This window comes from Microtus oregoni, unplaced genomic scaffold, assembly GCF_018167655.1.
Source record: "Microtus oregoni isolate MIOR12 unplaced genomic scaffold, Mior012 000001F_ref0000356, whole genome shotgun sequence".
In the NCBI taxonomy this organism is placed as follows: domain Eukaryota; kingdom Metazoa; phylum Chordata; class Mammalia; order Rodentia; family Cricetidae; genus Microtus; species Microtus oregoni.
In genome coordinates this window covers 57,698,081-57,832,114 of record NW_024543060.1, presented here as the reverse complement: position 1 = coordinate 57,832,114, position 134,034 = coordinate 57,698,081, and the positions used below count along the sequence as shown (strand labels likewise).

The 134,034-nt window shown below is 46.0% G+C and overlaps 1 protein-coding gene across 5 annotated transcripts; it reads left to right on the top strand.

The window, feature by feature from the left end:
• The first annotated feature begins 21,580 nt into the window (after positions 1-21,580).
• Tbc1d30 (TBC1 domain family member 30) lies at positions 21,581-103,195 on the top strand. 5 transcript variants are annotated; one of them, XM_041671002.1, is made up of 14 exons: positions 21,581-21,971; positions 25,313-25,477; positions 63,737-63,798; positions 64,776-64,841; positions 66,585-66,710; positions 68,902-69,087; positions 73,908-74,076; positions 75,651-75,819; positions 81,912-82,017; positions 91,263-91,375; positions 92,087-92,226; positions 95,614-95,820; positions 96,341-96,400; positions 99,004-103,195. In XM_041671002.1, the coding sequence occupies exons 1-14, from the start codon at positions 21,608-21,610 to the stop codon at positions 99,792-99,794; spliced, it is 2,724 nt and encodes a 907-aa protein (XP_041526936.1). In that variant the 5' UTR covers positions 21,581-21,607; the 3' UTR covers positions 99,795-103,195. The 5 variants fall into 5 exon arrangements, with proteins under 5 accessions (XP_041526936.1, XP_041526951.1, XP_041526944.1 ...); XM_041671017.1 differs by lacking the exon at positions 25,313-25,477 and having other exon boundaries at positions 21,582-21,971; XM_041671010.1 differs by lacking the exon at positions 96,341-96,400 and having other exon boundaries at positions 21,583-21,971; positions 99,004-103,194.
• Positions 103,196-134,034: the final 30,839 nt, after the last annotated feature.

Genomic DNA, 134,034 nt, shown 5'->3' with positions numbered 1-134,034 from the left:
CACATGTATGTACTCACACAGAGCTATAGAGACACATACATACACATAATAAGAGGAAATCATTTTAAAAGGTTAATAACAGAAATTAATGAAGTAAGGAGTAGGAAGAAATGAGGGAAAATGAAAGTATCAACAGTTATGTCTTTGGGAAGATTTAGCAAGACAGACAAGCTGTGGCCCCAGCATACCTCTACTTGAGGAGGCCGTCTGGACCCAGCAGAAAGGACCGTGGAGATGATTACAGTCATTCTTGACATCAGGCAACAGTTAGGTGATTGCAGCAGCCTTGCTACATATTTTTTTTAGAATATTTATTTATTTATGCATATGAGTGCTCTATCTGCATGTATGCCACCGCGACAGAAGAGAGCATCAGATAGAAGAGGGCACCAGATCTCATTATAGATGGTTGTGAGCCACCTTCTGCCTGGTCGGTTGGTACTGTGGTATTCAGGTTCACCACTGGGTGAAGCTATTGGTGAGTTTCCCTACCCATAGGGCCTTGCAGCACCGCGAAAGCTGGCTAATAGGGAGGACTTTTCTGGTCGGTTCGCTTTGATCTCTCTGTGTACAATGTGTGCCTTCAGCAACAGGATCTTACCATTTAGTTATGGGAGGCAAACAAAAGCAATGTCAATAACCCATGTTGCTTTGGGGGTTTCTGGGGCCTCCCTGACCAATAATTCACAGAAAGAGCCTAAAACCTGGCACTGCGATTTTAACTTAAGAACTGTGTCTTCTGAGAGAAGGATTGTCCACCCATGCGGGGTACCTTTGTTCAAAGCTATGTTTTGTAATTAAGTTATAAAGTAGTGGGTCTCCATAGGTTTTTTTTAAATTAATTTATTTTTGTTTTATTTTATGTGCACTGGTGTTTTGCCTGCGTGTATGTCTGTGTGAGGGTGTCAGATGCCCTGGAATCAGAGTTACAGACAGGTGTGAGCTGCCATGTGGGTGCTGGGAATTGAACCCAGGTCCTCTGGAAGAACAGCCTGTGCTCTTAACTACTGAGCTGTCTCTCCAGCCTCCTCCATGAAGGTTTTTCACACTTCCAAGGTCTTGTTTAATCTACTTGAGGCCCTTTCCTGTTGCCCTGCTTAAATTATCATAAGGAATGTTAGCAATTACATCACTGACCTATATGATTCATCCCAGGCTTCCTGAGAATATTCATTTTCATCCACTATTTGGCAAGTTTGATTTATAATTTTTTTCCTTAATGGATCAAGCCATTTTAATATTACAGTCTTATTGAGGTATATATAGATATACAGAAATAGATAAATAGATATACAGAGAACCCTGGGGTATTTAGTGTGCACGACTTGATGTGTTTGGACAAATGCACTTATTTGCAATACTAAAACCATTATCGAGCCGGGCGATGGTGGCGCACGCCTTTAATCCCAGCACTCGGGAGGCAGAGGCAGGCGGATCTCTGTGAGTTCGAGACCAGCCTGGTCTACAGAGCTAGTTCCAGGGTAGGCTCCAAAGCCACAGAGAAACCCTGTCTCGAAAAAGCAAAAAATAAATAAATAAATAAATAAATAAAACCATTATCGAGATATTAAACTTCATCCTCTGATAATTCTACCTCTTTTGTGTGGGGTGAGAACATTTAGCAGGGCATCTTTGTCCCCTCATCAAACTGTCAGCATTCTGTGTCCGTTGTTCACTGTGGGCATGGTGTGCAGGCCTCTGGGCCCGTCCAGTATCCCTTGTTCACTGTGGGCATGGTGTGCAGGCCTCCGGGCCCGTCCAGTATCCCTTGTTCACTGTGGGCATGGTGTGCAGGCCTCCGGGCCCGTCCAGTATCCCTTGTTCACTGTGGGCATGGTGTGCAGGCCTCCGGGCCCGTCCAGTATCCCTTGTTCACTGTGGGCATGGTGTGCAGGCCTCCGGGCCCGTCCAGTATCCCTTGTTCACTGTGGGCATGGTGTGCAGGCCTCTGGGCCCATCCAGTGTCCGTTGTTCACGGTGGGTATGGTGTACAGGCCTCCAGGCCTGTCCAGTGTCTGTTGCTCACTGTGGGCACAGTGTGCAGGCCTCCGGGCCCGTCCAGTATCCCTTGTTCACTGTGGGCATGGTGTGCAGGCCTCTGGGCCCATCCAGTGTCCGTTGTTCACGGTGGGTATGGTGTACAGGCCTCCAGGCCTGTCCAGTGTCTGTTGCTCACTGTGGGCATGGTGTGCAGGCCTCCGGGCCCGTCCAGTATCCCTTGTTCACTGTGGGCATGGTGTGCAGGCCTCCGGGCCCGTCCAGTATCCCTTGTTCACTGTGGGCATGGTGTGCAGGCCTCCGGGCCCGTCCAGTATCCCTTGTTCACTGTGGGCATGGTGTGCAGGCCTCCGGGCCCGTCCAGTATCCCTTGTTCACTGTGGGCATGGTGTGCAGGCCTCCGGGCCCATCCAGTATCCCTTGTTCACTGTGGGCATGGTGTGCAGGCCTCCGGGCCCGTCCAGTATCCCTTGTTCACTGTGGGCATGGTGTGCAGGCCTCTGGGCCCATCCAGTGTCCGTTGTTCACGGTGGGTATGGTGTACAGGCCTCCAGGCCTGTCCAGTGTCTGTTGCTCACTGTGGGCACAGTGTGCAGGCCTCCGGGCCCGTCCAGTATCCCTTGTTCACTGTGGGCATGGTGTGCAGGCCTCTGGGCCCATCCAGTGTCCGTTGTTCACGGTGGGTATGGTGTACAGGCCTCCAGGCCTGTCCAGTGTCTGTTGCTCACTGTGGGCATGGTGTGCAGGCCTCCGGGCCCGTCCAGTATCCCTTGTTCACTGTGGGCATGGTGTGCAGGCCTCCGGGCCCGTCCAGTATCCCTTGTTCACTGTGGGCATGGTGTGCAGGCCTCCGGGCCCGTCCAGTATCCCTTGTTCACTGTGGGCATGGTGTGCAGGCCTCCGGGCCCATCCAGTATCCCTTGTTCACTGTAGGCATGGTGTACAGGCCTCCAGGGCTGTCCAGTGTCTGTTGCTCACTGTGGGCACAGTGTGCAGGCCTCCGGGCCCGTCCAGTATCCCTTGTTCACTGTGGGCATGGTGTGCAGGCCTCCGGGCCCATCCAGTGTCCGTTGTTCACGGTGGGTATGGTGTACAGGCCTCCAGGCCTGTCCAGTGTCTGTTGCTCACTGTGGGCATGGTGTGCAGGCCTCCGGGCCCATCCAGTATCCCTTGTTCACGGTGGGTATGGTGTACAGGCCTCCAGGCCCATCCAGTGTCTGTTCCTCACTGTGGGCACAGTGTGCAGGCCTCCGGGCCTGTCCAGTGTCTGTTGCTCACTGTGGGCACAGTGTGCAGGCCTCCGGGCCCGTCCAGTGTCTGTTGCTCACTGTGGGCATGGTGTACAGGCCTCCAGCCTGTCCAGTATCCCTTGTTCACTGTGGGCACGGTGTGCAGGCCTCCGGGCCTGTCCATCTTGCACAACCGTAGCTCACATTCAACTAACACTGACTCTTGCTTCTCCCTCCTATCTGCCCTTGGCAACCACCCTCCTATTGGCTGCTTCTTGAAGTTTGACTATTTTTATTTTTTAATTTAAAAATTTACTTGATGATAATGATCTCACACACACACAAAATATGTCACATGGCTCAGTCCCTGACTCTGTATATCTTTGTGACCTTCTGTACCACTAGAATGGCCATTTTGGAGTCAGGGAGCTACACTTAGGGTTCGCACCCTCAATATCAATTGCCTTTATGAATATTTATGCATGGTGACAGAGCTGAAATTAGAAAAGCAATTAGCTTCATATCCTCTTTGACAAGTCATGGTTTTTGCCTGCATCCCATCTTTCTGTCATCCCATACTACCCTTCCTGGGTCTCCTTCAGAAGTGCGTACCCACACTTACAGATGCTTATATATTCCATGTACACAGATCCGACCACTTTAGATAATACTTCCTTGTGTGGGGTAATGCTGTTTGTATTCTGTGACTGACAGACTTCACCACAATAATATCCTCAGGGTTCATCCATGCTCTGGAAATGGAAGGCTTTCTTTTTGCATAAAGATGAAACAGTAGCCTACTCTAGGTATACACCCCATTTCTTTATCATTCTTGCCTGTATAGAAGGAGCTGTGGGTAGGCCTGCTTTTCATCCTGTCTGGCTCCTGCACGGTTAGCTATACACCTGAAATAACAACACACAAATTGTATTCTTTTAAACACTGCCTGGCCCGTTAGTTCTATACTGTTATAGGTCAATTCTCACATCTTGATTAACCCATTTCTAATAATCTGTGTAGCACCATGAGGTGCTGCCTTACCAGAAAAGATTCAGCATGTCTGACCTGGCGGCTGGCTCCATAGTGTCTGACCAGAGAGAGGAGAGGCATGGTAATTGCCTAACTTCCCTTCTTCCCAGCATTCTATTCTGTCTATTCCACCTATCTAAATCCTGCCCTATCAAAAAGCCAAGGCAGTTTCTTTATTAACCAATGATAGTAACACATAGACAGATCATCATTTCCTCTATCATGCCTGATGTTCTTAGATGAGACATTCTTACTTAATGTCATTGGCCATTCCATGTGTCTTGGAGCTTTAAAGTAGGTAATGTTAGGGTGGAAAGCCAATGGGACCTTGATGGATGTAGGGTCAGTGGGCTTGGGGATATCTGACTCCAAGGGACATTACAGTTAGTCTGTTGCTGAATGCCACCCTTCTTTTGCAGTCTTCAGCCTTCCTGTGATGGTGTACTTTGTGAGCCTTATCCTCTACTTGTAATTACAGTTCTTTGTAGCAAATTGTCTTTTCTATTATTAAATTATATTACACTTTTTGTTGTTTGTTTTGGAGATAATGTCTACGTAGCCCTGGCTGTCCTGGAACTTGTTCTGTAGACTAGGCTAGCCTTGAATTCACATCTCTAGTCCTAACAATAAGTTTAAACCATTGAATATTAAATATCTGTTCAGTTTGTGCTGGGCCTTTAAGTTGTTTCAAGCTCCCTGTCATTAAAAATTATGCTTTCAAGCCAGACATAGTGGTACACAGCTTTAATCTCAGCACTCCAGCAACAGAGGTAGGTGGATCTCTGTGCCTACTTTCTTCAAGTCTAAACTTAAATAATCTGTCACTCCCACCGGTTTCTGTCCCCTAGGTTTTCAATAGACGGAGCCATTAGTAGACCTACTAGGTTCCTTTTGTGCCCCAAATTATTGCTAAAAGAGCTTCTTAGGCAAAGTGTTTCCCATGCCTGGAGTGACAAATTTGTCAAGTTTCCCTAGAGTGCTCATTCACCACAGTCCTGTGGAGGACTTAACGTGGCCGGCCGAGCTGTGGTCAGCTGATTTCAGACTCTAGGAGTTAATCACTCTTGGAATTTCACAGAGTTCACAGTGCTTTCTCAAGAAAAGCACAAAGTGAGTCTCTGAAGACACCAGACATGGCTAATGTTGGATGATATCAGGGTACAGAGGACACTCCGAAGGAGTTCCAGGCTCTTCTTTTTTTCAAAACAGAGAATTGACGAGACACAACTTTGGAAGAGCCCAGGACAGGAAAATATCTATGTCTTCTATATTTATATCTAATCTGTATCTATATATTTAATTAGGAAAAGATAAACTTCCAAGAGAGTAAGCAGGGCAGAAGAGAGGTCACATGATCATTCTGCCCAAAAGGATCAGGGCTTCTGTGTCTCGCAGCACGAGCTTTTTGTCTCATTCGTGTAGTATGAGCTTATTTTATTCGGTGTGTATATGTACCTGTGTGTGCAGTGCACACGTGTGGAGAATATGTATGCCATTCATGTAAGTCCAGAGATCAGCCTATGATGCCTGTCTTCGTCATGGTACCCTTTGTCTTTATTCTTGAGATGGTGGTCTCTCCCTGGCCTTGAACTTGGGGATTAGATCAAACTGACCAGGGATGCCCCTGTCTCCACCTCTCCATTCCTGAGATTACCATCACAAGCTACTCCACCATTGTTTATCCTAATGGGGTCCTGGATGTAACTCTGTTCCTCATATTTGCCTGGCGAATACTTTGCCAACTGAGCCATTTCCCCAACCTTCTCATTTTTTCTATACATGGTAAAACTGCTGCAAGCAGAAGATAGAACTGAGGCATTTTCTCTCTCTCTCTAGTCCTGGAGAAAAATGTAAATAAACTCTTTTTTATCAGTTTTATCAGTTTATCCTGTCTCTTTAAGAGATAAGCCCCGCCCACTCCCCCCCTCACTACCTAGGCAGGTGGATCTTCCTTCTGTTTCCAGTCTGAGCCCCTTTCTTTCCCAAAGAGGCAGCTTCTGCCTCGCTCCTTCTCTCCATGTCTCCCTTTCCCCCTTTTCTCCTTTCCCCCTCTCTCTGTCTCTCTCTCTGTTTGTTTCTCTCTCTCTGTCTCTCTTTGTCTCTCTCTGTCTGTCTGTCTCTCTCTACTCTTCCCCCTTCTCCCCTTCTTTCTTTCCCAACATTATCCAGCCTCACTCTGCATGGCATGCCTATCCATGTCTCTGCCTCTCGCCTGACGCGTGGTTCCCTGCCCGGGATCTGCTGCCCCTTGTGGTCCCTGGGTTACTCAGGGGCTCCCTGCCTGGGACCGGCTGCCTTCATGGTCTCGTGCACGCTGCCCATTGCCACTCGGGAACTGCTCCATTTTTACTTAAACCACAAGTTTCAGTCTCCTGGTTTTTTTGTTTGTTTGTTTTGTTTTTTGGTTGGTTTGTTTTCAGTAGAGCAATGAACAATGGACCTGAGATCACATTTATAACATGGACAGTGACTTCCAGTGACAAATATTCCTATTATATTCAGACTGTGCACATTGCTGGAACTCTGCAGGGCTTAGCTGGGCTCTGCTCAACAAAGCTCCACGTACCTCCTCCTTCCACAGTGCAGGGTGGAGGAACAGGTCCTCCCTGAGGTGCTCTGTCTTCACGGTGGAGGCCCAGAACAACAGAACAATCCCTGGCCTGCTGTACATGAGTGACTTACACTCGTGACATCCCTTGGCATCTGCTTTTCAGTTTCTCTCAGACAACCTCTTATTATACCATGACAGCAACACTAGACGCTGCGCATGGTGGCACACAACTTTAATTTCAGCACTCTGGAGGCAGAGACAGGCAGATCTCTGCGAAGGCCAGCTGGGTCCACACAGAGAGTTCCAGGACAGCCAGGACTGCCTAGAGAAATCCAATGCCAAAACAAACAAACAAACAAACAACAGCAGGCACCAGATCTTGCAATGGGTGTTAGTTCTGAAAAACTTTAACTTCAAATTTTATTTTGTTAAAGAAAAAAATTATAAAAACACAACTATAAGATTTATAATAAACAGAAAAGTTAGATATAAACTATTATATAAAATAATTCTTGTATAATCTGCAGTATCAACACTTAATACGAAATGCTTATTTCCACAGTAGAAATAGGGGGAATATTAATCTTAAGGAGTAAAAAATTATTTCAGCTGAAAATACAAAAAAGTTAAGAATAGCTTTAAATCAAAGAGATTTTTTAAGTAATCAGTTCAGGCCAGCCCTTACAAGGCTGAGGTTTATATTCAAGGAGACCTGAGATAAAAGATGAACATTTAATATATTTATTTCAGTCAATTTCCATGAAGGAGGCAGATCTCCTTAATTCCCGAAAAGAAAGTGACTTTAAATAAATGATTATGACACCTTTCTCTAGCACTTCTGCACAACAGAGTCCACGGGCTGTAGCCCCGTACACCATAGATCACAAAAGACTGCGGAGCAGCCTCAGCTGTCAAGGGTGCCGCTCAAGTAAGCGCGTGTGCAGGATTTCCCACTCCATCTTCTTCCTAAAGAGAGGCACATGCTGCTGAGGGAAGGTGATGGGTTGGCCTCTGGGAATATAATCTGCGTACTTACAGGGAAACATTCCACTATCGCTCCCATCCTGCTGCTGAGGAATCTCCTCTGCTGTCAAGCTGTACTGCTTCCCTTTGCTCAGGTGTCTGCTGTCTGCTGTGGTACAGCCTCTGATTTCCAAGTCAAAGTGCAGATCGGTCAGACTCTCGGCGGGTGTTCTTGGACTGTCCTCTTGAAGGCTGAAAGATCACTTAGTCCACTCGGAGGCGCGTTGTAGCCACACTGGACATGTTGGTCCAAGGTCAGAAACCACAAGGTGTAGAGCTCAGATTTCCTCTTTATCAGAGGAGGTCGCCTTTAGTTTTGGGGTCGATCAGAATGTGAAGTCAGATAGAGGTGACATTATCAAAGAGTACTTTTCACTTGGTCAATGGATCAATCGAATGTTGTCTTTAAGGTGGCAGTTGTTCACCATTACCACTGTGGGAAACTCCGAAGAGTTCAGGCTTTTTCCTGCAGAAGGCCATGGGGGGGGGGGGATGGAGGGAGTGGGTTAAGCATGGTTAAATGAAGCAAGATTAATAAAAACTCAGAGAGAGAAATTGGGGTTCAACCCGAAGTTCCAAAACGCAAAAGAGCCAACCACTGGCTCTTACCTTGACCTCAGTCTGAAATGGCAATCCTGCCTCCAGGAATCTCAGAATGAGGCTGTGTGTTGAGAGCTGTTTCCTCTCATTTTATAGTCCTCTCTAGGGCTGGGATTAAAGGCGTCCACCACCGTGATTAAAGGCATGCGCCGCCCGGTTACTATGGCAACTAGTGTGGTTACAGGGATTAAAGGTGTGTGTTACCAAATCTGGTCTATAAGGCTAACCAGAGGGACTGTTTTACTCTCAGATCTTCAGGCAGTCTTTATTTATTAAAATACAATTGAAATGCCACTACATTTCCCCTTTTAGTCTAAAAAAAAAAAGGCTATAACTAATATAAGAAAACCATATGCAATAAGTACAATGACTATATACAATATAAACAGGCAATAAATAATATAAGAAAACTATATACAATAAGTACAATGACTATATACAAGATACAATAGAAATAGGCAATAAGTACATCAGCAATGTCCAGTCCATTAGCATTTGACAAATTCAGAGAAAATAGTTCATATCTATCCTACCTTAGTGAGTCCAAAGTCTTATACCTAACTTACTTTCTATCATAACTTGCTTTCTGCATGTGGTAAACTATAACCGTAGCTATCTAGTCTTCAATTCCCTCAGAGACCCAAGAAGGAAATAATATTAACTGAGTAAGCAGGAAGTACAAGCAAGCGACTTCCAAAACATGTGAGTAATGACAGAAACAGCTGCCTGCTTGGACAGTCACCCAAAGTTCCTCTGCAATGTTGGGGCGTCCATCTTCAGCCTACAGCTCTAGCATATCTGAAAAACTTTTCTGTGAATCAGGAGATTTGTGTCCTGCTTGTCTAATTAGGACAGCATCTCAGCAGTCGAGGTAGGGGCATTTTCTTGCCCAGTGGCTTAGTTTTGCCACAGAGAAACTAAATTCCATGTGGAGTTTCTTCGATGTCTATTATCTTCTCTAAAGTAGATTGGTACTGTCAGGAGCAGACGTGTCTCATTGTCATAAAAAAAGAAAAACTTAGGTTATTGAAACATCTTAAATGCCTTATTCTGTAGCTCTCTAAAGTGTTTGAAGATGACCTATCTATCTAAATTATATCTTTGCTTGACCTTGAAAACCTACCTAATGTGGCACAACTCAGAAACCTTGAAAATTGTACTCTACCAACTAGCCAATCCAGCTCGGACCCAGGCCTTGGCAGTGCAGTCAAGATGGCAAGCCCAGCCTGATGCTTTCCCTGAGAGTTGCCCTAGTGAGGTTGGTTCTTTTTCTGGTGTGATATCATTGCACAGATCAAGATTCAATGTTTGTTGGTTAGATGTGGGCGGACGCTATGCCCACCACTGGCCATGTTCAGGGTCTTGAAGCATTCCCTATAAAGCGGCACCTTCTCACAGTCTCACAGGTACCAATAGCCAAGCAATCTCACGGCCAAATTGGAACTCAGAGGTCTTCAAGAAAGTGCACGTTAAAATTAAAAGAAGGCCATTTTAGATTCTTCATGTTGGTAAAAATGTAAAGTCCAGTTTGCACTGCAGGAGAATGACTGTCTTCATGCACTGTTGTGGAATGCAAAGGGGCAGATCCACGCTGCAGAGCAATCCAGGACATGCAAAGAAGGGAATGGGCCAGGTTCCCTGTGATCCACAACATGGCTTCCCTCAAGGGGAAGAAACATGGCTGCAATGAAGCTCATCTACCCGGACAGTTGCTAACTCACCCTCCCATCAGAATGTCTTATACATGTCTGTAAGGAAGCAAAATAAAAAACATCCACAGCAACGTGTGTGCAATAGCAAAACTGGAAGACTTTAATGTCACCAGGAGGACAGAGAATGAGATGATATTGCTGTTAGTAGAAACTGACCAGCCTCCTGGCCTCCAGGCACGCTGCAATGAGACCAAATCTCCCTCACGATTCTGAGAGTAGGTAAAGAACACCGCAATAGTGTTGTATGAGGCAGAAAAAATGAACTCACCTTGACCTTTAGCCCTCAGGAGGCAGAGGCAGGCTGATCTTTGTGAGTCCAAGGCCAGGTTGGTTTACATAGAAAGTTCCTGTCTCAGAAACAAATCAAATTAAATCAACTAAACAAATGTATAAATTTTAAAGTATTTTTATTCCATGACAATGTCATACATACACATAGAATGTATCCTGATCAACATCTCTTTTCTCTCCCCCAGCTCACCACTTCTTTCATGTCCCCTCCTCACTAAGCACAATTAGTGCCCCCTGCTGGTCACTACCGCTGTTGGTCATTTTTACTCTTTGCGGGGTCTGCCACTGAGCTCCCAAATAACTCACAAGGAAAGTTATTCTTTCTTATAAATGCTGGGCCTTAGCTTGGCTTGTTTCTAGCCAACTTTTCTTAAATTATCTCATCTACTTCTTGCCTCTGGACGTTTTCCTTTTCTTATTTCTGTATACCTTACGCTCATTCTTATTCTGTGGCTGGTGGTGTGGTTGGTGGTGTAGCTGGGTGCCTGGCCCCTAGCGTCCTCCTCGCCTTGTTCTATTGCTCCTTCATTGTTCTCTCCTTGTCCTCTCTCTCTCTCTCTCTCTCTCTCTCTCTCTCTCTCTCCCTCCATTCCCCCAGATTTCTCCTATTTATCCTCTCTACCTGCCCTCTCTCTCTCTCTCTCTTTCTCTCTCTCTCTCTCTCTCTCTCCCTCCATTCCCCCAGATTTCTCCTATTTATCCTCTCTACCTGCCAGCCCCGCCCATTCAGAGCATTATTAGACCATCAGGTGTTTTAGACAGGCAAAGTAACACAGCTTCACAGAGTTAAACAAACGCAACATAAAAGAATTCAACCCATCTTTGCATCATTAAACAAACGTTCCACAGCATAAATGAATGTAACACATCTTAACCTAATATTCTACAACAAATTACTGCCACTGTAGGCCCATGGATGCCATAGCGATGTCACAGCACTCCTCCCCAATCTCTGGCTTTTGCATTCTTTCCGTCCCCTCTTCTGTGTTGTTTCCTGAGCCTTGGCAGTGTGTACATTTGTGTGTAGAGTGTGTGTGTGTGAGTGTATGCATGTCTGTAGGTGTATGTGTATGTGTTTGTATGTGTGTGTATGTCTGTGTAGAGTGTGTGTGAGTGTATGTATGTCTGTATATGTGTGTGTGTTTGTATGTGTGTGTATGTCTGTGTAGAGTGTGTGTGTGAGTGTATGTATGTCTGCATATGTGTGTATGTCTGTGTAGAGTGTGTGTGAGTGAATATATGTCTGTATGTTGTGTGTTTGTATGTGTGTAGGGTGTGTGAGTGTATGTATGTCAGTATGTGTGTGTTTGTATGTGTATGCATGTGTGTATGTCTCTGTATAGAATGTGTATGTGTGAATGTATGTCTGCATGAGTGTGTGTGTCTCTGTGTATAGTGTGTGTTTGTGTGTATGTGTGTGTATGTGATATAGATGCCCCATTTAGGACCAAGGACTTGTGGTTTTGTCCATTTTGACCGTTCATGATTCTCTGCATTGTGCTGCCTGCCGCAGAGAGAAGCTTCTCTGGCCCAGATGGAGAGTGGTCCAGATTTACAGAGTGACTTTCTGGCATGGCTGCGTTGAGTTGAAAGATGGTGTTCTCAGATCTCGCTGGCTTCAGAAGTCTCCGTGAGCTGCTGTGTGGGAGGTGTGGGTGGGATCTGTTAGCCTGTTGCCTCAGGATTCTTGGGGTTATGAGGGGAGGTTATGAGTCCTTTCCTGGCAGGTCTCTGGACTCCACCCGTGGCCTCCTCTGTCTTGGAGTGTGACACCCTGGCTGAAGCCCCAGTTCTGCAAAGAAGAGGCCTGTCTTGTGTTTCTTGAAATCTGTGTCAGTTTGATGGTTTTCAGAAGCACTAAAACACCCTTGTCACCATCCATCCCATCTTTTGGGATTGAGAAATAAGAATCTTCCTCATGCTCAGTAACTGAATTGAAAACACAGACTGTATGGTGCTCTGAGCACATGATTACTTTGTTAAACAGCAAAATTAGAGGGCAAAACTGAGTCCCCACGAGGACAAACTGGTGAGCGATGCTGTCTTGTGTTTCTCTTCTCACTTGGCCGAGGAGGAATCCTCGAAGGACAATAAGATGCTCACTGCCTGATATTAGAAAACACCACTTCCAAATAGAACCATAGCTTTCATCATTACCAACGCAGTCCTCATGTGTGTATCCGCGCTTGCTAAAACAGTTTACCAAAACGCTGAGAGCTTCGCTTAGGTAACTGATGGCTGTGGTCAGCTTTTCTAACTGCTCTAAAGAAGTCTGGAGCAGAAAGCGCTTATCTCATCTTACACAGGATAGTGTATCAGTGAGGAAATCCAGGGCCAGAGCTCAAAGCAGGAGCCCAGAGGCAGGAACTGAAGCAGAGATCAAAAGAATTCTGCTTCCTACTTTGACTCCTCTGGCTTGTTCGGCTACTTTTTTCTTTTACTCAGCTCAGCCCCACCTGCCTAGGGATGGCTACACCCACGGTAGGCTGGGCCCTTTGTTCCTTAGTTAGCAATCAAGGAGGTGTTCTACAGACATGCCCACAGGCCAATCGGGTAGAGGCAATTCCTTAGCTGGACTTTCCTTTTCCCAGGTGACTTTAATTTGTGTCAAGTTGACAAAAAGCCAACCAGCAGGATGAATATCCAAAGGCCATTAGTGTAGTGATATTTTGTGTTTGAACAAATAAAGCTTGCCTGAAGGTTAGAGGGCAGAGCTAAGCCACTGGAGGCCTGGCAGTGGTGGCTCACACCTTTAATCTCAGGATTCGGGGTACAGACAGATCTCTGTTAGTTCAAGGCCATCCTGGGCTACACAAAACTGATCGAGTCTAAAAGAGAAAGGGAACACACACAAAGGTGATCGCAGCACTTGGGAAAATATATCTTTAATCCCAGCACTAGGGAGGAGGAGACAGGAATTGACATGGCTGGAGGAGAACAGAATATAAGGCAGGAGGAGACAGGAGCTCAGTGCAGTCTGAGGAGACAGGAGCTCAGTGCAGTCCGAGGAGACAGGAGCTCAGTGCAGTCCAAGGAGACAGGAGCTCCATGCAGTCTGAGGAGGCGGTCTGAGGATAGGATTACTCTTCGGTCTGAGCATTGGTAGAAGAACTCTTTCATGGCTGGTCCTTATGTTTCTCTGATCCCTCGGCTTTTACTGATAGCTTACGCCAAGATTTTATTGCAAATACCAATTAGAATTCATGCTACACATTAGTAAGGCCTTGTTAGAGTTTGGAAACAATTTAAATGGTCACTATGTATAGCTTGTATACAATTTTTTTTTTTTTTTTTTTTTTACAAAACTATAGTGTGGAACTCTCTTAGGCTATGATACCATAAGAACTGGCGATCTTATGAAGCAAATGGATTTAACAGACATCTATAGAACACTCCACCCAAATAGGAAAGAATATACCTTCTTCTCTGCAGCTCATGGAACCTTCTCGAAAATTGACCACATACTCGGGAACAAAGGAAACCTCCACAGATACAAAAAAAATCAGTGTCCACCTGTGTCTTATCAGATCACCATGGATTAATGTTAGAAGGCAACAACAATGCTATCCCCAGAAAGCCGACAAACTCATGGAAACTGAACAGTCAACTACTGAACCACACCTGGGTCAAGGAAGAAATTAAGAAAGAAATTAAAATCTTCCTTGAATTTAATCAAAATAAAGAGACAACATACTCAAACCTATGGGACACGATGAAAGCAGTGCTAAGAGGAAAGTTCATAGCACTAAGTGCCCACTTAAAGAAAACGGAGAATGCATACATTGGGGACTTAACAGCACACCTGAGAGCTCTAGAAAAAAAAGAAGCAGACGCGCCCAGGAGGAGCAGAAGACTGGAAATAATCAAACTGAGGGTGGAAATCAACAAAATAGAAACACAGAAAACAGTCAAAAGAATCAATGAAACAAAAAGTTGGTTCTTGGAGAAAATCAACAAGATCGACAAACCCCTATCCAAACTAATTAAACAACAGAGAGAGAACACACAAATAAATAAGATCAGAAATGAAAAGGGGGACATAACCACAGACACAGAGGAAATTCAGAGAATCATTAGATCTTACTACAAAAGCCTGTATGCCACAAAACTGGAAATTATGAAAGAAATGAACATTTTTTCAGATAAGTACTATATACCAAAGCTAAACCAAGACCAGGTGAACGATCTAAATAGACCTGTTAGTCGCGAAGAACTACAAACTGTTATCAAAAATCTCCCTTCCAAAAAAAGCCCAGGACCAGATGGTTTCATTGCAGAATTCTACCAGAACTTCCAAGAAGAGCTAATACCTATACTCCTTAATGTATTTCACAATATAGAAACAGAAGAGTCATTGCCAAATTCCTTTTATGAAGCTACAGTTACCCTGATATCAAAACCACACAAAGACCCAACCAAGAAAGAGAATTACAGGCCTATCTCACTCATAAATATTGACGCAAAAATTCTCAACAAAATACTGGCAAACCAAATCCAAGAACACATTAGAAAAATTATCCATTATGATCAAGTAGGCTTCATCCCAGAGATGCAGGGCTGGTTCAACATACGCAAATCTATCAATGTAATCCACCATAAAAATAAACTGAAAGAAAAAAACCATATGAACATTTCATTAGATGCTGAAAAAGAAAAAGCATTCCACAAAATTCAGCACCCTTTTATGATAAAGGTCTTGGAGAGACTAGGGATACAAGGATCATACCTAAATATAATAAAAGCTATTTACAGCAAGCGGACAGCTAACATTAAATTAAACGGAGAAAAACTCAAAGCCATCCCACTAAAATCAAGAACACGACAAGGATGTCCACTCTCTCCATACCTCTTCAATATAGTGCTTGAAGATCTAGCAATAGCAATAAGACACCATAAGGGGATCAAGGGGATTCGTATTGGAAAGGAAGAAGTTAAACTTTCGTTATTTGCAGATGATATGATAGTATACATAAGCAACCCCAAAAACTCTACCAAAGAACTCCTACAGCTGATAAACACCTTTAGTAATGTGGCAGGATATAAGATCAACTCCAAAAAATCAGTGGCCTTCCTATACACTAAGGATAAGGAAACAGAGAGGGAAATCAGAGAAGCATCACCTTTCACGATAGCCACAAATAACATAAAATATCTTGGGGTAACTCTGACCAAGGAAGTGAAAGATCTATATGACAAGAACTTTAAGTCTTTAAAGAAAGAAATTGAAGTGGACACCAGAAAATGGAAGGATCTCCCCTGCTCTTGGATTGGAGGATCAACATAGTAAAAATGGCAATTCTACCAAAAGCAATCTATAGATTCATGCAATCCCCATCAAACTCCCATCAAAATTCTTCACAGATCTGGAGAAGACAATAATCAGCTTTATATGGAAAAACAAAAAACCCAGGATAGCCAAAATAATTTTATACAATAAAGGATCATCTGGAGGCATTACTATCCCTAACTTCAAACTCTATTACAGAGCTACAGTATTAAAAACAGCTTGGTATTGGCTTAAAAACAGAGAAGTCGACCAATGGAATCGAATAGAAGACCCTGACATTAACCCACAAACATATGAACACCTGATTTTCGATAAAGGAGCTAAAAGTACACAATGGAAAAAAGAGAGCATCTTCAACAAATTGTGCTGGCAAACTAGATGTCAATCTGTAGAAGAATGAAAATAGATCCATATCTATCACCATGCACAAAACTCAAGTCCAAATGGATTAAAGACCTCAATATCAGTCCGAATACACTGAACCTGATAGAAGAGAAAGTGGGAAGTACTCTACAACAGATGGGCACAGGAGACCACTTCCTATGTATAACCCCAGCAGCACAGCATTAAGGGCCTCATTGAATAAATGGGACCTCCTGAGACTGAGAAGCTTCTGTAAAGCAAAGGACACTGTCACTAAGACACAAAGGCAACCCACTGACTGGGAGAAGATCTTCACCAACCCCGCAACTGACAAAGGTCTGATCTCCAAAATATATAAAGAACTCAAGAAACTAGATCGTAAAAATCTAATCAACCCAATTATAAAATGGGGCACTGAGCTGAACAGAGAATTCTCAACAGAAGAAGTTCAAATGGCCAAAAGACACTTAAGGTCATGCTCAACCTCCTTAGCGATCAGGGAAATGCAAATCAAGACAACTTTAAGATACCATCTTACACCTGTCAGAATGGCTAAAATAAAAAATACCAATGATAGCCTTTGCTGGAGAGGTTGTGGAGAAAGGGGTACACTCATCCATTGCTGGTGGGAATGCAAACTTGTGCAACCACTTTGGAAAGCAGTGTGGCGGTTTCTCAGGAAATTCGGGATCAACCTACCCCTGGACCCAGCAATACCACTCTTGGGAATATACCCAAGAGAGGCCTTATCATACAACAAAAGTATATGCTCTACTATGTTCATAGCAGCATTGTTTGTAGTAGCCAGAACCTGGAAACAACCTAGATGCCCTTCAATGGAAGAATGGATGAAGAAAATATGGAATGGAATGTATACATGTTAGAGTACTACTCAGCAGTAAAAAACAAGGACTTCTTGAATTTTGCATACAAATGGATGGAAATAGAAAGCACTATCCTGAGTGAGGTAAGCCAGACCCAAAAAGAGGAACATGGGATGTACTCACTCATATTTGGTTTCTAGCCATAAACAAAGGACATTGAGCCTATAATTAATGATCCTAGAGAAGCTAAATAAGGAGAACCCAAAGAAAAACATATATGCATCATCCTGAATATTAACCTTCATCAGGCGATGAAAGGAGACAGAGACAGAGACCCACTTTGGAGCACCGGACACAAATCTCAAGGTCCAAATCAGGAGCAGAAGGAGAGAGAGCACGAGCAAGGAACTCAGGACGGCAAGGGGTGCACCCACACACTGAGACAATGGGGATGTACTATCGGGAACTCACCAAGGCCAGCTGGCCTGGGTCTGAAAAAACCTGGGATAAAACCGGCCTCGCTGAACATAGCGGACAATAAGGACTACTGAGAACTCAAGAACAATGGCAATGGGTTTTTGATCCTACTGCAAGTACTGGCTTTGTGGGAGCCTAGGCAGTTTGGATGCTCACCTTACTAGACCTAGATGGAGGTGGGTGGTCCTGGGACTTCCCACAGGGCAGGGAACCCTGATATCTCTAAGGGCTGACAAGGGAGGGGAACTTGATTGGGGGAGGGGGAGGGAAATGGGAGGCGGTGGCGGGGAAGAGACAGAAATCTTTAATAAATAAATAAACGGAAAAAAATCGCATTCTAGCAAATTAAACCAGGAAATAAATAGTTCAGTATTGGATCTTGGATCCCAGTTGTCTCTGCCTTGGCTCAATTATTTTAATATTAAAACTAAATTTCTGAATGTAAAAAGTGATTATTACTAGCAGCATGATTAACTTTAGTAAATTTATTTTTAGTCATTAGTCTTGAAGGCAGTCAGTTTGATAATCAGGTTTCGTTGTGTCGGGGATGTTATTTTGTGTGCATGTCTGCGTGTGCTCAGCGTATGCACGTGTGTGCCTGTGGAAGATAGGTTGGTGTAAGATGTCTTCCCTCTTTGCTCTGAACCTTATTTTTTGAGACAGGGTCTCTCAGTGAATCTGGATCCTACTGATTGGCTAAGTGTAGCTGACTAGTGAGTCCTGGGATCCTCCAGCCTCTGTCTGCAAATCTGTGATGACAGGAACTGCTACCATCATTTTTCTGTGGGTCCTACTGTGTGTACAGCAAGCGTTTGATCTACATTTGCCCAGATCACCGTGTCTCTGACACTCCGCTCTGTAGCTTTAGAGCTTTGGGGCCATTTCCGGGCCTCCTGGTCACCTGGCAGCAATAATGGAGGTTAAAGGAGACGCTTCTGTCTTAGTTACCTTTCTGCTACAGTGACGAGAAACCAGGACTAGGCAACTTATTGTCTCACGGTTTCAGAGGGTGAGTCCATGGCCGTCATTGTGGGGAGCTGGAGGAGTAGCTGAGAACTTACATGTCGAGACCACATGTGCAGAGCGCTAACTGGGAATGGCGTGGGTTTTGAAACATCAAGCTCCGCCCACAGTGACATATATCCTCCAACAAGGTCCCACCTCCTAGTCATTTCTAACTGTTCCCCCATCTAGGGATTAAACATTCAGGTATATGAGCCTATGGGGGCCATTCTCATCCACACCACCGTATCTGGCAACATTACTTCCCAGTTTCTATTGAATAGAACTCACTTTCCTTATGAAAGTAGAAACTGGTTGTTATTTCCCCCGTTTTCATTTTTATTTTATTTTTTTAAAATATTTATTTATTATGTATGCAATATTCTGTCTGTGTCTATGCCTGCAGGCCAGCAGAGGGCACCAGACCCCGTTACAGATGGTTGTGAGCCACCATGTGGTTGCTGGGAATTGAACTCAGGACCTTTGGTATAGAGCAGGCAATGCTCTTAACCTCTGAGCCATCTCTCCAGCATGCCCCCCCCCCCCCGTTTTCATTTTTATCCAGTTAATTAATTCAGGAAGTATTAATTAGTTATGCTGTATCAGGGCCTGGTGTAGGTGATGGGCATATTTTGATGAACAATACTGACAAAATTTCCTGTCCTTAGAAGTTTTAGTCACAGGAATTGGATAACGAAATCAATGGGGAGATTATACGGTGAGTAGGAAGCTGGGAAGAAACACAGAAGGAGAAAAAAAGCACAAGAAACAGAACCAAAGGGAAGCTCAGCAGGAAAAGCACTTCCGCCAAGCTTGCCATCCCAAGCTCAACGCCCAGCACCCTGCAGTAGGAGACAGTTGATTCCTCATGCTCATAGTGGCACGTGCACCCACCCTTTCAAAACGAATGAAGTTGTCGAAAAAGAAGAGATAAGGGGCATTGCTGGAGGGGGTGAGTTCACACAGGAGGTCAGGGAAAACCCACTCAAACAGATGCTGTCTTGGGAAGACATTGTGACTCCCTAATACATACACACAGCTTGAGTCGGCTTTCCTTCATTTCCAGTTTGCCAGTCTTCCCTTCTCCAGTAACTTGCTAACGATGGGGATGATTTTGGAGTTTTATTACTTTAGAGATGTCAGTGTTAACAAGCAGCTGTTTCCTCGTTCTCTTTCTCCACCTTCCTCAGCTCCCTTTGAATGTCTCTGCCACAGTTCCGGGAGGACTCGCTCTAAAAGAGAACACTGTTGAGAAGTCTTCCTAGCGGAGGCAGAGAGAAACCCGGGGGAGGCCGACTGAGGCTAGAGAAACAATCATGGTATTTGCCCCTTGGGAAAGTCTTGTATGCCGCAAAGTTTGGTTGATGAAGAAGGACTCTTGGATTCATTCACTCATGCCACAGGCAATAGGGAGAAAATACTCTTTAAAAGCTTCATTGAGGTAGCAATTTATTTATCTCTTTCTTTTTAGTTTATGAAAAGGTCGACATTTGTGTGTGTGTGTGTGTGTGCATGTGTGTCATGGTGCACATGTGGAAGTCAGAGGGCAACATTTTAGGAGCTGGTTTTCACTTGTACCCTATGGGCGCCAGGGATCAAACACAGGTTGTTGACTAATGTTCCGTTACTTGCTGAGCCATCTTGCCATACTTTTTATTTTTATTTATTTAAAAAAAATAAAAAAAAATTAAACACAGAATCTTGTTATGTAGCTCAGGCTGGCTTTGAACTGCCCTACTTGGGTCTCCCATTGCTGAGATTACAAGCTTTTACCACCCCGATCCCATTTCAATTTAATCACTAAGTGGGGGCAGAAGATAATCAGTTATAAAATCACACAATGTTTTCAGTATGAGGTTTTAAAAATACTTTACGTGAGCATGCCTGAGTGTGTGTCCTGTGTAGCACATGCAGTACCAGTGGAGGTCTGAGGAGGGCGCCAGACCCCCTTGTGGGTGATCCGCCTTGTGGGTGCTGGGAACTGAACCCCTGTCCTCTGAAAGAGCAGCCGGGGCTCTTATCCCCTGACCCATCTCTCAGCCCCTCCAGTACAAGTTAAAATTCTGTATGCTTTAGGGTGTGCTTTTATAACCCATGTTTGCTCCAGTTTCCAATTATTTTTGGTGGTAGCGGTCAAGGACAGCAGGTTTGTATTCACAGGGTCAGGCTGCGCCCCAAAGGGTAAGAAGTGTGAACAAACAGGAAGCCTGCCGCTGTTCACCAGAAGCCCGGCAGAAGCTGGCGGAAGATTACAGCGTCAGACGGAGTATTTACGTCTAATGAGAGGCAGACACAAATACAAGTTCAAGGTAACTTTGTGGCAAGTCATCCAGTCTCGTTGCTCCAGGCCCCTCACCGAAAAACGAGGACACCACAGGGTTAAAGTGACGACCAGTCTGACTAAATTCACAAAGGTATCTACGGTGATGGTATCAAAACTCTTGTGAAGTCTAGTGTGCAGATAAATCTCTAGGACTGGCGAGAAGGCTCACCAGGCAAAAGCACTTGTCAAACAAGCCTGGCAACCCCTGTATGATCCCCAGAACCTGCTTAAAGTCGGAAGGAGAGAACCGACTACATAAAGTTGGCGTCTGACCCCACATGCATGTCATGGAATGAGCGTGCACACACTCCACAATAATTCTTTTTCTTTTTTTTTTCTTTTTCTCAAAAGGCCAGAAAAGGGCACCAGATCTCATCATAGATGGTTGTGAGCCACCATGTGGTTGCCGGGAACTGAACTCAGGACGTCTGGAAGAACAGTCGGTGCTCTTTACCTCTGAGCCATCGCTCAGCCCCCCCCCTTTTTTTTTTTTTAAAGAAAAAGATAAATCTCTCATAAATTTGATTTTACCATCAAAACCTGCTCTGGCGAGTTTTATTAGCTCGGTCAACACAGAAAGGTTTATTAAACCCTCATTCTGTGTCTTGGAATTCAGTTGATCTTAATCCAGGTCTTGTAATGGACGGAAAAGATTCCCAGCGTCATTAAAACTCTAGTACATCATGCCAGATGGTCAGACTTTTAGAAAGGTTTTTGTGCAGCCTGCAGGATGCTTGGGTCAGGTGGGAAGGCGGGAGGACCTGGGCGCAGCGCCCGAGGATTAGAAGCCGGAACTCCGGCTCCGCCCATCGGTTGGCGTTTAGACCCCTGCCGGGCACTCCGCAGCCAGCGTGGCCGCGCCCTCCCGGAACTGGCGGCCCGCGCGGCGGTGCGAGCGATGGAGGTTCTTCCCGCGGGCGGGACGCAGGAGCCGCTGCTGCAAGCTGAGGCGGCGGCGGAGCACTCGGCAGCCGAGGGCGACGAGGAGCCGCAGCCCCACGGCCGCACGAGCCGCACGGCGTCCCTAGTGAGCGGGCTGCTCATCGAGCTCTACAGCTGCACCGAGGAGGATGAGGTGGCAGCCGGCGGGGACCGTGCGTCCCGGAGTCGCCCCCCGCGCAGCGACAGCCTGGATAGTTCCACCGAGACCTCGGGTTCCGACGTATTCCTGGGAGGTCGCGGTGTGGGCGACTCCCGAGTGCTGCAGGAGCTGCGGGAGCGGCCGAGCCTGCGGCTCCAGATGCAGTACCTGCGGCAGAAAGGTGAGCGGCGGCGCGGAGACTCCTGCCCATCTGTGCCACTTGCCCACCTGCGCCACCTGCTCTCCTTTCTTCCTAAGTTACCTGTCTACTTTGCGCTGTTTGCGCCTCCAGCCAACCTGCCCTCCTGCGCCACCTGTCCACCCGCGCCATTTGCGCCCCTACTCCACCTGTGCCAGTTACGCCACCTGTCCACTTGCGCCATTTGCGCCCCTACTCCACCTGTGCCATTACCCTCCTGGTCGCTGGCGCCCTGTCGCACACCCGGAGAGTGTGACTCCTGGGGACTTACAGTCACACTTTCACTGCGTCTATTTCCAACCCCCTCTGCAGGTGTGGCTCAGAGCGTGGTCGAGTCTCCCCACCTCCCTCAGTCCCTCAGGTGCCCAAGGCCCGAGACAGTCTAGATTCTAACTTTGCCTGAACAGCTGTTAGGACTAGTTTGGAGTTTCTTCCTTGTGCACACGAAGTTATCTAGAGGGCGCTGGGAGGAGGGAAATAGCCGACTTCCAGGACTTTCCACCCCGCCCCTTCCCTAAGCCACCCACTTGGATAGGGTTTAACTAGGGAGGCAGAATAATTCGATAGTGCAGCTTCGCTGCAGGTTTAATCTGGGTCTCTGGAAAGGATTGAGTGCATTTAACTGCTGCAACCTTCCGCCAGCCTGGAGAGCTGAGAAATGACCTTGGTTTCCTCGGAGCAGAGCCTAATTTGATAGGTCTTTTGTTATCAAACTCTGAGGCTCACGTTCTAGTTAGATGATGATTATTTATCCTCAATAATGATAGCTTGTGTTTCAGCCACCCTCACGTTTCTTGCAAGTATCGTCTTTGTGCTAAGTGACCCTGGGAGGGATAAAGCGAATTATACATACAGTGCTCATGCACTGACAATGTCCAGTCTAGCTGGTTCCAGAAAACAAAACAAAACAAAACACAACAAAAAACAAACTAGAAGAACAATAAATCTATCTGCTTTCTCCTATCTCTGTAAACAGTTTTCATCTTCCTTTTCTGGTCAGGTTTCCCCTGCAGCTGACTATGGTACTTTGACTGGAGTTGGGTCATTTTATTTTATATGATTATCCAGCTGTGGTAAGAAGTGCGTCTGTTCAGACTCCAACAGAATCAGTCCTGCAAATTTTGATTTGATTTCCTTGTTTGAGAGAGCTGTTCACATTTCACTACCAGGAAACTTTGGTGACTGCTCATTTCCTTTTGGTAGAGGGAAACCGGCGAGGCAAAGCTTGCAGGAGAGGTCGGCAGTTTGCCGGTGGGTGGCGGCACTCTACGAATCACTCACGGGACCTGGAGGAGTCCCTTTCTCCCCAGTTTTCATCCCATTGCTCACCCAGCTGCCCGCGTACCTTTTCTTTCCGTGCAGTTGACTGCGTTGGTTGAAGAAGACACCACATAGTGACGTACTGTCTCTGTTGATAAACATCCCTAGAGCGTCGGTTAGACAGCCGGGAGATCCCTGCAGTTGTTCGCTGAAATGATGCTCGTTGAGTCTGATTGTTTTCAGCCTCAGAACCCAGCTGTTCCGACGCAAGTCTAGGTGCTGTGCTCACTGGGTTTCACACAACGCTGATAACCTGAGTGGTAATTTTCTTCTCTCACTGTTGCCTGTTTCACTGATGTGTCAGCACCTTCCCAGCTAGTGTGTGTGGGTCTGTGGTTTAGGGGGCAGTAACAAGACGGCTTCTGAAGGAAACCGGGCTGTGTGTGGTGAAGGTCTGAACTTTGGAGGCAGATTCCCTAGTTGGCATACTGCTGCTGTTTCTAGCTAGCTGTAAGGCTTTGCGCCTACGTTAATGTGTGTTAAGTGCTCAGGGAAGGTTAGAGATGATTTTCATTATAAACCCATTTATCATATAAGGATAAAATTCCTTAGAGAGAAAATTGGTCAGTTTTCCAGCTGACCAGTTTCCTTTGTTTCTTAGTGAGAAACAGGAGTTGACACGGAGACGATTCTGCCTGTATTGTGTTTATTTAACTGTAGATATTACTGTAGGAGACATTTCCCTACAGTATCGGAACATGTTCCCATAAGTAGCACATAATACAGAGAAACGAAGAGTCGTAGATACCTTAAGAAACACCAAAAATTAGATAGGGTTTTCATATCATCTCTTTTTGTTGTGAGCATTAGTTTTAAGAATGCAGAATGGTTATTAATAATTATTATTATTAAGGTTCTTAGTTATTTTAATTTTTTAAGAGTTATTTTACATGTTTGGGTGCTTTGCCTACATGTCTGTGCACCATCTGTGCACAGTGCCTGCCAGGTCAGGAGGAGGTGTCAAAACCCCTGGACCTGGACCTACAGGCAGTTGTTAGCCCCCGTGTGTGTTAGGATTTGAACTTGGTCCTTTGGAAGAGTCAGTCAGTCAGTGATCTTAATTCCTGAGTCATCTCTCTAGCCCAAGATGTAGAGTTATTTGATCCTTTTAGAGGAAATACATTTTCTACCACAGATGGAAAATTATGGGGTTCTAAATGAAATATACTGAGAAGGTTATTAGAAGACCATAGACTTAAAACTAGTACAACCACATTCATCTACATCACAAAATGTGAAGGCGTTATTTGCTTTTAACTGACAACTGATAAAGCTGTTTGTAGCTGGTTTCTATTTTTTGTGGTCTTGGGGTCTGAACAACCGGAACCTTGCACGTGTTAGGCAAGGCCTCTACCACTGAGCCCTCTTTTACCTTTTGTCTGTTTTTGTGTGTACATACATGTGCATGTAGAGCCCAGTGTGCCACCATGACTGTGTTTTTATGTGGGTGCTTGGCTAGGTGAGTTTGCATTGCTGTCTCCACAGCCCCTGAGTTCTTTTTTTTTTTTCTTTTTTTTCTTTTTTTGGTTTTTCGAGACAGGGTTTCTCTGTGGCTTTGGAGCCTGTCCTGGAACTAGCTCTGTAGACCCAGCTGGTCTCGAACTCACAGAGATCCGCCTGCCTCTGCCTCCCTAGTGCTGGGATTAAAGGCCCCTGAGTTCTTGAGACTGGATCTTAGTTGTGCTGACTGGCTTTGAACTCGGGATCCTCCTGCCTTAGTCTCTTGAGTAGGCGGTGTTTTAGGTCAGCATAAGCATCGGAAGGTAAATGTGCACCTGGAGTCTTTGCTTACATGTTACATGTAAGGCATTTATCTGAGAGAATTTGTCTCATGAGTACAGTGGAAGATGGATGGGTGCCTCACTGGACTGGGATGCCTTGGCTGAATATGTACAAGTTGTCTTAGACGAAGAACAAGAAGGAGTGGGTTTAAATGCATTTTTCTACATAGATAACTTTTGGCTAGTATCACACTGGGGGCTTATCTCTCTCTTTCCCGATAGACTCTAGTGAGCTGAGGACAATCCTTCGCGAGCTGAAGTACAGGATTGGCATCCAGTCGGCGAAGCTACTCCGGCAGCTGAAGCAGAAAGACAGACTTCTGCATAAAGTTCAGAAGAACTGCGACATTGTGACCGCCTGCTTGCAGGCTGTGTCGCAGAAGAGAAGTGAGTCCTGGGGTCTGGGGTGTTTGTCCCTCCTTGGCCACTTTTGCCGGTAGTGAAGCTGCAGCAGGCACTGCTTTGCTATAGTTTGAAAAGTTCAGGAACCTACCAAATAATACAGCTTCCTAATGAATGCTTCATGCCTAATGTTAAATCCTAGTTTTGTTATTCACCATTTGAGGGGAATAACCGAGAACAACAGAGAAAACACTTCTCTCTGACGATGGTTACTGTTGATGCGACAGCAGGTACACTTAAAGTCGTGTCCTTGCTCCCTTAATCTCTGTGCTCTAATGGGATATTAAACAATTGGCCTAGCCAATGAGGGCCGCTTACAGCCTGCTCTGAAATCTAAGAAGGGCAAAGCATTTGAACAAATGAAGCCTGTGTCTTGCGGTACCCACTTTCAGCTAAGAGCTGCCTAGCTTGTTAACGGAACTGAACTGCTCAGCTACTGATCCATCTTCATTGATATGAAAACTTTTCAGTTGATTTTGTAATTCTCCATACAGTTGCGTTGTGCTTGATTCTGCTAACGTGTCCCTGTTTCTGTTTTGCCTTCTTTGTTGACACGCAGCCTGGCAGAGTGGGGTTCAGGTATGGCAAACGCAGGCACAAGAGTTGCTACCGTCAGACGCCTGGGGCGGTTTCTTGGGTGCATGTCAGAGTGGCTTCTTCTTTTTGCTTTCGCCTCTGTCGTGTTTTATATGTAAACAGATTGAAGGGTTTTTTTTTTTTGCTTTGTTTTGTTTTAATTTAAAAATCAAGATGTGTCTGTTTTCATGGAACAGATTCCAGGGCTTAATTAGTTAGTTTGTAATAATAGCATTATCAGCTTAAAATCCCATCCGATGGTGAGTTTCCTGCCTCTCTTCCATATATTGCTGCTTGATATTTTCTACTTATTGACATTTTTGGCTGAGAGGTTTCATGTAATGCATTTGAAGGAGAATGCGGTTCAGTGACCACAGTGGTCATGAGGGTCCACACCAGGAGGAGCGCAGTGGAGTAGGCGAACTTTTCTCTAGTCAGGAGCTTATCTGGTGAGCCAGAGGAGGGTGACGGAAGCAGGTGTGTGCATGGATCTGCATGCATGTATGTCTTTGTAGAGTTGGCATGCATTATACATGATCACTTTTCATGGATTCTGACTCACTCAGATGTGTTAAGTAGACATGATTTCCCCTCTTTTCTAGTAGGAAAGACTGGTTTTGATTTCTTTCTTTTAACTTTGGGTCTATCTACTTAATTATTAGCTTTTCTGCAAGAAGTTAAAAGCACAAGCTGGTGGAAGCATGGAGTTCTGATGCGGAGGGAAGACACGGGGAAGGGTGGGGCAGACGAGAGGAGCCGGAGCTTGCTGGACTAATGGTAGATTTTAGATGTATTTGATTGACAGAAGGATTGACTTTTGTGTTTTTCAGACAATGTGCCCACCAGCACCAAACTCAACTTGTGAGTCTGTGACTGCATCCTCCTTATATATTTTAAAATTATGTCCCTTAATTCTAGCCATTTTTTTCTTTCATTGTAGAGACTGTGGGGCTGTCTGGAGCCTTTCCCAACCAGCTCAGTTCTTTCCTTGGTAATACAAGTGCGTTAGCGTTGCAGCCTCTAACTCATTGCTACTCTTTCTGCAAAGCCAACCAACAGCAAACATACTGAGAGTTCTTAAGTTCCACTGCCGTTCAGAACAACTGCTCCTGCTTTAATAGCAGCTGGCAGCAACATAGTCAAATACAGTGTGTTGACTTGTTTTATTAAATGCAGAAGTTGGGATTAGGGAGATGACTTGGTGGTTTAGGGTGCTTGAATGAGGATCTGATGAGTCGGATCCCCAGAACCTAGGTGGAAACAGCTGCTTATACTTTACAGTTCCTTACAAACACCTTACGGCGGTATCTCAGTTACTGTCCTGTTGCTGTGAAGAGACACCATGACCGGTGCGTTTTATAAAAGTGAGCATGTGTTTCATTTATTCGGGGGTTTGATTACAGTTTTAGGGGACTGGCTCATGACCATCATGCGTGGTGGCAGGCAGGCATGGTGATAAAGCTGAGAGCTTTCTTCTGGTTCCCGCAGGTGAGACTGAGGGAGAGGGAGAGGGAGAAACAGAGAGAGTCAGAGAGAGTCAGAGAGAGTCAGAGAGAGTCAGAGAGAGACAGAGAGAGTCAGAGAGAGTCAGAGAGAGACAGAGAGAGACAGAGAGAGTCAGAGAGAGACAGAGAGAGACAGAGAGAGTCAGAGAGAGTCAGAGAGAGACAGAGAGAGACAGAGAGAGACAGAGAGAGTCAGAGAGAGTCAGAGAGAGTCCGAGAGAGACAGAGAGAGTCAGAGAGAGACAGAGAGAGTCAGAGAGAGACAGAGAGAGACAGGGAGAGACAGAGTCAGAGAGAGACAGAGAGAGACAGGCCTTGCCCTGGACTTTTGAGACAAGGTCACACCTTCTAATCCTTAATGGTTCACCACCTGGGAACCAGACACTCAAATATGCGAGACCATGAGGACCGTTCTCATCGAAGCCACCACAGACAGTGTCTCTTCATTAAAACTGGGGCAGGAATAAGAAAAGCATGGTCTGCCAAGTGTGGTGGTATGTCTGTGTGCGTAGCTCTCAGGAGATTGAAGCAGGAGAATCAAGATTATGGGATAAGCTTGGGCCACATTGCCAGACTCTAGTTCAAAAAAAAAAAAAAGTCAAACAGGAAGGAGGTTAGGATCAATGTTTGTCTTATAGAAGAATGTGTCTTCTTTCTATATCACCTAAGAGTATCTATTTTAATAAACATTTTAATACTGTTTAAAAATACCAGCACATCTGTGATCATTTATTGAGTATATGCCTTATGCTCAACTATTGCCTTATGGTACCTCCTTTAGGGACCTTGTATTAGAATATTGAGATTCCGCAAGTTTAACTATTTGCCCAAAGTCACACTACTGAGTGATTGAGAAAGAATTAGAAGATAGCACCCTCAAAAGTCCCCGTTTTCCACCATAAGCCACAAGCGCTCTGTTTCTTCCTCTAGTTCTACAATATTGTCACACAGCATTGCTAAATTTTGTAGTGTGCAAAAAACAAGGTAATCCCTGGTTTATAGCATGCTCTGCTCCAGTACAGCCTGCACAGGAAGGAAATGCTTATCTCGGCTAAATGATTGGATCGTACAAACGTAGTTTGGCGTGTAGGAAAACCCACTTAAAGGCTCTAGGACAATGAAAAGAACCAAAGGAAGTTGGGTCAGGAGGATCAAGAGTTTGAGTTCAGACTGTGTGACGTAGTGAGACCCTGTCTCAAAAAAAACCCAAAAACAACAACAACAACAAAAAAACCAACATAAAACCTCCTCTAAACTCTAAACAAACAAACAAAACAAGCAAAAACCATGGTGCAGGATCAGTACTTGTCTGATGGAGGAGATATTTCCCTCATATTTATCTAAAGATGGGCTGTTGAGATATTTACGTATTTTGCTGAATCTCCTTTTCCTGAAAGCAGAAGCCATGTTCTTAGCCTCACATAGCTTTATAATCTGCTTTGCAGATTTTAGGTGGATGGCTGCTACAAATCAAGCAATAAAACATAGCTGTAACTTTAAAGTTGAGATGAGAGGAAGCATGAGCAAAGTATGAATATATGTGGCGTGTCGAAGCCTTGCGGACCACACACAGGCTTATCAGAGAGCTGGCAGCCTTGCTTTAGTAACGAATCTGCTGTAGCATCCTGCATCTCGTTTCTTCTACAAGATCCAAATGCCTTGTCAAATAGGTGAGTGTCCTTTGTGTGTTTATGTGCTGGTGCTCATGTGTGTGCAGGTATGCATGTGTGCCGTTGTGCATGTATGCACATGTACAGGCATGTGTGTGTTGTGTGCATGTGTGTGCCTGTACGTGACGGTCAGAGGCCAGTGTTTGGGAGTTGGTTTTCTCTCTCTACTGTATGGGACCAGGGGACTGAATTCAGGTGCATAGGCTTGGAGACAAGACCTTTATCCTCGGAGCCAGCCCACTAGCTCTAGACACTGTTCTTCAGTCTGTTGTTTTGTTTTGTTGTGGTGTTGCAATAGTGAACAGTTTTCTTTCAGTCATGGCTTACACAAGTAAAATGGATCTAAATGCCTAAGCAGCCTGGCAGACATAGTTAAAAGTCCAGGGACATGTGACAGATCCAGGTGCCTGGACAGAATCTTTGCAAAGGACCGTCACTGCTTACCAGTTTGTCCTCCAGCCAGCAACCCCATGTGAATGAACGGATTTATTCTCCCAGAGCTCCAGAAACTCCAAAGTTCACTTTCCTTGGTCCCTTGGGCCTCCTGCTTGGTAGGAATCAAGAAATAGATTCTTTGTATGTGAGCAAGGGTGAAATTCTGCAGAAGGAGAAGGATCGGGTGGCTCTGAAGTGACCGTGGTACCGACAGTCTGTTCAGTTTGTTGGTGCAGTGTCTGTGTGTGTTTAATTTTGCTCATTACTAGTGTAAACCAACACCTTTGCATGATTTTATTGGCTGTCCTGGTACCATTTTGTGTGAGGTGCCCATTTCCCTTGCTAAACAGTCTGACATTTTCTTACAGATTTGATGGGATTCTATGTCACATACATGTCTTACGAATGTGTCCCCGATTTGTTTATATTTTGTCATTTCACTCTTATGAATGTTCCTAACTGAGCAACAGTGCTAAGTTCTATGGAGATTTCACAGTCATGTGACCTGTGCATTCAGAGAGTCCATGCTCACTAGGGCCTCTCCAGTGGTTCAATGCTCTGTGGTTGATGTCTTAAAGTTATCAGTTTTGAGGGGCAGGTGGTGACAGGAACAAGGTTTAATGTAAACCAAGGTGGCATTGACCTCAGGCCCATTATGTCGCTGAAAATGACCTGGGATTTGTTTTAATGTGTTAACCTTTTGAATAATTTAATAATTCTCACAATATATTTTGATCATACTCACCCTTAGTACCGTCTCCTGCCCTCTTCTTCCTACCCTGACCCCTCTTATCACAACGTTTTAACCTCATGGTGAGAAAAGAAATTTTGTGTGTCTCACTGAATTTACTTAGCGTTGCTTATGTGAGCACGGGTGTGGGGATTGTTTAGTGCAGCACGGGCATCAGTCAGGTCATCAGGCTTGCGTGGCTCGTGTCTTTCTCATCTCTCCAGCCCAGTGCACTCTCTTTCTTCCTTACTCTTCTTCTATGATAGAGACTAAAGCAGTGCCTAGAAAATAGCAGTTGGGAGATTACTTGTCCTTCTCTGTTGTGATAGACACCTGGCCCAAAGCAACTGGGGAGGAAAGGGTTACGTGACAGCTAATAGGCTACACGAACTGGGGAGGAAAGGGTTACGTGACAGCTAATAGGCTACACGAACTGGGGAGGAAAGGGTTACGTGACAGCTAATAGGCTACACGAACTGGGGAGGAAAGGGTTACGTGACAGCTAATAGGCTACACGAACTAGGGAGGAAAGGGTTTATGTTATGGTTGGTAGACTGCCACAAACAGAATTTAGGGCAGGAACTGACGCAGATGCCAAGGAGGAATGCTGCTTGCTGACTTGAACCCCAATATTTTGCTCCACCTGATTTTGTTGTTATTGTTTTGTTTGTTCCAGACAGGGTCTCACTATGCAGCTCTGGCTGTCCTTGAACTCACCATGTGGCCTCCAAGTCACAGAGATCCGCCTGACTCTGCCTCCTGAGTGCTGGGATTAAAGGTGTGCACCACTATGCCCAACCCAGCCTACTTTCTTGTACAACTCAGGATCACCTGCCCAGGGGTGGGCACCACTCACAGTGAACTTTATCTTTACGTGGTCATTAATCAGGGAAGTATCCTTACAGACTCGCCAACCAGCAGTCTAATCAAGACATTTTCTTAATTGAGGTTTCTCCTCCCAGATTACTCTGGTTTGTGTCAAATGGACAAAACCTGAAACCAACAAAGTCAACCAGGACACCAATGATACAGTGGGGAAGACCCTTTCAAAGAAGCTGTGATATTTAGAGTCTTTTCTCAGGGGCCCGGGCACCCTTGCCCACCTGTTTCTACTAACTGTGGGCTCATTGGCAGGGTTAATTGACTGAGCACATCTGGAGGTGATCTGCATAGGATTCCAAGGTCACCAGCACCTTCAAGCCTTTCTCTTAGGGCTGGAGAAGTCTCCAGGTTGAAGGTTTGGTGGTTGGTATTGTATATCTGGGCTTCAGTATGCATTTGTTCATTGAGCACTCTACTTTAGATTATGTCTTCTGTCTTAGGGATTTTATATCACTGTGAAGAGACACCATAACTGTGGCAACTCTTATAAAGAAGACATTTAATTCTGGCTTACAGTTTCAGAGGTTTAGCCTATTATCATCAGGATGGGGAGCATGGCAGCATGCAGGCAGGTGTGGTGATGAATCTGAGAGCGCTACCTCTTGCAGGCAACAGGAAGTCAACTGAGGCACTGGGAGGTATCCTTAGCATGGGCAACCTCATATTCCACCCCCACAGTGACACACTTCCTCCACACCTCCTCATAGTGCCACACCAATTCAAACCTCCACAGGCGGAGAATAGGAGACAAAGACAGGAGGTGGAGGATGAGGGGCAAGGGGGAAGGGACCAAGGGAAAAAGGGCAGGGATATTTGTCCCAGAGGGACAAATGACTGTCTCTGGGTAGAGAGGAGAGGCAGATGTGGCCTATAGTCAAATGTAAAGGGGAAAACCCTGGGTTAGGATTAGGTGTTTAATTTGAATTTGGTATGTTAATCAGGTGAGTCAAAGGGGGCTTCTGATCGCTGGACTTCAATACTATGATAGCTGGACCTTGGTAGTCAGCCTCGGGAGGAGGAAGAGGCCAAATAAAGGAGTGAAGCTTGGTGGCTAGCTTTAGATAAATGTGATCTAACAGGTCTTTTTCCTCACCCATTCCCTTTAAGGGTGAGGAGGGCAAGGCCTGCCAGGGCCATGCTTGCCATGCTCAGTCTGGCTAGAATCCCTTCAGGGGTTTTACCCTGTCAGCAAGCAAGCAATTAGTCCTGCAGTGGACCGCAGCTGAATGCCTTTTTGTTCAACTGGATTCTGGCACTATCTATATGGACAAAGGTACCCCCACGCCATAGTAACTCCCAGCTTGCTTCAATTGTGCTAGACCCTGCCTTCCCACAATCCACTGCTTCAGTCACCTAGAGCAGCTCACGGAACTCAGGGCAACAGCACGCGAACCTCATCAAGGCTGCTGATGCCTGGCCGATGCGATGCATGCTGCTCATCAAGTCGGGCAGTGCATGACTTAGGACGTGGGAGAGCCTCCCTGCTTCCATGCGCTCTCTGGCCAATGCGATGCATGCTGCTCATGGGAGAGCGTCCCTGCTTCCATGCGCTCTCTGGCTAGCCATATTCCAGGAATTACACGCCCATCTATCTTGAAGCTTTCTGGACTTTAAAAAAAATTTTCTGGAGATTTCATTGCATGCATGTAGAAACATGTTTGGAAAAAGAGGTGTGGTCTAGTGCTGATATTCTGGGTGAGTGGGGACCCAGGAAGCCGGCCTCTCTACGTAGCGCACCTTCTTCTGGGACCTTGGGCGGGTTCCTTCAGCTATGAGGGTCGTTTGTGGGCTCTGCTAGTGATGAGGACAATTAAAGAATCCTTTAAGCTCTGACGTAGAAATGTGGAGCAGGAGCAGCGCATCTTTTTAGTTTTGGCCTTGAGGAGGAAAAGGAGGACGTTAAAGGGTGGTGGGGGAGGAGGGACTGAGACTAAGGCGACTTAAAGCGCTTCAGCTATAATGAACTTTCTTATCCCTCGCCGGCTCCGACACTGCACCAGATACCAAGGACACGTTAACCGTATTGCTCCTGTCACTTAGTAAATGATGGAGGCTAAGGAAGCTATGGGTCAAGCCTGTGTGGTGAGCCTGTCCAGAAACGGAACTTAGTGTGGGAGCAGGCGCCGCCCTGCCTCAGGAGAGAGGGCAGGAGGCAAGGAACCAGCTCTTCAGGGGATTGGTAGTGTGTCCCTCCCCCCTGCTCCATTCTCCACTCTGAGCTCCCTGGCTGCCAACCCAGAGTCGTGGACTGTGGTGTGACCAAGGGTGCCTTTCAGCCTTCTGTCAGTCTGAGGTTGACCTGGGCCTGTGGCGCCTGTTTCTACTTTCCAGTATGCTTCCCCAGCCCCAGAACCTGCCAATCTTCTCTGCTCCTTTCCTGCATTCCCTGTAGGTTATGATTTAAAAATTCCCTGTACTATATTTTTAGTGTGATTTTTTTTCTTTCTGGGAACTAAAATTAGATGCACTCTTTCCCCATCTGCCATTGTAACCCACATGTACTGTGTGTGTGCACGCACATGCTCATGCGCATGCTCATGCACATTGTAACCCACATGTACTGTGTGTGTGCACGCACATGCTCATGCACATGCTCATGCACATTGTAACCCACATGTACTGTGTGTGTGCACGCACATGCTCATGCGCATGCTCATGCACATTGTAACCCACATGTACTGTGTGTGTGCACGCACATGCTCATGCTCATGCATATTGTAACCCACATGTACTGTGTGTGTGCATGCACATGCTCATGCACATTGTAACCCACATGTACTGTGCGTGTGCACGCACATGCTCATGCATATGCTCATGCACATGCTCATGCACATTGTAACCCACGTGTACTGTGTGTGTGCACGCACATGCTCATGCACATTGTAACCCACATGTACTGTGTGTGTGCACGCACATGCTCATGCACATTGTAACCCACATGTACTGTGTGTGTGCACGCACATGCTCATGCACATGCTCATGCACATTGTAACCCACATGTACTGTGTGTGTGCACGCACATGCTTATGCGCATGCTCATGCACATGTGTGTGTACTTGTCTGTGTAGGTTCATTTGGTTGATGTATAATAAGAAGCTAACATTTATATTAAAGAAGATTTTCCTTAAATTTGGAATTTGAATCCGGACTTTACCCCTAGCTTGTTAATAGTGAACAGTGTGAAGCATGTTTCCAATGTCTAGTCCTGTGGTCATCCCTGAGGTAACATAGCTTATGGCAAGATAAGGGACTGGCTAGTTTTTCTTTTTATGAAGCAGAACTAGAGTGCATTGCAAGGGATTTTAACACAGACTTTAAGCATGAAGATTAGGAGAAAAAGGTGTATGGGAAAAATAATGACACACATACTTGATTTTTGATTTGAGACAGGATCTCATTGTGTAGTAGCTCTCCCTGTCCTCACAGACCAGACTGCTGGAACTCGCAGAGATCCTCTTGCCTCTGTCTCCTGAGTACTGGGATTAAAGGTGTGCAGCACCATGTCTGGCCACACCCTCCCCACCCCCCCACAACACATACATACTCCATGCTCCCACCCCCCCACCACACACACACACCACACACACACGACACGCACACCCGACATGCACACACCACACACACACCACACACATGACACGCACACACGACATGCACACACCACACACACACACCATACACACACCACACACATGACACGCACACACGACACGCACACACCACACACACACCATACACACACCACACACACACTACACACACACTACACACATACCACACGCACACACTACACGCACACACCACACGCAAACACTACATACACCACACATACAACACACACCACACACACCATACACACATACCACACATTTTACACACACACTTAAACGTGTGTATTTTAATAGCAATTTCCTTCACCAAGAAAAAGAAGCGAGAACATTTGAGCATCTTACAGCTAAGAATCATGCCTGCAGTTTTCACAGTTTGTTCCAAGGTTTCTGAAAACTCACACAGTGTTTGCACATGCAGTATGACCTTTTTGGACTTTGGCTCTCTGAGCGCTTCCTTTGGATTTGAGACAGTTGGTGTATCTTCTTGTGACTTCATTTAAAAAGGACCAGGGTTTTAGGAGAAATGTTTCTAGGTCTTTGTTGTGATGACTTAGAGGTAAAGGAGAACTCAGTGTGATTTCTCTTTATTCCAAGCCTCGGTTGAACTTAGTGAGGCCTGAAGGTCAGAGCTTGCCGCTTGCAGCTCTGAGCCGGCTGGTGTCACAGTGGGGCTGCCTCCGTGGATGCCGTCATTATCAAGTACTTCCAGCAGGGGGAGCTCTCTTAGGCTGTTAGGAGAAAGGCATTAATGTTTGTATTTTGTATGCTGCCTCACCCCATGAGGGGAAGACAGACTCTAAAACTAAAACTGATGTGATCTGCAATGGTATATGAAAGGGCTGAGGGGGTCCTTTTTAAAATCATCTCTGTACACATTATTATTATTTTTGCATTTGATTATGATGAAATACTTCTAGAAGTGGGATATTTCAATCCTTTTTATGTGAAAAAGAGTATTGCCATTAAAATGTATTTTCGACTCTATGTATCAACAGAGATTCAGATCCATTTGCGATTTGCCAGACGTGGTTATAGACACTGGGAATAGGGCAGTGAGCAACGCGTCCAAGATGAATAACCCCACAGTTCAAAGCGTCCTTTACCCTGCGTATAAATTGAACATGAATTCGAATACTCTTCCCAGCGTTGAGCTGCATCTCTCTTGTGTTGGATTTTGAGTCTACAGCGGAATATATGATGATGATGGTGCAGCATGCCCTGGATGCTTACTTGTAGGAATTTTAATATAGATCTTCAGATTCTGTTCTCTGCAGAGGAGATTATTGCAGTGCTTCAAAATTTTGATGTTTATTGAAATCATTTGGGGCTTAAAAAAACAAACTAATGCTTGACTCCCACTTCCCAACATTTAGATTTAATTGACAGGAGTAGACACATTGATTTTTAAACTCTCTGAGCTATTCTTTTGGGCAGAAGAGTTTGGAAACTACCAGTAAACTGTTCTCCGACATTGACAGACTCCCATAGAGAAGGATGAGGGCTTATTCTCCTTTAGTTTTCCCCCCCTCTGGAGCGAGTGTCTGGCTGCAGACTCACACGGAGTCTAGGCTTGTGCCACCACACTCAGCCGAGTCCCAGTTTTGTGACTGCGCTGTGTACTTGACCTGGCAGTGATCAGTAGTGATCCATTGCATAACTGTGGAGCTTATACCATAGTCACAGTTCACGTGCACACAGGAGTCGATTGCCCTGGTCTCCGGTGTTTTCATTAGGTCTCTAGCATTTTGTGTGTGCCCCCCCACCTGCTGACAGTGGCTGGAAAAACAGACCATCTGACTCCTCTTTAAATGGGCAGCTGCTAATGTAATTGACCATCTTGGTGTGGCCAGCATCCTATTTTATCTCTCCAGCTCACACCCCTACTCCATGTTTGCATCCTGTTCTGTTTCCTTGCTTTGTGCTTTAATATGGAAAATATAAGCAATCGAAAGAGTTATAAGTCAGGTGTAGTGGGGGTACACCCGTAAGCCCTGTGTGAAGAGAAACAAGTGGGGTAGGATGTCCTCACACTCCTGCCTTGAGTAGTCAAGCTGTTTCTCTTTCTGTGATGGGGATAAACCAGTCACGTTCTTGTGTACATTGTATTTCTCCCCTATTCAGGGAATTACCACTCTTTGCTTGCTTTTATTAGTTTTTAAATCTCTATTGGATCATTTAAATTTATTTTATCTTTAAGTTAAAACTAACACTGAAAGCTGGGCGGTGGTGGCACAAACTCTCTTTAATTCCAGCACTCAGGAGGTAGAGGTAGGCAGATCTCTTTGAGTTTGAAAGCAGCCTGGTCTACAGAGTAGTGAGTTCTATCTAGGACAGGTTCCAAAGCTACACAGAGAAACCCTGTCTCAAAAACAAAAGCAAATACAAACAAACAAAACTAGCACTGTGGATGTGTAAGTGGATAGATAAATGTTTATTTCTATATTCGAGGAAGCCCTGTGCTGGATACTGGGGGCAACCAAAAATACACAATATCTGTGATCATTATTTCCTCTCGACAACAGGCAACTTAAGGGAAGAGAGGGCTATTGTGGTTCGTGGTTTGAAGGAATCCAGTTTGTCCTAGCAGAGAAGGGTGGAAGTGGCAGCTCAGACAAACCGGAGCCAGAGGAAGGAGGAGCTGCTGTAGGCTGACTTTCTCACTTCTCTTCAGTATGGGAGCCGGGCCGGTGGGATGGCCCTGCTCGTGTTCATGGTGGGTCTTCCCTCAGTGAAGCCTCTCTGGAAATGTCCTTAAAGACATGCCCAAAGGTGTATCTCCGAGGAATTCCAAGTTCCGTCACTGAAGACTAACCATCGTAGAATCCTCGGCGAATGTTTCAGAAAATAAAGATTCAGAGAGACAAACAAAAAATTACAGTTACTGTCCATACCGAAGTCCTGGTAGGTTGGAATTAATTTTAGACAACTTCTATTTTCATAGAGTATACGAGTCTAATCTAATGTCTTTGGAGTCTGTTTTTCTCGTTCAATCTGATACTCCAGTAAAGTTTCCAATGTTTCAAGGTAAAGCTATGTATGCACGTTTCTGGAACTTGTGGGGAAATGTTTAGTAGAGAGTATCACCGAAACAAGGGAATTTCAGACAAGCCAAGACCATTGGTCCTCTTTACATCAGGACGGAGTCTGAGCACCTTCCTAGTTCTCAGACGTGAGAGATCTGTCAGAGTCATCTTGAGGGGTGGGCAGGAGGATGGAATGAGCTGACATTGTCTCTATACACAGTTCCTCTTCTTGATCTTTTTCCTGGGGACCACCTTTCAGGCCACAGAGCATGCATGCCCCAGTATCTGCCAGGTCAGAGGCTGGCTTCAGATAGAGTCTCCAAGAGCAGGAATGGAGAAATGTAGGCGGATATTTTTTTTTGGTCGGGACTGCTGGCCTTCAAATAACCACACAGAGACTTAATATTAATTGCAAATGCTTGGCCCATAGTGTAGGCTTATTACTAACTAGCTCCTACAACTTAAAGCAACCCAAATTTCTCATCTATGCTCTGCCCATGGTGGTATGTTTTTTAGCAGGCCATGTTCATCTCCTGTTTCCCCTACCTCTGGCTGGTGGCTCCATGGCCCTCTCCACTCTCTTTTTGTCCAACAGTCTCGCCTATCCTTTCCTTGCTTAGCTATTGAACTGTTAACTCTTTATTGACAAATGAGAGTAATATATATGTAGTGCTATTTCATTTGTATTTTAATAAATAAAGCTTGCCTGAAGATCAGAATGTAAAACAGCCATACTAGTCAGCCATAAAGGCCAGGCAATGGTGGCACTTTAATCCCAGCAGCCACACTAGTTAGCCTTGGAGGCCAGGTGGTTTGTGCACACCTTTAATCCCAGCACTAGAGAGGAGTATAAGGGGGGATGAGACTGGAACTCGCTCCCTTTCAGTCTGGAGATTTCATAGAGGTAACAGCTCTCCAGTGGCTTGGCTGCTTTGCTTTTCTGACCTTTAGGTTGAGCCCTAATATCTGTCTCTGAGTTTTTATTATTCATGCAACATACATATTTACAAAAGAGTGTTCCACAGCAGAGAAAGGCTAGTGAAGGGAGGGTCCTGATGGGCCCGAGGAGGGGTGGGAGTTGGCGCCATCTCACCTGGGCATGAGTTCATTCTGCCACTGTCTAACTGCATGATCTCAGAATGTCTGCCCTTGTCTAACTGTATGATCTCAGAGTGTCTGCCACTGTCTAACTGTATGATCTCAGAGTGTTTGCCACTGTCTTAACTGTATGATCTCAGAATGTCTGCCCTTGTCTAACTGTATGATCTCAGAGTGTTTGCCACTGTCTAACTGTATGATCTCAGAGTGTTTGCCACTGTCTAACTGTATGATCTCAGAGTGTTTGCCACTGACTGTCTAACTGTATGATCTCAGAGTGTTTGCCACTGTCTAATTGTATAATCTCAGAGTGTTTGCCACTGTCTAACTGTATGATCTCAGAGTGTTTGCCACTGACTGTCTAATTGTATGATCTCAGAGTGTTTGCCACTGTCTAACTGTATGATCTCAGAGTGTTTGCCACTGTCTAACTGTATGATCTCAGAGTGTTTGCCACTGACTGTCTAACTGTATGATCTCAGAGTGTTTGCCACTGACTGTCTAACTGTATGATCTCAGAGTGTTTGCCACTGACTGTCTAACTGTATGATCTCAGAGTGTTTGCCACTGTCTAACTGTATGATCTCAGAGTGTTTGCCACTGTCTAACTGTATGATCTCAGAGTGTTTGCCACTGTCTAACTGTATGATCTCAGAGTGTTTGCCCTGTCGAACTGTATGATCTCAGAGTGTTTGCCACTGTCTAACTGTATGATCTCAGAGTGTTTGCCACTGTCTAACTGTATGATCTCAGAGTGTTTGCCACTGTCTAACTGTATGATCTCAGAGTGTTTGCCACTGACTGTCTAACTGTATGATCTCAGAGTGTTTGCCACTGACTGTCTAACTGTATGATCTCAGAGTGTTTTGTAGACCCTCTGTGTTCGGGTTCCTGGTCAGTAGATGGGGGTGATGGTGACACTTCATGGGGTCATTCTGAAAGTTAAGCTGATTGACATGTGCAGTCTTTGGCACACTGCCTGGCTGCTTTTACTCGGCTATTCATTCTTGTTGTGCAGAGACTTCGGGATGGCCTGTCCTGCCAATGCTTGTACACTTGACTTTTTGAGGCAACTCTGAAGGTTTCTGGGACTTCTCTGCATTGAAAAATAATCAAAGAGGTTTAATTATTTTAATCACAGCCATTGAATGATCATGATTAGGGATTTCATAATTCTTTTTATAACTCTCTGAGAATGGAGTGCCTAACTTTTTCCAATAATATGCAAGATTGATCCTTCTTTATGTGTTTTTGTTTGAGAATGGTTATAAACATTTTTGGATCCATGCTATATGTGAAAGTAGGCTCTGTATGAGCAAAGGGCAATGGGGCTAAGATCAAATCCCCAGACCTCATGAAATACAAGAGAGTATTGGAAAGAGATAGGATTAGACACTGGGGATGATGATCACACTATAATCTCATGTGGGATGCTGAGGCAGGAGGATTGTAGCGGTTTAGCCCAGCCTGGACTACAGAATTAATTCATTCAGGCAAACCTGAAATAGAGTATGATCCTGCTCTCCTCCAAAGAAATAGGATTAGAAGAGAATAAAAGTGTTCTTCATGGGATGATGGGAGCGAGGTACTTCAGGCAGAGAAAACAGCCTGATCATTGTGTGAGCGCCAGGTATTTTCAGTGCCCCTGGTCATCTATCACTGGATACAAAGAGGGAATTCAGTTGCAGTCGGAGCTGAGATTGTTTGGTAGCGGCAGCATCACACAGTATAAGGGTGACACAATTGATTTCTGTGTTTCAGAGGCCGTTTTGGCAGGAGTGAGGACAGGCTGGACAAGATGAGCGAGCACAGGGAGGAGACTGGTGTGTCAGGTCTGTAGAGCTTATGGCCTGAGGAAGAGAGTCCTGGGAGTGAGGAAGACACTGTGATGCCAAGGTGCGCGTGTGTGTGAGCGTGTGTGTGCATGTGTGTGCATGTGTGTGTGGTGGCTTCATAGGTCTAGAGATGGGGTACAGGAGGAAGACGTCAGAGGGACCCAGGGTTTGGGTAAGGTTTGTGAGGCACCTGTGGGTGACAGCTGATCTCTCTGGAGAGCACCAAGACAGCTGACGAGGATTGTACAACTGCAAGGGAGTCTGGGTAATGAAAGCCCACAGAGAAGCACAGAGCCCAGGCTGCCACCGCAAGCTAGAGGCGGAGTCAGAAGAGGTGTGTTTAGGATCTACAGAAGAGTTTTTAAGCACACATGGCCATGTACATACACACGCACACATGTGCACACATGCGCGCGCGCACACACACACACACACACACACACACACACACACACACACGGTCTCTCTCTCTCTGTAGCCCCAGCTGTCTTGGAACTCACTATGTGGACCAGGCTGGCTACAAATTCACAGAGATTCCCCTGCCTCTGCTTCTCTAGTTCTCTCTTGCTGGGATTAAAGGCACGCACAAATGCATTTGGGAGCACACAGAACACGCTGGACTTTGTTACAACCGTGTGTTGCCTTCATTTCAGAGTGTTTTGCTGGTGAGTTGGACTGAGAATTAGGCCTTTTCTGTCTTCCTGGTTCATCCCCTGCTTGGTTGAGATCCACTGCCCTTTCTTCTGGAACCCCCACTCCCCCTCTGCTATACTTACTTCTGTAGAGTACCAATAATATTTATGTCTGGTCCTTTGTACATGTGTGTTCTCCCGTATTATATACGGACCACCTAGGGGAGGGCCGGTATCAGCCACTTAGCATTTGCTACACTGAGTCCACCAAAGCACAGATGGACAGGCAGGAAGGATGATCGGATGTGCATGTGTGCATGCAATGTGAAGCAGGCGATTTGGTCATGAAAGTAACACGCATCAGGGCAGGCCGAGGGTTTGGGAATGGCACTGTATCTGGTGCTGTGGAGAAGGGGAAGGGCTGGGTTAGGAAGGAGCAACTCCAGGATTCTGCTGAGATACAATCTTCTTAGTTTATACACATTCTTCAGTTTTGTGATTTTAATGCCCTAGAATTTCTTAAGCTCTTGGGAACCACTTGGAACTAAACTTGTGTGTTTTAAAGATTTGTTTTTATTTTTAATTGTGTGTGGGTCTGTGTGGGTACGTACACAAGTACCAGTGTGGGCGGAGGCCAGAGGTAGGAGATGCCCTGAGGCTGGGGTTTGAGTCTGCTGTGAACTTGGAGGCCAGAGGTAGGAGATGCCCTGGAGCTGGGGTTTGAGTCTGCTGTGAACTTGGAGGCCAGAGGTAGGAGATGCCCTGGAGCTGGGGTTTGAGTCTGCTGTGAACTTGGATGCCAAGAGCCAGCTCAGGCCTTCTGCAAGGGCAGTGTGCGCTCTTCAGCCCTCAACTTCCCATTGGATATAGGATGTTAGAGTGTATGGATGCTTTCTGGGATGGTTCAGAGCCGCTGGAGGTATAGCTATGGTCTAGGGAACCCTTTTGACAATGTCAGCACAATGCTTACGTGTGGGTGGAGAGGAGTGCATGCAAGAGCCATCTTCCAAGTCAGCAGAGCAGAGGACGTCATTTGGGGGTGCACTGTTTGGAGAGCATCTTTCTTACACACACCATGGTGGCTTTACGTGTGCACCTGATCCCATTTCTCTCCCCAGTGGGAGGAGGTCGGTTTTTGTTTTAAACCCGTATCCTTTGCATTTTTGCCACTGACATTTTACTTTCAACAAATGATTTGCCATGGAAAAATAATGTCTTTTTTTCTGGTAGTGGCATGAGCAAGTGGCTGTTCATAATGGGCTATATATAGAAATCGGTTTGAATGCTGTGTGCTGGAAAAGAATGGTTCCCCATGCGTTCAATGCCTAGCTTGCTCCAACTCCTTGTGCATATTTGGGTGCACGTATGTCATTTCTTAGGAGTCATTCAGCTTGTTTTTAATTAATTAGCTAATTAATTAATTTTGAGACAGGGTTTCTCTTATAGTATTGGCTGTCCTGGAACTCACTTTATAGACCAGGCTGGCCTCGAACTCAGAGAGACCCACTTTCTCCTCCCTAGTGCTGGGATTAAAGGTGTGTACCACCACTGCCCAGAGAGACAGGGTCTCTTGATGACCGAGAACTCACTGAATTGGATAGACTATCTGGCCAGCAAGCGTCTCTCCAGTGCTGGGATTGCATGTATACACACCACCATGCTTGGCTTTGTTCTTGGGACCCAGCTCAGGTCTCATGATTATGCTGCTATCTTGATAGGCTGCACCCCCCCCTCCCCATTTTCTGCCCACTATTGCCTTCTCAACACACTCACAGAACAGGGCTCATCGGGGCATGGCAGTAAAGTGTGACATTTGACTGTCATCTTCTCACAAGGTTTTGATCGTGGTTGGAAGTTGCTATAGATGATAATGAGGTTTCATTTTGTGCCTTTGGGTCTTTAAGTTCAAGGGGATAGGAAGGTCACCTCACATTTTGCCGACACTACCTGTTATCGCCAGTAGAGGGCAAGCCAGTTCCTTTCCTTGGTCGGGGACTGGGGATTCTGTGTTTGCTCTGTTTTTATCCAGTGCCCACCAGCTTTCCGATTACTGGATCATCAAGACCCTAAACCAGTTGTGTGATTAAACACCAGCAGGGAAGTGGTGCAGAATTCTTTCCTTGCCTTTTTTTTTTTATTAACCCCATGCATCTTGACAAGTTGAAGGAAGTCCCTCTCAGCACATGTGTGGCAATCTCAGCATTTTCTGTCCCGAGGTTTTCCCTTAGGCCTAAAGGACTTAACTTCAAGCTTCTGTAAATGGGAAAAGTTTGGGGTCTTCGAGTGTCGGGTGACGACTCTCAGCGGATCACTAGAGAGCCTTCTTGTCTTCAGTGTGCATGTCAGGACCCACATTGTGACTCCCTACAGAAATGCAGAGACTTTTATGTAGCTAAAAGTCTATACGCACCAGTGCAGGGAAGGTTTGCTGCTTCTGCTCTTGGAAGGAGTGGCAGCCATTATCCCTTTTAGGGGAGAAGCTAAATTTGTGGACAGCATTGGCCTATGAGATTGCAAAATTAGGATTCTCATACTTTATGCATGCACGTGAGTGTGCGTGCACGTGTGTGTGTGTGTGTGTGTGTGTGTGTGTGTGTGTTGAGATATGGGCTCACTATGTAGCCTAGGCTGGCCTTGAACTTAAGATCCGCCTGCCTCTGTAGCCTGAGTGTTACAGTTGTGCACATGGAGTCTGTGCTGTTTTATGAGACAAGGCTTGTGTTCTCCATTCTAGACCAGAGCTCTTGGGCTCAGCCTGTGGTGTGGCTGGATCTGTAGGTGTATTCATTGTGCCCAGCTCTCTCTCGGGCGCCTGTGTTTGTTTATTTTAGACCTCCCTGCCAGCCTTATTTATCTGTCTGAAAAGCAGTGTTTTACCTAGGAACTCACCTGAGACTGTGACTCCTCTTCAGAACAGCTCGTTGGAAAAACGCCTTTCTTCTGCACGTTTGTCTCTGTGTGGGTTAATCCTGCATCAGGAAACATGGGGAAATGGCCATTTCTGCCTGTTATCCTCCTGACCACTCTTAAAAAATGGAGTAATGCATAGTGGCGCAGATCTGTAGTCCCAGGACTGGAAAACCTGAGGCAGGAGGGTCAAGTGCAAGTTCGAGGCCAGCCTGAGCTATGTAGCCAGACCCTGTCTTAAAGATATAGTTGCGGTTTATTCCTGTAGAAAAGAAATGACTGGGTGTGGAGAGTTGTTTGTGTTGTGCTAATAATTGACCACACCCTGTGAAGGCCAGTGAAGTGGAATGCACTGGGGAGGTATTCGCATAGTCTGTCCATAGCCACGCCCTCCTCACAGTGTCGGGCCAGGATTTCTTAAGTTTAGTTAACAATCCTTGTGCTTCAATTTCAATCTTATTATTCCGGAGACTGTATCTGGAGTGTGCATCAGAGTCACATGTATAGTTAGTTATGGAGGGATCAAATGACCCCAGTCTTCCCATGGTCAACACGAAGTCCTTCCTTCCGTTGTATATCTCCCGGTCTCCCTTCTGCCCCCATCACCTCCAGGCCTTGGCAAATGAGCATCGTTCTGATCTAGAATCAATCCATAGCAAACTCAATCCAACTGCTGGCTCCCAGGCTGTGCTAGTGTGTTTGTTTGTGGGGTTTGTGTTTAGTATTTTGAGTTGGGCCTTCCTACTTTACTCAAGGGTTTTCTGTGCCTGCGTTCCTCACTCCACTCCACACCTGCTCCTCCTCTTCGTCCTCTGGTGTCCCCAACACGGAGCTGGAAAGGTTTCATGGTAGCAAAGGGAAACGGTAGCCTGGAAGAAAATAAATGGTTATTGAATTGAGTCAGGCAATATTGCTCTCAAATGTTCTTTGATGTAGAATTCTCTAATAATGTTTTCCTTTAGGTCTTCAGAGTCTGTCTTTTATAGCTCAGCTATCCTTGTTGTTAGAAATTCAAAGACAGGGCTTGGGCTATGGCTCAGTGGTGAATGCTTTTCTAGTACACGCGAGTTCCTGGGTTGAATTCCTAGTGCTGCAGAGAAGCAGATACAATGTCCCCCCAAAAGAAATTCCCCCCAAAGAAATTGCCCCCTCAAAGAAATTTCCCCCCAAAAGAAATTGCCCCCCCCCAAAGAAATTGAACCCAACAACATAGCAAGTCAAAGGCCTCCTGTCCTCCGAGGCAAGCCCACATCATGGTCTAACCTAATTTTTCTCCCATGGAGCAATCAGCTGTGGACTTGGCTGTCTGTAACATCTGTCCATGTGGTTGTATCTCACCTGGATGAGCTCACACAGAAGGGGGAAGGCATATTCTGTTTCTGTAACATCTGTCCGTGTGGTTGTAGCTCACCTGGATGAGCTCACACAGAAGGGGGAAGACATATTCTGTTTCTGTAACATCTGTCTGTGTGGTTGTAGCTCACCTGGATGAGCTCACACAGGATGGGGAGGCATATTCTGTTTCTGTAACATCTGTCTGTGTGGTTGTAGCTCACCTGGATGAGCTCACACAGGATGTGGAGGCATATTCTGTTTCTGTAACATCTGTCTGTGTGGTTGTAGCTCACCTGGATGAGCTCACACAGGATGGGGAGGCATATTCTGTTCTAGTCTCCTTTCTTCCATTATGTTAAAATATCTGGATACAAAGCAACTTATGGCGAAAAGGTTACTTTAGCTCACAATTGCAGGATAGGGTTCTTCATAGCAGGGAGGTCAAGGCAGCTGGAAGTTAAAATGGTTACATCATATCATTTGTTCCCAACCGCCCAGACCAGAATAAGCGCACGGGAACTATATTAATTACCACACTGTTTGGCCTATTAGCTCAGGCTTCTTATTAACTAGCTTTTACATCTTAAATTAACCCATTTCTTTTAATCTATGTATCACCACGAGGCTGTAGCCTACCAGTAAGGTTTCTGTGCCTTTCTCCCTTGGCAGCTACATGGCATCTGCCTGACTCTGCCTTCTTTCTCCCAGAATTTTAATTTAGTTTTCCCTCCTAGTTCTGTTCTGCCCTGTCATAGACTAAAGCATCTTCTTTATTAATCAATGGTAATAAAACATATTCACAGCATACAGAGGGGAATCCCACATCATGTAGCTTTAGAGCCAGTCCTAGAACCTGCTCTGTAGACCAGGCTAGTCTCTAAGTCGCAGAAATTCTCCTGCCTCTGCCTCCTGAGTGCTGGGATTAAAGTAAAGGCATATGCCACTGTCTGGCTCCACTCTTTTTTCTTTAAAGATTTATTTATTTGTTTGTTTGTTTTTTTTTATGCATACAATGTTCTGCTAACATGTACACACCGAAGAGGGCACCAGATCTCATTATAGATGGTTGTGAGCTACCATGTGGTTGCTGGGAATTGAACTCAAGACCTCTGGAAGAGTAACTGGTGCTCTTAACCTCTGAGTCTTTCTCTAGTGAGTGTAATATAGTGCAATAACTCTTAAGCACTTAAAAAGCCAGGGCAATTTGGGATCATTGCAATAGTTTTCTTAATTCTGCAACAGTGATTGCAACAGCTGCTTCTCACTGAAGACGGAGCACAACATTAGCACAAAAACAATTTCGAACTAATTATACCCCAAGCCTGCATCATTGGACATCTCCTATCTGTGGAGAGGGTCCTTAGTTTACCGCTGCCTCAGTCAACTAACCAGCTTCCTGTTTCCTTTTTTACACAGGATGAGTTAATTTTAGAAACAAATCATTTCGGAAGTCTCTTGGGAAACTTGAGGTTGACTAGATTTCTCCTGGAGAACTCACAGGGTGGGTCAATGCAGAAAGGAATGTTCTGGATGCAACCAAAGCACATCTGTCTTGTTCTTACTCCTTGTCATGGAGTCATGTGTGCGAAACCAGCTCCGTTGCCCTCACCCACGAGCTTGCTCATTCTCTCTGCTCTTCCGGACTTTTGGGATCCGGCACAGCTAGAGAGACCTTGTTGATGTTTCTTCTTGGTTACTTGTGTCAGTGTTAGTAAGTAATGTAGCACTGGTGACTGTGTTAGTTGATAATGTGAAGGATGTGGAAATGATGGATATCACACCTAGTTGGGACACCAGTGGAGCCGAGAGCAAGTCGGTTCTAGGCCTCCCAGGATGCTTTGATTTGCTCAGGTAAAGTTATCTGGATATATTTTATTAACATAGTCGTTTGAATGTGGCTGGAGTTAAACCAGGTTAACATCCCAGCTAACTAGTCGTGCGACTCAGGGGGTGTTATTTAATCTCTTCATTTGCTCGTACTCTTCTTAGTTCTCTCTCTGGTATGACTTTTCCTGGGGAGATATGAAAATATCTGTTCATCACAGACGGAGCACCCCAAATATCAAAGATGGTTCCACCTAAGTTCAGCTTCCTGAACCAAAGAGTTATTGGGGTTACTTAAGCCTAGATGAGGCAGCTGATTGCCAAAGAGCCCCACCCCAGCATGAGTGATGGGCCCCAAAAGCTGCATCCCTGAAGTTTCCTGGGCAACGTAAGGGCTGTTATACCCCTGAGGACCTCCTTCCCAGCGGTTGTCTACCAGCCGCACCCATGCCGAGGGGAGGGGTCTCGGCAGCCACCCAGAGTTCTTCTCCTAGAGTGGAAAAAGTGGACTCAAGGAGAAAACATATTCTCACTACCCAGGACCAACTACTTATATCTGTTAACCATGTTGTCGTTTAGCCATTTCCCCCTGTTCCCAGTTAAAGACACCCTGCTGATGTGTGCTCCTTTTTATTGGGGTGTTAGATCATTAAGGCGTGCAGTCTAGTGTTGGCTCTGCAGTCAGCAGTTGACCCTCTAGCTGTGAATGTTGCTATCCCCTTCCCATCCTGGCTCCTGCATGTTTGCATCTCTGTTAAGAAATAGAGTTCTAGAAACTTGAGAAACTTAGAAAAATGTGCTTTTTGAGATTTATTTATTTCCATTTTCTGTGCATAGGTGTTTTGCCTGCATGTATGTCTGCGCACTGCACACATGTAGTGCCCATAAAGGCCAGAAGAGGGCATCGGATCCCATTGGAACTGGAGTTCTAGATGATTGTGAGCCACAGTGAGGGTGCTAGGAATAGAATCTGGGTCTTCTGGAAGAACAGCCAGTGCTGAACCCTCCCTCTAAACCCCAGGTTCCCCCTTTTTTTGAACAAGCTATTTCTTTTCTTTAGGATATATTTGCAACCCCCAGTTTGACAAAACTGTTGTTAATACATGTAGGCGTGTGGAATTCGCCAAGAAAAGTTTATTTGTACTGCAAAGAATGAAAAAAAAAAAAAAACCTCAAAGACCAGCAAACTTTCTAGTAAATGTTAGGCTGTGTTTGACAAACTTTAAAAAAAGATCAAGAATAATGATGTGAGCAATTTGTCAGTATAAAAGAATGCTTTCTTTTATTACTTTCCTGACATTTCAGATAAGATCACTAGGTCAGATTGGGAGGTAAAAAAAAGAACAGAAGCTCAAGTGACCAAGTGGCAGTAATCTGTGACAGTCTTACTATGTAAGGTAAACACACCAGTGTGGTGGCACACCCCTTTAATCCCAGCATACAGGAGGCAGAGGCAGGCAGATCTCCAGCCTGCTCTACAGAGTGAGTTCCAGGACAGCTACATAGTAAGACCATGTCTCAAAAACAAAACAAAAAACAAAAAACCCAACAACAACAAACCAACCAAACAGACAAAAGACAAGTCTTCAGAAGTAACCCAAGTGCCTGTGAATGAACAGGTGACATTTCTGAGAGTTCACTGTGTGGCAGGCATGCGGTGGATGTTTTATCTGTAGTACTTGCTCCTTAGAGCAACATCTAAGGAGTTGGGACTTGTCCCACTTTCTGTAAGGAGCCTGGGATGTTACCCATTACTGCTGCTGCTCTGTGGTGGAACCAGGTGTCTAGGCCTGGCCGCTGTTTTTTAGACTGTGAGCTTTAGCTCCTCTCTCTTGCCACCTCCCTTTGTGTCTACATGTCCAGGGTGAGCGGGGCAAGGGTGTGATAGTTGAGCATCACCAACTACACATCACACACATTGGAAACTTGTCAGGAGTCTAAAAATAGTGTGTGCTTTTTTTTAAAATTTGCACAAGTGTTAGTCAAAATACTGTTCATAAACAAATCTGCTTATTCCTCTTGTAATTGAATTAAAATGTCAGTTTTTAGTGAGTGGGAAGGCAGGGTTCGCTTCTTGACATGATGACTTTCTGATTTTATTTATTTTTAGCGTTCATGTACCGGGTAGCAAATGTGTAGCCAGCTCCATGATAGCTGCAGGCACGGGTGGAGAGAGACGAAACAATGAATAAAATTAGTTTCTGTGTTCAAAGAAGCTTATGATTTATTGAGGGCATCAAAGTCTTCATATGAATAATGCAAGCACAGAGGTGAACTACATGTGGGGGTGTGGGGTGTGAAATACAGGTGATTAGGAGGACCCCACTCTGATAAGCTGTGTGTTTTCTAGGTATAGTTAGAAAGAAACCTACAAGCTGGGCACTGACACACACGCTTAACCAGCACTCAGGAGGCAGAGGCAGGGGAATCTCTCTGAGTTTGAGGCCAGCCTGGTCTACATAGCGAGTTCCAGAACAGCCAGGGCTACACAGTGAGAGGAAAAAAGGCATGAAGAGGATGACTGTGTGCATTAGTTTCTGTGTTGGAAAGGCCTTTCATGTTTTCTCAAAACACACAGATTTATCACCGCTAATCTAGGAGCCAGAATTTAAAAAATTGAGTGCCAATATGGTGATAATAGAAGTAGAAAAACTCTATACCACAGCTTTACTTTTCATACAAACATTTTGTTTTTTTGTGACAGGTCTTACTAGGTAACCCAACCCAGCTCCAACTCTCAGTTCTGTCTCAAACCCTCAGATGCCAGGATTATAGGCGTGGATCACCACACCTGTCCCGAAGAGAATTGCAACCACTGCCTAACATCACCCTTCCAACCGCATGTATAAAGTAAAGATGAAACACAGGTCCTAGCCCTAAGATTTCTCACTACATTTATTCAAATAAATCTGAACAAAAATCCCCAATTTGAAACCCTCGTGGTCACAACCATTTTGGGTAAGGGACACTGAAGCTGTCATTAAGCATCCAGTGCCAGGAAGGCTTAACATTATCAAAGGTAATCTCTTTCTCAAAAGACACAATGTGTTTCCTCCCCAGGAGCTGGTGTATAGGATTGGTGTTGGCATCATGCCAGACTGACATCCTGCCAAGTGATGCTCTGTTGCAAGCAGGGACTAAAGATGTGGTAATTAAAGGTGCCGCAGTTGCTATATTAAGTTTGCAAGTAGAGTGTGCCGCCCCGCATTGCTTATAGGTGAGAGAAAGAACACAGAACATGCATCTCTTGGGCTGTCCTCTTCCTCAGGAGCTCCTCTCTATTGCCAGCGTTTATGTGGACCTTGGCCCACAGAACATAAATATGGCCACTTGCTAGGATACACCTGTGACTTAGGCCACCCCGGCTTCTTCTCTATCGGTGTTTGTGACAGGGGTTGCGCTACATGGAAGACTACGTTATCAGCTTGTCACAATGCCGACTCCTGACACAAGCATATTCCATCCGTATTCCCAAGGTCATACACATTAAAATGCCTTTCATATTTCATTTTTAAAATTAGCTTTTAGTGTTGAAGGGCTTTTTTTTTTTGAGAGAGATAGAGTTTCTCTGACAGCACTGGCTGCCCTGCAACTTGCTCTGTAGGCCAGGCTGACCTCAAACTCCTAGAGATCTGCCTGTTTTTGCCTCCTGAATGCTTGTTTGGGAATTTCACATAATGTGTTTTGATCAAACCCATCCCCTATTCCCTTCCAATTCTTCCCGTAAACCCCCACCACTTTTTTCTCCCAGCTTTATATTCTCTCTCCCCACCCCCTCTATAACACATACACACGCGCAGTGCGTGCACACACACACACTCACACACACAGTGAGTCCATGCAGTGCAGCCTGTTACACACACACACACGTGCACACGCACACACACAGTGAGTCCACGCTGTACAGCCTGTTATTTACACACACACACAGTGAGTCCACGCCGTGCATCCTGTTATGTACACACACACACACAGTGAGTCCATGCCGTGCATCCTGTTATGTACACACACACACACACACACACAGTGAGTCCACGCCATGCATCCTGTTATGTACACACACACACACACACACACACACACACACACACAGTGAGTTCACGCAGTGCATCCTGTTATGTACACACACACACACACACACATACACACAGTGAGTTCACGCAGTGCATCCTGTTATGTACACACACACACACACAGTGAGTTCACGCAGTGCATCCTGTTATGTACACACACACACATACACAGTGAGTTCACACAGTGCATCCTGTTATGTACACACACACACACACACACACACACAGTGAGTTCACTCAGTGCAGCCTGTTATGTACACACACACACACACACACACACACACACACACACACAGTGAGCCCATGCCATGCATCCTGTTATGAACGTGGTGTAGGATCATCTTCTGGAATACAGAGCACAGATAGCCTGTTGGAGGTCACATTTGAAGGAAACTTACCCCCTTTCCCTGGCAGCCATCGTCCTCAGGAAGGGCTGGACTTCGTTCGGGAGCCTCCCCCATCGGGCTGGCATGTCTGGCTGGCTTGATCTCGTGCACGCAGTTACAGCCACCGCGAGCTCCTGCGTGAGCAGTTCTCCAGAATCCATTATTTTCTATAGATGCGCACGGCCTCTGGCTCTGACTGTTTTCCTAGCTCTTCATCCCAGATGACCGCTGAGCTGTGTGTGTGTGTGTGTGTGTGTGTGTGTGTGTGTGTGAGAGAGAGAGAGAGAGAGAAAGAGAGAGAGAGAGAACCCAGATATCCCATTTAGAGCTGAGCACTCCACGGTCTCTTTCTTCCTGCACACTGACAAACTGCAGGTCTCTATGTTAATCGCCTGTGTATGTATACAGAAGCTGTTCTGATGAGGGTCGAGAGACTCTGATTTATGGGTAAATAAGAACTTAAGGGGTGATTTATTACTGTATCCATTTAGCAGTATAGTGGTAGGTTCTCTCCCATGGCCTATGACCTCACCAGCCGTATGTTTGGGTCTAGTTAAAGGTACGAAGCGTGGTTCTGTGGAATGAGTTTTAAACCCAGAGTCGTTCACACCACGATTACACAGCCAGCCTGCCTTGCCGGGCTGGTCACTCTGTGGCTTGCAGAGGGTCCACGTGCACTTCCAGTACAATGCTAAGATACGTGAACTCTGCACTGTGAATTAAATTATAATATTAGATCTATTTTTAATTTGGAATATCTGATCTATAAATAAAAGTGATTAATGTTCTTGAAATACTTCCTACAGAATTTTTTAGTGTATTTATGTAGAATTTATGCTTGGGGGTGTTTTTTTTTTTCTTTTTAAATCTTATTGAAGAGAATGTTTCTGAGACGCTTAAACAACACTAGGGAGACAGGAAGAATGGGGCTGACTGATTTGGTTCTGGAGCCTCCGAGCTCCTTTGTTCTGCATGTGGTGGTGTCTTTTCTCTGCGTTTAACAGAAGAAGAAAGCCACACCGCATTGTCTTAGAGGGACTGCTTTTATGACTAAGATGAGCAGACTCATATAAAAAGACAGTAAAATGTTCCATGCGTGTCCCCCTCAACTCCTTCCTGTCACTCAGCTCCTGTGTCTCTCTGGTGGGAGAAAATGGTTCTGAAGTTCATCTCTGTGAGTTCACCCTATGCGGGCTTCGTCCTGGGCTCTAAGTTCGTCACTGTGAATTCGGCATATGCGGGCTCCGTGCTGGGCTCTATGTTCATCACTGTGAGTTCAGCATATGCGGGCTCCGTCCTGGGCTCTATGTTCGTCACTGTGAGTTCACCGTATGCGGGCTCCATCCTGGGTAAGGAGCTGAAGGAACTACTGATTGACTCTAATTTTTAGTAGGCTTGGGGAGAATGTGAACTTTCTAGGGAAGTGGCTATCAGTACTCTGTGAGTCAGCTTCCCATCACTGTAACAAAAACCCTTGAGATAATTAATCCATAAAGAGAGAGGTTCATTCTGCTCCTGGTCTTGGAGGCTTCAGGCCATGATCTAGTTGGCTCTGTGCTCTGAGCCTGTGATGAGCTGGTGGAGTAAAACTCTTTGCCTCATTACGGGCTACAAGGCAGAGAAGCAGAGGAAGGACCAGAGTTCCGCATCTCACTTCCCTTTCAAGGGCATGTCCCCAGTGACCTAAGGGGTGCCCATTCAGAGACCCTATCTCCAGGCTGACTGTTTCTCACTGGTACTGACGGTCAAGCCTGCTGAGCACCAAGATCCAGGCGATAGCAGACATTAGGAGATGCATGGAGACATTGCTTCTTACCATCCAGGAGCCTACAGATGGTCAGTGACTGTAGGGAGAAGGGGAAAGGAAGGTGCTGTCTTTATCCCCACTGTTCCCCTTTGCTCTTAGTAAGCGTGAGTACAAAACATATGCACTCCTCCACTGCCCAACATGAGATGCCTCACATACAGTGACCTGTGAGATCCCTGTGCCTTCAGAGACCAGGCTGTTGACAGTTGTAGCCAGGGAGCTCTGCGGCTGTGCAGGCAGCTGTGGGTGGTAGGCAGTAGCCTTGGGGATGATCCAGGCGCAGGGTCCCAGAGCAGCTTGGCTCCCTCCCCTGGCAGCAGGCTTCCTCAGCCTTCCCTCTGGTAATTGCCAGCACCAGGCCTGCTCTGTCCCTGAGAATAAACATGTAGGCCCTTTTCATTTGGAGACCTTGCTGTTAAGCAAAAATAGCAATAGGAAATCAGAAGTGTTTCAGATCCAGGTCCTTTTCAGAAGGCTGTTGGGACATGGTTTTCATCCCTGATGTTGGGCTTGTCTTCCCTTCAGACTTGCTTGTTTCTCTCATTCAAGACAAAGTTTGCTTTCAGAGGCCCCTCCCAACATGTAGGCTGAAAGACTCACTGAGTACCCTGTGAGCAAATGGTCCTTAATTCATTGGCCAATCTCAGAATTTCTAGCTCTGAGATGTTCAGGATATTTCCTCAAAACACTCTCTTTCCTTGACGATACAAGGGACACTCTCTCATGTGGTGTGAAGAAGTATTTGGGGACGAGGTTTCATTTTGTAGCTCAAGCTAGACCAGAACATGCTACATAGCCCATGCTGGCCTCAAGCGTGTGATCCTCCTGCCTCACCCCCTATGTCACATCCAAGGCATCCAGCATACAATTTACATTGTGCTTTCCCCAGCTTAAATCATAGCTATTCCAGATAGTGCCAAGGTGCGATTGATTCAAATGGGAACTCACTGACTTTGGTAGGAAGGGGCATTTGATGAGCAGAGGCTAAGGATGGGTTGGCCCTGCTGCGATAGCCGCAGGCAAATGCCACGCTCGCTTGTTTTCTCTGAGCTCACTTCAGATGACATTGTTTGCTTTTGGAAAACAATATCGCAGACATGAAATAAGAAACAATGAGTCACATAATAAATATAATGCCAGGCTTGTGCCATGGCTACTTTTAGAGTATTTTAGCACTAACTTAATTATCTGTTTGTTACAAAAGTTGGCAGTCTGGGCTTTCCTTCCCAATGTAAACAAAATAATATTGTTTAATTCCTTTGCTACTTATTGCTATAGTAGCAGAAACACACACACACTCATGCACGTACACACATGCACACACACACAAACACAAATGATGCTAACTTTTATGCAATTTTAGAATGGAAAAATTTCATAGAATCCCTCCGCCCATTTTTTGTTTGCTTTTTTTTTTTTGCCGTTTTCTCTGGTTATCTGAAAGAAATGAAATGGAACGCTCATTTGGGAAGAAGAAAAATACTGTGAAGAATTTCAGAGAAATCTTTGTTAGCCCTGAGCTGCTCGCTGCCCCATCCAGGGTCAGGGTTCATCTCTGACAGCCCAGAATCTTGATCACCAGCCTGCTCAGCATCAGCTGAATGATGGTGGCCGCTGCTTGCTGTGTTCAGTACATTCTCTTCTAGGCAGGCAGCCCTTTCCTGGAGCCAAACGATAATCAGAGGTTTGCCTGATGAACATGACATCTGAGCCAAAGAGTGCAGGCTGCTCTGAGTGGCGTGTGTCACACAGCCTCGGGTGCTGGGTGTCCTTCCCACACAAGCGGCTCCTCCTTTTGGACCATGAGGCTGCCTGGCACAGTGAGGAGCAATGTGAATAGCATCCTTTGTTAGAGCAAGACTCAAAGTCCTCTAAGGTTTGAGCTGAGGAGAGTTCTGGGAAGCAAGACCATACTCATTGAACACTTGTCCTTCTGGAGTTTGCTACTCCTGCTGGCTCATCATCTCCAGTCTCAGGAGCACATTAACCCTCTAAAGCACTGTCCAGATAAGCACAAGACAGCAGAGCTTCCTATGGTCCTCAGCATCACCGAGAGGCCGGATGGCTAAGCGAAGATGAAGGGCAGTGCATACATCCCATGTAAAAGTACCAGGCAGTGAGGGATAGAGCGCCTGAGCATGTGGAAGAAGCCCGGGAAATCTGAGCAGATCTGGAGGACAGCCTTTATAAAGGGCGCTTTCTCAGAGTCCTCAGGCAGGCAGCGCAGCCACATGGCTCTTCTATCGCACGCCAGCCTGGTTTGCTTTCGCGGCTAACCTCTCGCTAACAGAGTTCTGCAAACCTCATTCGTTCGTAGAGTTAAACCATGTCGGATTGCGTCCTCAAATCTGGGGTCGCTTCACAAAGCCCTCGATGCCTGGACTCCGACGTAAGTGTGTGGCATTCTGGGGGCTGACTCCTTTTCCTGGCTTGCTCAGAACACCATTATTGAAGTACTTAAAAGATGTTCTGCGTTTCTCCAGTCAAATGCAGAGATTGTTTTGGATCCTGGGGTTGTTTTATGTTTCTCTGTTGAGGTGGCTTTTGTGCCCTGCGAAGTGACCCCGTTCATCCTGAGCGCATGAAGGCGCTACAGGCTCACAAGTACTTTTTTCCTGGCTCAGGCCTGGAGGCAGTTGTTTTCCCAGGAGCCTTTGTTTCTTTTAATCACCATACCCTGGGTGCTGGTTGGGATGTTCGTTACCGCTTAGTGACCTGACTGTTCAGTTTGGATCAGCAGGCAAGTTGATATCTGAGAGACAAAGCTGGTTCCTACTAGTAGTTCCGATGTAAATACATTAATTGTAAGTTGAGTGTGGTGTCTCACACCTCCAACCCCAGCACTCAGGAGGCTGAAGTGGGGTGACAAGTTTGAGGCCAGCCTGGCTCACATAAGGAGAGCCTGTCTTAAAAACAGATGTTACGTAGTATTTTAAAGAAAAAAATATATTTATTATATAATTTATATAATATTGGCTCCCTTTGACATTTGCTTTCTCCTATGGCACATAAGTTAAAACACCAATATTGTTAACTATTGAGTAAAAGTAAGATCTTTTTCAGTTCTATTTTTTCTTATAGTATATATCCCTGTTTTAAGTACAATAATTTTTTCTTGTGTTTTTATGTTGTAAATGCTATATTCAGTTAGGTTCATTTATGTTCATTTATTTCCATAGTTTTATTTAAGAACTTAAATTTATTAGCATTTAAATAAGCATTATTTCAAAGTCAAAACTGTTTAGAGCAAATCTAAAGAAATCTCAATGTTCCATTCTTATGACCACACCATTCCTTCCCTTGAAATTGTGTGTGTGTGTGTACATGTGTGTGTGTGTTCACATGTGTGCAGGTGGATGTGGAGGCCAGAAGACAGTTTCTGGTGCTGTTCTTCCTCAGACCCCATCACTTTATTTTCTGAGAACAGGGCCTTTCACCAACCTCCTCTCCCATGGTTTTAAAAATTCACACCCCCAAAGATGACCAAATGCAAAAATATTTATGTTCTCCTGTCCCCCTGCTTTTGAAATGGAAATATCCCATTGTACTTTAAGAATGGCCTTTTCTTTTCTAATAGTCCAAGTTCAGGAGCACCATAGGAGCAGAGAGAGGATGAAACAACTCTTGATTTCTTTAAGTAGAGTTGCAGTTTATTAAGAGAGATTTTAATATAGATTTCAAACAGATGAAGCAGAGGAGAGATGTTCAGGAATAATGCATGCCTTATCCAAGAGTATAGATGTGAGCTTGTCAAAGGAGGGCAAAAGCTTGTAAATGATAGGCTTCGCGTAGATTCTAATTCTAAGAGAGCAGGGAGATGCCCGGGAGGAGAAGATGAACACAGGTGTGGAATGGGCTTCCCAAGGGAGAGTCGCAATTAAGTGTCTTAGCCCTAGCCATATATTCTATTTTGGTAACTCTCAAGTTATATCTTGAAGGGTTGCTAAGAAACAATCTTCTCTTCTCTGTCTTTTATTTTTAGATAGGGTCTCACTGTGTAGCCCCGGATGGCCTGGAACTTGCTATGTTGAAATTGTGGAAATAATTGTGGGCCATTGTCTTGTTCCTGATGAAGACATTCAGATGGAGAATGCACTAGATCTGGAGTTCAGGTCTTAAGGTAGACACTGGATCTTAAGTGAGTGTGTGTTGACTTGGCACCACATGGACAGGAAGAACACACAGCGCTGGTACAGCAGCTGTTGAGCCAGACCGGTGACTTGCAGGAGCTGCAGAAAGCCTGTGAAATCGCCACAGGAAGAAAAGATGAAGTGACTTCCAGCTTGTCTTACTGGTAAAGGAAGGGAGAAGACAGAGTTCATAGAAATGTCCTTCAGCTGGCAGGATATTTATGAAGGTTAGCTGGTTGACCAGTTCTCCCAAGAACTTTGCTGAAGATGTCTGGAAGGGCATTCTGTGGTCTAAGGAGAGAGGTGGTAGAACAGGTGTGTCAAGGGAGGGCTGAGAAGAAGTCTGCATCTGAACTGCTAATGGTTATGATGCCACACTTGCTGTTATCTAGAGCGCTGAAAGATTTGAAAATTGAGATTCAGGGGCCTGGAGAGATGGCTCAGAGGTTAAGAGCACTGGCTGCTCTTCCAGAGGTCCTGAGTTCAATTCCCAGCAACCACATGGTGGCTCACAACCATCTGTACTGAGATCTGGCGCCCTGCTCTGGCATGCGGGCATACATCGAGGCAGAATGTTGTATACATAATAAATAAATAAATAAAAAGAAAATTGAGATTCAAAGAATGCAGTAAGAAAAAGGGTACTTTGAAAATCCCATAAAGACAGATTTGGGGGGGGCGTTTGTTTACATCTCTATACCTGTCTATCACATGATTTTGTATTTACATGTATTATAGGTAGAGGAAAAAACTTATCAGTCAAGCCAGGTCTGGGGGTGTAATACTGTTATACCAGTTACTCAGGAGGCTGAGTCAGGAAGATCACAAGTTCAAGGCCAGTCAGGGCAACTTAGTGGCACCTTGACTGAAAGCAGTATAGAGCCGAGGGGGAGGGGCTGCTGCACACCTAGCAGAGCCGCAGGCAGGTTGCAGCGCTTGCATCCTGGGCTCTCTGCCTACCCAGGATTGCTAGCTTGAGGCAGCTCTTGGTGGAGTGCCCGCAGCAGCCTCAGGCTGGATGGAACTTGTCAGGATGTAGCCACCATCCTTCATCCGTCTGGATGAGCCCTCACCTTCAATGTCACCGTCACAGTGTCGGCCAAGTCTTACTGTGTCTTCACTCCAACCCACCTCCTTAAAGCTTTGACTCAATACGCTTTCAAGTTTCTTCTGGGTTTTTCAAGCCTGGCAGATATTTCTTATTGAGAACCTGGCCTGGCCACGCCCCCGGAAACACTTCTTTCAAAAATTGCTTCTTCAATGGAAAACGTTTTCTTAGAGTTTTCCCAAGAGGAACTATATTTGTTGTTATTTTTGTTCTCAAACATGATTCTTTGCCCTCCTTCTAAGTGACCAGGAAAAACATGAGCATAATTTAGGCTGAAGGTTGAGGTCACCATCTGCCTGCTTCTCCGCCCCAGGGTCTGCTCGTCCGCGGACATCCTTGCCCTCTCCTTCTCCACCCACTCTCTCCTGGCTGCTCAGACTAGGTGGGCACTTGGAGGTGTCTGCACCTGCGGCCGCTCCAGCCCTCCCAGGCTTAGAAGAAGTGCGACATCCCTGCCTTCTTTCTGGTTTCTGTCCTCCGAGCTGGCTCTGGACTCGGGTACTCAGACCGCCCTGCTTGCTCAGGCTGAAGCCGGGATTGGGTGCTGAAGCGCCGCCTCCGTCTCTGTGCGCCCGCGCGCTCGCTCCCGCCCTACTCCCCTCCCAGCCAGCTCCGGTCGCAACCGTTTGGGCTCCGCACTGCAGATGCCAGTCGGTCTCCCGGAGCTCCTGCTGCTCCCGCCGCGTCTCTCTGATCCTCTCGTCTCCGGAGCTCCAGCTGCCCACGGAGCCTCCCCGGCTTGGACTCTCCTGAGTCCCGCGTGCGGAGTCGTTCCGGCGCAGCAGCGAGGACCCGGGAGGCCGACGGTGCTCTGGTGCTCTCGGATGCGGCAGGACAAGCTGACCAGCTCCCTGCGTCGCGGCGGGCGATGCCAGAAGCGCCAGGGCGGCGGCGGCGGTGGCGTGGGCACCATCCTGAGCAATGTGCTCAAAAAGCGCAGCTGCATCTCACGGACCGCGCCCCGGTTGTTGTGCACCTTGGAGCCGGGTAAGGCACGGGTTGTGGATGGGCATCGAGGTGCAGGTGGGAGGGATGGGAGCAGACCCCGGCCTGGGTGCGTTCAACGGCCACCAGGGCACTGACGACCCCGCTGTCCTGAAGAAGCTATCCCGTGGCCTATGCACTCGGTGGGGAAGTGAAGGAGGCTGCCCCTTCCAGCCCCGGCTGCGTCACCTATTGTGCTTCGGGTTCCCTGGAAGCCAGACCTCCAAAGAGGTGTGGGGGTTGGCCTTGACCCCGCAGGTTGGAGGGAAAGGCAGCTACTGCAAAGGGCTATCCAGTATATGTTTTCCCGAGAGTCCCTGTGATGTGTTTGTGTTGGGGTAGGAGAGGGCACGAACTGTGCCTAGGTAAGGTCCAGGAGCCAGCCTGGCCTTGTGAGAACAGGCCCTTCCTACCGTCACCTTGTGTTTACATATCCCTGTTTCTCCAGGCTCTGCTTATCTCCGCGTCAGCTCGGTCACCTGGCATCGTTGCTTAGGGTTTTAAGAGCCTGGCCCTGGCACCCGCGCCTGAATGCTGAGGGTCCTGGCAGGGGGTGGCCGCTCTGTTTGCCCGCTGAGCCTGAACTCTGCGCTTGCTCATCTTTCCCTGGAGTGGCCCCAGCTGCCTCCAGGCAGTTTGTGGTCTCCAATGTACCCTCCTTTCCCACCTCTCCACCCCTTCTGGGACTTGCTGTCACCCTGCTGCTGCAGATTCTGCCCAGGCACTGGGTCCCAAAGGGTGGAATGCGTCGCCGCCTTTCCGAACCTCGTGGCTTCTTTGTTTTTCTCCACTACTGAAGTGTCTTATTGCAGAGTGTGGTATTTATTCATCGTCTCCTTTTTACCTTTTTCTTTTTTAAAAAAAATCGCCTTCCCACGTTGAATTTTCCCACGTTTTGTATTTCTGAATCCGGAACAGCTGTGATTATCTGATGAAATATAAACCTCCTCGCCTCTCATCTCACTTAGAAGAAAAGAGCGTGAAAATGACCCGATTTAAGCCTTTGCATGCGGGTGGCGAATGATCATTTTCACTTAAAACCTGATTCATTTTTGATCAGGAGAAAATAGTTGTGGTTTTGACTAACTAGCCCTAGTTGGTTTTCAGCACAGGAAAGCAATCGGATTACTCCCAGCAAGTGGCTCCAAAAAGTCAAAGCAACATATTTTGTCAATCACAGCGGGAACCCGGTGGTTTCAGGGCAGTGGCAAAGTCACCATGGGTCAGGATTTCCTGGTTTTTGTTGTAATAGAGCGAAAATCATAATTATAAGCGCTTACATTCAGCACCCCGGACCTGGACAGCACCCTTTCAACAAAGTCCATTTCACTGGTTGGAACTGGAGGCATTCTTGGTACCACTATGGAGGCAGGAGGTGATTAAAACCGTTCTCAGAGATGAGAATCAGTGGGCAATTAATCTTTTCTTGGAGAAGAAATTCATCTATCCAGTTATAACACGCTTTTGATTTTTAAAGCTTTGAAATGTCAAGGTATCATCAGATGCCATGCATTTTTGACAGGAAATCTAGGTCCAGAACACTTGTACAGGGCCCCATAACTCCATCATCAATAAGAACAACATCCCACCATCTATCTGCTACTGTCATGGGCTTGGGCGAACCAGGCATGCCTTTCTTGCTTCTTGATCCTATATGTATGCCTTTTAAAAGGCCACTTTCTTATTTTTTTTTTAAGTCCTGAAGATTGCTCCTATCTGTCCCTACCTCTAAGTGCTCCATCTAAGTGGTAGAAGTTGCAAGGTTTTAATATGTGCAGCCTACAGACTTCTTAGCAGCAAGTGTCGTCATTTGATCGTTCTGGAATATTTATTGAGAATGTTTGACATTTCTTGATCTTTGAACTTGTAAACAATAAATCTTTTTTTTTTTTTAATTAGCTAAAGGGGCTAGGGAGATGGCTGAATGCTAAGGTGCTTGTTGTGTGCACATGAGAACCCGAATTTGCATCCCAAGAATCCATGCTAAACTGCACAGTGCAAACCTGTAGCCCCAGCATTCAGAGGCGGTGGTGGGATATACACATCTCTGGAATTTGATAGCCTAGCAGCATGGGTGAGCTCCACAGTGAGACACTGTGAGCCAAAGTATACGGTGGAGAGTGACTGAGGAAGACACCCAATGTGCATGCTTACTTGTACACATACACACATGCACCCACAACACACACACACACCACACACACTCACACACCACACATACCACACTACACACACCACACACACACCACACACTCACACACCACATACACACACCACACATACACACGCACACACACACCACACACACACACACCACACACACACACCACACATACACACACACACACACACACACACACACACACCACACACAGCTTAGAGTTGGGCAGGATGATGGTGCCTGCCTATAATCCCAGTACTTAGAAGATACAGGAAATGAAGACATGGCAGATCTACACAGCGAGTTCTAGGCAATTAGGGGTGATGTAACGAGTCTGTGTGAAAACTAAACTATGTTATCAAATGATTTTGAAGTTGTATAAAAAAGGATATATTGTATCTTCAGTTTTGATTATATTATATTTTTATAGATTTTTAAACAAGAATAAGAATTGTTATAGAATTTCTCTTCAATAACAACACATATTTCTATTACTGAATTGTGAATAAAGGCTAAATATAAGTAACAAAAATTTATTTTTTTATTTGCTTTCCCACTTTTGTTCCATAGATTTGGGATCTAAATTAAAGAAAATTAAAGCATTAGATTACTTAGGATTAGAATTTAGTCCTATATTTAGTTTATAGTCTAGAACTTGATATGCTTTTATCCTCAACAAATAGGTTTATTAAGATTGAATTAAAATATTTGGAAGTTACCAAATGGAATTGTTGTAATAAATCCTCCCATAAGCAGAAGGGAGTGTGGGAAGGTGTAGCTCAGTGAAAGAGCGTGTACTGGGCTATAGGTTCGATCCCCGGTGTTGCTAAATCAAAGCAAACAGGAAGAGGTACACCGGTGAACCTAACTTTGTCCTGTGAGGACTCTAGCTCAGCGCTTGTCCACACCAGACACTAGCTCTCCCGTCTTGCTGTGTTCACAGTGCCACGATGGTATTGCATGTCTTCTGATGCTCCAGTGACGTACCCTGTCCCCTGCGCGGGAAATGAGACCCAAGGTCTCCTTGACTCCAGCCCTTGGAGCTTCCTTAACTGTCTTAGTCTGTCTGTTGCAGAAAAACAAACTCTACAACTGGAGAATCACCCCTTTGTGTTTTATAACTGCTAGCTACCCAGGTGAGCTTTACAGCCAGTCACTGCAGCAGATCTCTGAGGCAGAAGCTGCTGTCCTCACTTCAGTGATTAGGGAACTGAGGTGCAGACAGGCTAAGGAGTTTGAGTTTAGGACCCAGAGATGATGATGGTTTGTGGCTCTTGCCTGTGGTGTCAGGTATTGGCTTTGTTTTGTGTTACTCCAGGCATCTGTGGGAGCGACCATCTGATGTTTTAAACTCCATTTTATTGTCTTAAGCCATTTTTCATTAGAATTAATGTATTTTAATTAAATTGGCTAAAATTTAGTAAAAACATTTAAAAATTTTAATACAATTCAGTAGAGTTAAGTGTTGAATTTATTTACAATACAACTTTGTTATAATTCACATAAACAACAACTACTTAATTTCCTTCCAGGAGCTGACACAAAATTGAAGTTCACACTTGAGCCATCTTTAGGCCAAAATGGGTTTCAGCAGGTAACTTTGTTTATGGCTTTTAAGGCATTTTATTTTTTAAATTTGGGGATATCAGCAGGGTACATTATCATATATTCTTAAAATGAAAATGTTCACACATATTTTTATACACAAGAGATATCAGTTTTTTTCTTCAGTTTGTAATACAATAACTTTTAAAGCCTAAGTAACCTGGGTTTATAGTTGCAATGAACAATTTTGCGTTTTTTAATGAAGTGATACAAGAGTAGGTGAATATGGTTACAGTTTCACCTCAGGCACCGCAGAGAGGCTCACAGATAGAGCTTTGACTCATAGGATGTATGGTGTTTTGTTTCAGATCTTCCCAACTGTTGGGGTCACATGGGCAACAGGGGTGTTTGGTTAGGATATTTAAGGCTTGGGACCCTTACAGCCCCCAGAAAGATGACTTCTGGCGGAGAGAAGCCCTGTGTTCTAGGGTGCTGTGTTAATTTTCTCATGTCCTATGGATGTTGTCTTAGTCAGGGTTGCTATTGCTGTGTCAAGACACCATGACTGAAGCAATGTGGGGAGGAAAGGGTTTATTCAGCTCACACTTCCACATCACAGTTCATCATCAAATAAGTCAGGGCAGGAACTCAAACAGGGTAGGAACCTGGAGGCAGGAGCTGATGCAGAGGCCACAGAGGGGTGCTGCTTCCTGCCTTGCTCCCATGCCTTGCTCAGCCTGCTTTCTTATAGAACCCAGGACCACCTGCCCAGGGATGGCACCACCCACCATGGGTTGGGCCCTCCCACACCAATCACTAATTAAGAAAATGCCCTACAGACCTGCCTTATCCTGTAGCCAGATCTTACTGAGGCTTTTTCTCAATTGAGGCTCCCTCTTGTCCAGTGAATCTAGTTTGTGTCAAGTTGACATAAAAATTGCCAGCACAGATGTCCAGATGGGGAAGCCGGGAAATGCTGCTCCGGGTTCGTATTATTACTTCTCTAATATTTCTCTCTGGTCCTAGTGGTATGATGCTCTCAAGGCAGTTGCCAGACTGTCAACAGGGATCCCAAAGGAGTGGAGGAGAAAGGTGAGTGGGTTCACAGGGCTAAAATACAAAACGACCACCACTCTGCCCATTAAAATACCTGGGAAGTCTGAAAGTGTATTCTTTGTTAATCGTGCATCGGGTATTCATGGTTTGTGCCAGATAGTGTTCGGGGTGCTACGGATGCAGCCGTGGGAACAACAGCAGATGGAATATTTTGTCCTCATAAAACTTACAGGGAATCCAATAGAGTGTGTCACACCGTGATGTGTGCTGTAGATAGACATAAAGCAGAGAGAGATAAAGAGAGTGTGGGAGAATAGGGATAAGGAGGTGGAATTTTATATAGAAGGTGATGTGTGAGTAGGGACCTGAAGGAGGAAGTGAGCAGTTAACTACAGCTGCCTGGGGGAAGGCACTCAGGTGGGGAGCACCTGGGGTGTGATCTCAGAAGGATGGTGGGAGGTTCATAGAGGCAGGGGAGGTGGTAGGAGGGGCTGGGTCTAGAGGCAACTTGAGTGGCTCAGCCATGAATGTCTTCCTAGGCTGTAGATGCACTATGGCTCTTCATTCAGAGAGACAGAGAGAAAGACAGACAGAGAGAGAGACAGACACACACACACACACACACACACACACACACACACACACACCAGAGAGAGCGCCAGGAAGCTCCAAGCAGTCTGGTCAGGTCAGATGGGCTACTTTGCCTACTGCTTTGAGCGTATGAGATGTGAGGCTACATCTCATACATGTAGATTAAATCATTCAGGCAAGAAAGGGGCCAGTGGTCCCTGGAGATGGTGAGAAGGGCTAGATTCTGAATGTACTTTAAAGCCTGAGCTGAGATGAATACCCAATGCATTGACTATCAGACATATGCGGGATGTCAAAGTTGGCCTCCAGATTTTGGCCCAAGTGGCTAGAAAGGTAGAGTTGCCGTTGGTGTGGATGCAAGGAACAGGTGTGTGTGTGTCTGTCTGTGTGTGTAATGAGGCAGTGGTGGGTGAGATAATTGGTCTGACATCTGTTGCAGTCAGATACCTGATATGAATCTAATGCAAAGGTATCCAGTGGGCATTTGAGTGGAATTCTGATGCATAGACATCTAGTTGGAGATATTAATCAATGCTGTTCTTGCCAAGTTATGTTCAAATGCTGAAGTCTGAAATGTACTCTAAGGTTATTAATTTATAAATGTAATCTTAACGTTGGAATTTGAACACTGAGTGTTTCTTAAGTGAAAATTAATGTGGAGTTATGAAATTCATTTTTCAGAATTAGATTATCTTGGTCAGGTAAAGGAGTGAAAATATCTAGTGAGTCTTGAGAAACTTACTCATCCCGAGACTCCATCTGTTAGGGTTGTGTGTAGAGCATGTGTGTGGGAGGAGGTTTAAGGCAGAGGCCTCTGTGGGGAAGAGCAGTCCATGTGTGACCAAGCAGCTGTTGCTTGAGAAGAGAATGATTTGGAATTGAACAAAACAAAACAAGGTCATGGAATTTTACAGCCTATTCAATGAACTGAAATAAAATGAAAGAAGTTCTGGCTATTTTCTTTCCTAACGATTAGATTGTTCCTTGGCACGTAGTAGGAACACAGCAAATATTTATTGCAAGAGAGAGTGGAAGCTGCAGGGTCTGCTTTAACACAGCAGACTAAGCTCGTATGCGTGGGCTAGCCCGGGTCTCAGAACAGTTCCTTGCCCTTCCTGGATGCAATCTTACTTTTCTAATAACAGCGGGGCATTCTGCTTTACCGATCTTCTTTACGCAACCCTTCAGGTCTGGCTGACCTTGGCGGATCATTATCTGCACAGTATTGCCATCGACTGGGACAAAACCATGCGCTTCACTTTCAATGAGAGAAGCAATCCCGATGATGACTTAATGGGGATCCAGATCGTCAAGGTAATGCTCCCGAACCTGGCTTCTTGTTCTGATATTGCAAAAAGAACCCAAAGAGCTAAGCATCTCCTAGACAGAGGGTCGGATGACCTCTACCTCCAGGACTGGATGTCTGTGTTCATTTGCTTCCTCATCCCATCCATGGTGAAGCTTTTGGATGGAGAGTTTGATGCCTTGCCTTCATAAATTTAAATGTTGCCCGCAAGCAGAAAATGGGCTTGAGCTTCCGTTCATGTTCAACTGATCTAATTTTGTTACACAACAGGAGACTGAAGCTTTTTTATTTTTCTGTAGTATAGCTCAGGATATCAATTGTACTTTCACATTAAAGTCTTTGGACTGAGAAATTTAGACGTGAGTATATTTCGTATTAGAAACATTTGTCTCTTATTAGAACCTTTGCTAGTCTGAATGTTAGGGTGTCGATAGTTAGGTTGGCTGATGGATCTGCGTTAAACCAGGTGGGTTAGCATTCGGTTCAGGTCTGCTTCGGGCAGCTATGGTTGGGTGCCTTTATTGTTGAGGCTGATACAAGAGCCAACAATGCTGATTTCATTTGGTACCAGAATAATCCTTGTACATAAGGCTTGGGCACGTGGGCTTTGAATTTATGAGTGTTCCACAGTGGGATGCTAAGCTAGGATTTGAAAAGGAAGGCTGTCTCATCTACATTTTGGCCACCACTAGATGGCTAATGTGTTGGCACATTTAAATCCATTTTTTTTTAAAAAAAGAAAGAACAAACTAAAACGAGCCACTTTCTGATCTAACTTGGTTTGTTTCAAATGAACATTTAAAAAAAATTATAGCACTTCACATTGCTTGTTGAACCCATTTGCATTATCCACCTTCTAATGCTTTATTTGAAATTTCAGCATAGGACAAAATTTCCTATTTGAAATAGTCCCTTTCTGTTTAACTTATGAATTAAGGCAGTGCACTTTCAAGCAACGTTATTTTATGTATATGGATGTTTTGTTGGCATGCATGTCTGTGCATTCCTGTCATTTCTGGGTACCTATGGAAGTCAGATGAGGTCAACAGGTCCTTTGGAACTGGAGTTTAAGACAGTTATGAACTGCCATCTGGATGCTCAGGATTGGACCCATGTCCTCTGGAAGAACAGCCAGTGTTCTTGATCACTGAGCCATCTCTCTACCCCGGTTTTGTTTAGCTTTTTTTTTCTTCTTGTTTTGCCTTTTGAGATGGGGGTCTCACTGTTTAGCCCTGGCTGACTTGGACTCACTATGCAGACCAGGCTGGCCTTGGTCTCACAGAAATCCGCCTGCCCAGCCTCTTGAGCGCTAGGGTTAAAGGAGAGCACCACAATGACCGGCTTAGGCAAAACACATCTTATAATCACGTTATTAAAAGGGATATCTTATTTTTTTTTCATTGAAGCAAATGCTCCATCAGTAAAATGATCTTTTCTCCTAAAAACCATGGTGCCATCTTGGTAATTAAATTAAAGATATTAGCGCCGCTACACCTTGAAGCACAGCAGGTGTTTTCGTAGCGTGCTCTGCACAGGATGATGTGTCTGCGTATTATAATGACTTTGCTGTTTAGTTTTAGCAGCGAAACCTCTAAACCTCATACCATATTTTGTGCAAAGGATCAATGTTATCATCCTGCATTGTGTGCTGAAATGACTGTATATACAAACACACTAATGGACATCTTTAAAAGACTCTCCACTTACACGAAACTGCAATGCAGTTTTGTTGATTGAGTAACTCTTTGTGTTGATTCTGGAAGCACTCTGAGAACAGTTGCTTGACTAAAACAGCCCTCGTGTCTCTTTCTCAGGGCCGCATGGTTGAAAGCAGTAGGGAAATACAATTCACAGGAGTGTTCTGGCTCCTGTGTATAAATTGTTTATAAATTAAAAACCAAAATCAAGCCAGGTGGTGGTGGCACACACCTTTAATCCCAGTACCCAGGAGACAGAGGCAGGCAGATCTTTCTGAGTTTGAGGCCAGCGTGGTCTACACAGTGAGTTCCAGGACAGGATCAAGGCTCAGGTTTGGAGAAACCTTGTCTCAAAAAACCAGAGAGAGAGAGAGGGAGAGAGAGAGAAGAGGAGAGGAAAGGAGAGGAGAGGAGAGGCCAGGGTCCCAGTAGCCCTGTCAACGGCATGGGTCCAAATCACAGCAGGAGATGTTTTAAAATCTATTTTCCCCTCCCTTCCTAGGATCTGCACCGCACGGGCTGTAGCTCCTACTGCGGCCAGGAGGCCGAGCAGGACAGGGTGGTCCTGAAGCGGGTGCTGCTGGCGTACGCCCGGTGGAACAAGAATGTCGGGTACTGCCAAGGCTTCAACATCCTAGCTGCTCTGATTCTGGAAGTGATGGAGGGCAATGAAGGGGATGCCCTGAAAGTGAGTATCACGTTCAGACAAAGGCAACTGGATGCTGCAGTTGGTGCTATAACTCTCCCCTCTGATGCCTATCCCCTTCTGATCCCTTTGTAATCACTGTGATAGAATTTCCCCAATTAAAGCCATGTCAGGTGACATGCATTAGCCAGCTCAAAGGCAATCACTCTGGCATTCATGATGCCAGATGATCTTATTTGAAGGCTCACATGGCAGGAGCATTTGCTGGGTATGTTCACGTGGTTGTTGGCAAGGTTGAATTCCTCACAGGCTCTTTGAACTGAAGGGGTCTCAAGTATTTGATGGTGGTTGGCTGAAGACCTTTTTGTTCCTGCCCTTACCCCAAACTGGCAGCTGACATCCTCCAAATGAGCAAATTAGAAGAGATTAGAGATAACAAACGTCCCATGTGATAGCTGTTACATTTCCATTCCCATGGTCACCAGATGAGTTTATAAACCGGGGAGCGTGGTGGCAGGTAGGCCAGTGTGGTGCTGGAGTAGTAGCTGAGCTTGGATCTGCAGGCAGGAGGAAGATAGGGAGTTAGGGAGGGAGGAAGGAAGGGATGGAGGGGATAGAAAGGGGAGAGAAGAGAGAGACTGGGTCTGGCCTGAGCTTTTGAAACCTCACAGCTCACCCCTAGTGACACACCTCCTCTGACAAGGCCACATCTCCTAATTCTTCCTAAGCAGTCTGCCAACCGGGAACAAAACGTTCAAATCTATGAGCCTCTGGAGTTGTTTGCATTGAAGCCATCACAGAGTGTATGTCGAATACGAAGGCTTGCAAGCATGGCGGACACCACTGCTCCTTTGCCTAAGGCAGTGTGAGTTTCCAGTTCATAGCTGGATCTCCAAGCGGATGTTGACCCTAGTGTTTGTGACGTATGAGATTTAATCTTTGTATTCAAGCCTCCACCTGCTTGACTGGGGAATATCTTGGTGACATGGAAAAACAAACAAATGTTCCTTCTGGTTTTATATATCACGGTAGACTTAATTATAAGCCCAACCCGAAGTGCGTTCACCCCTTCACGTTTTCTGTTTATGTATTGAAGGCAATAACTTTGAAGCTACCTGATCATCTAAAAGGTGATGTCAGGGAGAGGGAAAGGCAGTGACAGGTTCAGTGTGTGATTTTTGGGGTGCTTTAAATTAAGAAGCAGTTTTAGCTGGGCGTGGTAGGGCACACTTTTAATGCCAGCACTCGGGAGACAGAGACAGAGACAGGAGGATGTCTGTGAGTTTGAGGGTAGCCCAGACAAGGCTACTTTGGGTAAGTCCACAGGTTTAGCAGTTTTTCTCAGGTGTAATTTTCGAGTCTGAAGTAGGAAGCGTTCTGCTGAAGAGTTAGAATAAGTGATTCAGAATGTAGTGGCGGGGGGAAGAGGGTGCATAGATCCCGGTTAGATCACAAAAGGGCTCAAAAATGCCTGAGAAATTAAAGACACATAAAACAGCTGAAGTGGGGCTTAGGGATGGTGGTGCACACCTTTAATCCCAGCACTCAGGAGGCAGAGGCAGGTGGATTTCTGTGAGTTCGAGGCCCACCTGGTCTACAGAGCAAGATCTAGGACAGCCTGGGCAACACAGAGAAGCCCTGTCTCGAAAAACAAAGCAAAACAAAACAAAAGAAAAGCTGAATTGGGATTTAAGATTTGTGGTGCACATTTTATAATCCCAGCACTTGGGAAATGGAGGTATGAGGATCAGAAGTTTTTTTTTTTATTTCAAAAATGATTTTATCTTTATTTTATGTACTTTGGTGTTTTGCCTACATGTATGTCTCTGTGAGGGTGTTGGATTCTCTGGAACTGGAGTTACAGACAGTTGTGGGCTGCCATGTGGATGCTGGGAATTGAACCCATGTCCTCTGGAAGAATAGCCAGTATTCCTAACCACTGAGCGATCTCTCTAGCCAGAGGATCTGGAGTTTAAGGGCAGCCTTGGCTACATAACAAATTCAAGGTCAGATCCTGTTTAAAAAGAAAAACTATAAACAAAACCAATACTAAACGAAATAAGACAGAAAATGAGTTCAGAGGATGTGGCGGGATGCCACATGAGGATGCGTGGGCTTTGGTAGACGCCTCGCAGGCAGAAGAAGGCTGGGTTCTTGAGGGGACCTTCCTGCTCAGGAAATGATTGAGCGTCTGTTTTTCCAGCAGCTGTTTTAGCCTCTGCCAGCTAAACGGCCTTGGGGAATCAATAGGATCAAGCCAGCCACTGCCTCTGCCTCGGCACCTACCACGCTTGTTTAGAAGTGTTTGGAATCCAGCCCGTGGGTAGAGTGAGGGGGGCTGTCTCCTATGATTTCATATCAGAATTTGAGATGACTTTACGCCTAGGGTTTTATTTTTTTTTTTATTTATTTTTATTGCGAAAAGAAGAAAAAAAACATAAACAAAAAACAAGTTTCCACCTCCTCCCAGCCTCCCATTTCCCTTCCCCTCCTCCCACCCTTCTCCCCCTCCTCCCACCCTTCTCCCCCTCCCCCCACTCCTTCCCCCCCCCTCCCTCTCCAGTCCACAGAGCAGTCCGGGTTCCCTGCCCTGTGGTAAGTCCTAGGTCCTCCCCCCTCCGTCCATATCTAGGAAGGTGAACATCCAAACTGGCTAGGCTCCCACAAAGCCAGCACATTAAGTAGGATCAAAACCCCCTGCCATTGTCCTTGGTGTCTCATCAGCCCTCATTGTTCGCCATGTTCAGAGAGTCCGGTTTTATCCCATGCTTTTTCGGTCACAGTCCAGCTGGCCTTGGTGAGCTCCCCGTAGATCAGCTCCACTGTCTCAGTGGGTGGATGCACGCCTCGTGGTCCCGAATTCTTTGCTGCAGAATTCTACGCCTAGGGTTTTATTACGCTATGGGATTATTAACATAATTGGGGCAGAGAGGTGGCTCAGAGGGCAAAGAACAAAGTAACTCAGTGGATAAAGCAGCTCAGATCCCCAGGACTTGCATGACACTTGGGTGGATGTGGCCTGCCTGTCACTCCTGCACGCTGAGGGGCAGAGCAAGGCAGTCCCTAAGTGAGCAAGCTAGCTAGCCAGACTAGAGGCTCTGCTTCAGTATATGATGCGCTAGGTAATTGTAGCCGGCGTCTCGCATTAGCCTTGGTCCCACACACGTACTTGTTCTCATATGAGCATGCGCTTTCCACAGGACCCCCATCGCACATGTGCACAGAAAAGAACCCCCAGCACAACTGAAGAATTGTTTGCAGTTTTAAAGAGGTCATAATTTCTTAATACAAAGGTGTTAGGGTTGGGTGGCACCTCTGGAGCGAAGTTGGTTGCCTGTATACGAGAGGCCAAGTATGTGGACCGTAGGTGGTCCGGGTGGCAGTCAGTGCATCGGGTGGGCACCCGGCCTTAGGGTGGGCATTTCATGACAGGGTAGCTCTTGAGATTTCCATATTGCCTGGTATATGGGTTAGGTCTCCTGCACGATGAATAAATAAATCTGTTTTCTCAGTACTCTATAACGCGGATGTGAAAAGTAGCGAGGTATAGATTATGATCTTGAAGTTTGTCTCCCTTGTTCACCCCCTCGTCTTTTGATGACCCATGTCCGCTAGAGCCTTCTGCTCTCTGCTCCCTCTCCCACATTGGTCCTCCCAGGCTGCCCTCTCTCCGCAGGGGCTGGGTGAATTTTTGTTTTTCCCCTGTGGCCGAGCTTCTGCCTCGCAGGTGGTCTTTTTATGTGGTAAATCCCGTCAGTCCTAATGTAGCAAACTCCTTGGGCTGCCCATCCTGTGTGGAAGGCTGCAAAGGGATTTCCTGGGGCTCTGCCTTATACACAGAGCTAAGACCTGAAAAATAAAATGGGCCTTATCAGGGCTAAAACATAACTTCCTTTTTGAAAATGGGGTTTTGTGGGATCCTATGAGACAGTGATTTCCCCATGAGCATACAGAGCCGTGTGTGGTTCTGGTCTTTGTTTTTCTGGTGTTCTGGGGAGTGAGCTGGACTTCCAGGGAGTGGGGCATCACACAGCCTTCAGGCTCTCCGGGAAAGGCTCTGCACCGAGCTGGTGTGGGCTTTGATGGGTCATTTGAGTGGCTTCTGACATTTTTTTTTTTTGGTTTTTTTGAGACAGGGTTTCTCTGTAGCTTTGGTGCCTGTCCTAGAATTAGCTCTTGTAGATCAGGCTGGCCTTGAACTCAGAGATCCGCTTGCCTCTGCCTCCTGAGTGCTGGGATTAAAGGCATGAGCCACTACCGCCCGGCTGGCTTCTCACATTTTAGAAAAGGCCACACAAGTACAGCGATCAGATGAAACAGTAATTTGAGGAGCTCGTGTTACAGGAGCCATTTTACCAGGCTCCAAGTGTGCAAACAAGACCTAGTTGTGTTCTCCAAGGCTGGCGTTGGTCTCTCTGAGAGCCCAGGTAGCCGCAAGTGCATCTCGAGGCCTGCCTTAGTGCAGGTGCTTTACGATGGGCCACTCTTGGGATTTCATATCCAGGTTGTAAAATCCTATGACCTCAAGGGGCCAGGATCGAGGATCCTGCTGGAAGCTGGGAGCTTGTGATTTCTCGTTTCTCCATGAGGCTGAGGGTTGTGTAATCACAGCTACGTACTGGTTGAACTCAGGTCTGGCAGCCCTTCTAGAAACTTCACAGCACAGCTGACGTTGGGTTACTTAGATAATTATGCCACCCGCTCCTTGCGTCTGGTGTAGGTGAGTCCTGGATTGGTTTCTGATGCACTGGGAGGCATGTGTGCTTTGGCTGGCTGCTTTGGTCTATTTGGATGTGCTTTCTCCTCTGGGCCTGCTGGGAACCTGGTGGGTATGAAGTAGTCTTGTTATCTTCCTTTTTTAGATTATGATTTACCTGATTGACAAGGTACTTCCCGAGAGCTACTTTGTCAATAACCTTCGGGCACTGTCCGTGGACATGGCTGTCTTCAGAGACCTCTTGAGAATGAAGCTCCCTGAGCTGTCTCAGCACCTTGATGCTCTTCAGAGAACGGCAAACAAAGAGAGCGGAGGTAACGATGGCTCGTGGCGATTACATTTCGGGAAGTGTTTGGCTTCTCTGGTTCTGCTCTGCAAGGAGACTGGTGCACAGACCTTCCTGGTCAGCTAAACTGGCACCAGGAGGACTTTGTTAAACTGAGCTACAGGCGCAGTGCTGTTTGGCGCAGACCGTGACCTCGGTAGAAGCAATAAGGTTAGAGAAGAGTGTCTCTGGGCCCCCTGGCCCCTCCTTGCTATAATGTGCCTGCGTGGGGCACTTCTGAGATTGTCAGTCGCTGTGGTAGACTGCACTTGCAGCCTGGCCTGATCATTTAAAGCTGGGAGCACAGGGCTGGGGTTGCACTCAGTGGCGGTGTTTATCCAGCATGTGTTGAGGCCCTAGGTTTGATCCCTTGTACTACCCCCCTAAAAAAAGAGGTGAAATGACAATAATGAGGGGGCACACAGAAGGATTTTGTTGTTTTTGAGGCAGGGTCTCACTGTGTATCCCATGCTGGCCTCAGATTTAACAGAAATCCTCCTGCCTCAGCCTTTTAGTACAGAAATGACTAGTTTGTACCAGCATACCCAGCTATATTAATGGGTTGTGAAGATGTAGTTGTTATTAAAATACACTGGAGGTTTTGAGACATCTGCATGTCTCGAAGGATCTTCTTGTGTGGCTTGGCGGTACTATAACTGTACGTTCAAGGTAGTGGCAGATACAAGCAATTGAAATCCATGTTTTTCTTCAAGTTCCTTTGCTCTTGATCACAAGGAATAACCTCAGAATCTAGTCTCTGCCCAAATATTTGTTCACAGGAAAGAAGAAAGTGTTTGTTTTGTTTTTACTTATTCTTAGATAGTTGTACTTATTGACAGTCATTGGAAGCATACATCTAAAAATCTAATAGACATTTATAGTCGCCCAAAGCTTTTAGTCAAGTCAGAAATTTCAAAATGGGCCAAGACTTAGATGTGTCTTTAAATGTCTTCTATGTATCACTTAGTTCAAAATAGTTTAATGTTTAGAGCTGTTTAACATTTAAACATTTTGGAACTTTTCCAGCTTATTTTCTCTCTTTCAATTGTGATCTGGGAATTATATAACTTAAGAGATAAGTAATTTATAATAAAGAATTTTAATCATTATAGCTGCATTTGATTAAAGTGGGAACTATAAGATTTTGAAAGTTTGCTGGCATTTTGTTTTGTTTTTCTGTTTGGGCGGTGCTGGAGTTTGAACCTGGATCTCCGAGGTGCCAGGTGAGCACTACGTTACCACTCTACTCCCAGCCCTTGTGTTTGTTTTTGAGAAGTTACAATCAGTTGTTTTCACAATGTTTTTGGTGAGGAAAACTCTCCTTACTCTTAAGCAGCCTTTGATAAGAAGACCCAGGTCTAGTGCAGGTAAAACTCTGTGAAGCGTGGCGAAGAATTTATGACAGTCAAGCCTTGGAATTTTCTGTAAAATGTTTATTCTAGAAACACAAGAGGGGAAAAGGAGGAAAGAGCCGGGAAGCAGCACTGTTTGGGTGGCGTGGAAGAGAGAACGGGCACTGCGTCTTACAGATCTCCATTCTGGAGGACTTCTGTTTTGTTTCAGGTGGCTATGAGCCCCCGCTCACCAACGTCTTCACGATGCAGTGGTTTCTCACTCTCTTTGCCACGTGCCTCCCTAACCACACGGTTTTGAAGATCTGGGACTCAGTCTTCTTTGAAGGCTCAGAGGTCATCCTGAGGGTGTCGCTGGCGATCTGGGCAAAGCTGGGAGAGTAAGTGGTAGCTGCACTCCGGTGTTAGCAGTCTTTGGGCTCTACAGTGTGAAACATTGGCATGTTTGTGTGAGAGCGAGCGAACTGTAGGCTGCTGTGAACTGTGTTAGTCTCCAGGAACCTCGGCCAGCCCAGCCGGCATTTCTGGGAGAGAGGGACTCTCGTCTGGGATGGAAGGCTTCCTCAAGATCGTCTCTGCAGTATTTGACCATCCTCAGGCTTTCCAGAGGAGGGATGGGGGGCATAGCTAGAGAAGAAACGGCTGTATCTGTAAAGAAATAGGCAGACTTGCCGTCACACATAACAATTGGGATTATTTTATTTCTTGAGACAAAGTTTTATCTAGCCTCAACTTACTATGAAGTGGAGAGTGACCTTCGACTCCCAATTCCCAGTCTCTACCTCCCAAGTGCTGGGATTATAGGTGTGGATCATTACACCTGGCTCTTGGGTCATTTATGAATCTTTATTATTCACTTTGTTCTGCCTTCGGAGCTGGGATGAAATTAAATGAGAGTCCCTGCACAAACTGTACCTGTGCTTGTTACAGCCAGTAGGAGGTGGTATATTTGTCTATGTTTACATAGCCAGCGAGAGGTGTATCTATGCTTGCAGAGTAAGCAGCCCAATAGAAGGTGCTTCCCTTCCATTCATGAGGAATCTCTTAGATGTTCAAATCTGGTTCCGCCATAGCATGATACCAACCAGATTTCACTTATTTTCCTTCCTGGTAGTGAGAAAGATGGCAGTTTCTGCTCATTTATAGCCAACTCAAGAAGCAGAGAAATTTCCCGTGAATGACTTGAGCAGGCATCCATGACAACATGACAGAACACTAGCAAACCACGGGCAGTGTTTTTCTGTAAATGTTTTAAAAATTACACTTACTTATTTATGTGTCTTTATGTGCATGGGTGCGCAGTGCTGTGGCATATGTCAGTCAGAAGACAACTTGCAGGAGCTGGTTCTCTTCTTGCACCATTTGGATTCTGAGTGTGGGGCACCAGTTGCTAGGCTTGGCAGCTCTTTTACCCACTGAGCCATCTTGCCCACTCTGTTTTGAAAGCTTTTAGCTAGACTTTTTATTTATAACTTTTTTCTGGAAAGAACTTTTACAAGGAAAAATCCAGAAACTATCAATTCTAGGGTTTAAAAAATCATTAATATATGTATTTGTAAACATCACATAGCTGCCATCTTTTTTTATTGATTTTATTGAGCTATACATTTTTCGTTGCTCCCCTCTTCCTCTCCCCTCCCTTTATATCCTCTCCCATGGTCCTCCAGCTCTCAATTTACTCAGGAGATCTTTTTATACTTCCCTTGTAAATTAGATCCCTGTATGTCCCTTTTAGGGTCTTCATTGTTGTCTAGGTTCTCTGGGATTATGAATTGTAGGCTGGTTTTCTTTGCTTTATGTCTAAAAGTCACTTATGAGTGAGTACATATGATATTTGTCTTTCTGGGTCTGGGTTACCTCTCTCAAAAAGATGTTTTCTAGATCAATCCATTTGCCTGCAAATTTCAAGATGCCATTATTTTTTCTGCTGTGTGGTACTCCATTGTGTAAATGTACCACGTTTTCCTTATCCATTCTTTGGTCAAGGGGCATTTAGGTTGTTTCCAGGTTCTGGCTATGACAAACAATGCTGCTATGAACATAGTTGAGCACATGTCCTGGTACGATTGAGCATCCTTTGGATATATACCCAAAAGTGGTATTGCTGGGTCTTGAGGAAGGTTGTTTCCTGATTTTCTGAGAAATCACCACACTGACATCCAAAGGGGCTGTACTAGCTTGCATTCCCACCAGCAATGCAGAAGTGTTTCCTTTTCCCCACATCCTCTCCAGCATAAGTTGTCATCAGTGTTTTTTATCTTGGCCATTCTTACAGGTATAAGATGAAATCTCAGAGTTGTTTTGATTTGCATTTCTCTGATGACTAAGGATGTTGAACATTTCTTTAAGTGTCTTTTAGCCAGTTTAGATCCCTCTGTTGAGAGTTCTCTGTTTAGGTCTGTACTCCATTTTTTATTGGATTATTTGTTCTTTTGATGACCAATTTCTTGAGTTCTTTGTATATTTTGGAGATCAGACCTCTATCTTATGTGGGGTTGGTGAAGATCTTTTTTCATTCGGTAGGCCGCTGTGTTATTTTGTTGACTGTGTGTATCCTTTGCTTTACAGAAGCTTTTCAGTTTCAGGAGGTCCCATTTAGTAATTGTTTTTCTCAGTGTCTGTGCTCCTGGGATTATATTTACGAAGTGGTCTCCTGTGCCAATGCGTTCAAGTGTACTTCCCACTTTCTCTTCTATTAGCTTCAGTGTGGTTGGCTTTATGTTGAGGCCTTTGATCCATTTGGACTTGAGTTTTGTGCATGGTGATAGATTGGATCTATTTTCATTCTTCTACATGTTGATATCCAGTTATGCCAGCACCATTTGTTAAATATGATGTCTTTTTTCCATTTGGTATTTATTGCTTCTTTGTCAAAAATCAGGTGTTTATAGCTGTGTGAATTAATATCTGGGTCTTCGATTTGATTCCATTGGTCCTCCTGTCTGTTTTTATGCCAATACCAGGCTGTTTTCAGCACTGTAGCTTTGTAGTAGAGTCAGGGATTGTGATGCCTCCAGAAGTTTCTTTATTGTACAGTATTGTTTTGGCTATCCTGGGTTCTTTGCTTTTTTATATGAAGTTGAGTACTGTTCTTTTAAGGCCTATGAAGAATTTTGCTGGGCATTACATTGAATCTGTAGATTGCTTTTGGTAAGATTGCCATTTTTACTATGTTAATTCTGCCTACCCAAGACCGTGGGAGGTTTTTCATTTTCTGGTATCTTCAATTTCTTTCTTCAAAGATTTAAAGTTCTTGTCATACAAGTCTTCCACTTGTTTGATTAGAGTTACTCCGGGATATTTTATGCTATTTGTGGCTATTGTGAAGGGTGTTGATTCTCTGATTTTTTTTCTCTTCCCATCTATCATCTGTGTACATGAGGGCCTCTGATTTCTTTGAGTTAATCTTATATCCTGCTACATTACTGAAACTGTTTATGAGTTGTCGAAGTTCCTTGGTAGACTTTTTGGGGTCGCTTATGTAAACCATCATCTCATCAGCAAACAGTGAGAGTTTGACTGCTCCTTTTCCGACCTGTATCCCTTGACCCTTTTGTTGTCTTAACTGCTCTCAGAGCTGCCATCTTTCGCCTTTATCTTATTGTGCGGCGATTTCCGGACAAGCCAACAATTTTGCCTCTGTGAGGTTTGCTGTGCCATTTACTTTGTCTTTTCACTTCCCCCCATATGCATTCTTTCTGCACTCACGTATTTCCGGCCTGCTCTACACCGTGTGCTTCCTGTGTGTATAACAAACGGGGTGATTCTACTGCTTCCCTCTGCTCACTTCCTGCCACAGCAGAATGTATTCCTGGGTGGTGGCAGGATAGTCACTGGTGAAATCATAATGGCAGCAAGTAAGAACTGGCACTCACGGAGAGCTTGCCTGCCGTGTGCTGGGTCCTCTGAGAGCTGGGATTAGGGCAGTTGTGAGCCACTTAAGGTGGATGCTGGGGACCGAACTCAGCAAGCACTTTTAATTGCGGAGCCATCTCCCCAGCCCACCTTCATTTTACAGAGCTGAGAATGGAGGCACAGAGTTTAATGAATTGCCTTAAATCACCCATTTTGTAAGTGGGAGATGCAGTTTTGAACCGAGGCATCCTGGCTCTCGAATTGTTGCTTTTCATTATGCAAATCCCCATGCTCAGAAATGGCTCCTGTTTATGAACTGCAAGTGTTTCAGGGGTTTCGCTCGTGATAATTATACATCTCTTCAGCTTGCGACTTGTAAGGAGCAAGGGAAGGCCACCAACATCCATCCAGTGCTGACAGCACCTGTCATTACAGTAGGCAGCTTGAGTATATTATCTCATTTGGTTCTCTCAATAACCTGGCAGAGCTGGGGAGATTATTCCTCCCTGCCTTTTCAAGCGAGAAAATCATCCCGAGAAGGTTAATTAACTCGCTCACAGTCGCGCTGCTACTGAGAAGTGGGGCTGGTGCTGGCGCCTGGAGCTTCACACTCCAGTGCCTGTAAAACTTCCTCAGAGACGTAGCACCAGGAAAATATCCATGGTGTGTAGGCAACCTTGGGTCTCTGTGTGCCTTGTATTGTCTGAAGGGCCCCTCTACTTGCCTTGTTTCTGCAGCCGAGAATTCCTTCCTTCCCTCCCCAGAACCATTTTGAATTCTCTGCCACCTCACTGTGACAGCGTCTCTTTGTCTGCCTTTCTCCTATGACTTCCCATACTGGCACACCATCACCTCCCCCTTGGCATATGTCCTCCTCAGTGCTGCTAATTGTGCCCCAAATATGCTAAGCCACCCCTAGGGCATGGCTCTTCCTCATTCTCTACTAAAAACTTGTGTCCTGCAGAGGCTTAGAAGATAGACAGGGAGCCGGGCAGTGGTGACGCACACCTTTAATCCCAGCACTCGGGAGGCAGAGGCAGGCGGATCTCTGTGAGTTCGAGACCAGCCTGGTCTACAAGAGCTAGTTCCAGGACAGGCTCCAAAACCACAGAGAAACCCTGTCTCTAAAAACCAAAAAAAAAAAAAAAAAAAAAAAAAGAAGATAGACAGGGCCACAGTGGTCTGCAGCGTTCAGCTTTCAAGGCTCACGGGTTCCCTCTGGCCCTGCAGTAATTTCCCTCCCATTAACATCAGCAAAGAGGTCCCACAAAGGCCTGTCTCTGCCTCAGGCCTTTGCAATGCTGCATTCTCCTTGGCAACCACAGAGCATCTTTTCAAAGCTCATCCCAAGCATTTTTGTTCTGTTTTCTCCCTGCAGAGGGAGCATAACTACTTTCCATCATGTCCCCTTGTCCTGCTGTATCCCTAACAGCCTTCCCCACCATCATGTCCCCTTGTCCTGCTCTATCCCTAACAGCCTTCCCCACCATCATGTCTTCTTGTCCTGCTCTATCCCTAACAGCCTTCCCCAACATCATGTCCCTTTGCCTGCTCTATCCCTAACAGCCTTCCCCACCATCATGTCCCCTTGCCTGCTCTATCCCTAACAGCCTTCCCCACCATCATGTCCCCTTGCCTGCTCTATCCCTAACAGCCTTCCCCACCATCATGTCCCCTTGCCTGCTCTATCCCTAACGGCCTTCCCCACTGTATTTCACGTTCTTATTTGCACAGTGCTACCGAGGGATTTGAGTCTGCGATTTTCTCATTACAGTTTTTTAACGACTCTGTGAAAATTGCCCAGCATTTGTGCCTGTCAACACACGCCTTATGGTTAGTGGGCAAATGGAGTTATCCTATCATGCAAAAACCTTTGTACTGGAGAAATTGGAGACTCCTAGAACCCAGTCTTGTGTCATTTCCTTTCCTCCTCCTTAGAAGACAGATTAAAATCTCACCTGTCTCATAGTTTCTGAGGTGGCAGCCACTTCCCTGAGAAGAATTCGGTGAAGCCTGTGAAAACGATCTGTAGACCGATGAGAAGTTCCTGTCCTCTTTAATTCCACTGTGGTTCGAACTCCGCCTGTTGATGCTGTCCCTGCAGAGGAGGGTTGACTAGTTTTCTACAGGGGATAATTGCTTTTCAGTTCCTAATTTTGTGGTTCTGATTTCTGGTCACTGGTGTGTACTTTGATACAGAGGATGTGCCACGTGGGAAGAATAAAGAGTAAAGACTCCCGACAGGGCTGCGAGGCTCAGGGAGCTGTGCAGGGAAGATGGGCGCTCATTCTGTAGTGACTACTTCAAAATTACTTTCGGTGTTTGTTTTGTTTTGTCTTCATGCTTTTTTTTTTTTTTTAAATAAAGTTAGGTCTTGCCATGTTTCCCAGGCTGGTCTTGAACTGTGGGCTCAAAGTCAGCCTTCTTAGTAGTTGGTATGCAGGAATGCTGACCATGACCACCTTGCCCTTGGTAGTTTTGCTCTTTCCTCCATAGCAGACTACATCGCAGGAGTGTGGCAGAGCTCATACTTCTGTCGACCAGCTGGATGATGAGAGAGGTGCACGTGCGCTCGGTGCGCTGACCGAGTCCCCTTTCTGTCTTGTTTTTCGTCTAGGCAGATAGAGTGTTGTGAAACCGCAGATGAGTTCTACAGCACCATGGGGCGTCTTACCCAGGAGATGCTGGAAAACGACCTCCTGCAGAGCCAGGAACTCATGCAGGTGAGTGGTAGTGCGGGCGGTGCGGGCAGTGCGGGCAGTGCGGGCCGTGTGTGGGCGGTGCGGGCGGTGTGGGCGGCGCGGGCAGCATGGGCAGCATGGGCAGCGTGTGAGCAGTGCAGGCGGTGCGGGCGGTGCGGGCAGTGTGGGCATCTGCCGCCAGTGTGGACAGTGTGGGCAGTGCGGGCGGTGCGGGGGCACTGTGGGCGGTGTGGGCAGTGTGAGCAGTGCGAGCAGTGTGGGCATCTGTCGCCAGTGTGGACAGTGTGGGCAGTGCGGGCGGTGCGGGGGCACTGTGGGCGGTGTGGGCAGTGTGAGCAGTGCGAGCAGTGTGGGCATCTGTCGCCAGTGTGGACAGTGTGGGCAGTGCGGGCGGTGCGGGGGCACTGTGGGCGGTGTGGGCAGTGTGAGCAGTGCGAGCAGTGCGGGCAGTGCGGGCAGTACGGGCAGTGCGGGCAGTACGGGCAGTGCGGGCAGTGCGGGCACTATGGGCATTGTGGGCAGTCTGGGCAGTGTGGGCATAGGAACCCCAAGACCGAGGGAGTGACAGATGATGCTTTTCTGAGCCCCGACCTTTGAGAAATGTATTGGGCCAGTCCTCTGACTTAGATATTCCATTGGCCAAGAATCTATAATTGTTGAGAATCTTCATCACAAGAGGAAGGAAGAAACAAATGGCTATTTGATCCCTAGACTTGCTTAGGTACAAGGTAAAAACAAAACAAAAAAACTGGGAAAAACCAAAGTCGTCAGGTACTCATTGAGAATCTGATTCCGAGATCAAAGGAACCTTTATTATTGCTTGATGAGCATATTCTGTGTGAGTGCAGGAGCGTGCATATCACGGCACCCTTGCGGAGGTCAGAGGGCAACCCTTAAGGGTTGTTTCTGTCCCTCTGCAGAGAGCTTGTCAGACTTGTGTGGCAAGCCCTCTTACCTGCTGAGCCATCTTGCTGGCCCGGCTTCTGAGACCTGTTACAGGAAGACTGATGGGTGATGTATTTATGAGGAGAAGGGAGGGCGAGATGGAAATCAGTCTGCATCTCGGTTTATGGTCAGCTGGTGCTATCCTGCATTAATTATAAGTCTCTGTGCGAGACACGAGGGTTGGTTATTTTTCTGGTGTGCTTTTCCACTACATTCTGGGAGATCATTTTATCCTTGTTCTCTTCGGTGCTTTGGGCTCCTTCTGATCTTTCTGCCTCTCCCTCTTGTCCCAGATCACATGTGGATTATATCCAAAACTGTCCCCTGGACTTGCTTTCTTTTCTCTCTCCTATTTCTCTTGGTGCCACCTTCATTTTGGGTTTCCTGCCTATGGTCATTATGGATGCTGGAATTCATCTGAGAGACTATAATTAAGACTCAAGCACTGACTTAGGGCTGGAGAAATGAGTAGCATTCCTCTATTCATCTCCTGATCCCACAGGTCCTTCTCAGGAACTCTTGCTCCTAGCTGAACTTGTCTGATTTTTGGGAATACTGACAGTCTGATATAACTTCCCTAGGCATCCATGTTTGAATCTCCATGTGCCGTTGAGGCTCAACTTTCTTTCCTGTCTCAAAAGAGGAATTGTGTGTGTGACCCTGACGACTGGGCTCTGATTTTAGCACCTCTCATATATACTGGTCTTTGCTCTCCTCTCTGAGAGGGATGACTCTTTTACTGAGCATTGTTCTGTGGCCCAGCTCCATGCCTGGCGTTTTCCATGCATGATATTCATGAAGTCTTACAAAACTGCTGGAATCATGTGCTCCAAGCAGGATTTGGGGCGAGATGAGCCCTTCTTCCTCTTCTATGACACGCTGAGGGCTCCTCACAGCACAAACTCATCATACTATCATACTGTGCCCCCCCCATCTCCCCTTCAGGCGGGGTGTCTGCTCGTCCCTTTTATGTTGGGTTCGATGGTTTTCCAGTGACTGGAAACACAGCCCTCCAGCCCTTTGCCCTCCTTGTACAGTCTTGCTTCTCCTGAGCTCAGATATCTTCCTTCAGGAAGTATCTGCCCTTCATGAAGTTTCTCTCTTCATCTGTACTAGAAGTGCCCATTTTACGCTTTCATTTAAGCCTCTCACAGGAGCGTTGACCTCATTCTACTGCGTCTAAGACTGCTGCAGCTCATGTCCTCTCTAAGGTTCGTAAGTTCCTTGAAGACAGGGCCCATGCTTAGCTTTCTGTTCTTGAGATGAGAGTTGCTCAGAAAGCTTATTAATTCCTGAAGCAAATATTTATTGAGAATCCATGGTTTGTTTTCTGCCTTTTTTTTTTTTTCAGTCATAGAGGATGGCCCTGCTATAGTTTCTTAGCGCTGCTGTAGCTGGCTCTTTGCAGCCAGAGTGATCATTCTCTTCTTGCTCTGGTCTCTTCATTGTTACATTGTCCTTTGAATTGGAACTTCTCCAATATTGATTTCCCTGAAAGTTAGGTCCTGGGCTTCGATATTGGAGACACACGTGGGAAGAGGAAGTTGGGGTTGCACACTGAGAGGTGTTTAGGACTGAGGAGAAGGAAAATTAATTCCCAGGCCTCCAAGGTAATAGCGGGAAGGGAGATGAAGTTAGAGGATGCTTCCATGAGGGAATTAATGTCTGGTTTCACCTTTAAAGATAAATAGGGGTTGTCCAGCCCTGTGCCTGTATATTGGGGTTGCACATATGTTACACAGCACATCTGTGTCCATGTGTTTTGTCAACTTGACACAAGCTAGGGTCATCTGGGAAGAGGGGATGTCAACTGAGAAGATGCCTCCATCAGACTGGCCTGGAGGCAAGTCTGTGGGGTATTTTCTTGATGGGTGGTTGATATAGGAGGGCTCTTCCCGCTGTGGGTGGTGCCACTTGTGAGTGCATGGTTCTGGGCTGTATAAAAGCTGTGTAAGCTGAGCAAACCAGTGAGCAGCATTCCTCCATGGTCTCTGCCTCAGTTCCTGCCTCCAGGTTCCTGTTTTTTTTTTTTTTTTTTTTTTATTTTAATTTATTTATTTATTAAGAATTTCTGCCTCGTCCCCACAACCGCTTCCCATTTCCCTCCCCCTCCCCCGATCAAGTCCCCCCCCCCCTCATCTGCTCGAAGAGCAATCAGGGTTCCCTGACCTGTGGGAAGCCCAAGGACTGCCCACCTCTATCCAGGTCTCCTAAGGTGAGCATTCAAACTGCCTAGGCTCCCACAAAGCCAGTACGTGCAGTAGGATCAAAAACCCACTGCAATTGTTCTTGAGTTCTCAGTATTCCTCATTGTCCGCTATGTTCAGCTAGTCTGGATTTATCCCATGCTTTTTCAGACCTAGGCCAGCTGGCCTTGGTGAGATCCCAATAGAACATCCCCATTGTCTTAGTGTGTGGGTGCACCCCTCGTGGTCCTGAGTTCCTTGCTCGTGCTCCGTCTCCTTCTGCTCCTGATTTGGACCTTGAGATTTCTGACGGGAGCACCGGACAGGTTCCTGTTTGAGCTCTTGCCCTGATTTCCCTCATCAAAGGCCTGTGACCTTGTATGGTGAAATCAGCCCTTTCTTCCTACATTGGATTTTGTTATGGTGTTTATCACGGCAACAGAGGCGCGAACCAGGACAGTGTGTGTTGAAGCCACCAGTGCAGGGTGAAGCCCACGTTTCTTACTAAGCATTAGGAGAGGGGGTGGATTTTAGCTGTGTCTTCTGAGGGAGTGTTGTAGGCTCTGGATGGTCTGCAAGGCTCACATCAACAGCAAGCATTTCTCCCGTCATCTGTGGGAAGACCAGCAAAGCCTAATTTTACACATTACATTTCCATGTTTCTCATTAAACGTGTCAATAGTGGGAAAGGAAACGTAACTCCTTTTCAACAGGGCCTAAATATAAACGTCTATTTAAATGCACGCTAGTAGTTCCGAGAGTCAGCTTGCCGGTTTTCCTTGGCATGAAGCAGTGTTAGAGACAGAGATGGCAAACGCCATTTCAAGTCACTTGCTTTTCTTTATTCGCTCTTTAAAAAAAAAAAATCAGTGGCTGATCCCGCTATAGTGAACCATAAATCTCTCAGCACACTTGAAATGGCTTCGCAGGACACTTGTGAGCTGAATACAAGGTTTTTACTTTTGAGCTGAAGAGGATGTAGGAATTCTTCCACCTGGACCTTCCCCAGTCCTCTCTAAACACTGTACACAGACGAATATACTGGATCTGAACCTCTCCTCCCTGCATAGGTCACATCACCTTTCACTGATTTTACATCAGCCGTTAGATATTAAAAAAAATCTTATGTCTTTATTTATTTGTGTGTGTGCATGTGTTTGCTGATATACATGTGCCACGGAGCACAGTCCAGGGCGAATTCTTTTCTCCTGTTGTGCGGGTCTCAGGGGTTGAACTCAAGGTCATCAGACTTAGAGGTACCAGCAGAGGTATCTCACCAGCCCTTCTGATTTTCTTTAATTGGTAACAATAGACAGGGAGGTTGAGGGATACTAAGGACATACGGTGTCTGGGTCACAGTAGATTGTGGACAGTATCTCTGGTAAATTCCTTGAGGGCAATGTAGGGAAAATTACTAGAAGGGCTGTAGGTGTTTTGAAACCCTGACCTTGTTTGGACAACAAACTGTCATCTGGAGGCAGCTGTCACGAGTGGGGCCCGATCTGCCCCTGGGCCTACGCTGTTCACTTTTCCTCCAACAGCGAGGGACTGGAAATGTCAAGGATGTTGGTGCTTGTTCAATAGAAGGATGATGTTTGATTAATTAGCTCTGTCAAAAATGGAAGCCATCTGCCCTACAGTAGTGTGTGCCCGTAACTGGAAGTGTTCAGGCAGTGCCTTTGAGGCCTCTGTTGGTGACGCTCCAGAAGGGTTCCTGTGGGACGAGGAGGAACTCTGAGCTCAATCATGTTTCCCTTCCCTTCGGACTCTCAGATTCTGTTACTGCACCGCATGTGGCCTCCAAGAGACTTAGTAAAAAGCCTTACTTGGAATCTCTTGTAAATCACTGACCTATAAGCTGAATGCCTAGAGCTTTCTAAGTACCAAGTGCTGCGAGCGATTTACTAGGGACCCTCATGCTTGCGTGAGACAGTCACACACGTAAGTGTGTCCCTGTGAGACCATCACACACATTAGTGTGTCTCTGTGAGACCATCACACACATTAGTGTGTCTCTGTGAGGCTGTCACACACGTGTGTCCCTGTGAGACCATCACACACGTCCCTGTGAGATTGTCACACACATAAGTGTGTCCCTGTGAGATTGTCACACACATAAGTGTGTCCCTGTGAGGCCGTAACACACATAAGTGTGTCCCTGTGAGGCCGTCACACACATAAGTGTGTCCCTGTGAGATTGTCACACACATAAGTGTGTCCCTGTGAGGCCGTAACACACATAAGTGTGTCCCTGTGAGACCATCACACACATAAGTGTGTCCCTGTGAGACCATCACACACATAAGTGTGTCCCTGTGAGACCATCACACACATTAGTGTGTCTCTGTGAGGCTGTCACACACATAAGTGTGTCCCTGTGAGATTGTCACACACATAAGTGTGTCCCTGTGAGGCCGTAACACACATAAGTGTGTCCCTGTGAGACCATCACACACATAAGTGTGTCCCTGTGAGACCATCACACACATTAGTGTGTCTCTGTGAGACTGTCACACACATAAGTGTGTCCCTGTGAGGCCGTAACACACATAAGTGTGTCCCTGTGAGACCGTCACACACATAAGTGTGTCCCTGTGAGACCATCACACACATTAGTGTGTCTCTGTGAGACCATCACACACATTAGTGTGTCTCTGTGAGGCTGTCACACACGTGTGTCCCTGTGAGATCATCACACACGTCCCTGTGAGATTGTCACATACGTAAGTGTGTCCCTGTGAGGCCGTCACACACATAAGTGTGTCCCTGTGAGACCATCACACACATAAGTGTGTCCCTGTGAGGCCGTAACACACATAAGTGTGCCCCTGTGAGGCCGTAACACACATAAGTGTGTCCTTGTGAGGCTGTCACATACATAAGTGTGTCTCTGTGAGGCCATCACACACATAAGTGTACCCATGTGAGACCGTCACACACATAAGTGTGTCTCTGTGAGGAAGGATTGTGGCTGAGCTGGTTTCAGGGTACCAGCGGCTACTTCGAGGCACTAACCACAGATAAAGAGGGAACATGGAACCGCAGGCCCAGCAAGAGGCCCTTTCGTGTGTCAGGAGTGTTCACCCGAGTGGCTCTGATGATCCCTGGTTGGAACCCCTCACCCCCCCCCCCCCCCCGCCCCGTCCCAGGCAGGATGGGCTGAGAGCAGAGGCACAGGCAGCTACTGCTCATTTCTCCCCTGTAGCTGTCCTCCGCGAGGGGGATTAGGAGACTACAGATCCCTGTGTGTACACAACGCAAGCTGAAGAAAACCATGAGCCAGTGCCTGGTTTTAGTCAGTGAGACATCTAGGCTAATTCTTAAGCAATTTTGAAATTCCTAGTGAAAGTATTCACATTTTTTGGAGGGCAGGTAATTTTTTAAAACAAAATATGAATGATGTGATTTCTTAGCTGCTTAAGTCAAGTTTCTCAGTTGCTCAGATAAAAGTTTATATGAATGACAGGGGCATTCAGTTTGGGGAGGACATTTGGTGTGTGTGTGGTCAGACTCAGTTGACTCTCTTCTTCCCGACTGACATCTTGGTCCAAAGTTAGGGTTCCGAGACTAGGGTTGCACATGCCCACATGTCTTCGAAAGGCTGTGTGGAGAACTCTGCACTGGAAGTGAGCCAGCTGCTGGTTATCTTTGTGAGATCAAACATGAGAATTCACTACTAATACAATTACATGGCGCGCTTAGGCACACAGAGTGTGTTAAGTGTAGTATCACAAAATCCATACAAACATGGCTCAAGTTAAGAATCTAAACGCTGACACGCATGCGCTCACTGAACAGACACATGTGTGCTTAATCCACAGACATGCACACACTCACTGTATGGACACGCACGTGCTCACCGCACGGACATGCATGTGCACACCATGTGCACTGCTCCCTGACTGTAACTACCCCTCCTGCTGTAGGGAATTGTCTTCCTGAGCTTCACACCCTGCATTTTTCAGACTAGGCGAGGATGCCCGGAGAGGCTGGGGGTTGATGTCATCTCGCACTTTGCTAATGGGAGTCACAAGGAGCCTTCTGTTTCTGCTGAGGGCGTGGGAAGAGTTGTGTAGTGTTGCTAAATTTATGCTGCGTCTCAGCCCTGTGGATAAGCAAGCACGTAGTGTATGTGAGCAGACGGCTTAAAAACAAGGTTGGTGCTCTTGTAGGCTGCGCGGCTTTGCATAAAGCATCGAGGGGAAGGGGTTTTAGCCAATGCTTGTTTGGAACCTTGAATTGCTGTAGAAAGTATATAGGTGACGTTTGGGGACAGCAGAAGGACAGGTGTGAACTGTCACAGCCACAGCACCGAACCACCATGTGAGCCGCGGCACCGATCACGTTTCGTTCAGAGTCCTCCCGTTCCCACCATGCCACATCCCGGCTCCGAAGGAACAGTCTTGCTGAAATGGACAAACCACCTAAAAAGACTCTCCTAGAAAAGGCTCATCAGCACGTATTGTTTAAAAAGATTTAGTTATCTTTATAAATATTCATGAGCACTCCACCTATTTGAATATGTGTTCACTGTGTGTACACCTAGGTCAGTGAAGGACAAAAGGTGGAGCTGGATCCCCAGGAACTGGAGTCACACAGAGGCTGTTGTGAGCTGCCATGTGGGTGCTGGGAACTGAGCCCCAGTCCTTGCACGAGCAGCAAGTACTCTTAACTGCTAAGTCATTTTTCAGCCCCTCATTGGGAGGTTTGATTTGCTTCTGTGGGGAAATTAAAGTATGATTAATCTAGACACGCTGGTGAGTGAAAACTGAAGGGTTGTTACTGAGTGTGGAGCACTTAAAATTTAAGAGAAAGAGAGCCAGCAGAATTCTTCCCGTCATGGTAATGGAAAGATGCGGAGTTTTAAAATCCTGGTGTAAGACCAAGTGTCTCCCCATTCCTGCTTTCGGGAGACAGGATAGTTCTGGATGTCCTGGAACTTCCTGTCTAGACCAGACTGGCTTCAAACTCAGAGCTCTGTCTGCCTTTGCCTCCCTAGTGCTGGGATTCAAGTGTGAGCGACCACACCCAGCTCCTTTGTTTTTATTTATGGATTTTTGATGGCCTGCGCTTGATAACTTGTTATTGTCTTTTTTTCCCTTTTAAAAAAACAGCAGTTTTCTCTTAGAGCTCATTCACAGGCTTTTGAAAAGGTGGTTCTTTGGGGGAACGCTTGCCGTAAGTCACAAGGTCATCCACAAAACTTAATTTTATTCAGAAAGCTGATGTTAATTGCCCGTGGGCATTATCAAAACACTTTAAAGAAGCCAGACCTTGGAGGAGCATGTGTAGGTTCTTTGGTATAGACATCACAGTATGGGCTATAACACACTCTCAAGAGGATGCTAGATGCCCGATTCCCCCACCCATGCTCCTCATTCTGAATGCTCCGCTGCACGCAGCTGGCTGTTTGTGGGGTCACTTGTGTTTAGCAGTACGGGTTAAATGTCCCCTATCTGAAGTGCTTGGACTAGAAATAACTCAGATTTGGGGGATCTTCGCAAGTGTGCAGTGAGAGATCTTGGGTATGGAGCACACATCTAAACATAAGATTTATTTTTATGTTATACAATTTTCATACTTGTGTCTGAAGGTAGTATTATACCATATTTTGAGTATATCCCTATTTTTGTCTGTAACCCATTGCATGGATCAGATGTGAACTTTTTTTGGGGGGGGGGAACATGATGTTGGTGCTCTAAATGCCTCAGATTTTGGAGCCCTTTGCATCAAGGCTTAGAGATGGTACCCAATCTGCAATTCCTGGCTTCATTTTATTTTGTTTATATAGGATCTCATACAGCCTAGTCTGGCCTCAAATGAACTACTTATCTAAGGATGACCCCTTCTTCTTGTCTTTTGCTCCTGGGGTTATAGGCATGCACCATCCATGCCGTGTTTATGTATGCTGGGGACTGGACTCGGCTTCAGACATACTAGGCAAGCGCTCTACTGACTGAGTTATATTCACATCCCTGCCTTACACTTCTGTCTTTCTTCAAAGAAGATATCGCATGAGGAGCAATATCTTTCTCCTCGGCCTCCAGCTGTTGGAGCATCAACCCCTTTCACACAGGACTCATGGAGTTGGTAGGTCACCATCTAAGACTTGGCAATTTCACTTTTGTCTTCCAGACTGTTTATTCGATGGCTCCGTTCCCTTTCCCACAGCTGGCGGAGCTGAGGGAAAAGTATACCTACAACATCACACCATTCCCAGTCACAGTGAAGCCCATGTCAGTTTCCCGGTAAGTGGCTTTTTGTTTTTCCTCGTTTTGTTATTGCAAGGTGACACTTAAGCCCTTGAACATATACAAACTAACTTGGTACTTAGAACCCGAAGGACCCTTTCCCAAAGGTTTACAGACTCAGATTCAACAGAGCTGTTCAAAGTGTGCTTCCCACACGAGGTGGGACATGAACTGAAGAAAAAAAAGTAGTAAACCTGCAATGTATTTAAGACTGCAAAATACTTAAAATCTCAGTAACTTAAACAGGGTGAAACTGGCATACCAGTTGATGCATGAGCTGATTTAGAACACTCTTTATAAAGGCCAGAAAGTCACACAGACACACAGATACACACACACACACACACACACACACACGGGCGTGTGAATTAGCAGCCTGGCTCATTAATGTGAGCTGTGTAGATATAATACAGCTGTGAAAAATATGAAGGAAGCTTGATATAAATACTGAAATATTTCCTTAAATAAATTAAAAGCAGGGTGCAGAGGGATATATGTATATTCTCAGATTTATACCAGACTCTACAGTTATGTCTATTTATCTGTGCATAGATAACTAGAGAATATGAAAGAAGCTGGTAACAGAGCTGACCTACGGCAATTAGGTTGGGCAAGACTCAGGAACAAAATTGTCACGGAAAAAGGGGAAATATAAAAACACACAAACACACACACAACGGCATTTTCTCTTTCTCCTTTTCTTCCAAGGCGACATGGTGAGGCCAGAGACAGTGACGAGGAGCATGAACCCGATGACGAGGATGCCGTTGCTAGCGCCGTAGGATGCCTTGGGCCTCTCAGTGGGTTCCTGGCACCTGAACTGCAAAAGTACCAAAAGCAGATTAAAGGTAAAGGGGGCCTTCGTGTGATAGTGTTGGTTCATTTGAACAAGGGCCTGCAGATGCCCGACTCTGGCTGGCTACTGCCATCCATAGTCTTTATAAAAGCATCTTCTCCATGGTTTATCTCTTGGCAGGATCCATCTGTATCTCTCGTCACCCATACAGAACCCCTTTTGTTTCCTTTATGATAACTCTTACTGCCGCTTGACCGAACAAGCAGCCTTGCCTGCTCCGTGTAGAGCTTATACTCAGTGCGTCCTGCTGGGGTTCAATTCGGGGCCCGTAGACGGGCTCTCTTCTGCTTAGGATTGAATGTTTTAGTTTCTGGATGGCAAGACAGTCATCATGTCACAAGACACTAGATCTTCCCCTTAGCCTTGGGCTCCTAAGCAGCAGAGGAAGTTGCCTCCTCCTCTCCCTCGAGGATGGCTCTCACATCTGCTAAAGGCCTTTGCTGGGGATGCCTGCCTTCCTGCCTGCCTCTCTTCCTGTCTTCTTTCCTTCCTTTCTCTCCCACCTTGGTTCTTGTTCATGCTGGGAACTGAACCTAGGACCCCACACATGCTAGGGAAGTGCTCTACCATGGAGCTGTGGTTCCAGTCCTCGGAAAGAGGCCATTTCTTGTAAGATATGACTCTGTACCTTTTGATAGTCTGTGAATCCACCTGATATGTGCTATGATTTGGGATTGTCTCTCTTAAATGTGGTGCTCTGGATCTGGCCACACTCTATTTCCTGCATAGAAGTGATTTCCTGTGGGCTTGACAGTGCAATCTAACGAGCTTTGAAAAGCAGCCTGTAGTTTTCCCCACAGGGTCCTCTCCTGTTGTGAGTGGCAGATCTGTCTTTGGATATTTTGTCTACCTCTTCCAATTAGGAGGCCAATTCTCTTGTACAAGGAGGGCAGAAATGACACACAGGCCCTCTGCATTATCTTTGCCACCAGCTTTACTGGTTTGAGATTATTAAGCTGTCTTTTTTTGTTGTTTATTATTTAGAATGTGGCAGTGGTGGCTGATGGTATTGCCCTTTGGCTGTGGTAGTTTCGAATGCTTTACCCAAACCTCGGCTCATTTTGAGATTGTTTGAGACAGTCTTTGCCTTAGTTACTTTTCCATTGCTGTGATAAGACTCACCATGACCAATGCAGCTCACAGAAGAAAGAGTTTATTTGGGGTTTACAGTTTCAGAGAGTCGAGTTCATGACCACCATGGCAGGGAGCATGGCGGAAGGCAGGCAGACACGGCATGGGAACAGTAGCTAGGAGTTCATGTCATGAGACAACCACACACATGTCAGAGAAAACACACTGAACATGGCGAGTCCTTTGAAACCTCAAAGCCCACCACCAGCGACACACCTTCCCCAACAAGGCCACACCTGTAATCCTTCTGAAGCAGTTCTACCAGCAGGGGAATGATTATTCAGACACAGGGAGCTTATGGTGTCGTAATGATTCAAATCACTCCAGTCTTGAATATCCTGGGTGTTACCTCCCCGATCCAAGTGCTGGGATTGGTACAGCATGTGCCACCATGCTGGGTTTATATGGTGCTGAGGACTGACTGATCTCAGGGTTTTGTATATAGCAGGCTAGCACTGTACCTGCTGAGCCAATGCCCAGCTTCCTTTTGGGTTTCAGCCTGCTTGAAGACTGGACTGATGTATAGAAATTCATTGAGTTGTATAGACTTCAGGTCTGGTTAATTTTGGTATGTGAAGTTTTTATTTATTTGCAAATTTTTTTATAATAAAGATTATAAAGTTAAAAACAGTTTGGCTTGGGGAAGAAGACTGGGTTCACACTGTTTTGTGTGTTTCGTGCGTTATGTCCATCTTTAAAACAACCATTGGGAATCTGAGCCCAACAAGATTCCTCTTGGTTTCTGTAATACCTTTTGAACCCTTGCTTGTCTGAATTTTGTTTTGTTTTTAGACATGTACTCAATTATTAATGTTAAACTTTTAAAAAAGTTATCATTACTTTGATATATAACTTTTTATTGACCCTTTTGATTTTTTTTTGGATTTTTCGAGACAGGGTTTCTTTGTAGCTTTTGGTTCCTGTCCTAGAACTACTGGAACTAGCTCTTGTAGACCAGGCTGGCCTCGAACTCACAGAAATCTGCCTGCCTCTGCCTCCCGAGTGCTGGGATTAAAGGCGTGCGCCACCACCGCCCGGCCGACCCTTTTGATTTTTAAAGATTTATTTTATTCATGTGTATGTATGTGTCTGCTTGAGTGCCTGTGTATATATACATATATATGTGTGAATGCCTGTGTGCATGTGTGTGTTTGAGTATACATATATGTGTTGATGTCTTTGTACATGCAGTGGCCAGAAGAGGGTTGTCAGATCTCTTGGAGCTGGAGTTACAGATGTTTGTGTGTCTCTGAGCTACATACATGTGTTCTGAGATCTGACCTCTGGTCTTATAATTGTGCAGCAAGTGCTCCTAACCACTGAGCTGTCTCCCTCCAGCCCCATTGCTAAAGGTTTTGGTCATAGCCTATGGTCAGTTTTCTTCTGTGCAATTTAGACCAGAGTGGCCATCACTTTCTCATAAATATGCTTCCTAGTGATTTTGTTCAACTTACCCATTCTTTTAATTTTCTTTTCCTTAGAGACGCGATTTCAGTAACGAATGAAGTAAATTTATAAGATGCCCAATTCTCCCCTGGAGACAATCTTAGCAGATATTAGCACAGCTGAAATCTCTTCTTTCTTCCATTGGCTCCCAGACTCACTTGTAGACATTGCTTTAGAGACTTTCACCCTGATCATCCAGGCAGACTGTGGGTGTACATACTCACCAGAGCAATGGTTTCTCTTTTTGGGGTACAATCTTGATTTTACCTAAGGGAAGGTTCTGCTAGCTGTAGATGGATGTCCCAGGGTCAGAAACTATATCAAACATAGCATCCATGGCAGACAGTCAGAAGTGCATGTTCAGTGTGCAAAAGGACTTGCTTCTGGTGACACAGTCCTCCAAAGTCTCATACACTGAGGAAGGGTGCTGTTTTTAGAATGTGCTTGCACGTCTGCAAATGGTTAGCCCTCTAGGTTCTTACGGAGATGTGAGGCTGTCACACAGTTATTATCATAGAACACTTGCTGCACTGTATTTTTTCCGAGGGATTTTTAGAAAGTATATTGATTATTACCTGGAGATAGTTGATCTTTTGTCTACATCCTGAAGAAAGTGGCCACAAAATCAACGCACCTCAGGCTCGTTAGGGACTGCAGGAGCAAAGCAAAAACTAGGTAAATGCTAGGTAAATTCCCGGTTTAGAATTTCTCGAGGGTTAAGGGACTACACTGGAGGCAGGGAAATCTGTTCCCCTTTGCTCGGATCCCCTCCGCTGACCTCGCGTTCCTTCCCCGAGGACAGAAGCGAGCGAGGAACAGAGCCTGAGGTCCAACAACATTGCGGAGCTGAGCCCGGGAGCCATCAATTCCTGTCGAAGTGAATACCATGCGGCCTTCAACAGTATGATGATGGAGCGCATGACCACAGACATCAACGCCCTGAAGCGGCAGTACTCTCGCATCAAGAAGAAGCAGCAGCAGCAGCTCCACCAGGTGTACATAAGGGCAGGTAGGGAGAGTCTTCCATTGGTTCGAACTTGACCTCAGAATTCTCACTGTTGTGGCAAAGTCCTGATGAGAGCACAGGAAGGGGTTACTTTGTCCCATGCGGTGGCTCAGAGCCATTGTGGAGGGGGAAGCGTGGAGGTGAGAACAGCTATAATGGGGGTGGGGGTGGGATGGGGGATGTGGGGGGTGGGGAGGTGTGCGGCAGGCATGTGAGGCAGCCATCACATTGCGCCCAGAAGGCAGAGAGCAGGAGACATGTGTGCACAGAGTAGGTTTCCTTTCCTCTTTTGCCCTCGTACTCAGTCCAAGACCTCAGCCCAGGGGTTGGTGCTGCTCGCCTTCAGGGTGGGTCTTCCCTGGGAACCTCTCTGGACACCTTCACAGACATGCCGCCCGTGTGTCTCCCAGGTGGCTCCTAGTCTAGTTGAGAATGAAGATTAGCCATCATGCCTTTATCAATCAGCCAGCAGGTCCCAGAAAGTAGCATATTTAGAATCTCACTTTCAACTTTATTTTATCAGGGTGTAAAGAAGATAAGGACCTTGGGTTCTTTTTAGGCCCCAAGGAACAGGCCGTGGATGGTATTATACCCCATTTACTGTATAAGTGTGCTTGTCCAGAGGGATTTACAAATGATTAAAATGTTCCTGAGCAATGCAATCCTTGGACTTGAGAAATTTTAGAAATTCAAATTCGTGGGCTAGTGCGATATCCCAGGGGGTAGACGTGCACAGATCTGGCAGCACCGTGGTCCACATGTGTCCGCTTCCATCTGAATGCACACATGGAAACAAATAAGCAATAAGAAGCTTAAGCATCTGAAAATGGGATCTAGTCATCTGTGTACTTCACAGAGGTTCCGATAAGGAAGATGGGAGAAACTGGGTCTCACTGATAAGCCGCTCCCAGCGTGTCAGGAGTGGTGGAGAACAGCCTCATGCCATTCGGTTGAAAGGCTTCTTTTCCAAGGATTGTCGAGCTCTTTTTTTCTCTTTTATAATCCCCCAAATCATAGTGACCAATCGGCCTTGCTGTTTAATACATGCTGACTTGGGAGTGGGTCTCCTGTCCCTAATGAAACTGTTGTGTATCGGAGTTCACAAAGATATCAATTTGGCATGCGGCTTCTGAGCATGTGACTGGTCTTGGACAAAAACTGAATTCACTGTTGGGAGAAAGAGGGAAATCTTGAAGGATTTTTCCACTTGGAACCATTAAGAAAGCAATCAGGAGTATACATTACCATTCTAAAGGAGAGGACGGGGGACATAGTGGGCAAAGATGGGGCCAGAGAAAGACTAAAAACCAGCAGGGGCAGCACCAAACCCTGCCACCCTGTCTCTGATGACGGGGACATCAGTTTCAAAGGGCATAGACGGCCCGTTTCCCCTGCAGCTTCTCATACCTATCTCCCTTCGGTTACTCTCCTCCCAACATGCAGCTCTCTATGGTGGAGGTTTCACAGCTGAGGTATCGTAGCATCCTGTGGTGTCAAAATGCAGCCCAGGCTTCATCTTCACAACTTCCTGCAGTGTGCTCTCAAAGTCTCCTCGTGGGGCTCTGATTGTGCCAGACAGACGGATTGCACCGCGGTCCTGAAGAGAGCAGCGGCAGGCTCTGTGTGAAGTTGCGTCCGGAGAGGGGACGTGCTCACACGTGCCAATGTGCATCTTTTGTGCTGTCCTTTCTCAAGAGCATCTTTGAGGGGGTGGGGAACCCGTTTGTTTACACCTTGTTCAAGCCTGCTTTTATGTTACAGTGGCCGAAAGATTTACAGGATAGAAAGTTTGCTGGTCCCCACTGCAGAGCAGGACTCCAGGGGTTCGCATTAAATAAGGGCAGAGCTTGCTGCCCAGAGGCCAACTTACAGAGCACTGGCTTCCTGATTTCAGGGTGCCTATAAAGTCATCTAGAGATGGGGCTGAAGTCCAGAGTGTGTTTCAGCAAGTCAGCTAGCTGGAGATGCTTTAGCTCCTGAGTGGGGCCCCAGACTTTGAGGTTTTAGAGGAGATGGAAGAAGATATTAGCATGAAAGTTATCTTTAACTCTCAGAAGAAGACTGCAGCTTCCGAGAATAGAAAATAGTGATATGGATAGTACTTGAAGTACCAGATTCCCGGGATAGGGAGAGCCTGAGGTACCAGATTCCCAGGTTAGAGAGGGCCTGAGGTACCAGATTCCCTGGGTTAGGGAGGGCCTGAGGCACCAGATTCCCAGGTTAGAGAGGGCCTGAGGTACCAGATTCCTGGGTTAGGGAGGGCCTGAGGCACCAGATTCCCTGGGGTAGGGAGGGCCTGAGGTACCAGATTCTCAGGTTAGGGAGGGCCTGAGGTACCAGATTCCTAGGTTAGAGAGGGCCTGAGGTACCAGATTCCCAGGGTAGGGAGGGCCTGAGGCACCAGATTCCCGGGTTAGAGAGGGCCTGAGGCACCAGATTCCCAGGTTAGAGAGGGCCTGAGGCACCAGATTCCCGGGTTAGAGAGGGCCTGAGGCACCAGATTCCCGGGTTAGAGAGGGCCTGAGGTACCAGATTCCCGGGTTAGAGAGGGCCTGAGGTACCAGATTCCCGGGTTAGAGAGGGCCTGAGGTACCAGACTCCCAGGGTAGGGAGGATAGGAAGTCGAGATCTTTGAGACCCTAGAGCTCCTGTTTTCTTGGGAAAATGAGGAGAAATGTTATATGCAGAGAGTATGCTGGAGGTGTTGAGAATCAGAAGGAACTCAGGGACACTAATAAAGATTTGAGTAGATCACTGGACAGACTGAAAGAGGGACCAGGAGGAAAGATTGGTGACGTCAGGGCATGCCCCTGGTAACCCACTTCTATAGTTTCAACCACTTACACATATCGATGCAACTGTAAATTCTCTGAGGGACAGTTAACCATCAGTTAGGTCAAGGTCATGATGATGCAGTCAATGGTGGGATCTGCCGGCTGCGACCAAGCCTTTCATACAGGAACCCTTTGTAGAATATACCCATCCAAACCATAGCAAGTCCCCTGCCTCCAGTGGATCACAGGTGCTAGGGTGCGATTCAGTTTCTGTGTTCCCAGTCACATGGCTCTGCTGGCACCTGGAAAATTAATGGGGAAAAGATTCTGGGGTAAGCTCTGTGAGATTGCTGTTGAGACCATTGTGTTTCTGTGTGGTTTGTTTCACACGGCCTTTCAACCTTTCTTCCAGACAAAGGCCCAGTCACCAGCATCCTCCCATCCCAGGTAAACAATTCTCCAGTGATAAATCACCTTCTGCTAGGGAAAAAGATGAAAATTACAAACAGAGCCACCAAGAATGCAGTCATCCACATCCCTGGCCATGCAGGAGGTAAAATGTCTCCTGTCCCCTACGAAGACCTCAAGACCAAGCTCAACTCTCCTTGGCGGACTCACATCAGAGCCCACAAAAAGAACATGCCACGGACCAAGAGTCATCTGGGCTGTGGGGACACCGAAGGGCTGATTGAGGAGCAGAATGAAGGCTGTAGGGCCAGCGGCCTGGGGGCAGCTGAGGAGTTTCCCTCGAGCTGTGCAGCCACAGCTCGTGGTGAGGGCAGCAGCTGTGCTGGTGGCACTCCGAGGACAATCGAAGGGCAGTCTCCCGAGCCAGTATTTGGGGATGCCGATGTTGTCGATGTGGCTGCAGTGCAGGTGAAATTAGAAGCCTTGGAACTGAACCAAAGGGATGCCCCTGCCGAGACTGAGCCCAAGGCGCACCTTCCCTGCCAGCAGCATGCCCCAGAGTCAGCGGGTGGCCCCGGGGAACACCAGGCTCCCAGCAATCCTCTCCCTGTCAGCAACTCAAAAGCCCCGATCTTCAGCCCTTTTCCTAGCGTCAAGCCGCTTCGAAAGTCAGCCACGGCCAGGAATTTGGGGTTGTACGGCCCCACAGAAAGAACCCCAACCATGCACTTCCCTCAGATCAGCAGGAGCTTCAATAAGTCGGCCACTGGGAGCAGCAGCACTAAGAAGCGATGACGCCTCCCGGTGGCTCAGCGTCTGACCTCGCGTGGCATGCCGTCGTTAGCATGCCAGCCACACCCTTCCTGTTCTGTTTGTCCAGTGAGAACGAATCGAGAGGCTAGGAGCCGAGCACCGACTGCCCGTCAAAGTGGGAACTGGAAGTGTCATGGTGGGAACCAGGGCAGGGGCTTTTCCTACCCGCTAGGTAGCTGGGAAAGTGGATTCTTGTGACTGAATAAATTGTGTGCTTCTCAAGTGTGGAGTTTCCCCAATTTTCCTTGTGAACTCTTTAGAAAAGACAATATGTAGACTGTTAAGCCCTCTTCCGGCCTTCTCAGGGCCTTTTTGGGATCTCTGAAAACAACAACACGTCCCCCTGGCCTTCCTGTCCTCTGGGCATCACTAATCCTCCAGCATGAACGAACACACCAGCTTGCTAGAACTGAAACTGTACAAATAAGTTTCTTAGTTGCAAAAGAAAAAAAAAAGCTGTCCTGATGTTTCTCTTTCCGCTCTGCCGGAGAGGGGAGGAATTTGTGTGTGTGTGATGAGTGTGCGTGCGTGCATGTGTGTGTGCGCTTTAATACCTGTCTTCAGATTGTTTTTTATTCTTACGCTAAAGCAGAAAAATCAAGATAGTCTTTCTTTAACTTTCTACTTCTACCCGTGAAAAGAAAACCTTCACATCAGTTGACACTGACGTTAATAACCAAACTGAAGAGCATACGCAGAGACACTCATTGGCTATGCATTAAGTAGCTGCTCCAAACCGCTTGCCGATTCCAACCTTTCCTGAGACTTCTTTTCTTCTGGCGAGGACTCGGCGAGCTCTCTGTGGAAGACGCAGTTCCTACGCCTCCCAACCCTCTCTCCACGACAGATGTGCAATGCCTTGCCCACAAGCAGAACACAGCACCCATGACTCTGTTACTTGAATTTTGTGCTGTTGGGTTAGACTACTCTTTGTTACTTGAACACTGCCTTTCCCTGGAGCAGGCCCCAGCTCTTTGTGTTCCTCTCTCTCATTCCCTCCCACCCTGGTCCCAGCAGGTCAGAGGTAGCTCCTCTTTGTCTCCACTATGCAGTTGGGAACTCTGTGCCACACACATGAAGTGGCGCTTCAATTACTCCAGGTAAATAATCCAGTGTGTCTGTCATAGGACCTCACCCTGTTTCTTCTCGTACGATAAGCTGGCTTGCTGCTCTTTGTCCGCGTGCGTTGGTGACAGCTGATCCGAGCCAAGACTAGGAAGCCATTCCCTGCACAGCCTCCCGACTCTAAGGCGCTCTCTCCAAGGCGTAGAGGCCTGGGATGGTGTTTACAGAACGGGCTGCGAAACCTCCTCCTCATGAAAATTTAGTTCTTTCTCCAAATGCTTCGTGCACCTCTCCCTTGGCTGAATGAAGGGTTTTCCGCTCTGTCGCCACCGTCATTAGCAGAATAGAGAGACACCCTGACCTTCATCTCTGGAAGGCTTTGGCAGGTTTTTCAGGAATACTGTCGAAGCCGCCAGTGTTCATTTGAGCAAGTCGGTTCGCTAATTCTGAAGCCAGAGCTGGTTTCAGAGAGAGCTTTTACAATGAGAGGTACTCAGTTTTTTTTTTTTTTTTTTTTTTTTTTTTTAAATAAGTCAGTGGAATTGTGTGGGCACTTTTGAATGAAAAGCCTCTACAGGAATGTCACATTTCATGCCCTGTGTGGTGTTTTTGCCCCAAAGGACCCGGGGATAGAATGCAAGGCTAATAAGTTGTTATACTTTGGGCCTGGAGTTCTGTCTGAAGTTAGCAGGCAGCTTCTCAACAGACAGCCATGTTCTTCCTAGGCCTGGGGAAGGATTTCGGTGGGTGGGGGACTTACTAGTTTTCTAAAGCTAAGCACAAAAAAGGATTCCTGCTGTCTGCTAAACTTCAGATAACAACTTTTAGCCTCACTAGCGTCTTTTCTCAATTAAGTTCCCCCACCCAGCCTGTTTGACTTAAATAGAAAATTGTCCCCTCTCTGCCAGGCCCTGGCTCCCCAAGAGTCTGGGTGTTGGGGGGGAGGTGGGTAGTCAGGTGGGGCTGCTCTACTGACTTCTGTCAAAATTCTCCTCTCACCTATGTCTTGAGAAAGGGACCTACACAGGGCATGGGCTGAGTGTCGGTTGAAGGGATAGTTGAGAGGGAATTTTTTTTTTTCAGTTAAAATGACCATGTCAATTTAGAAAACTCAACAGATTCCTATTAAAGCTCTCTGTACCAATATCATGCATGCACAGTACCAAGTAATCACAACATGAACCGGTCGACTTCTGAGCCTTGCTGTTTAGGACAAGAACTCTGCCACAGCCTCGCCCACACAGCATGTGCAAAGGCCTGTTTGGACTCACCGTCTTCCCCATGTACTGGACACTTTGCAAACACCAGAAGAACTTAACTGCAGGAGTTTATTTCCACACCTGCCTGTACCCTCTCAGCACTTTTTGGGGGAGTGAACCCTGCACCTCAGTCCTCTCTAAAAACCTCTAGATCTACACCTAGTTTGTAATGTCTACCTATGGCTGTAACTGTTAGGAACAATAACAATGTTCTCCTTTTCTCTCATCTCGTTCTGAAGAACTGTACTGATGACAAAGATAAATGCATAAAGTTTCTCACGGCTGTCGTGGTGGTGTGGTTTTCTGTCCGGGTGCATGCGGGAGAAGGGCTGTGACATTTCTCATCTGTCACCGCTTTCTCTCCTGTGTGCCGCTTGGTCATAGGAATCAGGGCATCGGCTCCATTTTCCCCATTCTTATCACTGGATCCCAGGGTTCCCTGTTGCTTGCCCAGGACAGGGCAGAAGAGCAGGTTCCTGAGAAGTAGGCAGATGAGGACGGCAGGGAGGGAGAGAGAATACATGTATATGAAGTATACATACATTGATGTTTAGATCCACCGTCTTACTTTGTTTAATAAAAGAGAACAATAATACAAATTTCCATCTTTGTCTTTCAAGAAGTCTGCTTGAATTGGGAGCTAGGATCAAGAGTCTCTGCACAGATTCTTCATAATTTCCAAATTACCTTCTTTGCCACCGATAGCAACCATTTGGCGGCATTTCAGATACATGACTTTTACTAATTAGGATAGTATCATATTTTAGAAACTTCAGAAAATACAAGAATTTACGCATCTTTGGGCAGAGATCTTTTCACTAACTGCATGTGTGTGCACGCTTCACACCATTTCCGTGCACCGAACTTAGGTCACTAGGACCACACAAATAAGATGTAGCAACTGTGGAAATAAAAACTGGGGCAGCGGTCAGACCAGATGGAAACACAGCTGCTCATGAGCATTCGGACCATTGCGATGGAAGTTTCTGCTTCTCCTATGAGGGTCGATTACGTCAGCAAAGTCTGTAGTCATGGAGTCTTTGCTTTACAGCCATGGATAGGAGGGGCTACTGGATGATAGCTTGTTGATAAAGGTGGCCCGTGCTCACTGGGAATGGGTGGGGACTGGCATGTGGAACTGTAGCATCAGCTCCCATGTGGTCTCTCCATCTCAGGATATGGAGTGTCTTGATCCTGCTGCCGTAACAAGAGACCACAACCTGGGTGCCTTCATTGACAGAATTCTCCTCTTGGGGTTTTGAATTTGTGATGTGGGATGCCATTCTGTATGCTGTGAATATGTCTTATTACCATTGGTTAATAAAGAAGCCAATTTAGCTGGGTGGTGGTGGCACATGCCTTTAAATCCCAGTACTCGGGAGGCAGAGGCAGGCGGATCTCTGTGAGTTTGAAGCCAGCCTGGTCTCTAGATCTAGTTCCAGGACAGGCTCCTAAACTACAGTGAAACCCTGTCTTGAAAAACCAATAAATAAATAAGCCAATCTGGTCAATAACCAGGCAGAATAGAGCCAGTGGGAATTCCAAACAAAAAGAGGGCAGAGTCTGGGAGATGCCTGCAGTCTCTGGAGAAGCAAGATGTGAGGTAACAAGCCACGAGCCTTATGGTAAAATATAGAAAAATAGAAATGAGTTAAACTGTAAGAACTAGTTAATAATAACCCTGAGTGATCGGCCAAGCAGTTTGTAATTAATAGTAAGCCTCAGAGTGGTCATTCAGTTACAAAGTTGTAGAAGAGGGAGGTCAAAGGTCAAGGTATTGACAGGCTTGGTGTCCAATGAGGAAGCTCCCTCTTCCTAGTTTGTAGGTGAACAGGTGTATGTGTGTGTGTGCGTGTATGTGTGTGTGCATGTGAGTGTGTGCATGCATGCATGTGTGTGTATGTGAGTGTGGTGTTGCATGTTCACCCATGTTCTATCATTTTGTTGCCAGGGTGACATTTGGAAAATTAAACAGATAACAGACCCATCTTCTTTTTACTTTGATTTTCTGGAAAAAACAAAACTCTTAGCATGATCCAGACCACGACTCATCCTCTAGATTATTTTCCCATTATGGCCCCTCTGTTGTCATTCTTGACCTAGTGCCGTCAGACAGCACTGTTGACCGTTAGCTGGACTTTTCTGTGTCAGGCATTATTCTAGCTTCATCACGTGCGCAAGCTCAGGTGTCCCCCAAGGAGCGCTGTGAAACCTGGGGGACTATCCCATGCCATAGCGAGGTGGTTGTGCTCCCTACCATGGACTGACACCTGGCTGGTCACCTGCACACTCTGGGCTGTCTGACACTACAGTCTGATAGTTTGCGCTCTGCTGGACAAGTAGGGACAGTCATTCGTTTTGTGTTATTGTGATAAATTTCTGAAATAATAAAAAAAGAGAAGGCTTATCTCGTCTCATGCTTCCAAAGCCTTCTGTTGGTGGTTGACTGACCCTTGTGGGGCTGGGGTATGTCACAAGATGGTGGGGCTGGGGTATGTCACAAGATGGTGGGTCTGGGGTATGTCACAAGATGGTGGGTCTGGGGTATGTCACAAGATGGTGGTGGTGGGAGCAGAGTCACTCCCCTCATAGCCAGAAATCGAAAGAGACCAAAAAAGGAAAAGATGGGAGTCTACAGCCCTTTCAAGGGCACACCCCAATGACCTGGAGAGCGCCTACTAGGCTGCTTTGAACTTTTCCACCCCCTCTCAATTAGCATCAGGGTAGAGACCAAGATTTTAACACACAGGCTTCTGGGAAGCATTTACTTTCTGAACAACAGCAGCACCCTCAGAGGCAGCTCCACGTGCCTGCATGTGTGTGTCTGCAGGGTAGCAAGACAGCTGAATGGGGCCAGGCCTCTCAGGCCCTGCTGTGCTGAGTAGAGGGATGGGAGCACTCACTGGGAGCACAATTGCTCGGAAACACATGAGAAAGGCCTCTTGAGGAGGGAAAGTCAACCCTGTCCACGTCCAGGGGACAGGAGGACTCATAAGCCTGTGTCTGAGTCACTGATGCAAAAGATCTTACCTGGACCAGAAGGTGCCAAAGTCTGAGCGGAGCTGAGCTACCCAGAATGCAGGTGATTAACTTGACAGGTGGATACGCAACAGAACTGAAAATACGGGGTGCTTGAAGGTACCCAGTGCAATGTGACATGCTGCTGGCCCTACTTCATAAGTAGGACATTACTACTGCAAATAATCAAACTAATACAAAACAACAGAAAACACAGGCGCTTCTAAGAAGCGATGACATGAGTGAGAGGTGTTTGTCTCTCGAAAGCTGGACCTGTGAAAGTCTCGGAAGGGACACTGTCAAATATTTAACTAAATGCCAGATGGCAGGCTCTCTATTCTGTTTGAAAACAGGCTGATATGTTTATGTCAACTGAAAATGGAGCCCCAAATATACCAAGATGTTACATTCCTGGAAATCCCGAAATCTGTTTTTAAATTCCTTTATCAAATAGAGAGCAAGACTATATAAGCTTTGCTGAACACTGGGATGAGTTTAGCCTACATGTTGGATTGCCTAAGGTTTCATTAGTTCAAGTTTGCCGTAATTTTAGTTTCAGTTGGAACATTAGCGTGATTTGAGAGGTTGTATTGATAAATTCTTTTTCACCTTAAAGATAGATTTTTCAGCTCACTGAAATGAGTGGTAGAATCCATTAAAAAAAGAAAAATCCGTAAGCCAGTTTTCATCAAGTTCTGGCACAAATTTCGTTTTTGGTGCCAACCATAAATAACTTGACAGCACACCACAAATAATAGAATCTTTTCTACATTTGGTCTAGACAGCAATTTTTTTTTTCTCAGAAAGACAAATGATGTCACCATAGTTAGCATCAACACTTTTAAGGAATTCTTGGAACTGGTGATGATTTAATCCCCTGGCTCTCGTGAGGCAGTCTGGAGTCACACAACGCTACCCACTTGTAAGGCTTTCTCAGGCATGCAGTTCTTTAGGTTTCATGTAATGATGAAAGCCTGAGTTTGGCTTGGTCAATGAATCGCCTTCTCCTAGTTTTGAAGGGGTATTACCAGGAACTGCTCCAGGCATGTTGACAATGGACAAAGCCTCTAATGTATCTTTTATTGCTTTGTGCCTATCTCTTGATTTAGCTGTGTCTTTTAACTGTACGAAAGCTGCTTCTTTGGCGACACATTTGTCACGAGCACTCCTAATAAAAACAGTGCGCTGAGCCATGTTGGTCCATCAGTTCTGTGAGGTGTAGGGTAGAAAATGGTAGCTATACCTATCAAACTACTTTTATTAAATTAAAAACAATATTTCCGGGTGTTTTGCCAGTACTGTGTACAAAGGTCCCCAAGGAGACTACAAGAAGGCATCTGATCATCTGGAACTGGAGTTATAGACAGTCCTGAGCCTATTTTCTTTTGAGATGCTTTAAGTAGACAAGATTGCCGGGCAAAAATTGGGAACTTGGGGGTGGGGTGGGATGGGGGTAAGGGGAATTGGGGAGAGAAAAGTGAGAAGGGGAGGATGGGGAGAGCTTGGGGGAATGGGATGGTTGGGATAAAGGAAGGGTGGATATGGGAGCAGGGAAGTATATTACTTAATTAAGAGAGCCAATTTAGGGTTGGCAAGAGACCTGACTCTAGAGGGGCTCCCAGGTGTCCAGGGAGATGTCCCCAGCTATTTCCTTGGGCAGCTGAGGAGAGGGAACCTGAAATGGCCCTATCCTATAGCCATACTGATGAATATCTTGCATATCACCATAGAACCTTCATCTGGAGATGGATGGGGATAGAGACAGAGACCCACATTAGAGCACTGGACTGAGCTCCCAAGGCCCAAATGAGGAGCAGAAGGAGGGAGAACATGAGCAAGGAAGTCAGGACCGTGATTGATGCACCCACCCGCTGAGACAGTGGGGCCGATCTAATGGGAGCTCACCAAGGCCAGCGTGACTGGGACTGAAAAAACATGGGATAAAACAGGACTCTCTGAACATGGTGGACAATGAGGGCTGATGAGAAGCCAAGGACAATGGCACTGGGTTTTGATCCTACTGTATGCACTGGCTTTGTGGGAGCCTAGCGTGTTTGGATGCTCACTTTCCTAGACCTGGATGGAGGTGGGAGGACCTTGGACTTCCCACAGGGCATGGAACCCTGACTGCTCTTTGGACTGGAGAGGGAGGGTGAGAGAAGTGGGGAGAGGGGGAGAGAAATGGGAGGCAGGGAGGAGGCGGAATTTTTTTTAATTAAAAAAAAAAAGAAGCCATTACAGGATCTAAAATAATAGACAAGGAACTGTATTGACTTTATTATGGAAATGAACTGGCAGGAATATATCGAGGTTTGACTTTTCTGCCCCTCACCTCTGGATACAGTTCATGAGTGGAGGTAAAATGTGCTGGTCTCCTCAATAATCAAGTAGGAGTCCTTCACTGTCTTGGGGCTCAGTGAGTTAAGGCACCTGCTGCCACGCCTGAGTCGGATTCCCAGGATCCACCACTGACTCTTGCAAGTCATCTAACTTCCACAGGTGTGCCATGCGTGTGACCCCCCCTCTAAATAAGTAAATACGTAAGTAATAAATGTAATTAGGAACCTGACTTCTAAGTTAACTGTACACACCTGTCATTTGCAGTGATAAAGTATTATTGATAATGGTTGTGCTTTACTCCCTAAGTCACCTTGAGCACTGTGACATTCAATGATGCCGAGTCCACTGTCAACGCCCTGGACACAACACACTGGAAGCTGCAGCCACCATGAAATAGAGTCTGAGTGCATGCACAGGCAGCAAGAGCATGCATGCAGGTATTTAGAGCATGCATATGTGTGTTTTGAATGATACTGTGGTTTGACACTGTTCATCTAGAAGTGTACACTCTAGGACCTTGCAATCAAGTTACAAAAAGGAAAGTTCCAAGGAAAACTGTTCATGTTCCAAGCGGGATTGTGATTCTTGAGGCCTCTGCAGCTTTCCTGAGCTACTCCTTGCCCTTAGGCCATGGGCTGGGCCACCTGCTCAAGAATCAGAGGGTCTTGATGCTGTAGTCCCTGACTGGAGCTGAGGGTCCAGGAGCTTCTTGTGAAGCTGCTGTTACAAATCTCTGTTCAAAGGCTGAAGAGTCTGGAGTCTGATGTCCTTAGACAACACGACCAGGAAAGATCTATCCGCTGAAGAAGCACGGAGCTGGTGAGCAGCTAAGTGCCCTCCCAGCCCCGCCTCCAGGTGGTACCACCCTGTTCAGGGCAGCCTTTTCCTAGTGCACTGAGTCACACACACTTGACTCTGCAGACATCTTCCTGACACAGCCAGAACATTTACCAAATTTCTAGGCTTTCCTCTGTCCAGTCACGTAGGCATACAAGATGAACACCCGCAACATTTTTTATACTACCTTATTTATGTGTGTCGGGATTTAAATCACTTCTTCTCGTTCACCTCTGTCATTTTCCTCCATTGTATTTCTAGGTCTTGTATTTCTAGGAAATTTGGAGATCATTCTCTACTTTGTATTTAGTAAAAAAAAAAAAATCTCTTTTTACTCTGCAGACATCTTCCTGACACAGCCAGAACATTTACCAAATTTCTAGGCTTTCCTCTGTCCAGTCACGTAGGCATACAAGATGAACACCCGCAACATTTTTTATACTACCTTATTTATGTGTGTCGGGATTTAAATCACTTCTTCTCGTTCACCTCTGTCATTTTCCTCCATTGTATTTCTAGGTCTTGTATTTCTAGGAAATTTGGAGATCATTCTCTACTTTGTATTTAGTAAAAAAAAAAAATCTCTTTTTACTTGCTGTTTGTTTTGTTGTTGTTTTCAAGATAAGGGTTTATCTGAGTAGCTTTGGAGCCTGTCCTGGAGCTCGCTCTGTAGACCAGGCTGGCCTTGAATTCAAAGATCTACCTGCCTCCGCCTCCCGGATGCTGGGATTAAAGGTGTGCACCACCACTGCCTTTTGCTATTTTTAAATATACCTTTTAAAAAATTATTTTATGTGCATTGCTGCTTTGCCTGAATGTGTGTCTGTGTGAAGGTGTCAGATCCTCTGTTGCTGGAGTTACAGACAGTTGTAAGCGGCCATGTGGATACTGGGAATTGAACCCAGATCCCTTGGAAGAGCAATCATTGCTCCCTTCTTTTCCTATTTTTATGGCTTCCTTTTTACAATTGTATCTTTGAAGCTGGAGTTTCCTTTTATGTAAGATGTGAAGGAAAGCATCATCTTAGCATATTTTCCCAAATAGTTGCCCAGGCTGCAATGTCATTTGTGAAGTGATCAGTCTTAATGATCTAACTCCCATCATCACACCTTGCTGAGTTCCTGTATGTTTTAGGGTCTATTATTTCTGGACTTCAGATTCACAACCGAACCCTGTTTTCAAACTAACCCAGCCAAGAGGTGTCAGAGGTACTCTGTGTTGACGGGGGTTGGAGCCCAAACCCTCCCCCATTCTTTCTCCTGCCCACGATAACACAGAAGCTGTTCTGCAGAGACCTTGGGTCCTGGGAGACAGAGTGTGAAAGTCACTGATTTGGGCCCTGTTTCTCACAGAAGATAAAGTGCAGAGAAAGATGGCATTCTGTCAAGGATCTGTGGATGTCCCTCCCCTCCCCATGGGCATGGACTGTACCCTTGTGGGAGAAGTCACGTGGAGTGGGGGGAAGAGCCCCTAGCTCTTGTCCAGGACAGCCATCATGACGGAGGTCCTCATATTTGAGAGGAGAGTTTTTCAGGAAAAGTGAAGAGCCACATCAGAGTTCCGTGTATCTCTGTCTGCCCGCCTCTGTCTATTGGCAGTTACAGATGTGGAAATGTGAACAGGTACACTAGAGACAGCGGGAGGACGTCAGATTCCTATTGCGTCCAACCTATTCCCTTGAGACAGTGTTTCTCATTCAACCTAGCTAGCCTGGCTGGGCCAGCCTGTAAGCCCCAACAGCCCCTTGGCTCTATCCCATCATCCCCTAGTCACCAGGGTTAGAGGTGGGTGTGATTTATTTCATGAATGTTTTAAAGTTTCACCCAGTGTAGTAAACAAACAGATGGATATCACAGATGTGGTGTAGTAGTTTTGATTTGAGCTGGGCATGGTCGGTGTTATGTGGTAGTTTTAATAAGTCCTACACATTAGCTGCCCCCTAATGGATCTGCAATCTGGAAAGGAACCCTGCTTGTGCCTCGAATATCGGTGAATAAGGGTAGAGCTGTCCTAAGTTCTAGGCTGAAGTGTTCCGTAACTTCCAGATGGGTCATGTGACTATTGGCTTCACTCACTTTTCCGGTCAACTCCCTACCAGGTTTTCCGTTCTCAACGGCTGTCACTGAGCGGACGGGTGGTGGCTTACCTGACCACTAGATGCCACTGTTGCTTCATGCGAACTTTGCCAGATGCCTCGGCGCTAGGGACTGCCGGATGCTTCCCTGCCCTGTAGGTTCTAGGATGGCTCCTTTGTTGCTCTTGTGCCCCCCTGGGCCCATCTTGTTCATTTGCAAACAGATGTGTCCTTGATTATTGGGTGAGAGGCAGTCAGGCACAAAGTTCCCAGCCAAAGCCCACCCTATCTTGAAGAGTGCTTTAAAACAATACTTTCCTTGAAAACTCTGTCCCCAGATGCCTCGCAAGGTGTCTGCAGCCTGAAGGCCAGCAGCAGCTTTTCTTTGAAAATAATATGTAGGCTAGGGTGTCACACTGGGGACCGGAGCAAAGGTGGTCCTACTGGGTTCTGGGCTAGCAATGGAGATAGATGTCCTCTATAGATAGACCTTGCTGTTCCAGGGATCTCAGAGTAGAAAAACCCTGGGAGGCCCCTCGTTCAACCTCCCATTTAGTGAAGGCAATTCTTTGGCAACCTCACTGGTGGATGAGCGTGCCCGTGCCCTCCACACTAATATCCTTACTGACGAGATGTTTCACGTGGGGTGGTTTTGATAGAGAGTGCAGTCTGCTTTGCTTCTATTGTCTTTCGTTGTGATTGCCAGATCAGAGAAGCTCATTACCTGTTTGTTGAATACTTTCAGGTTCAAGGCACTGTGCTAAGTCATCCAAGGGTGTTCCGGGGAGACAATATTATCGTACTATATATTTCTTAGGAAGAAATGTGACGTCACAGGAGAAATCTAATTCATGCCAATTATAGGCACAATGGTGGCACTCAGTCTGAAGATTCTGTCCAATAAGGCTGCATTGGTACATTACAAACTCCAACAAGCTAATTGATTTGAATTTAAGGCAGATTTAGATTTCCTTGTCGGGCTCCATTTCCTGTGCTTCCCTGCTTCTCCCGCCATCTGTGTGTGCAAACCTTTGTACTAACTTGTGCTCTTCACAACCAGGCCATTGTCTGCATGGTGGCTGTGAGTTCTTTACACTCAAACATGTCACTAAGCATGGAGGTATGGCAATTAGTCTACCTTCTGCACATGTTGTGTCTTTAATGGAGTCTCCCAGCGTTGTGGCGTTCGCAGTTCTGAGACCTATGCCTGATCTGACCTAATCCTGATTGTTTAAGCATGACCACTCATGTGTATCTGTTCTAGAAAACTTTAGACAGATATGACTAGGTTTTTTTAAAATTATTATTATTATTTTAACTGAATCTAATTCAGTATCTAGAAATGTGAGTGAAACTTAGCTTGGGTAGGGATTTCATTTATCAATGGTACTTTACAAATTCCGGATGGTGACTTAGCTTCATATTTTTAGTAAAATGTGATTCATAGGACTGTTCAAGGAATGTGTGGAACAATAGTGTGGGTGAAGGCCGTCAGAACCAGGTAGCAGAGGGACACGCATGGTATGTTACAACATCTTCTGGGTCTCTTTCATTTTCCTCCCTCCCTTCCTCTGTCTGTCTTATATTGTATACCTTATATCTATGGCTGACCTCAAAATTGTGTCTTTCCTCCTGCTTCAAACCCTTGAACGCCAGGACTACCATCGTGAGCCACCATGCCTGATCCTTAGTTGTTGAGCTCAATTATTGTTTGGAGGGAAAATGGCCTTTGAGGCCTCTTCTGTAACAATGTCTAGGAGTTTCCTGTTTAAAGGGGTGATCATAGGCTAGGTAGCCTGAGTCTTTGGTGTGTGTGTGTATGATGTGTGTGTATATATGTGTGTGTATGGTGTGTGTATGTGTGTGGTGTGTATGTGTGTGTGTATGGTTTATGTGTATGTGTGTGGTGTGTGTAGTGTGTGTGTATATGTGATGTGTGTGATGTGTGTATGGTGTGTATGTGTGATGTATGTGGTGTGTGTGTAGTGTATGTGTGTGTAGTGTGTGTTGTGTGTGGTGTGTGGTGTAGCATGTGGTGTGTGTGGTAGTATGTGTGGTATGTGTGATGGGTGTTGTGTGTGTGTTGTGTATGTGTGATATGTGTGGTGTGTCTGTATGTGTATGCATGGTATGTGTGTGGTGTGTATGTGTAGCATGTGGTGTGTGTGTGTAGCATGTGGTGTGTGCGGTGTGTGTGTAGCATGTGGTATGTGTGGTAGTATGTGGTGTGTGTGTATGGTGTGTGTGTGTGGTGTATGTAGAGTAAATGTTTATTAGAAGCCACTTACTTGTGGACACAGAGCACATCTGTTCTTATACAGTCTCCCTTGATGATGGTTATAGTAACTGTTAAGATCACACTGGCTGTATCACTATATCAGCCAAGCCGATTGGTTCTAAGGGAACCCCTGGAAGCAGAATGAATAATTGATACCAAGATTAACACAAGAGGAAGCAGAAGGACTCCAAAGGGAGAGGGTGGGCATAAAAGGGGAAAATGGGAGGGTAAAATAAATAAATACAAGGAAAATACTAGATTAAATACTAGACAATGTGTGATTTGTGCTTTTGTTCTGATGATGTTTACGGTAAGAAAAAGTAACCCCCCCCCCACCGGTTTTGGTCCTTAGCTACTCATTTTGGTCAATGACAAGATTAGTAACTAAATAATCTTCCAATTTCCATACATCAGATATTAGTCACATATGTTATTTAATACTTCCATGTTGAAGGGAGCGGGGCCCTTTGTTCTGGCCGCCCAGTTAGCTTACACCCAAAATAATCACACAGAAACTGTATTCATTTAAATACTGCCTGGCCCATTAGTTCTAGCCTCTTATTGACTAACTCTCACATCTTGATTCAACCAATTTCTAATAATCTGTATGTCACCATGAGGTCGTGGCTTACTGGAAAAGATTCAGCATGTCGGACCTGGCAGCTCCGCGGCGGCTCTCTCCCTCTGCTCTCTTTCTTCCTCCCAGAATTCAGTTCTGTCTCCTTGCCTACCTAAGTGCTGCCCTATCAAAAGGCCAAGGCAGTTTCTTTATTCAACCAATGAAAGCAACACATAGACAGAAGAACCTCCTACACCACTTCCACATCATATGGTCCAGTCACATCCTACCTGGGTCCCTGGTTTAGCTAATGAAACTGTGACCCTGTTTCTACAAACAAGAAAGCAGGCATTGTAGGAAGAAAAGGATTAGAATTGCAAGACTGTCCATGGTAAAAGAGGAAGGTCCACACAACAATGGAAGATGTGTTTGTCTAGTGCACTTCATCTGGATATGCAAATGATTGATTATGTATTTCCCAGGGACATTTTCACTTTGCTGACAGAGCACTGTTAGCTCACTGACTCCAACTCTGAGCCTCCTCCATTGACTTCTCCTTTTCTTCCCACCCATTTAATATTGGGGTACCCTGAAGTTTAACCCATGGACCACGTATCGGTATCTACTGAATCGGTGACCTGTTCTAGGCTCCTGCTTTAAATACTATTTGTATGCCAACAACTCCCAATGGGCGCTTACAGCCCACAATTCCTTCTGAGCCCCAGATTACAAACCAGTTGTCCACACAACATCTGCACTGGATCTATACGAGCATCTCAACGCACACCCTTCATCCTTCCCACCCTGCTCCCTTCAGCCCGCTCATCTCAGGGGATGGTAGATAAGAGGAGCTGTTGATAAAGTCGGAGAAGAGAAATGCAGGCCGGATCACACAGGGAGGGAAAGCTCTGCACAGATGCTGACTTTTCTCCAAGGACCATGCAAAGATACTGCCATTGTTTGGGTATCAAGTGTCCCCCAAAGGCTTACCCACTGACGGCTTGGCTCTCAGTGCAGCAGTTTAGTTAGACACAGGACTTTGGGTATGTGATTGGACCCCCGACTTCATCACTGATATATTTGTAATTCAATGGCATACTGTGTACTGATGGAAACCATGGAGGCGGGCCATGCTTACAGGGGGCAGATGCTTGGAGTCATGTCTTTGGGGGGTCATATCCTTTCCCCCAGCCTCTTTCTCTCTTCCTCTATTCTCTTCTCCCTCTCTCTCATCCTTCTTCTTCCTGCCACCATTGTTAGCTAAGTGGCTCTGCTCCACCATGTCCTTCCAAAGTGACACTGTGTCTCATGGCGTCACGCATTCTTTGTATCTCCTGCCTGCTCATAGTAACAGGACTGGCTGGCCTTGGCTGGAACCTTTAAAACCATAAACCCAAACAATCCTTCCTTATATCAAGCATTCTGTCACAGGGACAAAAACAAGCAAGCAAGCAAACAAGGAAAAGCTGACTAGAAAAGACACTGAAGGATTTTTCAACAAGAAGTGGAATTTTCTGGCATGCTTTGGAACCGACACGAGGGGGCATTATCTCGGGTCATAACCAGGGAGAGCAGGTCGGAGGCTGATGAAAGCATGGGTGGATGGTGGCTCGGCTAAGGGTGGAGTCACAGCTCCCGAGATGTGCTCTCAGATGTCTGTTGAATATTGAGTGAACTACTTGAATATTCTGCTTATTTCAAGCAAGAGATCTGCTCTGGAGATGCAAATTGTGGGACCATTGGCCTATGGATACTACTCAGAACCTAGAGACTGGAAGAGAGCATGGAAATCTAATGCAGCCAAAGGAGACTTTCCTATAGACGTTGGACATTTGTCCCCAACCAGCACTGCATGCCCCTGGACTATTTGCCAATATCTGAGAAACCTTTAATGTTAGCTCAGCAGGGCACAGTGATTGCTGACCTCTGGTGGAGAGAGGCCAGAGGTGCCAGTGTGTGTTTTATAATGCACAGGACAGCTGGCTATAGGAAGGGTTGTGTAGCTCAAAGTACAATAGTGTCAGTGTTGAGATGGGAGAGGGTGGAACACTGAGCTCGGAATTCTAAAGCATCTGATAGGCGACTCAGGGGAGGAGGTGGCAGCAAAGGACACTGGGGTCATTGTGTGAGGGCTGAGAAGTATGGATCCCGGAAGGCCAGGGAAGATAGAACGTGGGTCAAGGAGGTGTGTCAGGTGTTGCTGTGCATTCGATAAACCGAGAATTGAGAATTAATCATTGTATTCAGAAATATTCCTGCCAATGGTGATTTCAACAAAAACTACGTTGGTGTACATGGTGGATGGATTCAAGATAGAAGGGGAGGAGAGGGACTGGAGCCAGGTAGTGATGCGGAGTCTTTGGAAAGGTTTTGGTGCAAAGAGGATCAAAGAAATGGGGCAGCATCTGCCTGGCCAGGAATGAGTATCTGACAGTTGCCAGAGGTCGTCAGAGTCACCTGACCATGCCTAGGGCTCCAGATTCAGGCTGAAATAATTCAGAACACCGTGCAGAAAAAGACAAATGTTAGATATCTCTTATTTTGGGACTTGGCTTCGTAGACCAGAAGCAGGTCTGATGGCTTGGGCCAAACAGATAAAGAATATTGCTGGTCTGGAAAAAAAATACATTATTTCATATAAAGGACTGGAGCTGGCTGTATGAATCTTCACAAATTGGCCAACTTTCTCTGTCCCTTTAAATCTTTTGTGATGCAGTAGAGGCTGCAGGTGTTTTAGAGTAATGGATGTCTAAACCAGTGGTTCTCAACCTGTGAGTTGCGACCCATTGGGGTTGTGGAATGACCCTTTCACAGGGGTCGCCTAAGACATCAGTCAGCATAGATATTTACATTATGATTCATAGCAAGGAAAATAATTTTATGGTCGGGGTCACTGCAGCGTGAGGAACTGCATTAAGGGTCACAGCGCCAGGAAGGCTGAGGACCACTGCTCTAACAATTGCAGCACCCATGTACCTGATTCCAGTTTGCTTTCCTCCTAGTCCTTTATCCCAGAGAGAACTCTCTCAACGCTAACCCAAGCACATCATTTTCCTGTCTGCAAACCGTTTATGCTCTCCCTTCCTTATCGGTGTAGCGAAGGCTCCCTTGCGTGGCACGCATCCTTGCTGTGCTGTCTCAGGTTAATTTCCTGCCTGTCTTCCAGTCTAAGAGCATGGCTGACCCTTCACCTTTGCTGGGCAGATCTTGCCCATTGTTCTAGGGTCTGTTCTTGCATTTCAGATTTCAGTACCTGTGCTCAAATCAGTTATCCTTCTGTGATACCCAGTCGGCTTCTCTGCTTTGGACAGCAAAGCCTCAGGAATCTGTATGAATTAGGATTCAATTTGCGTGCAAGTAACACAAAATAGGGACAACTTGTTTCTGTTCTGGAGTTTAGGAGAAGGGAGCTGTTTGGGTCCTGTGTGAGATGCTTCCAGAACTTGTCCTTGAAACAATTATTCTTTAATGGGTTGATGGTTTTTAGAGTTTGGGGCTGTGATCATATCGTTGCCTAGTATCTTCAGCTCTAAGGAATTTAATAACCATATGCTCCTGCTTTAGCTTGTTTCAGATTTATCTTGGATATTATTATAGATGAATCTATTAGTTCATTAATTCATTGATGACTGAGCCATGTATTATCTTACCGTGTCTACTATGTAAAAAGATCCCTCTGGCTTATACACCAGCATTACTGGAATAACAGAATAACACAATATTGACTTTTCGTAATCTCTCATGATCTTGGGATGACTTACCGATAATGTTAAATCTTATTTGTTCATTTATTTAATTATTGTTTAGAAATAGTTACTAAGAACTTGTCATTTGCCAGCCACAGTCACATTGCTTGGTACACGGGGAAAAACTCCATCTCTTGTTCTGAAGTTGTGGCCTAGTGTCAGGTCACGAGAAGAAAGTGGCAGAATGGACTCTGCCTAACTCTTAGATCTGGTGCGCCTGAAATGTCCTGAGAGTCTAGAAGAGGGGCACATGATTGACACTTGGAGTCGAGGAAGAATCTCCAGAAAGCAATGACTGAAATGAGTGACGGCAGGTTAGGAGGAGGCTGAAGTTGGGGAGAACCAGAGGTGGCTTGATGGCAGTAGAACTCTTTGGAATTGTCATTAACCCTAGCCTACATTCTTCCAAGTAAATGTACAGCTAAAGCAAACCCTGTTGGCATGGTAGGCAAACACCACTTTATTACAGTGCCTTCTTCTCCAGCCCCTGCATGTCAAGTACAATGTGGTCTCCTCCATTTCAATTAGAGCCCTATCTAGGTTTTCCCCTAGAGACGCCTCCCCAGGTCCTTCTCTCTATGGCCTCCATCCCATCCCACTTCTACAACTAAAAACAGCATTGTTCATCGTTCTTCCAAGGAGTTGAAGGACAAGCCAAGAGTCAGGGCAGAGGTGAGGAAGGGATGGGGATCACTTCACATATTCAAGGGTACCGTGTGACATGTCTCATCTGTCTCCTTCAGAAGAGCTCCGTCTTTGGAGGCACCGGGGAGGAGAAGGTCTTATCTATTAGCAGGAAATTATGACAACAGTCCAGGCAGATCTTGGTTAGGGCCATTGAAATGATAAATTTAGTTGTCTAGGCTAACGGATATCCAGATAGATGGCAAAGTATGTCTTTTGAGTGTGTCCGTGAGAATGCTTTTGGATGTGGGAACATCAGGATCACTTCCTCACACTTGAACTTTGGACTGAATTATGCCGCAGGCTTTCTTGGCTGTAGAGCCTGCAGACGGTAGAACATGGAGCACAGACTTGACAATTTCACGAGCCCATCTTCCCACCCCCTCTCTGTGATGAACTCTACTAACACAGTTATAGTGGAAAGGGCACAGACTGAAGAGTGTTATTTATTTTGCAGCTTTATTTTCTTCTGATTATAAAATAATATTCACTCATCCAAAATTTGAAAATTACTTGACAATACAGGGCTGGGGAAGTGGTTTCATGTGAAAAATGCTTGCTATACAAGCATGAGATGAGGGTTAATATCCTCAGAAGCCATGAGAAAGGGGAGGTGTGGGAGTGTGTCTTTAAAGGCAGCATTGTGGTAGGCAGAGACAGGTTGACCCCAGAGCTTACTGGTTAGGCAGTCTAAGCAGTCAGTGAGTTCCAGGATGGGCAAGAGACATTGCCTCAAAGACTAAGGTGGAGAGTTATTGAGTAGGACACATGGCATTGACCTCTGGAGTCCGTGTGCATACTTGTGCACATATATCTGCACCTAAACACATGGACACACACACATATACACACACACACACATACACACACACACAGTTATAAAAACCAGTCCAGATATTTTAACACCTAGAGATAAGGTCTACCATATTGCACAATAGTTCCCAATGTACTCTTTTATGCCAAGAAATATATTACATGCCTGTATTAAAACACTCAGAATCCACATCAGCTTCCAGGAACTGCCGTTGGTGTCAGCACCATGGGTGTACCACGAAACCTACCATTTTGGTCATAATAAGCATACAGCTCCATGGCAATAAATACACTTATGTTTTCTTGCTATTAAAAACTTTCAATGCTTATTGTTAGCATACACATTTTTACCTGCACATGTGTGTGTGTTTCAGATTGCCTGGGACTGGAATTAGAGACAGTTGTGATTTGCCATTTAGATTCTGGGAGTTGAACCCTGGTTCTCTGGAAGAACAGGAAGTGTTCTTTACCAACGAGTCATCTTTCCAGGTCGGAATCTCCTGATATTTTTTGACATATTTCTATCTGTGGATATTGACCCTCTTTTATTTTATTTATTTTTTAAGATTTATTTATTGTGTATACAACATTCTGTCTCCATGTATGCCCACACGCTAGAAGAGGGCACCAGATCTCATTACAGATGGTTATGAGCCACCGTGTGGTTGCTGGGAATTGAACTCATGACCTCTGGAAGAGCAGCTGGTGCTCTTAACCACTGAGCCATCTCTCCAGCCCCATTGACCCTCTTTTAATTCAAGGAGATTCTCTTCTAGTATATCACAATTATTTTTCTGGTTCCAGTTGTGTGAGTAAAAGTGGGCATTAGTATCTTAGCCCACATATCACATCTTGGGTCTGTCTTCTTGGGAAAGTGTAGAAAATGAGTATTCTTCTTAGTATTCATGGTTGCTTTGGAGTCCAAAGGTCTACTTTGGTAAGCTAGAAGCTTTATTTCGGAGAGAAGGCACCAAGTTCTCAGACAACCAAAGATTGTCTGCAGGGTTTTTGGTTTTCTGCTCAAAGGACCAGAGCCCCATGTGGCCTGAGTCCACAGGCAAACATCTCCCTGCTTTCCCAGGTCACCTGGGGAGAAGAAACTCCCACCTCTCAACAAAGAGTTCAGTGTTTCACAAGGGTACTGAAGAGAAGTTGTCGTCACTCAGTGAACAGGCAGCCCCTCAGCAGGGTGTGATGATGAAGGCGAGCGGGATCCACACGAGGATCTGAGTGTGGCCCCACGGTGGAGAGTTTATGAGGCTATTTCAGGGCATAGCTGAAATATTGCGGGCATGTGTTTGTTGTCTAAGTGGGACAATTTCTGACTGAGAGTCTGACGGACCAACTCCCTCCTCTCCCCTCCCCGCTCCTCCTCTCCCCTTCTGTCCCCTTCCCCTCCCTTCTCTCCTCTCATCTTCCTGAGTATCACTATATAAGCCAGGCTGGTTTCAAGCCCGTGTTATTTCTGCCTCAGTCCTGGAGTCAGTAGAGAGTGAGGACACACTGCTACACCTACCTCTAATTTTCATTGAACTATTTTGTTCGATCTTCTAGTTTTCATTGTGTTAGTATGCTGTTCGAAAAATTAGCCAAACGCTAGTGGTTTTACATCGACGGACTGCACCATTGATAATAAAAACAAGTAAGCAGAACCATGACCTATAGAGTTATGAGAGCAATGTTGTTACTAGAGGGAGAGTGGAAATGGTACAGAGGAAAGGAGGTATTTTAAAGTAGGAATTACATTAGCTGCATATGCACTGGGCACTGTGGTGGCTTTGCATCTCTCCTCTCTTCTTTGTCAGGTCGTCCTTCACAGTCTGAATGAGGAATCAGCTCTTTTCCAAACCTACACAGTCCTCCTATGGCACCCACGGCTCCTCCGTTGTCCTGGGTACAGAACCCCTGATGGCTGAGGATGGCTGAATGCAGGCAGCTACACACTCAGGCAAGGAAAGCAATCTTTAATTTTGAGTTCTATTACATGCAGAAGTCCCATAAATTCTGATTCATTTATAATTTAAATTAGAATAAAATAAAATAAAAGGATGCTTTTGTTGTTTTAATTTTGCAAGCAACCTGTTTATTGGGCAGTGAGCTGATGGTAGAACCCCACCTGTATTGGCCGGCTCAAGCCGAGTGCCGTGAGTATTCAGCGTATTCACCTCCAGATCTTCTTATGTATATGGGAACACAGAGGTAGAGAGTTTTCTAAATAAAGCCAAGCTCTGTCTGTAGCTCCAAATCCTTTGCAACTCGTCCATGAACCACAGTCATGTTTGTGTGTGAACATTTAGGGAGCCAAACCATTGTTTAACCAGTCACCCTATGGTAGATTTTATTGCCATTTTTCTCTGCTACTAAAATAACACCGCATGAAATATCCTTGTATCACCAAGCCATGCTCCTTTCCCTTCAGTTACATTTACAGTCACCCCTTAATATTAGAAATAATTTTTCCCACTTCTGTAAATAATAAACATTCTTGAAAATATACCTTTATGCTTTTTTCCAGTTATTTTCCTCATATATCTTAGAAATAACCCAATTGGTCATGTGTTGCTTAAGGAGAGTGATTTTGTAAACATTTTGGATACAAATTGCTAAATTATCCTTTGGAAAGGTTGTGCAAATTTGCACAGCTTTTACCAGTGTAATGTGGATTTCCTTTTTAATCTCTCTCATAGCCTGGGGTTTGTGAGTATTTCTGAGAATGCAGTATTATAACCTGCTGAGCACATTTTGTGGGCTAGTATTCAGCCATAGGCACAAACTTTCACAAGGTCCGTATGTTATATCTGAATGGCCAGCTTGGAGACAGCTTCCTCAGTCTGTGTGTGGTTGTCTGTGGTACAGCCTTCCTCAGTCTGTGCGTGGTTGTCTGTGGTACAGTCTTCCCTCATCTGTATGTGGTTGTCTGTGATATAGTCTTCCTCAGTCTGTGTGTGGTTGCCTGTGGTACAGCCTTCCTCAGTCTGTGCATGGTTGTCTGTGATACAGCCTTCCCTCAGTCTGTGTGTGGTTGCCTGTGGTACAGCTTCCTCAGTCTGTGTGTGGTTGCCTGTGGTACAGCCTTCCTCAGTCTGTGCGTGGTTGTCTGTGATACAGCCTTCCTCAGTCTGTGTGTGGTTGTCTGTGATACTGGCATAATTTTTATCAACTTGATGCGAATTCACCTGGGAAGAGGGGGATCTCAACTGAGGAACAGCCTCCATTGGCCATCAGAGTTGGATTGGGCTGTAGTCATGCCTTTGGGGGCATTGTCTTCAATGCTAACTAATGTAGGAGGACACAGCCCACTTCATCCCTGGGTCCTGGACCAATCCAGCCAGGTGGGGCGGTCTGATGCTCTGGAGAGCGGCAGTCCTCCGTGTTCTCTGTTTCAGTTCTGCCCAGCCCTCCCTCAGTGAAGAACGGTAACCTGTAAGACAAGTAAATGCTTTCATCCCGAGGTGTGTTTGGGTCAGTGTTTTATTAACTAGGACAAATAGCTTGGAATATTCCTTTAATGCCATTCAATGAAAATGAACTAAGATGTGCAGTGGGGCCTTGCAGATTTATTTAATTATTGTGTATCAAAAGATCATTAAAAAACCGAATTAGCTTCTTTGTAAGATAGCCTTGCAATATGTGGCCTTATGCATGACACTGTCAGGTTGTCCTGGGAATGTTTATTGTGCACTAGTGGGGTAAACAAATCTGTGGTATTTAGAGCCACACCAAAGGCCCCTGGAAGGTATTCAGGGCAGGAGATGAATTGATGAGGTCCTTCCAAATATGACTTTTGGTCCAGCGAATTCTGTTTAGATACTCAGTCCTAGAAATATGTAGACAAACTGGAGAGAGTTCAGAGAAAAGCTATAAAAATGATGAAGAGAACGGAGGGACTGATTTATGAGGAGAGATTAAAGTAACCAAAAACCCAGAGCCGAGACCCGGAAATGACTTCAGGGAACACGAGAACAGACACAAATATTTGAAAGGTGTAAACCACCAAAACCAAGCAATGGCAGTGAAATGAAAGGGTAGAGGGCTTAGAGTTTGCTCAAGAGCATCTGAAGAGAGGTCAGAAGTTCCCCGACGGGAAATATTGAGCATCAGCCAGAACCACTGCCCGCTCCCCACTTCCCCCACCATGGAGAAGATTCCAGACTGGCAAACAAGAAAATAGTCTCACAGGTTAGGTCATTCCAAAGCCCTTCCACAGTGTTGCCTCCTGGTGACCATATAAACAGACCGTCCAGGGGGCCAAAGGCAAAATACTGTGGCTCATCTCTTTTTCATTTCCTGGCTTTAATGCCTGAGTTAGAGATTGTTAGCATGTAGGGGCGTGTGCTTTCTTAGTCCTCTCCCCAACACTGTGTCCCAGCGATGTCGATGGCATGCCACTAACATGGTTCTGGTAGACAAGGGAGGTATGCCCGGTGTCCTCCAGTGCCTGCTAAACAAATGAAAGAGGAGAGAGGAAAGATGTAGTTAGGCCCAGAGCACATCTGCTCCAAGTTAGGGACGCCCCTCTCCGTGAGAAAGCGTCATTTTTACCCCAAAGCTTACCTCTACAATAGAATGTAGGTGCTTCATTTCTTCAAAATTTTATTAAGGAGGGATGGAGAGCCCCTGCGTGGGGCTGTGGTCCTGCTTTTGATATGAATAGGAAGTAAATTTGTTTGAATTTATTCCAAACAATATTTGATCAACCGTAAAGTTGCCCTAGAGACTAGGGCAGTAAGGCTAGATGGATCGCAAGCACGCGCACGCACACCCCCCCCCCCCCCCCCCCCCGCCGTGGTTTAAAGCATCCCGCTCTTCATACTACATGTTTAACTCAGGGTCTCATGCGCTTGGCGCTGAGTTGACTCTGTTCGGAATGTACGGTGCCCACAGTCAGTGCCGGGAAAAGCCGAGGTAATCCTAGGAAGGTGGGGAGAACGAGGGCTGACCACACTGACGTCTCGTGCCCGGGGCACGTGACAGGCAGCCTTTGAAGTGCCCATGTTAGGATGGGCTGGGGTTAGTCATAGACAAGAGAGTCTCTGCTTGCTGCATGAGCCTGCCAAATTATTCAACTTCTCTAAGTTTTGGTTTTCCCCCCAGTGAAAGTGCACGTAATAACAGTACGGAGCTTACAGGATCGCTAGAGGGTTAATAAATAAAACGTCCTGTGTCTTAACCAGCCTTGTATAAAGTGAACGCTCTGCAAATGTTAACCGTAAAAACAAAACAAAACGAAACAAAACCTTTTCATCTGGTAACATGTGGGTGCTTGAACATGCATGAATAACTGCAGTCCCCAAGTCCCCCGGGGCCTCCTATGCACACCTGTGAGAAAGAGACCTTGGTTTCACCTCTGTGTTCTCCCACTGGAGAGAATATAGAGTAGGCAAAGCCCTGGTTGGCTGAAACAGGGCCAGAGGGCAGCAGCAGGTGTTGGAGGGAGACCAGTGGATTAACCTAGCTGAATCTGAGTGTTGTCATGGGAAAGTAAAGACAGTGGTGAGGGCAGAGGAAAACGATCCCCGCACGAGGTATGCAGGACAGAGAAGAGCAGGGCGCCTGATTTCCACTCACGCTCACGATGTTATTATACAGGGCTGACACTTTGCTGCTGGGGCCTCATTGGCAAAGTCCTCAGGAGATTGAATAGGAGGTTCTAAGGAAGGCTACTTCTGGCAGTTTCAGATGATTTATGAATAGATTTTGAGGCGCGTGGAGTGATTTTTAACTTATGTAAAGGTCCCAGAGCCCATCACTGTAACCTTGGACAGGTAGGTTCAGCAGGAGGCTGTCTGTAAATCATCCCTCATGGGAAGCAAGTCTTTATTTGAAGACCAGCTCAGCCCTTCTAGAAAGGGTGTGAGCACCTTCTGACCCCTTGGCTGAATGGCATTCACAGTGTGCTGCGGTTTGCAGGTGGCCTGTCCCCAATGGATTCAGGTGTTGGACGCTTGGTTTCCATCTCAGGAGTGAGAGTGGTTGCCTGGATAATTGGGGGTCAACTCTTGTGCGGTGCTAAAAGTTCTTGTGGGAGCAACTACTCTTTGCTTCCGATTCTGTGCTGTGATTGCTCACTCATACACATGCCATGATTCCTTTGTATCGGATCTAGGGTATTACACCCTGAGGTTGAGGCTGAATCTGTGATGTCAATCAATTTTGGACTTATAGTCTCTAAAATTGTAAGTTAATCATTTTTTTCTTTATAACAGTACTTAGCTTTAAGGTTCTTGTAATAGCAACAAAAAGCAGACCATTATACAATATACAATGAATAAAATGAAATTTTAGCTACTTAGATATTTTCAGAAAGGAGACAACAGTGACGTGTAGAAGCAGAAAGAAGAAAGAGAACTTTACTAAAGAATGCATCTCTAGGGGCTGGCGAGTTGGCTCAGTGGTCAAGAGTACTTGCCACTTTTCTGGAGGACCCTGATTCGATTCCTAGCATTCATATGGTGATTCACAACTGTCCAACTTCAGTGCCAGTGAAGCCAATGCTCATGCCCTCTTCTGGCCTCTGTTGGCACCGGGGATGCATAATGTGCACACACACACACACAGGCAGACAAGAGAGAGAGAGAGAGAGAGAGAGAGAGAGAGAGAGAGAGAGAGAGAGAGACTTGGAGCAATCCTATGTGGTTTGAGAAAAATGAAGACATTTTCACCGTGAAGTTCATGAATGCAAACCCCCAGGCCTTCCTGGTACCTTAGCTAGGTCCCTCATGATAGGGAGGAGCTGAGCCCAAGAGCGTTGCTGGAGTTTACTTTAATGATAATGGCAGTTTGGCCCAGAAAAACGTAACTAGAGCTTTTTAGGTACACAGGGTGGCTCTGAAGTCTAGGCCAGAGAAATACAACTAGATTTTCTGTGACTGAGTTCTTCTATAGGTACGTCTGAGGGGCTGAGAAGCCCCAGATGATGCTTTTAGTGTCTTGCATGAGCAGACACAGCCAGGAGGGATCGAGAGTAGAGCCATGGGAGGTGAGGCATTGTCCCAGGACCGTCTCCTCTGTGATCAATTTTCCTATAATCCTCAAATGGCTTTTAAAAAGTGAAAATACAACTGGTTCTGGGGAGTTCGCTTTAAAACTGTTGACCAGTATGGCTATAGGATCGGGTCATTTCAGGTTCCCTATCCTCAGCTGCCCCAGGAACTAACTGGGGACATCGCCCTGGGCACCTGGGAGCCCCTCTAGGTCCAAGTCTCTTGCCAACCCTAAGATGGCTCCCTTAATTAAGATATGTGCTTCCCTGCTCCCCTATCCAACCTTCCTTTATCCCAATCATCCCGTTTCCCCAAGTTCCCCCCATCCTCCCCTTCTCACTTTCTCTCCTCATCTCCCCTTACCCCTCTCCTACTCCACCCCTAAGATCCCAAATTTTTGCCCGGCAATCTTGTCTACTTCTCATAACCAGGAGGATAGCTATATGTTTTTCTTTGGGTTCACCTTCTTATTTAGCTTCTTTAGGATATCATATTATAGACTCACTGACCTTTATTTGTGGCTAGAACCCAATTCTGGCGATGGATGGAGATAGAGACAGAGACCCACACTGGAGCACCGGACTGAGCTCCCAAGGTCCCAATGAGGAGCAGAAGGAGGGAGAACATGAGCAAAGAAGTCAGGACCACAAGGGGTGCACCCACCCACTGAGACAGTGGGGCTGATCTATTGGGAGCTCACCAAGGCCAGCGTGACTGGGACTGAAAAAGCATGGGATAAAATAGGACTCTCTGAATATGGCGGACAATGAGGGCTGCTGAGAAGCCAAGGACAATGGCACTGGGTCTTGATCCTACTTCATGTTCTGGCTTTGTGGGAGCCTAGCCAGTTTGGATGTTCACCTTCCTAGACCAGGATGGAGGGGGGAGGACTTTGGTCTTTTCACAGGGCAGGGAACCCTGACTGCTCTTCAGACTGGAGAGGGAGGGGAAGAGGAGTGGGGGGAGGGGGAGAGGAGTGGGAGGAGGGGGAGGGAAATGGGAGGCTGAGAGGAGGCGGAATTTTTTTTTTCTTCAATAAAAAAAAAAAAAAAACTGTTGACCAGAGTGGATATGCTCCTAGGTGTTTGTAATCCCAGCACTAGGATGGTTGCGGCAGGAGCCTTTGGGAGTTCAAGGACAACCTGGTCTATGCGGTGAGTTCCAGGCCAGTCTAGAGCTCAAAACAAAATCAGAACACTCCCAGGTAAGCCTCTATTTGACTCTCTCCACTCCTCTGCTTTTTCGAGTTAACACCAGGCCAACAATTCCTTCACAGTGTGGAAAACTAGGTGTTTTTGTTTGTTTTGAAGAGTAGAGGGGTGGGTTACTCCTGGTTCCTGAGGGCCAGCTGAGGGTTGATAGCATCCACCTGGCACAAACTAAATATAGATGAATGAACAGTCAAGGGGGCAAAGCAGGAAAGGACCTCACCGATACTTGGATACTTTCTTAGGTGCAGATGGCCTCTGAGGCCCATGCCTGGACACCTTAGAACACTATCCAGCACCTTTATCATCTCTGAAGACAAGTGATCAGGCCTTTCCAGCCTTAGGAATTTTGCTGTCTATTACAGGTGGGGGATGCAAACGAGGAGTGCTCTAAATTACTAGGATATTAGGCAACTCCTAGTGCCTGGGGTTTTGGCATGCGTTGTTTTGCACCTGCAGTGGCGACCAAACGACTCAAAGACTCTTGGGTACCAGCAGCGATCCTTGTTTACTGTCCCACAGTGTAGGGGGTGCTTTCACTGGAGGACAGTGGATGACACACAGGAGCCCACATCAGTCTGAAGGATGCACTTGAACCTGAGCTGAGGATGCTAGCGTAACTCAGATGTGCTCTTCAGGCCTCTGAAAATGCAGATACCCCATCTATTCATCCACTTACAGATCGTCACCTGAGCACACACCAAGTGCCCGCCGCCATCAAGGTGCCTGAAATACAGTTCTGACTTTTTGTCTCAAGTGTCCAGGCTGAGGGACAAGACCTCCCAGAGCAAGTGTTTGCTGTGTGGGGTTGGACCAAATCACTAAGCCTCTCCACGAACAAAGGAGGTGAGCTGATAGCCGTCACCTCCCAGGGCAGCGGGAGGATTAATTGGCATTTATAGGGTGCTTTGTGATTCAAAGATGAAAGGTCTTTTGCTTCTGCCAAATCGCGTGATTATAGTGGTGCGGTGGGATGAATGATTTAGGGCTTACAGAGGACTTTGAAGATGAAACACGGTCTTATTATGGTCTCTTTCAGCTTCTAGGCCGCACTGACCCAGAGGTTATGTGCCCCCGAGTTGTTCTGGCTCCACGGGGATTCTGTGTCCTTTTCTTGTTCTTCCCGAGAGGTTATGCCGGCCCTTAGCATACTTTTTTATTTGCATAATATCTAAATGGAAGATCCTAGGCAGGGCCTTGCATTATGGAAACACAGTTTCAATACACCCAGGGCTAACGAGGTGTGGGGGGGGGAAGCACAGCTAGATTTTTTTCTGGACCCTCTCACTCCTGGGTTTGGATCCTGGCTTATTGTTGATAGTGGTGATCTTAACCATCAGGTGACCCCTCTACAAGATAAAACCAAGCACAAAAGGCTCCATACGTACAATGGAGCCATATGGAGAAATGCTTTGTTGAATTAGAATATATAATTGGGACCGGTGTCCCTGGGGACATAATAACACGGTCTCATATGAGAGAGAAATTATGATCTATGTCCTGTGACTACCCCATTTTGAAGGCCCGGCTAGACCGAACCTGAGGGAGTAGACCCATTCCACCTTGAGTTCCCAGTGCCCCCCTCCTGCCCCACAACCATCTGAGTTCTAAGGACTGGGGAGAGGATAGGCACCACTGGAATGGACCTGAATAGGGCGACAAATTGGAGGGGCGTTAGGTTCTGGGACTAGGGTAACAGAAGCCTCTTAAATCTCACTTCATGGATGTGTACTCTTTCCCTTTCTTTCTGGAAAATTTGAAATGGCTGTCAGGAAAGAGGGCATGGTGATGGACCCCAAGGATTCTTCCTCCACTCCCTCTTAGATGTACTGTCAGTAGCACCAACTGACGAGTCCCATCCAAGGTACAGGGTCACAAGAGGGTGTGGGGTCTCTAGTGTCCAGTACCTTCTAATTCTCCTGGGCAGTTGTGTTGTGGGCATCGGGGCTGTGTTTCTGACCTGGGACTTGGCCCATGATACTGTAGTCTCAGATCGGACCTGATGTAACAGGTTTATATTTCTGTTCAAAAGAAACCCACAAGATGAGAAGGAGCTTCCAGTTTTTAATGCCAAAAGGGAAGTAAAATGTTATCTTTATTAATGCTTTCAAAACTTGATTTATGGAAAGTTCACTGTAATTGGGTGGTCTTGGCCACTTCCCACTGCCCATATCTCTTTCATTTAATTTTCTTAAGGTCAAGGATTTCATTTCACCATATTCTTTGTGCATATACACTAGCTAGCAATATGGGGGACACTGGGCATGATGCTATGAGCAGATGCCACACTCTGTGGCATATTTACAGGTGAAAGAAGGGGCAGCATTTGAACAACACAGAGCTGATATAATTCCAGTCAACGACAGTAACCATGGCACAGAGTGGCCCTGGAGACCCATTTCCCAGAGCTTTTCTCCCTACGTAAAAGTTCACCATCGTGCAGGCTTGAAGTTAAAGCTGTCATTCTGTCCCTTCCCACAGGCATAGGCCAGAGTCACGCGCCTGGAGCATGTGGATCTAAGTACCAAGTGGAGAAAGTGGCCATGTCCTGGTGAGAGTGGACAGGGGAGTTGGCCTCTGCTAGTTCCAAGTTCTTCAGTCGTTCACAGACAGGCAGGCCATGCAGTAAGATAACCGAGTTTTCCACTTCTAACTACTGATACAACAATGTGGTCGCTGGATCCAAGATTCTGTCCCACAAGGTCCCATTTCTTGGCAGTTATTTTAAATGGTGCAATGGAGCTTTTTTGGATTGGGGGATTCAATTTATTGGATTGGATTCTGAAGTCATAAGATTGCTCCATGAAAGGTGCTTTGTGGTTGGAACACACTTGTTTCTCAGCAAGCCTCCAGCAAATGGCACTATCTCTGCATTTGCACTAGTAAGGTGCCCTGCATGTAGCCACTGCCTGACTTTTAAGCCCAGCTCCTCTATTATTATTATGTATTTTTTGGTAGTCTCTAAAGACTACCTCTATAGATCTTATTTTTGTTATGTCTGATTCTAATTTTATCTGGGGACTGCTGTGGCTTGATGGGATTAAATCACAGGAAGAATATGACAATTAAAGGCTTTTTGATAATTTTTTGTTATATTTCAAACACTCTACCTTTTGCTTAGAAGAAGATAGATTTTTAAAATATAAAAGAATATATAGTTTAAGGCACCTTTAAAATAGATTTATTTTGCCTTATGTGTGTGTGTGTGCGCGCGTGCACATGTGAGTGTGTGTGCATGTGTGTGTATGCATGTGTGTGCATGTGTGTGTGCATGTGTGAGTGTGCGTGTGTGTATGTGTGTGCATGTGTGTGTGCACATGTGTGAGTGTGCGTGTGTGTGTGCTTGTGTGAGTGTGCATGTGTGTGTGTGCATGTGTGTGCACATGTGTGAGTGTGCGTGTGTGTGTGCACATGTGTGTGCATGTGTGAGTTGATGGAGGAAAGTCATTGGTTAAGTAATAAAGAAACTGCTTGGCTTCATAGGTTAAAACATAGGTGGGAGGAGTAAACAGAACAGAATCCTGGGAGGAAGAGGAAGCGAGCTCAGACTTGACAGCTCTGCTCTCCTGGGCAGACGCACGCGATGAAGCTCCAACCCAGGATGGACGTAGGTTAAGATCTTCCTTGGTAAGCCACCTTCGTGGTCTACATAGATTATTAGAAATGGGTTAAGAGGTTGAAACTAATGGGCCAAGCAGTGTTTAAAAGAATAGTTTGTGTGTTGTTATTTCCGGGCATAAGCTAGCAGGCGGCAGGGGTGCTGGGGACGCAGCCCCGCCGCTCCAATTACAACAGTGAGTGTGTGTGTATGTGTGTGTGTATGTGTGTGCGCATGTGTGTGTGCATGTGTGAGTGTGCGTGTGTGTATGTGTGCATGCATGTGTGTGCGTGTGTGCATGTGTGTGTGCGTGAGTGTGTGCGTGAGTGTGTGCGTGTGTGCGTGCGTGTGTGCGTGTGTGCATGTGTGTGTGCATGTGTGTGCGTGTGTGCGCATGTGTGTGCGTGTGTGTATGTGTCTGCGTGTGTGCACATGTGTGCGCATGTGTGTGCATGTGTGTGCGCGTGTGCGTGCATGTGTGTGCACATGTGTGCACGTGTGTGCATGTGTGTGCATGTGTGTTTGTGTGCGTGCATGTGTGTGCACATGTGTGCATGTGTGTGCGTGCATGTGTGTGTGCGTGCATGTGTGTGTGCATGCATGTGTGTGTGCGTGCATGTGTGTGTGTGCGCATGCCATAGCGCACATGTCAGGGTTAGAGGAAATATTCCGACATCAGTTTTCTCCTTCCGCCGTGTGGGTCCTAGCGATTGAACCCAGGTTGTCAGGCTTGGTGGCAGGTTCCTTTACCTCTGAACCATACCATTGGCCCGAAGATACTTCTATGGCCCAGTCCTGGTGATGACTGAGAATCCTGCAGTGCAGGAAAGGCTGGGGTGAGAGGGAAATATAAAAATGGAATATTGACCCTACTGAGCATGACTTACAAGACATTTGTTCTCCTGTCATATTTTATCTCTTTAAGCTTGTTGTCTAACATAGTTGATATCTCTGTCTTCATTATTGAATTGTGAGGGAGGGCATCTGGTCTCACAAAGGATTTTATTTATTGGTTGTGGTCATGTGGGAGACCTCGGGGAAGCAGTCAGTTGCCAAGAACAGCAGATTTTAGATGTTACTCAGTTGCCTGATTTAGCCAGACTGCGGTAGCTGCCTGACTGTCGGCAAGTATAGACATCGAATGCCATTATTCCTTACTGAGAGTCTATAAACATCATTGCGGGGGCACAGTTCTGGTTCTTAGTAGTTCAGAATGCTTGCTGCTCTTGCAGGGGAGCTGGGTTCAGTTCCCATCACTCACATGGCAATTCACAACTCTCTGTAACTCCAGTTTGGGGGAGTTGATGTCCTCTTCTGGCCTTTTCAGGCTCCTGAACATACATGGTGCACATGAACTCAGCCAGGCACACAACTACACACAGAAAAATAGTAAAAAAAATGAATGTTTAAAAATTATTTCGGGTGGGAAGTATTTTTTTGGCCAGCTAGGCACAGTGGAGTATCAGAACTGGAATCTTAATTTTGAGTTGAATGTTAAGATCTGGGGAGTCTTAAGTTATAAAAATAAGAGGCATCATTTTGTGCGGCTGTGGCTGCCTCCCCCCTCCCCCCGGAGAGTGTGCTGAGGCTCTATGGGAGTCTTCAAACAGCTACAATCTCAAAAGCTAAAAGCTGTTTCTTAGCGGATGAGTCCGTCTTCCCTGTACTGTGGACCAGCCGCAACATCACCCACACGATGGTCTTTGCCTGGGAGGGGTGCCAGCCTGCCAATGAGAGTAGGGACCACACTCAGCATTACCCACACGATGGTCTCTGCCTGGGAGGGATGCCAGCCTGCCAGTGAGAGTAGGGACCACACTCAGGGCTCCTTAAAGCCCCAGCAGAAGGAGCAGGTGGGTGACATGAGACTGGACAGTGGCACGTGGCCACATATACCCACATCCTTTCCAAACTGTTTGCATTTCCTTCTGTAGGGGGCGTTTTTGTAAATCAACCATGACACTGTTTAAATGCCCAGCATCTAAAGATCAGAAACTGACACAAAGCTTTGTGGGAGACTGAAGTAACCCGACAACTGTGCTGGCAGGGCAGAGATGAAGATTCTTTGGCTTGTCACCCTTCTGTTGGGCAAGTGGCTCTCATTGCAAGTGACATCAAGGCTCCATTTTAATCATGTTAGGCGACAATGCCTTTCCCACTGCAAAATGTAATCTTTGGTTCATATATCAAGGCATGATTTAAAAACAGCAAATAGTGTGTCTTAATATTAACACACAAGGAGAAGTAATAGGAAAGAAACTTCCAAATGTACATTTCAATGTGTGAACACTCCGGTGTTCTCCATGAAGTCCCCAAATCTACTATCGATTTGCAGCATGCTCCCTCCACGAAAGGACTGTCATCATGCTGGGTCTCCAGGTTTCCCCACTCGAATCAGTTTTGTTTCTTGGACTTCGTAGTCATCCGTCATATCTGCCCTCCAGAACCATAAGGGAAATATTTCATTTTGCCTTGATGGCTCAACATTTCATGAGTGTGAGGAGTTTCTCTTTGCTCTTTGCTCTCCCCTCCCTCTCATACCCAGATCTTGTCTTCTCTGGGCAAACATTTCCTGACCTAATTCAGCCCTCAACCATCTCCTTTTGGAGCCTTGACTATCATCTCATTTTTGCAAGTCTGAGAGATTTCACCTGACTCAGTTTTGGCTTCAGCTGGTCTGCAGCAGTTTTCTTCAGATGGAAACATTCCACCCTGCAGGGAAGCTCCTTCGATAGGAAGGTAAACAACTCAGAATGGCTTCAAGGAAGTCCCTGAAACTGAACAGATTCACCAGGTCTCTTCCTGTTGAGTAATGAAAGCTGAGAGTGACTTTCAGACAGGAAGGGACAAGCTATGAAGAAGACTGAGGTCAGACCAGCTGCCTGGAAGCAGTCACTTGGAAGGGACACTCTCCCACCCTTTGAGCTACATGCGGGCTGTGAAGTGTGCTCCAGGTTTCCCAGCTTCTGTGAGTTGGGTTTGGTGATGCATCTGTCTTTGAGTCGTTTCTGATCCTGCAAGTAACTCTTCACCGTTACTTGTGTGAGTAACCTTGCAAACACTCATGTGGATTTTGGTGGTATTTGTACTTTGGCCTGTAGGGGGCTCCCTATCTAGGATGAGTGAATGTGTAAGCCTCTTCCCAGAAAAGTTTTGTCACACAACAAAATTCTGCATGACAGAATTTTCTGCTCTGTTTTTCTCCCCAGTCCCAAATGGTGGACATTTATAGCAGAATGTCCTGGTTTATTTGTTTCATGTAATAGCTATGGCCATCATTAATGTTACAATGGTGTAGGCAAAAAGCCTGTGTTCTGTGTCCTGAACAGTCTTAGGGCATGTAAGTACATTGATACATTGAAAATGGCCACATTTAGTTGTGTTTAACCTGTAGAAAGAAAAGGCTCTGTTCTAGTTTGCTTTCTGTTGCTGATAAAACAGTCAGTTCAAAAGCAAAGGGATGAAAGGATTCATTTGTCTTACATTTCCAGGTAACAGTCCCTGTCTTAGGGTTTTTATGGCTGTGAAGAGACACCATGGCCACTGTAACTCACATAAAGAAAACATTGAGGGGCTGGCTTACAGTTTCAGAGGCTCAGTCCATTACGATCATGAAGGGAGCACAGCAGCGTGCAGGCACACGTGGTGCTGGAGCTGAGTCCTACGTCTTGCAGGCAACAGGAAATTGACTATCACACTGAGGGAAGCTTGAGCAAAGGAGACCTCAAAACCCGCCTCCATAGTGACACAGTTCCTCCAA

Bases quoted from the DNA above. Each gene is read 5' to 3' on its own strand.
- Tbc1d30 (XM_041671002.1), top strand. From the start codon at position 21,608: ATGGAGGTTCTTCCCGCGGGCGGGACGCAGGAGCCGCTGCTGCAAGCT. The intron at 64,842-66,584 runs GTGAGTGGGTTC...GCAACCCTTCAG, and splicing joins CAAAGGAGTGGAGGAGAAAG to GTCTGGCTGACCTTGGCGGA. The intron at 82,018-91,262 runs GTGAGTGGTAGT...TTTGTCTTCCAG, and splicing joins AGAGCCAGGAACTCATGCAG to ACTGTTTATTCGATGGCTCC.